Genomic DNA, 144,179 nt, shown 5'->3' with positions numbered 1-144,179 from the left:
CTTTTTTGCATTCCTTTTTCTCGGGAATGGTCTTGATCCCTGTCTCCTGTATAATGTCATCAACCTCTGTCCATAGTTCATCAGTCACTCTGTCTATCTGATCTACTCCCTTAAATCTATTTCTCATTTCCACTGTATAATTGTAAGGGATTTGATTTAGGTCATACCTGATGGTCTAGTGGTTTTCCATGTTTTCTTCAATTTACATCTGAATTTGGCAATATAGAGTTCATGATTTGAGCCACAGTCAGCTCCTGGCCTTGTTTTTGCTGACTGTATAGAGCATGTCCATCTTTGAATGCAAAGAATGTAATCAGTCTGATTTTGGTGTTGACCATCTAGTGATGTCCATGTGTAAAGTCTTTTGTGTTTTTGAAAGAGGGTTTGCTATTACCAGTGCATTCTCTTGGCAGAACTCTATTAGCTTTTGCCCTGCTTCATTCTGTACTTTGAGACCAAATTTGCCCGTTACTCCAGGTGTTTCTTTACTTCTTGCTTTTGCATTCCAGTCCCCTGTAATGAAAAGGATGTCTTCTGGGGGTGTTATTTCTAGAAGGTGTTGTAGGTCTTCATAGAACCATTCAGTTTCAGCTTCTTCAGCATTCTTGATAGGGGCATAGATTTGGATTACTGTGATATTGAATGGTTTGCATTGGAAACTAACAGAGATCATCCTGCTGTTTTTGAGATTGCATCCAAGTACTGCATTTCAGACTCTTTTTGACTATGATGGCTACTCCATTCTTTCTAAGGGATTCTTGCCCACTGTAGCAGATATTATGGTCAACTGAGTTAAATTCACCCATTCCAGTCCATTTTAGTTTGCTGATTCTAGAAACATCGTCCTTCACTCTTGCCATCTCCTGTTTGACCACTTCCAATTTGCCTTGATTCATGGACCTGACATCCCAGGTTCCTGTGCAATATTGCTCTTTACAGCATCAGACCTTGCTTCCATCACCAGTCACATCCACAACTGGGTGTTGTTTTTGCTTTGGCTCTGTCTCTTCATTCTTTCTGGAGTTATTTCTCGACTGATCTCCAGTAGCATATTTGTCACCTACTGACCTGGGGTGTCCATCTTTCAGTGTCCTATCTTTTTGCCTTTTCATATTGTTCATGGGGTTCTCAAGGCAAGAATACTTAAGTAGTTTGCCATTCCTTTCTCCAGATGACCAAAATTTGTCATAACTCTCCACAATGACCCGCCCATCTTTGGTGGGCCTACACGACATTGCTCATAGTTTCACTGAGTTAGACAAGGCTGACAGCTTTTTACCAGATGACTTACCAGAAAGCTTTGCTGAGATGGGGTTATAGTTGCTTCCAGGAGGTATACAGGCTGCCTGCCATGGGGCTGCTAGTCTGAGTTCTTACAATGGAAATGAAGAATCTATACTGGAATTTCCAGTGGAGAGCATGTATTAAAACAATACCTTTGACCAAAGAACTGTTCTCCTTTGGGAAAGGTCCTTTTCTTCAAACAGTTATTCAAATTTGAAAGAAAACAAAGAGACAAACTGGAGTGAGAGGAAATGCTTTTCTGGTCAGAACGATACATCACATGAAGTTTGGTGACCTAGAAATGAGAGACTGGCAAATGTTGTAATCACATTTTCAGTTTCATTAAGGACAATATTTTTTAAAATTCTAGACAGGGCTCAGCATTTAGAGTGTGCTGGGTTTTTGAGAGTTTTGAAGTGTGTATGTAAGAAAAACTTTATCTCCAATAATATATTTCTCTAGGTATCTCTATTAAAAATTATTTAGGAATAAAAGAGTTTGAAGTTTTGTTTGGATAGCTGGTTGTTGTTACTGTTGATACAGTCTCTAGGCTGAAAAGAATCTCAGAGATGATCCTGCTCACCTCATTACTACTTGAAAAGTTCCCAGTGTTAGGAATGTCTAAAAAGTTTAACTTACATGAAGAAAATCTGATTTCTAGTGGCCTGTAAGATCATCCATCTCACTGTGTTGAGATGGATGCTGGTGTGGAACCTGGACTCAAAGGGTACTGTGATCAACTACTCTAGGTTTATGAGGGGGTACCTATGTAATGTGCCAAAATTTGCCCATGTCTAAAGTAAGCTGTTCTGGAAAAATAGCCTCTGCTGGTGCAGTAACATATATAAAAATGAGCACAGGAATAGTATCAGACAGTTCAGTTCAGTCGCTCAGTCATATCCGACTCTTTGCAACCCCATGAATCACAGCATGCCAGGCCTCCCTGTCCATCACCAACTCCCAAAGTTCACTCAAACTCATGTCCATCGAGTCAGTGATGCCATCCAGCCATAGATCTGGCTTCAAATCTTGTTGCCCAAATTCTAACATCATGTGCTCTAAGCATCACTACTTGTCTCTATCCAAGGAGGGTAATAATGTCTATCTTCCATGGGAATTAAATAAAATATTGAATAGAAGTGCATAGCATATGGCTGAAACTTGGTAAATATTAGCTCTTTTTAAATTTTCCTTTCCTATCACTAGGGAAGGGATTTGTTGCAAGGGCTCAATGGTCATTTTTAGCATGATAATGCCTTTATGGACCTTTCTTAGAATTTAAGATATACTTCTGCAGTTACCTTCCTTCATGGATTAACATTCCATCCTTCTCTTACTCTCCCCACTCAGTTTACATAATGTCTGTTGATTATCGTTCACCACACCTCTCATTAGTGTTGAAATCAGGAGATTTCGGGTTTTCCTGGTGGCTCAGAAAGTAAAGAATCCGCCTGCAATGCAGGAGATCTAGGTTGGATCTTTGGGTTGGGAGGATCCCCTGGAGAAGGGCAATACAACCCACTCTAGTATTCTTGCCTGGAGAATCCCATGGACAGAGGAGCCTGGCGGGCTACAGTCCGTGGCATCGCAGAGTCCGACATAACCGAGTGACTAAGCACACATACACGGGAGGCATTCAGGGATGGCCCTTCACTTTGTATCATTCTTGTCCCATTCTTACACCTCTAACAGCTTGCCTACTAAGAAACACTCAATTTTTTTTTTTTTAATCAAAAGGAGCAGCCTGATAAGTATAAAATAGCCAAAATAATTTCTTTCTCTCAGAGATATCTGTACTGTGAAATGAGTTTTCTGTGAGGAAATTTGTTAAAACAAAGTTTGGGATCTTTCTGACCCAGGGATCGAACCATGGTCTCCCACATTTTAGGCAGATTCTTTACTGTCTGATCCACTGGGGAAATCCAAAACAAAGATTACATGTGATTATTTTAGGTGTTAGGAAAGAAACCATGTGAACTATTAATCTGGGGGTAGACCTTGCTGATCTTACACAGTCATTTAACAGTTATTAAAATTAAGTCCATCTTTTAGCATGTTTTGTTTCTGTGTACAGGTAAGGACCACGCACTCTATAATTCTAGAAAGGAAACTGTGCCCTTTGTAACTATTAAGAAATAGAGAAAATTGGCAAGACATGGATTCTGTTTTGTATCTACCCAGTGGGTATCACAAAACTTAAATGGTAAGAATTATGGAAGTACTAAGACCTGGAAGATCACCTTTAGCAGCAAAAATGATAGGAAAAGGCTTCAAGGTAAAGTGTGCTTTTGGAATTTGCCTTGATAAATGGAGAAATCTAAGTAGATATGGGTTAAGTTAGAAGGGAAATAATTTTATGGATAAAGTAGTAATTTATGAAAATGTGCCAGATATGTTCAGGAAATAATAGTGTGGCTGGATTTAGGGTATATGTGTTGGACAGGGAGGCCTGGCAGGCTGCGATTCATGGGGTTGCAAAGAGTCGGACACGACTGAGCGACTGATCTGATCTGATCTGATGATGTATAGGATAGACACGGGTCAGATTACAGAGATATTTAAAAGTTAGGTGTCAATGTTGATGGATTAAAAAAATAGAGAATCATTAATTAATTTTTAAGAAAGAAGACAATTTAGAGAACAGTGTTTCATGAAGAAAAAAAATTTTAAAAAAACAGCTTGGCATTGGCATTGTATATAAATGCCGTGGAGCTGGGAAAAATAGATTAGAAATATGCCTTAAGGGGCTAGTATTAGGGTAAGAAAAGAGCATGTAGGCCCTGAGTTACAACAGTGAGGGTTGAAATATAAATGTAAGTTACATTGGGATTTGTACATAAGATTTGTAAATTATATTTATTTGCATAAATAATTTATATCTATACTTGCATGTTAAATTAAGTCTTGGAATGGATGTGCATGGACAGTTTACTTGGATGTAAAATGACCACATTTGAAATGCATTGAGTGCTAAGTTTATTCAGCCATATCCAACTCTTTGTGAGCCTATGGACTGTAGCCTACCAGGCTTGTCTGTCCGTGGGATTCACCAGGCAACAATACTGGAGTGGGTTGCTATGCCCTCCTCCAGGGGGTCTTCCTAACCCAAGGATCAAACACTTGTCTCTTTAATCTCCTTCATAGGCAGGTGAGTTCTTTACCACTAGCCCCACCTGGGAAGACCAAAAACACGTTACTGTTAACAAATAAAACAACAAAACTTGTTGACATTTAATATTTTCAACATGGTTGAATTGTGAATAAAAAAAAATTGCTTCCCATATCTGAAATAGTACATTAAATTTATGTTTCAGAGAAGGAATGAAAAAAGCCATCAGTTATCTATGTAAAATATGCATGTCAAGAGAGTGTACATTGGGTGCCATTTCATCACATCTTCTCTACATGTTTTTCGGTCAAGTGAAATGATTTATCAGCTTGCACTAAATTGCCAATTCTCAGATAATGTATACCTCCAACTCAGATCATTTGAAAGGATTTATCTTCTGTGGAACACTACACACAAAGTGGCATTGTTTTTCTTCTGTGACTTTGCTTGCAGAGGAGACATTAAATACACAAAACTATTGATTTTCTTGTTTCACAAATGCTTTCAAAGCTCTTAACTTGACCTTCCCCAACCAAGGGTAACCATTTTACATTTGTCAGTGGTCACATGCAGTTTCAGAATATTTCACTCCAGCTGACTATGTTTTCTCTTGCCTTCTTTGGATGATGAGGACTCGAGATTGAACTGAAAGCAGAAAGGAGAACGTGATAAACAGTATAAGATATCTAGAACTAGTATTTAAAGATTTTAACTATGTTGAATCTTCAAATCTGTGAACACGGTATATGCTTTTATTTTGATCTTCTTTGACTTATTTTATCAGAGTTTTGTAGATTTTAGATTAAAATTGTACATATTATCCCAGATTTATAACAAAATATTTGATTGTAAAGCTATTAATATTTGAACTGGTATTATTTATTAAATATAAATATACAATCATGCATTGATATTATGTAGAGATGTGATTGATTTTGTATGTTGACTTTGTAACTTTTGACCTTGATAATCTCACTTAATAAAGAAATTTCTTTTGGGTAGATTTATTGGGATTTTTCTAGGTAGGCAAAACTGTCATTTGTAAATAGGGACACAATTCTTCCTTTCCAATTTGTACTGGTTTTAGAAAAGGCAGAGGAACCAGAGATCAGATGACCAACATCCACTGGATCATCAAAAAAGCAAGAGAGTTCCAGAAAAACATCTCTTTCTGCTTTATTGACTATGCCAAAGCCTTTGACTGTGTGGATCACAGGAAACTGTGGAAAATTCTGAAAGAGATGGGAATACCAGACCACCTGACCTGCCTCTTGAGAAACCTGTATGCAGGTCAGGAAGCAACAGTTAGAACTGGACATGGAACAACAGACTGGTTGCAAATAGGAAAAGGAGTCCATCAAGGCTGTATATTGTCACCCTGCTTGTTTAACTTATATGCAGAGTACATCATGAGAAATGCCGGGCTGGAAGAAGCACAAGCTGGAATCAAGATTGCCGGGAGAAATATCAATAACCTCAGATATGCAGATGACACCACCCTTACGGCAGAAAGTGAAGAAGAGCTAAAGAGCCCCTTGATGAAAGTGAAAGAGAGTGAAAAAGTTGGCTTAAAGCTCAACATTCAGAAAACTAAGTTCATGGCATCCTGTCCCATCAGTTCATGGCAAATAGATGGGGAAACAGTGGAAACAGTGGCTGACTTTATTTTTCTGGGCTCCAAAATCACTGCAGATGGTGATTGCAGCCATGAAATTAAAAGATGCTTACTTCTTGGAAGGAAAGTTATGACCAACCTAGACAGCATATTGAAAAGCAGAGACACTACTTTGTAAACAAAGGTCCATCTAGTCAAAGCTATGGTTTTTCCAGTGGTCATGTATGGATGTGAGAGTTGGACTATAAAGAAGGCTGAGCACCAAAGAATTGATGCTTTTGAACTGTGGTGTTGGAGAAGACTTTTGAGAGTCCCTTGAACTGCAAGGAGATCCAACCAGTCCATCCTAAAGGAGATCAGTCCTGGGTGTTCATTGGAAGAACTGATGTTGAACCTGAAACTCCAATACTTTGGCCACCTGATGGGAAGAACTGAGTCATTTGAAAAGACTCTGATGCTGGGAAAGATTGAGGACAGGAGGAGAAGGGGACGACAGAGAATGAGATGGTTGGATAGCATCACTGACTCAACGGACATGGGTTTGGGTGGACTCCGGCAGTTGGTGATGGACAGGGAGGCCAGGTGTGCTGCAGTTCATGAGTTTGCAAAGAGTTGGACATGACTGAGTGACTGGACTGAACTGAACTGAACTTTTTGTTAATTTACTTTAAAGAATACAATATTGATACAATATTAGGCATAGCTTTATTTTTCTTAACTTATTAAGCCATTAATAGAATTTCTAATACAGAGTTGGTTAGGAATAGTGAGAGGAGATGTTCTTGCCTTGTTGCTGATAATAATAATTTTAAAAAAATCAGTAAGAATCAAGTATATTAGCAGTAGGTTTAATTGTTGCATAGATGTCCTTTATCATTTTCTTAGGAATTTTATTTATAGTTTGATGAAAAATTTTATCACAAACAGATACTGAATTTTGTTAAGTGCTTTTTATAAATCAGTTGAGAGTCATGTGGTTTTTCTCTTTTAGATCATTAATAAGATGAATTACATTGAATTTTTTTTTCAGATGTTGAACAAATCTTGCATTTTTGGTAAAACCTTTTTAGTTGATATGTATTACTATTCTTATATGTTGCTAAATTTGATTCACTTAAAAGTTTGATTAAGGACTTGGCATATATTTTTATTAAATACATTATCTTGTAGTTTTCCTATAGTGTTTTGTCTGTTTTTAAATCATTAATTATAGCCTCTTTGTATGAGTAGGGAATGGTTCCTTGTTTCAGATTTCTGGAAGACTTTACATAGAATAGATGTAATTTCTTCTTTAGTGAATGGTAGACTTCACCAGTGAAACAATCGGGGCCTGAATATTTCTATTTCAGAAAGATTTTAACTCTGAATTCAGTATATTTAGCAATTTAAGTTTTATTCAGTTATCTAATTTATCTTGTTTGAGTTAGGGCAATTTGTGATTTTTTCAAGGCATTGGATCCAAATTGGCAACTATGTATAGAGAGTTATTGTAGTATTCCCTCATTATGGTTTTAATAATTACAAGATTTGTAGCAATAGCCACACTTTCAAACCTTATAAAATTAGTTTTGATATTTTCCCTGGGTCTGTCTTGTTTGAGATTTACCAATTTTATTGATCCCTTCAAGGATCTCTATTTTTCAATTTTCAATTTCAGTAGTTTCTACTATTTATTGTTTATTTTCTTCTGCTTGCTTCGGGTTTATTTTGTTTTTGTTTTCTTGTTTTCCTTATTTCTTAATGTGGAATCTTAGACTTTTCTTTCAAAACAGTTTTTTGTTCCCCTAGCTTCATTGGTATATAGTCAGCAAAAAGAACTTTTATATATTTAAGTTGTATAATCTAATACTTCAATATATGTATACATTGTGAAATAATCATTATAATTAACCTAGTTAATATACTCATAACCTCAAATAGTTGCATTTTGTGTGTGTTGAACACTTAAAACTCACTCTTTTGTCAAATTTCAGTTTTACAATTCGTTATTAACCATAGTCAGCATGCTGGACACTAGTATCCTAGAGCTCCTTCATCTTGTGTAACTGAAACTTTGCCTGCCTTGGCTTAATCTCCCCATTTCCCTCAACTCTTTACTTTATTGACATAAATTTCTCCCGTGCATTGGTTTAGCAGCATCCCACAACATTTTATATGTTGTGCTTTCCCATTCAGATAAAATATTTTCTAATTTTATTCCTTAATTTTTCTCATTGACCTAAGGTTTTTTGAGATGTATGTTGCTTAATTTTAAAATATTTTCACTTTTCCTTTATTTTTTGGTGATTTTTTTATGAATTTCATTATAGTCAGAAAAGATATTTTTTGTGGGTTCAAGTTTTTCAGACTTGCACAGTTTATTTTATGGCCCAGAATATGGTCTATGTTAGTGAATGTTTCATGTGCACTTGGAAACAATGTATGTTCCATGTCAGATATGGCTGACCTGTTTTCCTCAGGTTTTTCATTCTACAGTTGAAATATCCCTTTGGTTTCTGGAATCCCCTCTTGGATTGTGAGAATTAAAGTTATTCTTTTATGATAGTGGAGTAGAACATCAGAGGAAATATAGGTCCCTGAAAACTTTTTCAAACAAAGTCACTCACCAGGCCTGGATTGACAAACTAATATATATTTATATATAATAGAGGCTTTTATTTAACTTAAAGTATAAAGGCACCCCACTGCAGTACTCTTGCCTGGAAAATCCCATGGACGGAGGGCCTGGTGGGCTGTAGTCTATGGGGTCGCTAAGAGTCCGACACAACTGAGCGATTTCACTTTCACTTTCACTATAAAGACTTTAGGCTTTTTGTTACTTTCCTGAACCTAATTCCAATTATTTCCTTATACTATGTTGTTTTTCTATGTCTTTTAATGTATTTGGTTTATGGCGATAGGCGTCAGTACCATTAATAACTTTGTAAATTTATGACAGCAATTTTTACAGGGTATCTGTAATTACTTCTGTTTCCTTCACTTATTTATGATTGGTGGTATTACATTTTGTTCATTACAATTAGCTCTTCATCACAAATCATTTAAAATATATTACTTGTTCTCTCATTTAGCTCTGCCAGTTCCCTTTTAATCTCTTCCATTCTATATCTTGGCCTTTGACTTTGTCATCATTGACTATTATAATCTCTGGTTTATTTAACATTGTTTCCAAGATTCCTCACTCATAAGGAAGACTAGGAAAATTTGCCCAGTGGAAATGCCTTGACTTTGAAGCCAGTTAGATGACTTTCCCTGACAGGTTGCTACAAATGAACTATGATATATCAAGGACACAGCTTAGAAGGGATTGTATCCCCCATGTTGTGAAGACCTAGAAGAATAGTTTTGGATGAGTTACTTTATTACTTTGCAGTGAAACACATGCAACTTGTGACCTATTAATATTTATTCTCTTCCTGGGGCAATTACATTCAACTGAGGCCTTCCCCAGCATCAACTCACTTTTTAAGTTTTACAACTGTTTTCTTCATTTGTAATCAAATCCTATTAAAGTCTATGGGCTAGGGATCAGAATTATACCAATATCTGGTGAGGGGAAAAAATAAACTCATATATCCTTCAAACTTTCCAAAGGTTAAAGTAACTGACTCTGAGCACCGATAACATTAGACTATTTTAGGAAAAGAGCCATCTTTCCAACTCACCTCCTACATGAATCTATTGGAATATAGATATAAGACTGTGACTCTGAAAAAAATTAGAAAATAAAACCTATCATCACAAACAATGCCGCATTTGTAAAGATCCCAGTTAAAAGATAATTTTATACTTTTATTTTACTTGGACATAAATGGATAAAAAAGAGAATTTGTGTATTTAGGTATTATTGACCGCAAGTTTACCATTTCCCCTCAAAGAATCTGCTTTAGTCTCCTATGGCTGCTGTAAAGAATTTATCACAAACTGGAGGGGTTAAAAGCAACAGAACTTTAACTCAAAGTTTTTGAGTACAGGATCAATGTATTAGAAGGATCAGTTCTTTCTAACGCAGTATCCATTCAATGTCTGTATCCTATGTTGGTGGCCAGTAATCTTTGGTGTTTTTGTGTTGTAGCAATGCCAACAAAGGTCCATCTAGTCAAGGCTATGGTTTATCCTGTGGTCATGTGTGGATGTGAGAGTTGGACCGTGAAGAAGGCTGAGCGCCAAAGAATTGATGCTTTTGAACTGTGGTGTTGGAGAAGACTCTTGAGAGTCCCTTGGACTGCAAGGAGATCCAACCAGTCCATTCTGAAGGAGATCAGTCCTGGGATTTCTTTGGAAGGAATGATGCTAAGGCTGAAACTCCAGCACTTTGGCCACCTCATGCGAAGAGTTGACTCATTGGAAAAGACTCTGATGCTGGGACGGATTGGGGGCAGGAGGAGAAGGGGACGACAGAGGATGAGATGGCTGGATGGCATCACTGACTCGATGGATGTGAGTCTGGGTGAACTCCGGGAGTTGGTGATGGATAGGGAGGCCTGGCGTGCTGCGATTCATGGGGTTGCAAAGAGTCGGACATGACTGAGTGACTGATCTGAACTGATCTGATGTAATGTAACTTCTGCCTCCGTCTGCACGTGACCTTGTCCTCAGTATATCCCTGTTTCTCAATTTTCCTTCTGCCTTTCTTTTATAAGAACACCTCAATCATCCCAGGATTCTTAACTTAATAATATCTACAAAGATATTTTTCCAAACATAATTATATTTATAGATTTTGGAGGTTAGGACATGGGCATAACTTTTTGGGGAATCACTATTCAACCCATTTAATGTGCATCAAACCAGTCAATACTAAAAGAAATTAACCCTGAATATTTTTTGGAAGGACTGATGCTGAAGCTCCAATACTTTGGCCACCTGATCTAAAGAACTGAATTATTGAAAAAAGACCCTGATGCTAGGAAAGATTGAGGGCAGAAGAAGAGAGCAAAAGAGGATGAGATGGTTGGATAGCATCACCAACTCAATGGACATGAGTTTGAGCAAACTCTGGAGACAGTGAAGGATAGTGAAGCCTGGCATGCTGCTGTCCATGGGGTTGCAAAGGGGTGGACACAACTTAGTGACTGAAAAACAACAACAAAATGTGGATTACATATTTGGTTATTTATATTTAGGTGTTTCATTTTCATATTCAGAAGCTATAAGAGAAGTCACAGGACAGGAACGGTGTATCTTCCATAGAACCAAGGGGGGATGGTACAAGTTGGAATATTCAGAGTAGGAAAGAGATGCTCTGTAAATACAGACTTCACACTGTGTTATGAACTCCTATGTGTATCTCCTCAGAATATTGCCATTCTTATTGTACAGAGTGAATATGGCTATTTTATTTCACGCAAAGAAATTACGTTATACAAAATCATTATTTTCACTATAGGATTTCAATGTAACATAATACTTTCAAAAATAGCTGTTGATTAAAAACAGGTAAGAGTACACTTGGGTAAAATAAGCATGTAAGGTCTGAATGATCTGTCATCTGAGGTGTTAATGGATTTTGTTGGAAAACTTACTGAACCACTGCTGATGGTTATTTGTGAAAATTTACTGAGAACTGGGAAATGACAGAATTGAATGTCGACATTGTATCAGTTTTCTAGGATAGAAATAACCGCTATCATGGTAATTATGGCTCAGTGAATGTAACTTATATCCTTCAATAATGGGACAACTATTAAAAGAAGAACCTGTAAAAAACCTCTCAAAGGTAACAAAATCATGAACAATAAATAGAATTGGTTTATAAAGAAAAAATTGACAGATGGGATGTAATAGCTTTTTGATAGGATTACCAAATTAATAGACTATGGAAAGGAAGTGATGGTAATATGTTTTTATTTTATTATATGTGATAGTCTCTAGTGAATTTTACATCAGTTCAAATTTTCCAGAAAATGAGTAGTGCCTTGTGGGTTGAAAGCTACTTAAGGTCTCAAACAGTAGAAAATCAACAGCAAAGTATCTAGTTTGGGAGCAAGTAGGATATTTTGATTCATTTGAGTCTAAAATGAAGCTGAATTTATTAAGTCATTTGAGATCTCAAAGAGATAATTTTGTTGGTAGAAACTTTTATCAGTTTAGGAGAGTGAAAAATGTAACACATTAATGCATGCCAATAAGACTAGAACTCAATGGCCATTTTTCTTTCGTTTAAATGTAAAGTAGGAAAGTGATAGAATTTGAAAATAAAGTGATCTAGTAACTAAAAGTGAGACAAATTATTGGAACTTGGGCTTCAATTCAGCTCTGAATGCTGTAGTCTAAGAGGCTCTGTTTCCTTCATTTTTGAAAATAGATATTTTTAAAGGATATTTTCTTGTTTTAGGGTGTTCGATTCTTAAGAGAGTTTCCCTAGGGATGGTTCGATACAATAAAGGGGAAAGAGGTGTTTAAGTTTGAAAGGATATGATATATACTGGTATGATATTAAGGATTTGGATAGGAGAGAAGGTGTAATAGCGTCATTGTTGTTCTTCAGTTACTAAGTTGTCTCCGACTCTTGGCAGCCCCATGGACTGCAGCACACCAGGATCCTCTGTCCTTTGCTATCTCCCAGAGTTTGCTCAAATAGACCTGAAAAACTGAGATTGAGAAAATTTTGTTAAAAGCATTGCATAAATGATAGAATAGCATTGTGTAATATTTACTATGTATTTTAAAAGATATAAAATGATATGATAAATTAATTAAAAATCAAAATGCAAAGTTTTCTATATAGCACGTGCTTAGCTATATAAACAGTATGAATAAAAGTACAGGAGGCAACTTAAAATTATAATCATTATTATTATTGTGTGTTAGGATTACTAATGATCTTTATTTTTTGTGAGTGCTGACTTTTTCAAATTTTCCACCATAAAAATGCAATACAGTGTTAATCAACCTTCTGAGAAGACATACTTTTATATGTACAAAAGAAGTTTCCTTGAAATAGGACACAAAATTTGAGTTAAGAGCAAGCAATTTTTAAGTATTTGTGATAGGAGCTATATGTAGATTATTTCTGTTAATCTGTAAAATAATCTTTTGTGGTAGATGTCAATTGTAATTGTCCCTTTGCAAATATGGCTTTGGGTTTTGGATAGCACATTGATTGAAAGATGCCAAATGAATAAATCAAAGACAGTTTAGAAAAGAGGAGAATGATTAAAGAGCCCCGGGTCCTGATTTATGACGTGAGACAGAGTTTATAGAGAGTTCTGCCAGGCATAAATGTGGTCAGAGAGATAAAGTAAGAACATAAAATGTCACAATTTTTTAAAGAGTACAGAGCAGGTAAAGTTGGTGGAAGGTATTGAATTATCACAGGATATTGAAGCATAAAAAGTTCCACTGTGGAGTCAGATTTGATTCTAATGATGGCCATAGTTTTAAAACAAATATTTGGTATTTTCCATTAAAAGTAATACTTGTGAGCAAAGCATTCGCTTTGTAATAGCAAGAGAAGCTAGAGAAATCCTAAGAACAGGTGTGAAAATACAAATCCAGTAATTTCCATTGGGGCACTGATTAAAAATGGGAGATGGCTGTTAATAATGGATCAAAGCAGTGGATGCTAACTAAATTCATCAGAAGATAACCTATAGATACCATTATAAATGATGTTTCAGATTGATTATACCTAGGCCTACTTGTCAGGCTTAAAGTCACAAAAAGAAAGTCAACCAAAAATTATGTCACTGATTGAAATGTAATAGGTAACATACTTAACCACCTATGAAATGTTCTTGCCAAAAAAATCAAATTTGAATCTGATCATGATTCTAGATTTAACATTTGGTTCCAAGCAATATAGGAAATGAAGGAACATGGGGATACAAATTTTTAAAAATCCATAAAATAGCAGAGAACAAAAATCCAGTTTCTGTGACGTATTATTTGCAAGGCAATAAAAATCAGGAAGAGAAACATTGATTAAAAGACAAGATGGAAAATACTTATTTCTGTTTAGAATGTGAAGCAACAGAAACTCTTCATTAATTACTGATGGAATTCAAAATGTTACTTCAATTTGGAAGACAGCTTGTCATTTTCTTACAAAACTAAAGTCTTACTATATGATGCAGCTATTGTGCTAATGGGTGTTTACCCAACTCATTTGAAAATACCTGTGTACTTAAAACTGCATGCAATGTTAATAACAGCTTTATTTTATAATTGCAAAAAACTAAATGTAATTAAAATGTCTTTCAGTAATTGAATGTGTAAACAAACTGTGGTATATCCATACAGTGAAGTTTTCAGTGATAAAAATAAATGAGCTATTAAGTCATGAAGATGTGACATGGATAAATATTAGGTACATATTTCTAAATGAAAACAGGCAGTCTAAAGTTACATAACATGTGATTATAATTATCTGACTTCCTGGTAAAGGTAAAACTGTAAATACAGTTTAAAAAAATCAGTGGTTGTCAGGAATTTGGAAGGAGAAAGGAGGATTGAACAGGCAAAACACTGAGGACTTTTTAGGTTGGTTTATTTGTTTGGAGAAGGCAGTGGCACCCCACTCTAGTACTTTTGCCTGGAAAATCCCATGGACGGAGGAGCCTGGTGGGCTGCAGTTCATGGGGTCGCTAGAGTCGGACACGACTGAGCGACTTCACTTTCACTTTCATGCATTGGAGAAGGAAATGGCAACCCACTCCTGTGTTTTTGCCTGGAGAATCCCAGGGAAGGGGGAGCCTGGTGGGCTGCCGTCTATGGGGTCTCACAGAGTCGGACACGACTGAAGTGACTTAGCAGCTGCATTTGTTTTGTATGATACCATATGTGGGTATATGAAAGTATGCATTTGTCAAATCTCATTGAACTTGGAGTTGGAGACATCAATGTTAACTTATATTTAACTTAATATACATAAAAATGGTTACATAGAAATATAAATAGATATGTGAATGTACATGAGTAATATACACAAGTATGCTTTCTTTGCTGTGTTAGCTGAGAATGCTTAGAAAATGATACCCCAGTAACAATGAGCACATCTAGTACCCACATTTTGGTTTCTAATATGATTCTCCAATAAATGGAGCCAAGATCCTTAGAAAATTGGTTGACTGCAGTATGAAATATACATGATAAGGCTAGAGATTTATTTTGCCTGAAAGTAAGTACTTAAAAATAAATCAACGGCATGTTACAGAAACACAGAAGGCTATTGAAGAGGCGACTCCAAGGGCTATACCTAGAAAACTTTGAGCAAGAAAAAGTTATATTGAATTATAAGCACAAAACAAAATATGTTGTTTTATAACCCAAAAGATAAAATAGATATTTATGAGTTCATACTGATAAGAACAACTAAAACCATATATAAATAGAGGAGAAATGAAAACTGCTCCATGCAAAAGGATTCCAAATAGTTATGTGAATATTCTGCCCTCAAGAAGGCAAAGAATAATTGCCCAGTCCTTAAGTATGGACAGCATATAAGTGCTTCCCTTTCAAAGAGTACAGTATGGAAAAAGCTAGATGGCAAGAAGAGAATAACCCCATATTGGAGAAAGTACTTCAGCAAGGTGATCAAGGTCAACATTAACATGGGCAGGCTTTGGAGATAGTACATGCTTTGGGTATGATGGATGAAAATGGTGCCTTATCTCTGTGGTCTTCTCCCCAAATTCATAATTCAATTTAATCTTGAGAAACTATCTGACAAAGTCAAGGAGAGGGACATTCTACAAAACGCTTGACTAGTAATCTTCAAAACTGTCAAGGTCATCGATAACAAGGGAAAGGAAGACCTGTCACAGCCAAGAAGAGTCAAAGGAGACATGATGACTAATGTAATGAGGTATTTTACCTGGGGTCCTGGGACAGAAAAAGACATTAGGAAAAATCTAAGGAAATCTAAGTAAAGCATGGACTCTGTTGTATGGTTAGTCACTCAGTCGTGTCCAACTCTTTGCAACCCCATGGACAGGCTCCTCTGTCCATGGGATTCTCCAGGCAAGAATACTGGAGTGGATTCCCATTCCCTTCTCCCGGGAATCTTCCCAAACCCAGTCATCGAACCTGGATCTCCTGCATTGCAGGCAGATTCTTTACTGTCTGAGCTACAGGGAAGCCCAATATATCAGAATTGCTTTATTAATTATAGTGAACGAAGATCATGGCATCCGGTCCCATCACTTCATGGGAAATAGATGGGGAAACAGTGGAAAGAGTGTCAGACTTTATTTTTCTGGGCTCCAAAATCACTGCAGGTGGTGACTGCAGCCATGAAATTAAAAGACGCTTACTCCTTGGAAGGAAAGTTATGACCAACCTAGATAGCATATTCAAAAGCAGAGACATTACTTGGCCAACAAAGGTTTGTCTAGTCAAGGCTATGGTTTTTCCTGTGGTCATGTATGGATGTGAGAGTTGGACTGTGAAGAAGGCTGAGCACCAAAGAATTGATGCTTTTGAACTGTGGTGTTGGAGAAGACTCTTGAGAGTCCCTTGGACTGCAAGGAGATCCAACCAGTCCATTCTGAAGGAGATCAGCCCTGGGATTTCTTTGGAGGGAATGATGCTGAAGCTGAAACTCCAGTACTTTGACCACCTCATGCGAAGAGTTGACTCACTGGAAAAGACTCTGATGCTGGGAGGGATTGGGGGCAGGAGGAGAAGGGGAGGACAGAGGATGAGATGGCTGGATGGCATCACTGACTCAAAGGACATGAGTCTCAGTGAACTCCAGGAGTTGGTGATGGACAGGGAGGCCTGGCGTGCTGCGATTCATGGGGTCGCAAAGAGTCGGACACGACTGAGCGACTGATCTGATGATAGTAATGCATGCGTGCTAAGACACTTCAGTCATGTCTGACACTTTGTGACCCTATGGACTGAAGCCTTCCAGGCTTCTCTGTCCAAGGGGATCTCCAGGCAAGAATACTGAAATGGGTCGCCATGCCCTGCTCCAGGGGATCTGCCCAACCCAGGGTTCAAACCATCATCTCTTATGTTTGCTGCATTTGCAGATGTGTTCTTTTCCACTCGCGCCACCATAGAAATGCAGAATGTTAATAGAGGAAATGGATGTGACATATGTGAATATTTGTACTATTTTCTCAAATTTCCTATAAATCTAAAACTATTCAAAATAAAGTTTACTAAAAAATTTTAAAAGGAAGTCAAAGTATTTATATTGAAATGGTGGTATTTCTTTAGATTGTAATTTAAAGAAACTTACTATACAGAAGGGCTTCCCTTGTGACTCAGCTGGTAGAGAATCTGCCTGCAATGTGGGAGACCTGGGTTTGATCCCTGGGTTGGAAGATCCTCTGGAGAAGGGAACAGCTACCCACTCCAGTATTGTGGCCTGGAGAATTCTATGGACTTCATAGTTCATGGGGTTGCAAAGAGTTGGACATGACTGAGCGATTTCACTTTCACTATACAAAAAAAAAAAAAAAAAGAAGAAATTTAAATAGTGACTAGATATTTGATATTTCAGAGTTATTTTGAATTTTATTAGTAAAAATCAAATTCCACTTTTAAGAATTTTATACAGAAGTCTTCACAGAAGAAATGATGATAACCCAATTTGGAAAGAGGATGAAAGATATAGGAAGTTTGCATAAAATAAGATTGACCATGTGTTTGTTAATTGTTGTTAAAAGTATGTGATGGATTTTGGGAGGTTATTACACGATCCTTTTTACTTCTATGTATATTTTTCATGATTTAGAAGGAAAAAAATGTTTTTTAAAGCTTAGGAAACATATATATGAAAGAAAATAAAGGAAGAATTCAGAGAACCTGAAAAGACACTGCCATGGATTTCAGGCAGTGTGGTGCAAATGTGGTCTGAGTTTCTTTCTTAACTGTCGTGTTGTGGAAGTTCATGTCCTAAATGGTTTTAGGTATCTAGAAAGAAATATATTACTCATGTTTAGGATGATTTCTGAGGTCAAAGGGAAGGTTAGTCTCTGGAAGTGTTTGATTTAACTAGTTTTGAAACATTTCATTAAAAACATTTTTACCTTAAACATCTATCGCAACTGACTCATAATCCATTGAAAAAGTTCATGAACATAAACGTAAAACAAGCTTTTGTTTTATGAGCCTTAAATTAGTTTTTGAAAAACAGACATCAATTTTGTTGGGTTCTTTTAACTTTCTCTCTTATTCATCTATGCTTAAATATATTTATTTATGTGTGTGTTTGTGTGCATATGTATGTGTATCTGCTGCCTCCTTCTCTTCCTGCCCTCAATCTTGCCCAGCATCAGGGTCTTTTCCAATGAGCTGGCTCTTTGCATCAGGTGGCCAAAGTATTAGAGCTTCAGCATCAGTCCTTCCAGTGAGTGTTCAGGGTTGATTTCCTTTAGGACTGACTGAGTTGATCTCCTTGCTGTCCAAGGGACACTCAAGAGTCTTCTCCAGGACCACAGTTCAAAAGCATCAATTGTTCAGCGCTCAGCCTTCTTTATAGTCTAGCTCTCACATCCGTACATGACTCCTGGGAAAATTATAGTTTTGCCTATACGGACCTTTGTCAGCCAAGTGATGCCTCTGCCTTTTAATATACTATCTAGGTTTATCATAGCTTTTTATCCAAGGAACAGTGTCTTAATTTCACGGCTGCAGTCACTGTCTGTGTCTTTGTATATGGAAGCTCAGAGTAGATGTGATATAAATGTTTGTGGGTCTAGTAAACAATATAAATTTTCCCCTCAAGACACTATGTTGCATCTTAAACCCCAAATGGTTTCTTGGTTAACAAGAAAAAAGAAGCAAGATCATCAGCCTACAGCAGTTGTTTCTAAAAGCCAGTGAATCATAGATCAGTCAAGAGAGTTGCATCATCATCACTCTGAGAATGTAAAATACTCAAGCCACCACCCCGGAGGGTTTGATTTCAATTTATGGATGTGTCCCAGAATTCACAAGTATGGCCCAAGAAGATTAGCACTGAGGGAGGCATTTGTGTTCATATAAAATTGATATTTTCTGGCTTTAGGCAGAGGTTTTCCACCATAGCTGCACATTACATTCACCTGGAATGCTTTCAAATTAAGCCCATGTAGGGGTCCCACCTCTAGAGATGTCAGGGTAATTATATTAGGCCCTAGTATTAGCATTTTCAGAGACGCCTTAGGTGGCTCTAATGTGCAGCCAGAATTGGGAACTGCTGAATGGACATCCTTTTAAAATTCCATTCATTAAAACCACTTGAAGTGTGCCATTCTGCCCTCTTATTTAAGTCATTTTCCATGTTTTTTCTTTCTCTTCTCTTATCCCATTCCACCTTCCACTCAAACCATCAGATTCTTTTTAGCTGGCGTAATTTTTCTCCCAGTTGGTTTTTAAGAATTTGTACTCGATGAAAATGCCTAATAGATTGAGTTTACCTCTGAAGGCTGCATGGTGGAGGTGGGACAGGCAGTGTGGGGAGGGAGTGGATAGTGAGATTTTTACAGCAGCATCCTTATTTATCTTCATAATGAGCAAAGAAGATGAAAAAATATTTTAAAAATGCTTTATATTTTCAAGATAACTAACTCTGTAGTAGTAAAAACTAAATTTTTGGTTGTGTTTCAAATAGGTCAGCACAAAAAGTAGATTTGAGAATCAAAACAGGAAACAAATACCTGTGGGTCATGTTGCCTGTTTCCTGGCAACCAAACATGTCTTGCCCCCTCAATCTACAAATGCTATCTTTCCACTTGGTATCTTCCTGCTCTCTTTCCTAGGAATTTATCACTTTGCCAGAATTGAGATTTGGCTTCAGAAGTGTTTCAGTGCTGGGTCAAAAGCTGCAACAAATATTTGCCTTTAAATCATTCTGCCATCAATTTGAGACACGAGTGTGATGCATAATTTCATCTTTCAAAATGAAAAAGAATAAAGTATATAGTATTATATCTACTTTTAAGTGGGGGATTTCTGGACCTTTGCCTCCTTTCAGATATATACAATTGACAGGCATGGATCCACTCATCCCTAGTATATCACAGAGGCGTATGTTTTCAGCCTCAAATAATTGCAGTTGAAAAAAAAAATAATGAGAGAGAATGTTCTATCTTGGCCTTGGATTAATTAGGTCCTCAAGGCTCCAGCAGCTGAGCCAACCGGTTTTAGAAGCAAAAGAATGCTATTCCCAGAATACAAAAGCATAAGGATGCATACAACTTCCATCTATGGGAGATGACAATGAAACTTGCGGTTGCTTTTTTCAAATTGGCCTCTATCTGGGAGGGGGGCGTAGTGTTCCATTTGTATTCCCGTTGCAGGGGTTTTGATATGAGGGTCACAAATATGACCAATGGAATACTGGTGAGGAAATTAGTTCCAGCATGTTGACACCAATTAATTCATTGTTATTACAGTGATATTCCTGAACGAACAATACATATTAGTTTTTGAAGCACAAAATGTGTCCCAGAAAATATCTCCCTTATTTTGAGGTTTCTTTTGTATCTCCTTTATTATATAAATTTCTAAGCTTTTAGGGATTTGGAATGAATTTTTGGATTTGAAAGTAGTCAAAGAGAATTGTGGTGGACAGACCCTAGTGTCACATCCAACCATCCCTACCCTCTTGTGTTCACATCCTTGTGTGACCCGTCCCCATGAAAGTAGGCAGAGTCTCTGTCTTTCTTCTCACTAGTAGCCTATGGAAAAGATGATGGAATGTTACTCCCATTTTGCATTGTTATGTGAGATTTCATTTTAGCGTATTGAACCATGGGTTTTGTGAAGTAAATGGCATTGTTGGAAAAGCCCATGCAGCAAAGAACTTCAGGGTGCCTTTAGGAATCATGAGTGGCCTCTAGGACTTGAGAGTGGCTTCTAGCTGACAATTAGCAAAAACCTTAGACCCATGAGTCTAAGGAAATGGATTTTCTGACAACCTAAATAAGCTTGAAGCTGATTATTCAATAATCAAGCCTTCAGATGAGAATGCAGCCCATCGAACCTGTTGTTTGTAGCCTTGTGAGACCCCAAACAGAGGACTAAGCTAAACCATGTTCAGATTCCTAATTTTCATAAACTGTGAAAAAGAGGTAATGTGTTTTCTTTGAAGCCACTGCATTTGTAGTAACTTATGCAACAGTTAAGCTTCCCTGGTGGCTCAGACGGTAAAGTGTCTGCCTATAATGTGGGAGACCTGGGTTCGATCCCTGGGTTGGGAAGATCCCCTGGAGAAGGAAATGACAATCCACTCCAGTACTCTTGCCTGGAAAATTCCATGGATGGAGGAGCTTAGTAGGCTACAGTCCATGGGGTCTCAAAGAGTCAGACACGACTGAGCAACTTCACTGGTTCACTGGTTCATACAATCAAAGACTAACAAAGTGACTCTCCTGGAGGATTTTAAACTAATAAATTATCCTAGTTGTCATTTACTTACCTGAACCATGCAGTTAAGAAATGACAATTTAATTCCACAGCAGCATCATTATTTTCTGAGTTGGCCATGATCATTATTAAAATTGAGGACTTCCCCTCATTTCTGCTGCTGCTGCTGCTAAGTCTCTTCAGTCGTGTCCGACTCTGTGCGACCCCAGAGACAGCAGCCCACCAGGCTCCCCCGTCCCTGGGATTCTCCAGGCAAGAACACTGGAGTGGGTTGCCATTTCCTTCTCCAGTGCATGAAAGGGAAAAGTGAAAGTGAAGTCACTCAGTCGTGTCCAACTCTTAGCAACCCCATGGACTGCAGCCTACCAGGCTCCTCCTTCCATGGGATATTCCAGGCAAGAGTACTGGAGTTGGGTGCTATTGCCTTCTCCGTCCCCTCATTTCTACCAGACACCAAACTTTTGGTAGAAAACAGTTTTTCTTTCATGTTTTTAATGTGTTCTTACTATAATGCATTGGCATTATGTAATTTTTTTCACTATTTTTATAAATTTTCATCATAGGGAAAAGAAGAATCTTAATTTCTCATCAATGAAAGTATTAATTCCTGTTTGGCATTACCCAAGGATCACTTTTGGGAAGTAATGAAGGATTTATTTATTTTTTTAAACAGAAGTGGAGCTTCTAGGGCTTGATAAATTTATTTACCTTGTTAGTAGCTATTCAGTTGTTACAGCTCAAGGCAGGTGACTCAATCTTTAACATAGGACAATGATACAGTACAATTCCAATCAGTGTCTAGAAGGAAGGTCGTAGCCCACATGATGTAGAATTAGGTACATTGATAACGAAAAAGGTCTGCATTATTGCATATAGATATAGATAACCCAAAATTTGGGAAGACATAACTGTTACTGTCTCTGTCCTACCATAATTTTTGTTTTTCCACTCTTAAAAATGTGATATAGTCATTTTTAGTAATCTGTGATATAACTGCAGAGAAGTTAATAAAACATATTTAAAACTGTCAGATGATAATACGACTGAGAAAATGGAATTTCACAAGTAATTCTAGTTGGTCCAGCATTTTTGCTGATTTTTACAAAGTGCAAAGTATATCCTTTTGCAAGGCTATTTTTCTTTTACATAAAATAACTAATACTGAAATTCGATATACTTCCATGAGGTGACCATTGTTCCTCAGTCATAGCCTAAATCTGTGTTTCAAAAGTAATAACCTTTTTTTGAAATAAGAAATTTACAGTGCTACTCATTACTAGCATATAGATAGATATTGATATAGATCTCTATACGATCAATGGATGTGTGAGATAACAGGTATGTGTATATCTATTCAACTATGTATCTAGCTATTTATGTATCTATCCATCTAGCTAAACTCCTAATTTTATACTATTGCTCTATACATCTCTCCTTAGGCTGATGCTATATAAATTACTATAGCTTTATGTAACTTAAAATTAGGAAGAGAGTTCTCCAACTTTGTTCTTTATAATAAAAACTTTTGTCTATTCTGGGCCCTGTACACTTCTAAATGACTTTTAGGCTCAATTGCATATTAAAAAGCAGAGACATTACTTTGTCAACAAAGGTCCGTCTAGTCAAGGCTATGGTTTTTCCAGTGGTCATGTATGGATGTGAGAGTTGGACTGTGAAGAAAGCTGAGCGCTGAAGAATAGACGGTTTTACCTATGGTGGATTCATTTTGATATTTGGCAAAACTAATACAATTATGTAAAGTTTAAAAATAAAATAAAATTAATTTAAAAAGAAAAAAAAAAAAAAAGAATAGACGGTTTTGAACTGTGGTGTTGGAGAAGACTCTTGAGAGTCCCTTGGACTGCAAGGAGGTCCAACCAGTCTATCCTAAAGGAGATCAGTCCTGGGTGTTCAGTGAAGGGACTGATGCTAAGGCTGAAATTCCAATACTTTGGTCACCTCATGCGAAGAGTTGACTCATTGGAAAAGACTCTGATGCTGGGAAGGATTGGGGCAGGAGGAGAAGGGGATGACAGAGGATGAGATGGCTGGATGGCATCACCAACTCAATGGATATGAGTTTGAGTAAATTCTGGGAGTTGGTGATGGACAGGGAGGCCTAGCGTGCTGTGAGTCATGGGGTCACAAAGAGTTGGACACAACTGAGTGACTGAACTGAACTGAGTCAGTTTCTAGGAAAACAGCAGATGAGATTTTTGATAAACAGTTTGGGGAGTATTGTCCTTTTTGTGGCTTTCCCAGGTGGTTCTAGTGGTTAAGATGCCTCCTGCCAATGCAGGAGACATAAAAGTCGTGGTTTCAATCCCTGGGTTGGGAAGAGCCCCTGGAGGAGGGCATGGCAATCCACTCCAGTGGGCTTGAGAATCCCATTGATAGAGGAGCCTGGCGGGCTGCAGTCCATAGGGCCACACAGTCGGATATGACTGAAGTGACTTAGTATGCTGGGGCTCACATCATTTTTGTAAGATCAAGTTTTCCAGTTCATGGATACAGGATATTTCTGTTTATCTAGGCTTTTGTTCCTTTCTTTCAACAATGTTTTGTACTTTTCAGTGTATAAGTCTTACACTTCTCTTCTCTTGCACAACTAAATTGATAAAGTTATTCCTAAGTGTTTTATTACTGCTGATACTATTTTAATTGCAAGTGCTTTCTTAATCTTATTTTCAGATTGTTCACTGCTAGTGTGTAGAAATGCAGTTGAATTTTGTGTGTAGATCTTTTATCTGTCAACTTGCTAAACTCATTTATCAGCTCTAATAGTTTATTTATTATTAAATAATAATAAATATATTTATTTATGAATTTATTTTTATATATTTATTTATAAATTTATTTTTATATATTTATTTATAAATATTTATTTATAAATTTATTTTTATATATTTATTTATAAATTTATTTATATTTAAACTCCAGTACTTTGGCCACCTCATGCGAAGAGTTGACTCATTGGAAAAGACTCTGATGCTGGGACGGATTGGGGGCAGGAGGAGAAGGGGACGACAGAGGATGAGATGGCTGGATGGCATCACTGACTTGATGGACGTGAGTCTGGGTGAACTCTGTGAGTTGGTGATGGACAGGGAGGCCTGGCGTGCTGAGATTCATGGGGTCGCAAGGGGTCGGACACGACTGAGTGACTGAACTGAACTGAATAGTTTATTTTGTGGATTGTTTGATATTTTTTGTGTACAAGTTCAGATCATTTTTAAACAGAGATAATTTTCCATTTTTATTTCCAAAATGCATACCTTTCTTTCCTTTTTTCCTTCCCATAATTTCCTGTTCTGCAATGCAGTTCTGAACAGAAGTGATCAGAATGGATGCATATGGCATGTTTCTGATCACAGAGGGAGGCATTTCAGTCTATCACCATTTAGGATAGAGTTGTTCAGTTTCTCAGTCATGTCCAACTCTTTGTGACTCCATGAGCTTCAGCAGACCAGGCTTCCCTGTCCTTCACTATCTCCTGGAGTTTGCCCAAACTCATGTCCATTGAGCTAGTGATGCCATCCAGCCATCTTAATTCTGTCTCCCTCACCTGCTTCTCCTCTTGCCCTCAGTCTTTCCCAGCATCAGGATCTTTTCCAATGAGTCAGCTCTTTGCATCAGGTGGCCAAAGTATTGGAGCTTCAGCATCAGTCCTTCCAATGACTATTCCAAGGTTGATTTCCTTAAGAATTGACTGGTTTTATTTCCTTGCTGTCCAAGGGACTCTCAGGAGTTTTCTCCAGCACTACAATTTGAAAGTATCAGTTCTTCAGTGCTCAGCCTTCTTTATGGTCGAGCTCTCACATCCATACATGATTACTGGAAAAACCATAGCTTTGACTCTATGGACCTTAATTGGCAAAGTAATGTCTCTATCTTTTAATACGCTGTCTAGGTTTGTCACAGCCTTCTTCCAAGGAGCAAGCGTCTTTTAATTTCATAAAAAGTTACTGTATGCTTTTATAGCCATTTTGAGGAAGCTCTATTCTTAGATTGTTGATTTTTCTCATGAAAGTGTGTTGGACTTTGTCAAATGATTTTTCTGTATCTATTGAGATTACTTTTTGTGTTTATTAAATATATAGGCTTTTTCCTATTCTATATATATTATATTGATATTCATATGTTGAATCAACTTGGGATTCCTGCATAAATCTCGCATGGTTGTAGGGCATAATGTTTTTCATATGCTTCTGGAATTATCATCTTCTGTTTTGTTGAGGATTGTGTGGCAGTATTTATGAGCAATATTGATCTTTAGTTCTCTGGTTTTGCTTGCCTTTTAATGCTTTGCCTAGTATTGTTATAAAGATAGTACCGGCATTATAGAATGATCTGGGAAGTATTTTCTCCTTGTCTAATTTTTAGCAGAGTTTGCAAAGAATTGTGTTAATTCATTTTAAAATGCATGATAGAATTCACCAGTTTAGCTCTCTGGTACTGTACTTTTCCTTTGAGAATAAATAAATATATATATATTTATATATATTTAAATTACAAACTCAATCCTTTTTTATATCTAGCTAGAATTTTGATTTCAAAAAATCAGATTTAGTTTTGTATATTTCTAGAAAGTTATTCATTTTATCTTGTTATTTATTGACATGTTTATAGCAATTGTTTATAGTAATTCCATAAAATCTTTTTGTTTCTCTAAGATGAGTACTATCTCCTTTTTATTCCCAGTTTTAATAATTTGAGTCTTTTTGTCATGTATAGTCTATCCAAAGAATTTTTCAATTATGTTGATAACAATAAAAATTATTTGTTTTGCTTTTTCCTCCGCTGCTGCTGCTGCTAAGTCGCTTCAGTCATGTCCAACTCTGTGTGACCCCATAGATGGCAGCCTACCAGGCTCCCCCGTCCCTGGGATTCTCCAGGGAAAAACACTGGAGTGGGTTGCCATTTCCTTCTCCAGTTCATGAAAGTGAAGCTGCTCAGTCCTGTCCAACTCTTAGCAACCCCATCTTTCTATTATTTATTTCCCCTCATTAATTCCTACTTCTGTTTGCTTTGGAGCTAATCTGTTCCTCTTTAGCTAGTTCCCTTTCCTTGAAAACTGCTTTTGCTGCATGTATAAGTTTTAGTATTTTGTGTTTTATTTTCTTTCATCTCAAATATTTGCTAATTTCATGGTGACAGTTTTTAACTATTATTTATGAGTGTATTGTTTAATTTCCATATTTTTTGTATATACTCCAAATTTCTTTTTGTTATTCATTTTATTTCATTCCATTGTCAGAGAACATACTTTGTATGATCTCATATCCTTTAGGTGTATTGCTATTTCCTGGTCGTCTACTGGTTAGTGTTTGGTACTTTCAATACCATGGCTTGTCTTCACTCCCTGGTTGGGGTACTGAGATATCCCACAAGCTGCATGGCACAGCCAAAAAAGCAAAGAAAAGAAATACATTGAGACTTACTTTATGGACAGCATCTACTCTGTCCTGGAAAATGCTGTGTGTACACAGGGGAATAATCTGTATTCTACTGCTTTTGAGTGGTACTATTCTATAAATATCCATCAGGTCTAATTGACATATTATTCAAGTCTTCAGTATTATTTTTCAATACATAATTGTATTGTAGTACTGAAATCTTTTACCGTTATTATTGAATCACACATTTCTCTGCTTTCACTTTTTCAGTTCTACCTTTTTTTGCTTCATGTATTTTGGACTCTATTTTTAGAGGCTTATATATTTATATTTGTTATATCTTCTTAACAGTTTGCTAGATTTATCATAAAATGCTGTTCTTTGCCTCTGGTAAACAATTTTGTCTTTAACTTTATTTATTTAATATTAGTATGCCCATTCCAGGTTTATTTTTGTTAATATCGCATGGTATGTATATTTTTTCATCCTTTCAAATTATTTGTGTCTTTGAATCAGTATGTAGTTAAATCACTTAAACTGTTTACTACTTAACTTTTAATTTTAATTTTGATATTTAATCCATTTAAGTGTAATGTTAATAAATACCTATAATGTAAGATTTGCATCTTTAATTGGTTATTTGTTTTCTATTTGTCATATATATTTTATTAATCTATTTCTCAGTTAATATCTTATTTTATATTAAAGAGGTATGGTCTTGTGTACTATTTTAATTCCTCTTTTATTTCTTTTACTATGTCATTTTAAAAATTAATTTATTGGTTCTAGGATTAATAATCAACATCACAATTTTATCAACCTACTTTTATTAATGAAAACATAATTACAATAATATGTCAAAACTTTATTCCTTCATAGCCTCATTCCCTCTTCCCTCCTTTCTGCTGTTATTGCCTTACAAATTATGTATCTTTACACTGCATGTTCGTATCAATCCAGATTCATAATTAATGCTTTATGCAGCTATCTTTTATAAAATATAAGAAATTGTTATAATAAAAATATGCTTTTTAGTATTTACTTATATAATTATTTTTAATGGTGCACTTTAATTTTTTATGTGAGTTTTAGTATCTAATGTTCATTCATTTCAGCCTTAAGAACTCCCTAATACATTTTGTTTTGGCAGATTTGCTATGGGAAAGTCATCTTAGATCAGTTTATTTGAGAATATCTTAATTTGACTTTCATATTTAGAAGATAGTTAATATAGAATTCTTGGTTAACAATCTTCCTTTTAATTTTTAGTTTTCTTGAACTTTGTATCACCTCACTAGTCTTCATGATTTCTGAAGCTAAATCCACTGTTAACCTTGTTGACAAGCCCTTGGAAACCAGGAGATGCTTCTCTTTTGCTGCTTTGAAGATCATTTCTTTCTCTTTGACAGTTTAATTATGATATGTCTGTGTGTATATAGCTTTGAGTTTTCCTCCTTGGAATTTGTTGAACTGTTTGGCCATGTAGATTAATCTTATTCAACTAATATTTTGACTCCATAACTCATATTTCGTTCTTTTAAAAAGAATTTCTAACTATTTTAGACATTCTGTATTTGGTTAGATATCATTTTCATGTTTTGCTTTAGTTCTTTAGACATGGTTTCATTTAGGGCTTTCAACACGTTTGATGTACCTGATTTAAAGTTGTTGTTTAGTGAATGCAGTTTTGGGTTTCTGCAAGCTCAGTTTCTATCGATTGTTCTATTTTGTTTTTCCTCTATGGACCTTATTTCTGTGCATGGCTTACAATTTTTAAAAAATGGACATTTTAAATAACATAATGTGACAACTGTAGAAATAAGATTCTTCCCATTTTCCAGTGTTATTTGTCACTGTTTAGTGAATTTTCTGAATTATGTAAAATCTGGACTCTTTTCCATATGTGGCCACTAATGCTGCGTTCAGTTAGCTTAGCAATCAGTTAAGAATTGGACGGGTATTTCTTAGGGTGGCTCCTGACTTTGGAATAATCACCTTTAGAGAAAAATAAGTTTCTCAAAATGTTAACAGGCCTCCTGGCCAGAAGATGATGTAAATCACCTGAACTTTTGCATATGATACGTTTGAAAGTCTGGCTTCAATTAGGATCAGGAACTGCTGTCTTTGCATGACTCTACCCCTTCCCCCATTATCCTCGATGCACAACTTAAGGTATAAAACTACTTTGGAAAATAAAGTATGCCTTTTTGTTCACCGGAAAAAAAAAAAAAATAGAAAGAAAGAATTGGACGGGTATTTCTTTTGACCCCTGAAACCTATGAGTCTCTGTCTTTGTTGAGAGCTTCATGCATTTATTTGATATTTTCAACACTTGGCCATGCAGTTTACAGCTCTGTGTTAGCACTTTAGTTTCTGCTTGCACAGACTCAAGGTTGGGCCAGAAGTGAGATCTTAAGGGCATTTTCAGGGCTTTTCTGAGCATATGTACTGCCCTATGCATGGCCTTCTGCTTTCCTAGAAATATTTTTGAACTTTTTAGATCTACCTAATGACTATCTCATTCCCTGATTTTCTCATTAAGTTTTTGGTTAGCCAATTTTTTTGCCCTATTATAAAGCATTTCAGGCACCCGCAGGGCTGAGCAATCTCTGGTTTTCAGTAAATGCCTTGGGAAAGAGGCTTTTTGTACTGTGTGTGCTGAATCAAGTTAAATAACATCAGCCTTGCTAATGTGGTCTTTCAGGGAGCTAACAGGTCAGATAATGAGAATTCCCTGGAGCTGGGCTTTGAGGACGCTCTAACCCTATAATCCTGTTCTGCTTCTTCAGTGTTTTGTTTTGTTTTGTTTTTTAACTGACTGTGTACTATCAGTTTTCAAGGGTACTGCAGATCTGACGGGGAACCTGGGAATAGTGCAAGTTAAGTTACCACAAGTTCTGGAGTCCTTACTGATAATCAGCTGTTTTTCCCAGAGAAGCATTCCCCAGATTGCTTCAAACCCTTGGTTCATTTCCAGAGTCCTAAACAAAGCTTTGATTCTGTTTTTGCCAATGTTCTTATGGCTTTTATGGAAGAGAGAATTTGGTTTGAATCTGGTCCTCACTCTATAAGTTTACTGACTTCTGCACCATTAAATGGAGATTTTAATTAAAGTTTCCACAAACTTTTTATGATTTTTTTCACAGATATATTACATAATGATAGTATATGCTTGAGTTCATAATTCTGAGACAGAGACAGAGCTAGAGAGGTTTCTGTGGGTATATTGTTGTTGTTCAGTCGATAAGTTGTGTCCGAGTCTTTGTGACCCCCAGGGACTGCAGCACGCCAGGCTTCTCTTTCACTATTTCTGAGAGTTTGTTCTGACCATTGAGCCAGACATGCTACCTACCCATCTCATTGCTGTCCCCTAAATTCTTGACAGACATCTGTGAGCTCTTTATTTTCAGTTTCAACAATATCAAAACATATCTAGGCTGTCTTTATCTCAGTTCAGTTCAGTTCAGTCACTCAGTCATGTCCGACTCTTTGTGACCCCATGAATTGCAGCATGCCAGGCCTCCCTGTCTGTCACCAACTCCCAGAGTTTACGCAAACTCATGTCCATCGAGTCAGTGATGCCATCCAGCCATCTCATCCTCTGTCGTCCCCTTCTCCTCCTGCCCCCAATCCCTCCCAGCATCAGGGATTTTTCCAATGAGTCAACTCTTCACATGAGGTTGCCAAAGTATTAGAGTTTCAGCTTTAGCATCAGTCCTTTCAATGAACACCCAGGACTTATCTCCATTAGAATGGACTGGTTGGATCTCCTTGCAGTCCAAGGGACTCTCAAGAGAATTCTCCAATACCACAGTTCAAAAGCATCAATTCTTCGGCGCTCAGCTTTCTTCACAGTCCAACTCTCACATCCATACGTGACCACTGGAAAAACCATAGCCTTGACTAGATGGATCTTTGTTGGCAAAGTAATGTCTCTGCTTTTGAATATGCTATCTAGGTTGGTCATAACTTTCCTTAAAAGGAATAAGCGTCTTTTAATTTCATGGCTGCCATCACCATCTGCAGTGATTTTGAACCCCCCAAAAATAAAGTCTGACACTGTTTCCACTGTTTCCCCATCTATTTCCCATGAAGTGATGGGACCAGATGCCATGATCTTCGTTTTCTGAATGTTGAGCTTTAAGCCAACTTTTTCACTCTCCACTTTCACTTTCATCAAGAGGCTTTTGAGTTCCTCTTCACTTTCTGCCATAAGGGTGGTGTCATTTGTATATCTGAGGTTATTGATATTTCTCCTGGCAATCTTGATTCCAGCTTGTGTTTCTTCCAGTCCAGCATTTCTCATGATGTACTCTGCATATAAGTTAAATAAGCAGGGTGACAACATACAGCCTTGACAGACTCCTTTTCCTATTTGGAACCAGTCTGTTGTTCCATGTCCAGTTCTAACTGTTGCTTCCTGACCTGCATATAGGTTTCTCAAGAGGCAGGTCAGGTGGTCTGGTATTCCCATCTCTTTCAGAATTTTCCACAGTTCATTGTGATCCACTCTGTCAAAGGCTTCAGCATAGTCAATAAAGCAGAAATAGATGTTTTTCTGGAACTCTCTTGCTTTTTCAATGATCCAGCAGATGTTGGCAATTTGATCTCTGGTTCCTCTGCCTTTTCTAAAACCAGCTTGAACATCTGGAAGTTCATGGTTCAAATATTGCTGTAGCCTGGCTTGGAGAATTTTGAGCATTACTTTACTAGCGTGTGAGATGAGTACAATTGTGCGGTAGTTTGAGCATTCTTTGGCATTGCCTTTCTTTCGGATGGGAATGAAAACTGACCTTTTCCAGTCCTGTGGCCACTGCTGAGTTTTCCAAATTTGCTGGCATATTGAGTGCAGCACTTTCACGGCATCATCTTTTAGTATTTGAAATAGCTTAACTGGAATTCCATCACCTCCACTAGCTTTGTTTGTAGTGATGCTTTCTAAGGCCCACTTGACTTCACATTCCAGGATGTCTGGTTCTAGGTGGGTGATCACATCATCGTGATTATCTGGGTCATGAAGATCTTTTTTGTACAGTTCTTCTATGTATTCTTGCCACCTCTTCTTAATATCTTCTGCTTCTGTTAGGTCCATACCATTTCTATCCTTTATCGAGCCCATCTTTGCATGAAGTGTTCCCTTAGTATCTCTAATTTTCTTGAAGAGATCTCTAGTCTTTCCCATTCTGTTGTTTTCCTCTATTTCTTTGCAGTGATAGCTGAGGAAGGCTTTCTTATCTCTCCTTGCTATTCTTTGGAAGTCTGCATTCAGATGCTTATATCTTTCCTTTTCTCCTTTGCTTTTCACTTCTCTTCTATTCACAGCTATTTTTAAGGCCGCCTCAGACAGCCATTTTGCTTTTTTGCATTTCTTTTCTATGGGGATGGTCTTGATCCCTGTCTCCTGTACAATGTCACATAGTACTGAACTGATCCATGGTTCATTAGGCACTCTGTCTATCAGATCTAGTCCCTTAAATCTATTTCTCACTTCCACTGTATAATCATAAGGGATTTGATTTAGGTCATACCTGAATGGTCTAGAGGTTTTCCCTACTTTTTTCAATTGAAGTCTGAATTTGGCAATAAGGAGTTCATGATCTGAGCCACAGTCAGCTCCCGGTCTTGTTTTTTCTGACTGTATAGAGCTTTTCCATCTTTGGCTGCAAAGAATATAATCAGTCTGATTTTGTTGTTAACCATCTGGTGATGTCCATGTGTAGAGTCTTCTCTTGTGTTGTTGGAAGAGGCTGTTTGCTATGACCAGTGCATTTTCTTGGCAAAACTCTATTAGCCTTTGCCCTGTTTCGTTCTGTACTGCAAGACCAAATTTGCCTGTTACTCCAGGTCTGTCTTGACTTCCTACTCAGTACTTGGTTAAATAGCTTAGAAAGATAGAAACCAACCTACCCAAGAGATTTTAGCTGAAAATGGATCTTAGATTGCTCTCCTTGTGTTTACATGCTGAGGAAGATGAAGTACTAGCTACAAATGGTGTCTTATCTTGGTGAGCATCATCAGTGTTCTTTTCTGCCCATGCTTCTCATACAAGTCACTTTCCCTTTATTCCTGTGATCCCTCTCTACTATTTATTTATTAATGAATTAGTTAACCTAACCAACCAACCAAGCCAACAACTTTACATTTCTTATGCAAAAGAGCTTTTTAAACATTTTTTTGCAGGTTAACCTATTTTTGAAAATTTAAAGTGCACAAATAATAAATAACCAATGGATAGAAAGTAAAAGATACAGATACGTAAAGGGAAAAAGTGAAAGCCAACTTAGATTCTACCACCAAGAAATTATTACTTCTAAAGCTTAGTTATATATTTCCAGATTTTCCCACATAAATATGCATGCAGATGTGTTAAAGATATTAACATGCATGTAGAATTATTTGTCAGAATATATTATATCTTATTACTGTTTCAAATATAAATTATATTCCATATGGGATGTATGCTTCCATTTTTAATGATTGTCCCTTAATCATTTAACCCTGTACTGTGGTTTAAGTAATAAATATTTGGGTTTATTTATATCCAAGCTATTGGATATTAAGCTGCTTATATTAATGCCTATCATTAGCATCATGATATAAATGAGCTAAATATTTAGTTTCATATTTGATAATTTATTTATAATGAAAATTTCACAAGGCTAGTATTGATGGATCAGTGATTTTTATTGGACTTTTAACACATGTAACTAAATTTGTAAGATGTAACTTAGCAATTTGCATTCTAAGCAGAAGGTTACTGAGTCTTAGCATTACCTTTGATCTTTGCCAGTCTTTGTATTCTGTTTTAAAGAACTTGTCTTTAAAAGCTAGAGCCCCAGAACTTTTTTATTTTAATGTTTGTTTCTTCCCAATACTTTTATGTTTAGGCTAGTGGGTGTTTTTTCTCCATTGATATGAAGAACTTTTGATATATTTAGGATATTTAGCCTTTTTGTTTCATATATTGTAGTTTGGCCATTAAAATTGCATGTGTGTGTGTAACAAAGAAAAAACAAAAGAAGGGTAAGGGCTAGGGTATATATACATATAAAATATTTATTTTAAGGTATTGGCTGATGGGACTATGCAGGCTCATGTAACTATGGAATATCTGCAGGGTGAGCTAGCCAGCTGGAATACCTGGTGTTAAAATTCAAGTCCAAAGGCCATCTACTGGCAGAATTCCCTGTAACTCAAGGGATGTCAGTCATTTTTTCTGGTCAAACTTTTCAGCTATTGGAATGAGACTCACCCACGTTATGAAGGGCATAATGTGTTTCACTCAGAGTCCACTGATTTAAATGTTAATTTCATCCAAAAACACCCTCCAAGAAACAACCAGAGTGTTTGACCAACTCATCTGGAAACTATGGCCCAGCCAAGTTGACAAGTAAACTTAGCTACATGGATGCATTGTGTCTGACTTTTCTGCCATGTATAGTAAGGTCCTTTTCCTTGAACAAAGATTTTATAAGTGCTGCTCTCATGATTAACATTTATATTTTTAATCTGTGTGTAATTTACTAAGGTAGATAATGTGAGGCTTAGATATCATTTTATATTTTTAGTGGTTAGGCAATTCCTGGTGGCTCAGAGGTTAAAGCGTCTGCCTGCAGTACAGGAGACCTGGGTTCGATCCCTGGGTTGGGAAGATCCCCTGGAGAAGGAAATGGCAACCCACTCCAGTATTCTTGCCTGGAGAACCCCATGGACGGAGGAGCCTGGTAGGCTACAGTCCATGGGGTGGTGAAGAGTCAGACACGACTGAGCGACTTGACTTTCACTTTCAATTCCTCTAGCATTATGTGGTAAACAGAATAAATGCCACCCAGTGATGTTCATGTTGGGCTTCCCTGGTGGCTCAGTGATAAAGAATCTGCCTGCAGTGCAGGAGCCGCAGAAGACTTGGGTTTGATCCCTGGTTTGGAAGATCCCCTGGAGGAGAACATGGCAACCCATTCCAGTATTCTTGCCTGGAGAATCCCATGGATGGAGGAGCCTGGCAGGCTTCAGTCCATAGGGTTGCAAAGAGTCAGACATGACTGAAGTGAGTTAGCTTATACAATGATGCTTATATACCTATCTCCTGAACTAGTGAATATGTTATCTTACATGGAAAAAATAATTCTTCACATATGATGTTGTTAAGGATCTTGCCATGGTGTGTTATCCTGGATTATAAGGATGGGTCCAGCATAATCACAAGAGACCAGATAAAAGGGAAGCAAAGTTGTCAGAGATGGTTAATACAGTGTCAGAAACACAGGTTGGAGAAATGCACTTTGAAGATGGAAGCATGGGTCATGAGCCAAGTAATGCAGGAACCATGTAGGAGCCAGGAAAGAATAAGAAATGGATACCTGGAGCCTTCAGAAAGCACATTGTCCTCTAGAGAACATGATTTTAACCTACTGATACTGATTGTGGACTTCTATCCTCCAGAACTGTAAGATAATAAATTTGTGTTCTTTTAAGCCACTAAATATACCCATGGCGGATTCATGTTGATGTATGGCAAAACCAATACAATATTGTAAAGTAATTAGCCTCCAATTAAAATAAATAAATTTATATAAAAAAGCAAGAGGAAACTAATGCACATTATTTATTGAATAATTCATCACTTACTGACTTGATATTTGGCATTTACTATGACTTTTCCAGGGATGATAATTAGCAAATGACAAACTGGTATATTTTAATCATCAACCATGTTTCCTTATAGCTTTGCATCTCAGAAGCCTATCAGGTCTTTTTCCCCATATAAAGAGAAAGGAGGTATTTGGCAAAACAATTGTCCTTATCAAGCAACCAGAGAGACATTTCCATTTGCTTTCATCTGTAAAGAACAAAACTCAGACTCAGCTTTCACATTTCTCTTCTCTTAGAAAAGACATATCCCTTTACCTATGCTAGCTAGGCAAACTCTTGTTGCTAAATACTAGAATAAAATGCCACAAGGGCATTAAAGAAAAGTTAATCCTTTTTATCCCAGAAGGGATTAAAATGAAGGGAGGGAGAAGAAAGCAATAGGAAGAGAGATGCTCATAGATGAATCCTGTCTATTGCTCCAGGTTTGAGTGGAGGGAAAAATAGTAGCACAGGTGCTTTCTTCCACACTCTGGAAGAAACTTTTCTGCATAGCTTCCCTACCTAATAATGTGAGATCCAAGCAGAGCTAAGGTGGGAGGGGCATTGCTTAGTTAGAAGAGTGGATTTAACAGTCTGCACTCATGAGCCTCCCTAAGCCTCCATATGTCTGAATACAGATTTTAGAGTCAGATCTGCTCTGATACTCATTCACCACATGCTTCACAATGGTGGCTGACAGCCTAGGCCAGAGGGTAGAAAGAGAATCTGGCAGCTGCAGAAATTCTCGATGGCAGATTCAGCAGAGGGAAGCTTCTTGAGCAGGTAGGGTCTACTAGGTTAGGGAAGGCACATTGGACATGCCCAGGAACTGAGAAAGAAGAAACCGTATGTTCATTGGCTATTCCATGAACTGAGATGCCATGCTTCTCATGTAGATCATTAGAGCAGACTCCTGACTGGTTTCCCTGTTTCTACTTTTATTCTTTTATAGTCCGTTCTCCATGTATATGCTTATTAACTCTCTGCTCAAAACTCTCTGAAACCAGTGAGATTTTTTCTGTCTCACAAAGAGTAGAAGCCAAAGTCCTGTATAAACTATTCTCCACTACCTTTTCTATGTCATTCTCTACCACTTCCCCTCTCAATTATTCCTTTTCTGCTCCTCTGGTTTCCTTTGTTTGCCCTTCTAATATGCTAAGTTCACTCCCTCCTCAAGACCTTTGCACTTGCCTTTCTCTTTCCTAGAAATCTCATCTAGGTATATGCATGACTCCTGTCATCATTTCCTTCCAGTCCCTACTCAAATACCACTTTTTGGAAAGTCATTGGTCCATGACCTTATTAAAAATAGCACCCACAACATGACTTTCTCCCCACCTCCATTTCCTCTTTCATTTTGCTTCTATGTACCATCATCTGATAGGATGTATTTGTTTCAGTATTTTTTTTTCCCCCACTAGAATATGGGAAGAACAATGCCTGGGGCATGGTGGAGACTCAGTATACATTTGTTGATTTCAGTGAATTAATCAGTCACAGCCAACAGAGCTGTAGTAGACTGCTGAGGATATGTCTGTTCTTCTTCTTTTTTTTAAATTAATTTATTTTTATTGAAGGATGATTGCTATACAGAATTTTGCTGTTTTCTGTCAAACCTCAACATGAATCAGCCATAGGAATACATATATCCGCTCCCTTTTGAAACTCTCCCCATCCCATCCCTCTAGGTTGATTCAGAGCCCCTGTTTGAGTTTCCTGAGCCATACAGCAAATGCCCATTGGCTATTTTACATATGGTAATGTAAGTTTCCATGTTACTCTTTCCATACATCTCACCCTCCCCTTCCCTCTCCCCATGTCCATAAGTTTATTCTCTATGTCTGTTTCTCCACTGTTGCCCTGTAAATAAATTCTTCAGTACCATTTTTCTAGATTCCATGTATATGTGTTCAGTTCAATTCAGTTCAGTCACTCAGTTGTGTCCGTCTCTTTGCGACCCCATGAATTGCAGCACGCCAGGCCTCCTTGTCTATCACCATCACCCGGGTTCACTCAGACTCACGTCCATCAAGTCAGTGATGCCATCCAGCCATCTCATCCTCTGTCGTCCCCTTCTCCTCTTGCCCCCAATCCCTCCCAGCATCAAAGTCTTTTCCAATGAGTCAACTCTTCACATGAGGTGGCCAAAGTACTAGAGTTTCAGCTTTAGCATCATTCCTTCCAAAGAAATCCCAGGGCTGATCTCCTTCAGAATGGACTGGTTGGATCTCCTTGCAGTCCAAGGGACTCTCAAGAGTCTTCTCCAATACCACAGCTCAAAAGCATCAATTCTTTGGCGCTCAGCCTTCTTCACAGTCCAACTCTCACATCCATACATGACCACTGGAAAAACCATAGCCTTGACTAGATGAAACTTTGTTGGCAAAGTAATGTCTCTGCTTTTGAATATGCTGTCTAGGTTGGTCATAACTTTCCTTCCAAGGAGTAAGTGTCTTTTAATTTCATGGCTGCAGTCACCATCTGCAGTGATTTTGGAGCCCAGAAAAATAAAGTCTGACACTGTTTCCACTGTTTCCCCATCTATTTCCCATGAAGTGATGGGACCAGATGCCATGATCTTTGTTTTCTGAATGTTGAGCTTTAAGCCAACTTTTTCACTCTCCACTTTCACTTTCATCAAGAGGCTTTTTAGTTCCTCTTCACTTTCTGCCATAAGGGTGGTGTCATCTGCATATCTGAGGTTATTGATATTTCTTCCGGCAATCTTGATTCCAGCTTGTGTTTCCTCCAGTCCAGTGTTTCTCATGATGTTAGAATATGGTATTTATCTTTCTCTTTATGATTCAATTCACTCTGTATAATAGGTTCTAGATTCATCCACCTCATTAGAACTGACTCAGATGTGATCCTTTTTATGGCTGAGTAATATTCCATTGTGTATATATAACAACAACTTCTTTATCCATTCATCTGTCAACGGGCATCTATGCTGCTTCCATGTTCTAGCTATTGTAAATAGTGCTGCAATGAACAATGGGATATATGTCTTTTTCAATTTTGGTTTCCTCAGGGTATATGCCTAGGAGTGGGATTGCTGGGTCATATGGTGGTTTTATTCCTAGTTTTTTAAGGCATCTCCATATCGTTTTCCATAGTGGCTGTATCAATTTACATTCCCACCAACAGTGCAGGAGTGTTCCCTTTTCTCCACACCCTTTCCAGCATTTATTGTTTGCAGACATTTTGATGATGGCCATTCTGTCTGGTGTGAGGTGATATCTCATCATTTCTCTAATAATGAGCAATATTGAGCATGTTTTCATGTGTTTGTTAGCCATCTGTATGTATTCTTTGGAGAAATATGTTTAGGTCTTTTCCCCACTTTTTGATTGGGTTGTCTGTTTTTCTGGTATTGAGTAGTATGAGATGTTTGTATATTTTGGAAATTAATCCTTTGTCACTTGTTTCATTTGCTATTATTTTCTCCCATTCTGAGGGTTGTCTTTTCACTTTTCTTATAGTTTCTTTGCTGTGCAAAACCTTTTAAGTTTAATCAGGTCCCGCTTGTTTACTTTTGTTTTTATTTCCATTACTCTAGGAGGTGGGTCATAGAGGATCTTGATTTGATTTATGTCATCAAGTGCTCTGCCTGTTTTCCTCTAAGAGATTTATAGTTTCTGGCCTTACATTTAGGTCTTTAATCCATTTTGAGTTTGTCTTTGTGTATGGTGTTAGGAAATGTTCTAATTTCATTCTTTTACATGTAGCTGTCCAGTTTTCCCAGCACTATTTATCAAAGAGGTTGTTTTTGCCCCATTTTATATTCTTGCCTCCTTTGTCAAAAATAGGGTACCCATAGGTGCATGGGTTTATTTCTGGGCTTTCTATCTTGTTCCGTTGGTCTATATTTCTGCTTTTGTGCCAGTACCATACTGTCCTGATGACTGTAGCTTTGTAGTATAACATGAAGTCAGGAAGCTTGATTCCTCCAGCTCCATTCTTCTTTCTTAAGACTGCTTTGGCTATTCGGGGTCTTTTGTGTTTCCATATGAACTGTGAAGATTTTTTGTTCTAATTCTGTTAAAATACCATTGGTAATTTGATAGGGATTGCATTAAATCTGTAGATTTCATTTGGTAGTATAGTGTAATTTTCACAATATTGATTCTTCCTACCCAGGAACTTGGACTATTTCTCCATCGTTTCTGACATCTTTGATTTCTTTCATTAGTGTCTTATAATTTTCTGTGTATAGATTTTTTGTCTCCTTAGGTAAGTTTATTCCTAGATATTTAATTCTTTTTGTTGCAATGGTGAATGGGATTGATTCCTTAATTGCTCTTTCTGATTTTTCATTGTTAGTGTATAGAAATGCAAGTGACTTTTGATTTTGTATCCTGAAACTTTGCTAAATTCACTGATTAGCTCTAGTAATTTTCCGATACTATCTTTAGGGTTTTCTAAGTACAGTATTATGTCATCTGCAAACAGTGAGAGCTTTACTTCTTCTTTTATAATCTGGATTCCTTCTATTGCTTTTTCTTCTCTGATTGTTGTAGCCAGGATTTCCAGAACTATGTTGAATAATAGTAGTGAAAGTGGACACCCTTGTCTTGTTCCTGATCTTAGGGGGAATGCTTTCAGTTTTTCACCATTGAGAATAATGTTTGCTGTAGGCTTATCTCATATAGCATTTACTATGTTGAGGTAGGTTCCTTCGATGCCCATTTTTTGAAGGGTTTTAATTGTAATAGGTGCTGAATTTTGTCAAAGGTTTTTTTCTGCATCTATTGATGTTTTATGTTTTTTTCTTTCGATTTGTTAGTATGGTGTATCAAATTGATTGATTTCTATATATTGAAGGATCCTTGCATCCTTGGAATAAATCCAACTTGATCATGGTGTATGAGCTTTTGATGTGTTGCTGAATTCTGTTGGGAAAATTTGAGGATTTTTGCATCTATATTCATCAGTGATTTTGGCCTGTAGTTTTCTTTTTTTGTTTGTTGTCTTTGTCTGGTTTTGGTATCAGGGTGATGGTGGCCTTATAGAATGAGTTTGGAAGTGTTCCTTCCTCTGCAATTTTTGGAAAGAGTTTTAGAAGGATAGGCATTAGCTCTTCTCTAAATGTTTAATAGAATTTTCCCGTGAAACCATCTGGTCCTGGGATTTTGTTTTTTGGGAGATTTTTTATCACAGTTTCAATTTCAGTGCTTATAAATGGGTTGTTCATAATTTCTACTTCTTCCTGGTTCAGTCGTGGAAGAATGAACTTTTCTAAGAATCCATCCATTTCTTCCAGGTTATCTATTTTATTGCCATATAGTTGCTCATAATAGTCTGTTATAATCCTTTGTATGTCTGCATTGTCTGTTATAGTCTCTCCTTTTGGAAATCTGGAAATCAAATTTTGTTGATTTGATTCTTCTCTTTTTTCTTGATTAATCTGGCTAACAGTTTGTCAATTTTGTTCATCTTATCAAAGAACCAGCTTTTAGTTTTATTAATCTTTACTATTGTTTCTTTCTTTTCATTTATTTCTGCTTGGATCTTTATGATTTCTTTCCTTCTACTAATTTTCGGGGTTTTTTCCTTCTTTTTCCAGTTGCTATAGGTGTAAAGTTAGGTTGTATCTTCAATGTTTTTCTTGTTTCTTGAGTTAGGATTACTATATTAGTATTACTATAAACTTCCCTCTTAGAACTGCTTTTGCTGCATCCCATAGGTTTTGAGTTGTTGTGTTTTCATTGTCATTTATTCTTAGAAATTTTTTTATTTCCCTTTTGATTTCTTCAGTAGTCTGTTGGTTATTTAGAAATGTGTTTAATCTCCATGTATTTGTGTTTCTTACAGGTTTTTTCTTGTAATTGATATCTAGACTCATAGCATTGTGGTCAGAGAAGATGCTTGATCAAATTTCAATTTTATTAAATTACTGAGATTTTATTTGTGACCCAAGATGTGGTCTATCCTGGAGAATGTTCCATGTGCACTTGAGAAGAAGGTGTATTCTTCTGTATTTGAATGGAATATCCTGAAGATAACCATGAGATCCATCTCATCTAATGTATCATTTAAGGCTTGCATTTCCTTCTTAATTTTCTGTTTTGATGATCTATCCATTGGTGTGAGTGGGCTGTTAAAGTCTCCTACTATTATTGTGTTACTGTCAGTTTCTCCTTTTATGTCTGCTACTGTTGGGTCTTATGTTTTGAGGTGCTCCTATGTTGGATGCATAGATACTTTTAATTGTTATGTCTTCCTCTTGGATTGATCCCTTGATCGCTATGTAGGGTCCTTCCTTATCTCTTGTAATCTTCTTTATTTTAAGGTCTATTTTGTGTGATATGAGGATTGTTACTCCAGCTTTCTTTTGCTTCCCATTTGCATGGAATATATTTTTCCATCCTCTCACTTTCACTCTATATGTGTCTTGAGGTCTGAAGTGGGTTTCTTGTAAACAGCATATATATGAGCCTTGTTTTTGTATTCATTTAGCCAGTCTGTGTCTTTTGGTTGGAGCATTCAATCCATTTACATTTAAAGTAATTATGGATATGTATGTTCCAATTGCCATTTTATAATTGGTTGGGGTTGATTTTATAGATCTTTTTTCTTCTGTTGTATTTCTTCACTATAGAAGTCCATTTAACATTTGTTGTAAAGCTGGTTTGACAATACTGAATTGTCTTAACTTTTGCTTGTCTGAAAAACTTTTTATTTCTCCATCAATTTTGAAAGAGATTCTTGCTGGGTACAGTAATCTTGGCTGTAGATTTTTCCCTTTCAGTACTTTAAAATACATCCTGCCATTCCCTTCTGGCCTGCAGAGTTTCTGCTGAAAGATCAGCTGTTAAGTGTATGGGGTTTCCTTGTATGTTACTTGTTGCTTCTCCCTTGCTGCTTTTAATATTCTTTCTTTGTGTTTAGTCTTTTTTAGTTTGATTAGTATGTGTCTTGGCTTATTTTTCCTTGGGTTTATCCTGTATGGGACTCTTTGTCCCTCTTGGATTTGACTGGCTATTTCCTTTTCCATGTTGGGGAATTTTTCAGCTATAATCTCTTCAAAATTTCTCTCATACCCTATCTTTTTCTCTTCTTCTTCTGGGACCCCTGTAATTAGAATGTTGGTGCATTTGATATGGTCCCAGATGTCTCTGAAACTGTCCTCAGCTGTTTTCATTCTTTTATTTTATTCTGCTCTTCAAAAGTTATTTCCACCATTTTATCTTCCAGCTCACTGATTTGTTCTTCTGCTTCAGATATTCTGCTATTGATTCCTTCTAGAGTGTTTTTAATTTCAGTAATTGTGTTATCTGTCTCTGTATGTTTATTCTTTAATTCTTCTAGGTCTTTGTTAATTGATTCTTGCATTTTCTCCAGTTTGTTTTCAAGGTTTTTGATCATCTTTACTATCATTATTTCTCAGATAATTTTCCTATTTCCTCTTCATTTATTTGGACTTCTGTGTATCTAGCTTGTTCCTTCATTTGTGCAGTATTTCTCTGATTTTCTTTCTTTCTTTCTTTCTTTCTTTTTTAAATTTAAGTTATTGTGTTTGAGGTCTCCTTTTCCCAGGCTTCAAGGAAAGTTGAATTCTTTCCTTGAAGAAGATTGAATTTTTTCTTCCTTTTCATTTCTGCCCTCCCAAGGTGGGTCCAGTGGTTTGTGTGAGTTTTGTATAGGGTGAAATTTGTGCTGAGTTTTTGTTTGTTTGTTTGGTTTTCCTCTGTTGGGCAAGGCTGAGTGAGGTGGTGATCCTGTCTGCTGTTGATTGGGTTTGTATTTTTGTTTTGCTTGTTGTTTAGATGAGGTGTCCTGCACAGGGTGCTACTGGTGGTTGGGTGATGCTGGACCTTGGATTCAAGCGGTTTCCTTTGTGTGAGTTCTCACTATTTGATTTTCTCTAGGGTTAGTTCTCTGGTAGTCTAGGGTCCTGGAGTCAGTGCTCCCATTCCAAAGGCTCAGGGTTTCATCTCTGGTCAGGAATGAAGATTCCACAAGTGGTTTGCTATAGCATTAAGGGAGAGTAAAACAAATATCCAAAAATGAGAAACTATAGATGAACCTCTGACAAATTGCAGTTACAAAATCAGGCAAATAATAATTAAAATAGTGGCATATACCCATATACATATACACCCATGGGCAAAGTGAAAACAGTCCAACAAAAATAAAGTACAGTATATTAATCTGGTGAATAAAGGAAATCAAAAATTATATTTACCAGTTATGAACAAAACTAATTTAAGCACAAACTGGAAAACTAAACTAAAGCAAGGTGCCAAGTGGGGAGATAAAGCAATGAAAACAAAAAATAAGAAATATGTTGAGAGGAAAGAAAAGAAAGAAAGAATAGATATGCAAAGTTAAATTGAGGTAGATGAAGATTTGTATACATTAAAGATTAACTGCAAGGGGAAAAAAACAGTAGGAAAGGCAAATGAAGGAATAAATGCAGAAAAAATATAATAGGTTTAAAAACATTGACAATTAAAATTATAAAAAAGAGAAAAAATGGAAGAAAGAAAAAAGGGGAAAAAAGAGGAAAACTCCACAGAATTGCAAAAGCCCAATGTAGAGGCAGAGGTTTATAACAATAGAAAGTGTGACTGAATATATATATACATATACACCCATAAGCAAAATCAAAACAGTCCAGCAAAAATTAAGTACAATAGATTGACCTGGTGAACAAAAGAAACTAAAAATTATATCTACCAAAACAAAATTAATTAAAGCACAAACTGGAAAACAAAACTAAAGCAAGGTGCCAACTGGGGAATAAAGCAATGAAAATAAAACTAACAAACATGTTGAGAGGAAAGGAGAGAAAGAAAAGAAAGAAAGAATAGATATGCAAAGTTAAATAGTGGTAGATAAGGAAGAATTATATACATTAAAGATTAACTACAAGGGTAAAAGAACAGTAGGAAAAGCAAACAAAGACATAAATGTAGAAAAAATAATGGTTTATAAAATTTTTTTTAAAAGAGTTTAAAAAAAAAAAACCCAAAACAGGAAAACTCCACAGAACTGCAAAAGCCCAATGTAGAGATAGAAATTTATGACAACAATAAAAAATGTGGCTGAGGAAAAAGAGAAAAAAACAAAAAGCTCAAAAGCTTAATTGGATTTCTTGCTGCTAAGTCACTTCAGTCGTGTCCGACTCTGTGTGACCCCAAAGACGGCAGCCCACCAGGCTCCCCTGTCCCTGGGATTCTCTAGGCAAGAACACTGGAGTGGGTTGCCATTTCCTTCTCCAATGCATGAAAGTGAAAAGTGAAAGTGAAGCCGCTCAGTCATGTCTGACTCTTAAGGACCCCATGGACTGCAGCCTTCCAGGCTCCTCCATCCATGGGATTTTCCAGGCAAGAGTACTGGAGTGGGGTGCTATTGGATTTCTTAGTGCCAATAAAATTAACAACTACAACGGAGGGGGGAAGGGAGAAAAAATCTAAAAAAATCTACAGAACAAGTCAAAAAGTAAGAATAATAAAGGTTTTTCTTGAGTCACTGCTGTCAGAGTCCTTTCCCAAGCTGGAGTCACAGTCCACCTTACCTTCTTATGATGCCCTCCAACACTGTATTGATCTCTGGACCTGCTGTGGAGGATGCTCAGATTCCAATCTGGTCCTACTCCTGTGTGTTCTTGCCTCCAATGTCCACAGCTATCATAGCTAGTGTGTTTTCTTTTGTCGGAGCTCTCAACATCCTTTTATTTATTCCATAGACACAGAGTCTGCTTAGTTCATCATGTGGATTTAATCTGCAGCTTCTACAGCTGGTGGGAAGGTTTGGGGTCTTCTTCCTTAACCACACTGCCCCTGGGTTTCAATTGTGGTTTTATTTCCACCTCTACATATGGGTCATCCACTGGGGTTTAGCTCCTGAGGCTGCCCTGGAAGGCTTGGGTTCACCCCTGTGAGGGCCAGGTGTGGAAGTGGTGCATCTGCTTGGGTCACAGGGGTTCTGGCAGCACCAGGTACTCAGGGGGTTGGTGGCTAAGGCAGCAGAAAATATAGTGCTCTAGAAGGGTATGGCAAACAATATTGGCCAATACGCTCCAGTATTCTTGCCTGGAGAACCCCCTCTCTGACAGAGAAGCCTGGCAGGCCACAGTCTACAGGGTCGCAAAGAGCCATACAGGATTGAAGAGACCCTGCATGCATAAACACAAGACTTTGGGTTTTTTTGCCTGTGGCCGCTCTGCCCCAGTGAGAGCTGAGCGTGAAGGTGGTGCAGCTGCTTGGCTTGCAGGGACCTTGGCAGCACTAAGTGTTCAGGGACACAAACTCTCTCCCATGGCAGGAGTTATGGCTCTATCAGAGTCTTTTTTTGGAGCCTCTTGTAGCTGGTGATCAGAAGGCCTCCTTGGCCAGTCTTTCTCCATAGCTTTGCCCATTCAGGCACTTAGAGGGATCCCTTGCCTGGGATCTTTCTCTATTGTTTGGCATGTCAGGCAAATAGAGGGACCCCCCTGACTGGGGTCCTACTTTGTAGATGGGTGCATCAGGAACTTAAAGGGGCACCCTGGGTGGGGTCCTACTCTGTAGTTCAGTGCATCAGGTATTTGATGGGCCAGCCTCTCTATTGTTCAGCTGCTGATGCTGGCATTTGGAGAGAGAGAGGCTATGGTGATGGCTCCACCCACTATGTGTGACTCAGCAGTATCGCCTTGCTTCCATGGCTGCCTGGCTTTCCTCCATAGGTACTTCCCACCACGATTTCCACTCTCACATCCCCTCAATCTGTCTCTCTGCAGTCAACAGCAACCCTCGCACTGAGATTTCTCCATAATCCCTAAATTCCAGTTTGCAGCCACTGTCCCTTCCAGGAGACCTGTGTTCCTGCCCGCATTTGTATGGCTGTGGCAAGGACTGTCTGATTCTCATTCCGTTTAGGCTGCCACAAATCATCTGTTTCACTCTCAGCCTTAAATGTTTCTCCTCTGACAATTGCCCGGATGTGTGATCGGACCCCTGCTTCAGTTCCCCCACCCGCCGAGGATAGGTCCAGTCCTACTAATACTCCTTTTTTCCCCCTAGTTCCTAAATCTGACCGAATTTTGCGTGGTTCTATATATTCTTTCAGAGAAGGCAATGGCAACCCACTCCAGTACTCTTGCCTGGAAAATCCCATGGACAGAGGAGCCTGGTAGGCTGCAGTCCATGGGTCGCTAGGAGTCGGACGCGACTGAGCGGCTTCACTTTCACTTTTCACTTTCATGCATTGGAGAAGGAAGTGGCAACCCACTCCAGTGTTCTTGCCTGGAGAATCCCAGGATGGGGGAGCCTGGTGGGCTGCCATCTATGGAGTCGCACAGAGTTGGACATGACTGAAGCAACTTAGCAGCATATATTCTTTCCCACTGGTCAGGTCTTCCTTTCCACTCTCAGCTGGTGTTCTGCATGCACTTCTGTGTCTGAAGGTGTATTCCTGATGTATTCATGGAGAGAGAGGTACTCCACATACACCTGCTCCTCCGCCATCTTGTTCTCTATATCTGTTCTTTAATATTGAAGAATAAAGTGCATCTATTTGGGATACCTCTGTTTTTGAACTAAATTTCTGTTAATTTAAAGTGAGGGCCACGTCTATGCATTTCCAAATGTGGCTTTGTACTCAATATTTAGGCAACAGTCTCCTTTTATTGATAAAGGGAAGAACAAATTATAAATTCTACTTTAATCTGAGAGGTCAAAGAGAAAAGAGCTCTGTTGCTTTTATAAAGCAGGGATGTTCATGCGATCTCATTGTTATTAAAACTCTTCCATAAGTTTTATTCTCTCAAGAGCACTGCCTGGCTGATTCTTTCTTGTCATATTATATTTTCTTTTGCCTCTGGCATAATTAAACATTGCATGAAAATGAATAATGGTAGAGTACATATCTTTCCAAGAATGGTGCTTAGGTCTGTGAACATATAAATGTCCTGATACGGACATTTGATCCCATGCCAATACCTGCCAAAATATGTTGACTACCACGAAGTGACAGCTATTCTTTAGTATATTGAAAAATTTATACTTATACTTTCCCCCTAGAGTATTTGTGCTATAAGTCTTATAAATAAATGATGCTGTGAGGGATGAGGCTACCTGAAACTTACTATTACTCCCGAGTCCTCAGAGTCCCAGTTCATTGACTGGACCCAGAGGATCTTCATAGTAGTTTCATGAAGTGCCTAGTTTTGAGGTAGAATTCAGCTTTGGGTATTGAATAATTCATGACTTTTTAACAGTGAATAATGTACCTTGTAGGATCAGCTTCTTGCTGCTCTTGTTCTGCTGATAACAGATTCCTGAACTTCCATGAATTAAATTCAACTGTATTTCTCGGAATATGATGATAAAATGAAAGAATAATGACTGTTGACTGATGAATTTATTGAAGATGGTTTGTTCCACTTAGTTTTAGATTGTCAGCATCTACTCTGTTAAAAGCATTGGATTTCAATTTGTAACATATTAGATGTATCTTTTAAACAAATGAGCTTTGGAAAGTTTCAATGTCTTACATAAGCCGCTGCATACTAACTTCTATACCACATTTTACCTACAATTTATGATTTTTCTGAAATGTTTAAACAACTTTCTGAACACCAAATGATTTAGACCATGACTTTTCTGAGCCTTAAAAGTGTTAGCTTTACCACATAATGTACCTCTGAAATCAAAGATACCCAGGAATGTTTTGTGGTGTTCCATGTCTAATTATGGAAAAAGCAAGAGAGTTCCAGAAAAACATCTATTTCTGCTTTATTGACTATGCTGAAGCCTTTGACTGTGTGGATCACAATAAACTGTGGAAAATTCTGAAAGAGATGGGAATACCAGACCACCTGACCTGCCTCTTGAGAAACCTATATGCAGGTCAGGAAGCAACAGTTAGAACTGGACATGGAACAACAGACTGGTTCCAAATAGGAAAAGGAGTCTGTCAAGGCTGTATATTGTCACCCTGCTTATTTAACTTATATGCAGAGTACATCATGAGAAACACTGGACTGGAAGAAGCACAAACTGAAATCAAGATTGCCAGGAGAAATATCAATAACCTCAGATATGCAGATGACACGACCCTTATGGCAGAAAGTGAAGAGGAACTCAAAAGCCTCTTGAGGAAAGTGAAAGTGGAGAGTGAAAAAGTTGGCTTAAAGCTCAACATTCAGCAAACGAAGATCATGGCATCTGGTCCCATCACTTCATGGGAAATAGATGGGGAAACAGTGGAAACAGTGTCAGACCTTATGTTTTGGGGCTCCAAAATCACTGCAGATGGTGATTGCAGCCATGAAATTAAAAGATGCTTACTCCTTGGAAGGAAAGTTATGACCAACCTAGACAGCATATTAAAAAGCAGAGACATTAGTTTGGCAACAAAGGTCTATCTAGTTAGGGCTATGGTTTTTCCTGTGGTCATGTATGTATGTGAGAGTTGGACTGTGAAGAAAGCTGAGCGCAGAAAATTGATGCTTTTGAGCTGTGGTGTTGGAGAAAACTCTTGAGAGTCCCTTGGACTGCAAGGAGATCCAACCAGTCCATTCTAAAGAAGATCAGTCCTGGGTGTTCATAGGAAGGACTGATGTTGAAGCTGAAACTCCAATACTTTGGCCACCTGATGGGAAAAGCTGACTCATTTGAAAAGACCCATGATGCTGGGAGATTTAGGGCAGGAGGACAAAGGGATGACAGAAGATGAGATTGTTGGATGGTATCACCAACACAATGGACATGGGTTTGGGTGGATTCCAGGAGTTGGTATTGGACAGGGAGGCCTGGTGTGCTATGGTTCATGGGGTCACAAAGAGTAGGACATGACTGAGCGACTAAACTGAACTGATATTGTCCAAAAAATTCAATGAGGATTATATTATGCTTATACAATATTTCTTCAGAACAAGGGCAAAAAATATGTGTGTGTATAAAAGTGACTTTTTCATAGGCCCCCTTAATTCTAATACTCAATTAAAAATTCCCTTTTGAGAAGCCCCTTGAAACTGGAAAAAATAATAAATCAATGACCCTCAAGTATACAAAGTTTATCTAGCTGCTCTGCAGAAGTTTTGCCAAGTCATGATACTCAAGGAATAATATTTCAAAAGAGAGCTCTCCAAATCTAGGGAGGATATAATTCAAGAAGAGTAGGTACAGACCAGGATCTAGCTGGCTTAAAAAATATGAGTGAGGCTTATGCATTTTCCTCTCCATATAAAAATACTTTCTGGAAGAGGTATTGACTGAGGAAAGAAGTTCTGTATCCTGGCAACTAGGGAATGGCAGAATAAATTAAGAAGGAGAGCAGGGCATTGGTTGTAAGGAATGATTTTTTTTTTCTTTCTCTGCAAAGCATCCATACTGGACTTATAATATTCAGCATGAAGATCATTTAGTTAGACCTGAAGTTCTTCTGTGGTCATAATTATACACCATCTTAATGTTAAAGAAAAAGTTATGCTTTGGTGTGTTGTGAAGAAGAGGTAAATACTCATCAAAGGCAGAAACTTTGATTAGTTAAGATGGGGACTTAAAGAAACTTGGCTATTCTGTATTTGTATGTATTACAGATGTATTTGCTGAAGCTGCCATTGTTACCTAATGAAACATGGCATTCAGTCGCCTGCGTGCAGTAAAGCCAAGCTACTGACATCAGGCTGTGATGAAGGGAATTGCAGGGTTTATTGTAAGACACCAGACATTGAGTCTAGGGCAGATAGTGCTAAAAAAGCCAGAACTCTCCGATGGATTTCAGCAAAGCATGAAGGTGAGGGGCATCTCAAGACCTTTGATCAGCTCGTGTACAATACTGACTGGTTGATGGTGGGGTAACAAGGCGGTTCCACAGGGTTTAACAGTATTATTCCTTAGTACCAGTAGATCTGAGGGTTATGTGCTCAAGGCTACTAAGTAGTTAACTTCTTCCATTTGATGGGGGTTTTAGCATCTGATTTAGAATGATGCTAAAGCTGAAACTCCAGTACTCTGGCCACCTCATGCAAAGAGTTGACTCATTGGAAAAGACTCTGATGCTGGGAGGGATTGGGGGCAAGAGGAGAAGGGGAGGACAGAGGATGAGATGGCTGGATGGCATCACTGACTCGATGGACATGAGCCTGGGTGAACTCCGGGAGTTTGTGATGGACAGGGAGGCCTGGCGTGCTGCGATTCATGGGGCCGCAAAGAGTCGGACACGACTGAGCGACTGAACTGAACTGAACTGAACTTAGCATCTGTAAAATAGCTCAGGAAGTGGGTATAAGATGCTGTTATCTATGTACTTCAGAGAGGAGCTAAAGCAGGGGACATGGGGGAGGGTTTGCTCCAGGAAGGTCCCATAGGGCCCTGCTCTGATACAACATAACAAAATACCGTGGACTTGGTGACGTTTAAACAAGAGACATCTATTTTCTTACAGTTCTAGAGATGACAAATCTAAGATCAAGGCTTGGGGAGGTTTGGTTTCTTTCAAGGTCTCTCTCCTGGGCTTGCAGATGGCCACCTTCCTGCTGTGTCTCCACATGAATTGTCCTCTGTGTATATGCCTTCCTGGTATCTCGACCTCTTCTTATGAGAACAGCAGTCATATTGGATTAGGCCCCAGTGTAATGGCCTAATTTTAACTTAATAATGTCTTTAAAGACCCTATTTCCAAATGCAGTCACATTTTGAGGTACTAGGGTATCAGCAGATAAGTTTTGAGAGGAGGAGCATATTTGAGCCCATAATGCTGCCCACGAAATGAAAAGTGCTGACTTGGTTATAAACACTCAAAAGGAGATAAATACCTAAAACCTGAGATGCAACTAAGAATGCTGGAAAGCCTTTTCTGGAATGCCTGCAGTAGGGTCACTAATACAAGGGAACTGTTAGGCTGTGAATCTCAAATAGGTACCAGCTCTGTTTAGGCTGTGATCCCTGGATAGTTGCATTCTCTGAAACAGACTCCTCCCACAATCAGTTGCAATGGTCTCATGTGCCAGATTCCCGAAGAGCAGAGTACTCTTGATCTCTGAGTCTCCTTACTTGCCTCACATACTACACTCCAGTATCCCTGCCCCTTAGAAGCTTAAGTACTAACCAGGGAAGACTAGAATGGGTTCTCCAGGCATAGCTATCCTTACAGTCTCATTTCTCCTTCCTAACACATGTAATAATTGCAAATATAATCTTTCAAGTATTTTTTAATGTTTGCCTTTTCTGCCATCGTATGAGAGTATGGTGGACAACTGTATACCTGGTAAATCTAAGATACAGTAGCTACTCAATTATTATTTTCTGAATCAATTAATGAATGAAAATTCAGTCAGTATTCTGTGTGTGTGTGTGTGTGTGTGTGCACTCTCAGTCATGTCTGACTCTTTGTGACCCCATGGAATGTTGCTCTCCTGATTCCTCTGTCTGTGAAAATTTCCAGGCAAGAATAAGTATCCTTTAGTTTCTTGCTATGTGCTCAGCACATAGCATGGTTTTCCTGTGAGAACCATGCCGTGGGATCCCCAACCTCAAAGAACAGGAGAACCAATGGGAAGACAAAGCAAAATGGGTGAAATAAAATTAGACATTTGAATATATGGTGCTGATGAGATTATCATAGTGGAGAAAAGTTTCCTGAAATAGGTGGGTTGTGAACTGGACTAGGAAATACAAGATACATCTAGAGAAGGAATGGAGGGGGTGGCCATAGCATTAAAGCATAAGAGGTATGACAATACATAGGACTTATCCAGGCAAGTATTTTTGCTTTCATTTATGAGATAAAGCCCTCTCTGTTTTTCTGAAATGAAGATGTCTTTTAAAAAGTGGCAGGGGTTGTTACTTTTTTCCCCACCACATTACTAATCAGATAACAGTCATTGATTTTGACTAAATGAACAAATTGCCCATGAACACACACACACACATTTTCCAAAAGTCGAATTGGAGGAAAAGAAACTTGATTGTTGATAGTGATTAGTGGTGAACTTCTAGATTAAGTAGTGCCAGATGGATAAAACTTTCAAATCTGTTTCACACTGAAAGCCAGTTGGCAAAGTTTCACCAAATTAGCTATTAATATTATGGTATGTTTTTTTCTATCTTTCTTGTGCCAGTCAATCAGTACATAAAAATAAAAGATAATTAACCTAAAACCAATAACAATTAAAACGTGTAAAAAGCTCCAAAGAATATTTTTGCTAGAAAAACACCAGAGAAGTGTTTGGAAAAGAGGAAAGGGGAGAGAACAGATAAAAGTAGCATTGTAACTACCAATTTGACAAGGATTGACTAAGCTGCATAAAGACAGGGACTAACTAGATCCATTTAGTTCAGCATTATGTCCTATGGTCCTACAGAGTGCTTCACGCAAAGAGACATTTGATAGATACTTTACATATAAATATGTAATGTATAAATACTTGTATAATGCAGATTCTTTACCATCTGAGCCACCAGGGTAGCCCATAATGAATATTTACCATCTAATAACTTTAACCCCATTTATGTCAATAAACACTTCCTGATCGTTTACTCCATCAAAAGCAAAAACAAAACTCAAGGGGGAAGATTCAGGAAAAGGATCAAAATTGGCAATTCTAACATATATATATAACACTATATATATATATATATATATATATATATATATAAAACACAATCAAAATATATAATATTTTCACAAATGAATATATATATATATATTCACAACACAAATATATATATATATAACACAAATGAAAACCTATCTATGAAAGAGACTCACAGACATATAGAACAGACTTGTGGTTGCCATGAAGGAAGGGTGTGTGTGGGGGATGGATTGAGAGTTTGGGTTTAGCAGATGCAAACCATTATATATAGAATGGATAAACACCAAGATCCTACTGTTTAGTATAGCAAACTATATTCAATATCCTGTGATCAATCATAATGTAAAGAATTTAAAGAAGAATACACACACACATATACATATATAACAATTACGTTGCTGTACAGCAGAAATTAACACAACATTGCAAATCAACTATGCTCCAATTAAAAAAAAAAAAAGACAAGTCCAGGTAGCGTAGAACTAAGGTCTCGATCTCAGACAACTGAAAAAAGAAATTAGCATGTGATTGTGGGGAAAGATTTGTATTTCAAACCTAGCCTTTTGGAGGTTCAAGCAAGCAATTTGGAGAAAATGATACAACCTGGGGATAATGCCTGAAATTTCACCAAGACTCAGTCATACGGCATTTGCACCAATACGAACCTTTAATCCACTGGCCCTTTTTCTCTACGTGGCTTCACATTTTCTCCCACTACACAACTCTCCGTAATTTTCAGTAATCCTAGTTTTAAGAAATACTTCAATTTGTTGTCTGTAGCTCAGTAAATCAATTCTACTCCATCGTTTAAAGCATCTGTCCTTCTGGATGGAGGATGGGTGGATCATCCTGAAATGCTGACATCTTCGTTATGAGGCTGTTTCCTGGAGCCAGGGTTATACTAATGAAACTGCTGATCAGGCCTTCAAAAAAAAAAAGGAAAAGAGAGAAGCTATAAATGATTTTTTTTTCTTGTAAATTAAACCCTTCAGAACTTTTAGAAACAAAACTTTGATCTCCCAGAAAACCCAGATTGCTCTCCCTATTTCTTTCTACCTGTCCTGCCCTTAGACTGATGTAAGCACCATTATCTCTGATTGGGACCACAGCAGAAGCTTTCCCATAAGTGTCCTGCTTTGACTATTGCTTTCTTCCTGTCTTTCTCTTCACACTGGAATCAAAATCATCTTACAATTTGTTTCATTATGATAGTCCTCTAGCAAAAGTCTTTAGTTTCAACTCACTCTTAAAGACAAAAATCCATAATGATGTGTTTACTGACCCTGAGCTTATCTCCTGATGCTGTTGTTCCATCACTAATTTGTGTCCGACTCTTTGCAATCCTATGGACTGCAGCATGCCAGGCTTCCCTGTCCTTCACTATCTCCTGGAGTTTGCTCAAATTCACATCCATTGAGTCAGTGATGCTCTTTAACTATCCCATCCTCTGGGGCTTCCCTGGTGGCTCAGATGTTAAAGAATCTGCCTGCAATGCAGAAGACTGGGATTCGATCCCTGCATCATGAAGATCCCCTGAAGAAGGGAATGGCTTCTCACTCCAGTATTCTTGCCTGGAAAACTCCATGGATGGAGAAGCCTGGCAGGCTACAGTCCATGGGGTCCCAAAGAGTCTAACATGACTGAGCGATTAGCATTATCTTCTGATCGTCATTCTTTTTTAGTGTTTTCACACCTCAAATGGGGTTGACCTATGTAACTAACAAGATTTCATGGAAATGATAAAATGTGACTTCTGAAGTTAAGTTGTAAAATATGTTCTGGCTTCTACCTTATTTTGTTATTAGCTCTTGAGTTGCTTATTCTGGAGGAAGCCAGCTGTCGTGTCTTGAGGACTTTCAAGCAGCTACATGGAGATGTTCACGCAGTAGGAAGGAAGGATCCTGCCGATAAACAGTACTACTTTCCAATTATGCTGAGACATGTTGTGAGGGGATCCTCTAATCCAGTCAATTTTCCTGATTCCTGAACTGTGGATGAGAGCTCAGCTGTAGCTTTATGGGAGCCCTTGAGGCAGAAACACCAAGCTAATCCCCTCTGAGATTCCTTACCCCACAAAATGTAGGAGACAATACACATTTATTGTTTTAAGCTACTAGGTTTGCTGATGACTTGTTGTTCTGTTATTCTGTAGTATCAGATCACATGCGTGTCATAGAAGAACCCGAATCATCTCTTTCAGACCTCCTCTCTTAGTTTCATTATGGACCACACTCCTATTGACACACTTCAACCAGGCTGATGGGATTTTACATTCTTACTTTATCTGCTGTACTCTATTCTTTCACTTTTCATTTAAAAATGAGCATGCAATGTTTACATAAACAGGAAAACATAGTAAATCTAATTTCAATGAACTGGAAAAAGTTTTCAAAAGAAAATTTCATGGTTGAAAATCTAAAAATGTTCTTGTCTAAATTGAAGTGTAACTCTTGCAACTTGAGGGAGCTATGAAGAATTTCAAAAGGTGATGAGCTTGAAAACAAAATTTATGTAATAAAAAAAAAATTCTGTTTGACTATAGTCTAGGAGATAACTTATTCAGGAAAATAACTTGGAGGAAAAAGGTATAACCGTGAAAGCACTTTTATCTAAGGCTTTCCACTCTGAATATAGTATTTGTTATCTGTCCAAAGAGCCATCCTAGTGTTAAGTATAGGATGCCTTCACCATTTTTATTCCTCTGAGCAATGAAGTCTATAGGAGCCTGTGCATAATGCCTTGTGAAGTGGTGAGCTGGGAATTAGAGAACAATCATAATTTGCTAATTTTTCTAAAATGCATTTAAAAATCCTTTCACATTAATCTCTGTGATTCACAAAAAAGGGAGGCAGGCTGCAACATTTAAATGATTGAAAATGATGCTGGTGGCCTTCTGCAAAATCTGATTACAGCTTCCATGATTGATAGCTTGCCATTAGCAAAGAAAGGGGAAAAGCTTAGAAATTGAAGCAAATAAATCAAGCAAAATCTTTTTAGTTTACAGTGAACACTTAGACATGATTCAAAAATGTTTTAACCCAGATTTCATTCTCTGTAAATATATGTTGCCTTTGCATATGAAGTATTCATTTCAATGACTTTTCCCTGAGTTGCACTTTAATCTTGTCTTCAAGAAAGTCTAACTTGGTCTGCCAGCTTCCCCAGACTTTCAGGCTGGTGTGAATTACTTAAGTGGCAATGTGCCACTTTATCTGTATTTCTGTTCTCATTTGGTGGCTCCTAAGGAATGCATATTGCTATTGCTGGAGAGACAGGGACACTGGAAATATTCAGAAATGAGTCTTTTGCTCAGAAACTTCCTTGAATTTGCTAAATGTCCAGTGTCAGCTTGACAGATAGGACACACTGTTCTAGCTCATTAGTTTGAGTATTAGTGAATCAGTTATGCATTCCTACCTTTCCATAGCATCATGGACCAGAAAAGACAATTCATGGTATACCACAACTATGAAGGAGTTCTTCCAGAGATTTAAACACAGAATAACTACCATGGTATGATTATGTATCCACTGACACATGAGCAGGCCATCTTGTAGCATATTTCCAGTATGCAGTGAGAATGATATACAGTTATGAGAAAGTATTTGTATATTTGCATATCACCCTTGTATGTGTATGAGATACTTTGCACTGTTTGAAGTATTGAATGACCCCACTATGTCTTTATAGACAAACATACTGACAAACTGATGATTACTGTATGCCAACATTGTAACAAATGACTAAATGTCATTGTTATGGGCACTTATTACACGTTAGAGTCAACATTTGTATATACCTGCCATGTATAAGAATGTCAGCTCCTTGAAGATAGAAACTGTAGAATTTAATAAAATGCCTAGTACAGAGTTGTTATACTTCCTGTAAATAGATTATTTTAAATGAGTGAATATATTAAGCTCTACCATGGCATCTGGTCCCATCACTTCATGGGAAATAGATGGGGAAACAGTGGAAACAGTGTCAGACTTTATTTTTTGGGGCTCCAAAATCACTGCAGATGGTGGCTGCAGCCATGAAATTAAAGATGGTAACGATAACCCTGTATACGAGACAGCAAAAGAGACACTGATGTATAGAACAGTCTTTTGGACTCTGTGGGAGAGGGAGAGGGTGGGATGATTTGGGAGAATGGCATTGAAATGTGTATAATATCATATATGAAACGAGTCACCAGTCCAGATTCGATGCATGATACTGGATGCTTGGGGCTGGTGCACTGGGATGACCCAGAGGGATAGTATGGGGAGGGAGGAGGGAGGAGGGTTCAGGATAGGGAACACATGTATACCTGTGGCGGATTCATTTCGATATATGGCAGAACCAATACAATATTGTAAAGTTTAAAAATAAAATAAAATTTAAAAAAGACAAAAACAAACAAACAAACAAAAGATGCTTACTCCTTGGAAGGAAAGTTATGACCAACCTAGATAGCATATTCAAAAGCAGAGACATTACTTTGCCAACAAAGGTCCATCTAGTCAAGGCTATGGTTTTTCCTACGGTCATGTATGGATGCAAGAGTTGGACTGTGAAGAAAGCTGAGCACTGAAGAATTAATGCTTTTGAACTGTGGTGTTGGAGAAGACTCTTGAGAGTCCCTTGGACTGCAAGGAGATCCAACCAGTCCATTCTGAAGGAGATCAGCCCTGGGATTTCTTTGGAGGGAATGATGCTGAAGCTGAAATTCCAGTACTTTGACCACCTCATGCGAAGAGTTGACTCACTGGAAAAGACTCTGATGCTGGGAGGGATTGGGGGCAGGAGGAGAAGGGGAGGACAGAGGATGAGATGGCTGGATGGCATCACTGACTTGATGGACGTGAGTCTGGGTGAACTCTGGGAGTTGGTGATGGACAGGGAGGCCTGGCGTGCTGCGATTCATGGGGTCGGGAAGAGTTGGACACGACTGAGCAACTGAACTGAACCATTCTTACTTAACTTTCAGTCCCACCCCCCACCCAATATTATGATTAGGTGTTTTCATTGTTCTTGTTTTAAATAGATAAACAGATATAAAGAGTATTATTAACATGTCATGAATACACTGATAAGTGATTTAGAGTATTGTTTTTAAGATGATTTGAAAACCCAAAACCTGGATAATCACTAGGAAATTTTAGGGAAGAAAAGTGGCCAATAAAGAGATGTTCTAAGAATCAACTCTAGAACCTTCAGAATACTCAGCACAGTTCTCTTTCAGGTTATGGAGGCTGTTCTGTGGTAGATTCCTATTGCTTCTGTAACAAACTACTCCTGGTGACTTAAAACAACACAGTTTTATTATCTTACAGTTCTGAAGGTCAGAAGAACAAAATGGGTTTCACTAGGCTAAAATTTAAGTGTGGCCAGGACTGTGTTCCTATTGGAGATTCTAGAAGAGAATCTGTTGCCTTCTTTTCTCCAGCTTCTAGAAATCACCCACATTCTTTGACTCATAACCTCCTTTCTGTCTTTAAAAATAGCAGTAGACAGTTGAGTCTTAGGGAGCATTGCTCTGACTCTAGCTTCCTTCATCACATCTCTTTCTTTGACTCTTCCTCCCTCTCTAAGTTATAAGAACTCTTCTTGATTGCCCTGGGTCCACTTAGATAATCCAGAGTAATCTCCTATATCAAGACTTTTGTCTAGAGAACAACTGAAGAACTTGTTGTTCAGTCACTAAGTTGTATCTGACTCTTTGTGACCCTATGAACTGTAGCACTCCAGGCTTCCCTGTCCTTCACTAATTCTCTGAGTTTGCTCAAACTCACGCTCATTTAGTCAATGGGCCATCCAACCATTTCATTCTCTGTCATCCCCTTCTCCTCCTGCCCTCAATCTTTCCCAGCATCAGGGTCTTCTCCAGAGTCAGCGCTTCATATCAGGTGGCCAAAGTATTGGAGCTTCAGCCTCAGTCCTTCCAGTGAATATTCCAGGGTTGATTTCATGGACCTTTGTTGGCAGAGAGATGTTTCTTCTTGTTAATACACTGTCCAGGTTTGTCATAGCTTTCCTTCCAAGTAGCAAGTGTCTTTTAATTTCATGGTAGCAGTCATGTCTGCAGTGATTTTGGAGCCCAAGAAAATAAAATCTGTCGTTGTTTCTACTTTCTGTTATCTATTTGCCATGAAGTGTTGGGACCAGATGCCGTCATCTTAGTTTTTTGAATGTTGAGTTTTAAACCAGCTTTTTCACTATCCTCTTTCATCCTCATAGGAAGCTCTTTAATTCCTATTTGCTTTCTGCCAACTTAGGTTTCTGTGTAAGGTCACATATTCACAGGTTCCAGGAATTAAAGCAGGGATACCTTGGGGAAGGGTCATTGTTCTACCTACTATGAAGAAAAGAAAGAGGTCAGGGAAACATCATAGAGTCTTTAATTTAAATAATGAACAAGTATGTCAGCCAGCACCATTAATCCAAAGTAATATAATATTAAATTTGTTCAATGAGATATGTTTTGAATAAGATCAAATGCTGCTTCCCTGATTGCAATTTTGGCCCTGATTGGGATTCCAGATTATAGATAAAAGTGTGAAGTACTGATGTAGGTTCACGTTACCATGGATCTGAGGAAATCACTATAGAAGAATGGTTTTATTCATTTCATGCACAAAAGTGTTTATGCTTCTAAAAGTGGTAAGGTTCCACTTCTTCCTCTTTTAAAAGAAATGCTTATAGCTAGATGTAAATATGTGGTTACATCCTCGTTACAACTCAGAGTATGTTGATTTCTCTACAAGAATCTTTGGAGTACATTCAAACTAAACTATAGTAATATCCATTTAATCACCTTGCAGACATTTTAATCCTCCAAATCAGACTCATCTAATCCAGGTGATTTTTTTTTCCCTCAGCATGGTTTTCCTTGTATTTTCCTCTTCAAATTCTTCCATTTTTCTTACATATAGGTTTACTCAGACTTTTATCCAACATTCTTGGATAGGCTGTTCTTAGGCTGTTCCCAGATGAACGTTTAAACCTTTACTACATTTTTAAGGGAGCTTTTGTTTTTCTTTGCTGTACATTTTATTTCAAAAGTTCTATGGGATCTCTGTAGATAAACTGGAACACAAGGCATGTTCCTGGAAAGATCTCTTGGCTTCTTTTCCCAGCTTCAGTCAGAATACTTCAGTGTTGTTTGGTTTATACACTGGGTTCCATTGCAAGGTTATTGTTAAAGAAAAGTTTTCAAAGGATGTTGGAGCATTAATTATGACTGTATCCATGAACAGTTCATTTAGCCAAATGATACCTGTCAGTGATGAACAAACATCCTACACATTAGGGATTCTTAACGTTTTGCTTCTGTCCTTTCCCTGTGCCTAGATAACTGTTCCTTTTCTAGATTCTCTGCCCTAAGGGCTAACTTAGGGCTAATTCAACTTATGTGTAAGACTGTCCTTGGTTACTTCAATAAAGAGGGATCTCTCCCTCTGGAACACTAATGATGACACTTAATCATATACTTATCATCTTGTTTTTGTTGTATTCTTAGTGCTATGCATATAGCCTGGCATGCAGTAGATATACAGTACATGGTACATGATGGAAGGAAGGAAGAAAGATGCACAGAAGGAGAAGATGGAAGGAAGAAAGGAATTTGATATTGCATGCAGTGTGTTAAGGTATCACCGAACTTTTATTTTGGGTTTGACTTTTCATAGATAAATAAAAATATACCCAAGAAATTTAAAGGAAAAAGTCAGGACCATTTTAGTTACTTTCTATCAAATGCTTTATGAGATGCAAGGTGAATTATAAGGTTATCTCTTTAATGTAATCTTCATAGCAATCCAGTAAAATTTCATCAGAGGACATTGAAGCTGAGCGAGTTAAGCAGCAGTCTCCACACCACCCAACACTGGCAGGGCTTGGATTCAAATCCCAGAGGGTGTGTTTTGTATGCATTTCTATAGGCTCCCCTGAAGCTAGTCCCTGCTTCCTAAATCTTACAGAGCATCCTACAGGAAGCAAATACTCATTTCACTTTACGAATAAATAAATGAATTGCCGAGTGCCATATTAAAGAAGTATGGCATTTGTAGCTGTTGTTTAGTTGATATGTCCAGCTCTTTGTGATCCCATGAATTGTAGCATGCCAAGGACCCCTGTCCCATCCTCTCTTCTGGAGTTTGCAAAACTTCCATGTCCACTGAGTCAGTGATGCTATTTGACCATCTCATCCTCTGCTGTTTTTTTTTTTTTCCAATGAGTCAGCTCTTCACATCAGATTACCAAAGTATTGGAGCTTCAGCTTCAGCATAATTTATTCCAGTGAATATTCAGACTTGATTTCCTTTAGGATTGACTGGGTTGAACTCCTTGCTGTCCAAGGGACTCTCAGCACTCCCACCATCACAATTAGAAAGCTTCAATTTTTCAGTGCTCAGCCTTCTTTATGATCCAACTCTCACATCCATACATGACTACTGGAAAATCATAGCTTTGACTATATGGACCTTTGTCAGCAAAATGATGCCTCTGATATTTTAATACACTGTCTACATTTGTCATAGCTTTCCTTCCAAGGAGCAAGTGTCTTTTCATTTTGTGGCTGCAGTCACCATCTGTGGAGATTTTGGAGCCCAAGAAAACAAAATCTATCACTGCTTCCACTTTTTCCCTTTCTGTTGCCATGAGGTAATGGGACCAGGTACCATGATCTTAGTTTTTTAAATGTTGTTTTAAACCAGCTTTTTCACTCTTCTCTTTCATCCCCATCAAGAGGCTCTTTAGTTCCTCTTCACTGTCTTTTCTGTCATTAGAGTGGCATCATCTGTATATCTTATGTTGTTGATATTTCTCCCAGCAATCTTCATTGCCGTTTGTGATTCATCCAGTTTGGCATTTTGCATGAGGTACTCTGAATATAAGTTAAATAAGCAGGGTGACAATATACAGCCTTGACGTACTCCTTTCCCACTTTGGATCCAATCAGTTGTTCTGTGTCTGGTTCTAGCTGTTGCTTCTTGACCTGCATACAGGTTTCTAGACAGGTAAGATGATCTGGTACTTTCATCTCTTTAAGAATTTTCCTCAGTTTGTTGTGATCCACACAGTCAGAGGATTTAGTGTAATCAATGAAGTCTAAGTAGGTATTTTTCTGAAACTCCCTTGCTGTCTCCATTATCCAACACATGTTTGCAATTTGATCTCTGGTTCCTCTTTGAAACCCATTTGTACATTTGGAAGTTCTTGATTCATGTACTGTCGAAGCCTAGCCTGAAGGATTTTGAGCATAACATTGCTAGCATGTGAAATGAGCACAATTGTACAGTAGTTTGATAATTCTTTGGCATTACCCTTCTTTGGGATTGGAATGAAAACTGACCTTTCCAATCCTGGAGCCACTGCTGAGTTTTCCAAATTTGCTGGTATACTGAGTGCAGCACTTTAACAACATCATTTTTGAGTTTTAAATGGCGCATCTGGAATTCCATTGCCTCCCCTAGCTGTTTTGGTAGCAATACTTCCTAAGGCCCTCTTGACGTCACACTCCAGGATGCCTGGCTTTAGGTGAGTGACCCAGACAATTGTGGTTATCCAGGTTATTAAGATCTTTTTTTTGTATAGTTTTTTTTTGTGTGTATATATTCATGCTGCCTCTTCTTAATCACTTCTGCTTCGGTTATGTCCTTACTGATTCTGTCCTTTATCATGCCCATTCTTGCGTGAAATATTCCTTTGATATCTCCGGTTTTTATAAAAATATCATTAGTCTTCCCTATTCTATCATTTTCCTCTATTTCTTTGCATTGTTCATTGAAGGAGGCTTCATCTCTCCTTGTAATTCTCTGGAACCCTGCATTCAGTTGGGTATATCTTTCCCTTTTTCCCTTGCCTTTCACTTCTCTTATTTCCTCAGCTATTTGTAAAGCCAGTGCCTTTTAATAACGTACTACACTTTTATAATCCTGCTACTACGCTTACCATACCCCCCACCCCAGCTGTTAAGAATTGCAACATTTGTGCCATCTTGCCTTGGTTTCAGTTTTAGCTGTACCATGAATCACCTGTATATCATAGTCAAGATCCTTAGTCTTCTACACTTCAGTCTTTTAATTTGTTGTAGGAGAAAAATAATTGCACTCACTCCATTAGCTTACTAGGCAGATTCTGTGTAGTTAGTCCTTTCTTAGAGAACGACAACAATGAACATTTATTGAGCAGTGACTGCCAGAGCCACTCCCACCAACACTGATTGGATTTTTAATTAATGTCAGGCATTGTAGTACATTTTCACTGTAAACCTTCTAAAAACCTCAAACTTGGGTACTGTTAGTGTTTCCCTTTCTAGGTGAGGCAACCAAAGCCTAAATTAGAAATTGCTTTCCCAAGGTCACACTGAACCAGTAAATGAAAGACCTGGGCTTAAATCCAAATTTGTCTGATTCACCAGATTTAAATAATTAGGTCTCTGCTGAAAATTTGGCCTCTATCTAGTTGCTCTTTGGGTTTTTTTTTTTTTTTTTTTTGGTGTTATCTCCTCTGTATATATAGCACCTCTCCTAATATATGTCATGTTTGGTAGTCTCTTTCATTATGTTCCTTATTGTCCTGATTCATTTTTGCACTTGGTTATGCTTCATGGAAATAGATGGGGAAACAGTGGAAACAGTGTCAGACTTTATGTTTTTGGGCTTCAAAATCACTGCAGATGGTGATTGCAGCCATGAAATTAAAAGACGCTTACTCCTTGGAAGGAAAGTTATGACCAACCTAGATAGCATATTGGAGAAGGCAATGGCACCCCACTCCAGTACTCTTGCCTGGAAAGTCCCCTGGATGGAGGAGCCTGGAAGGCTGCAGTCCATGGGGTTACTGAGGGTCAGACATGACTGAAAGACTTCACTTTCACTTTTCCCTTTCATGCATTGGAGAAGGAAATGGCAACCCATTCCAGTGTTCTTGCCTGGAGAATCCCAGGGATGGGGGAGCCTGGTGGGCTGCCATCTCTTGGGTCGCAGAGTCGGACATGACTGAAGCAACTTAGCAGTAGCAGCAGCAGATAGCATATTAAAAAGCAGAGACATTACTTTGCCAACATAGGTCCGTCATGTCTTTTGCCAACAAAGGACCATTATCAAAAGGTCTGCTATGGTTTTTCCAGTGGTCATGTATGGATGTGAGAGTTGGACTGAGATGTGAGAGATGTGAAGAAAGCTGAGCACTGAAGAATTGATGCTTTTGAACAGTGGTGTTGGAGAAGACTCTTGAGAGTCCCTTGGACTGCAAGGAGATCCAACTAATCCATTCTAAAGGAGATCAGTCCTGGGTGTTCATTGGAAGGACTGATGCTAAAGTTGAAACTCCAATACTTTGGCCACCTCATGTGAAGAGTTGCCTCATTGGAAAAGACTCTGATGCTGGGAGGGATTGGGGGCAGGAGGAGAAGGGGACGACAGAGGATGAGATGGCTAGATGGCATCACCAACTCGATGGACATGGGTTTGGGTGGACTCCGGGAGTTGGTGATGAACAGGGAGGCCTGGCATGCTGCGATTCATGGGGTCGCAAAAAGTCAGACACGACTGAGCGACTGAACTGAACTGACGCTCACCATGACCCTATTTTGCTGCCAGTTCTGAGGTACCACCTAACTGGGAAGGCAGTTGGGTATTGTTATTACTATACTTGATTCTCATTTTTTTTTGTTTGTATTAGCTGTTTTACACACACACATACACACACACACACACACACATATATATACACATACACAGTCTTTCTACTCTGGGTTGCCTGAGGAAATTATCTGTTATCAAAATGGGATGCTATCAGTCAGCACCATGGATTTCTCTAAGTGTTCTCATGGCTCAGGGAATGTCCTTGTCTAAAACAGTGCTCCCAGAAGAGTCTTATTTAATTTTCTCTAGTAAAAGCAACTTACTGGAAGCAGTATTAGTGAGGCTGTGTGCCAAGTATGTTCATCTATTACCTAGAAAGTGCTTCAGCCTAAAATGGGCTGATCTCCACTATGCTGGGACACTTGCAATCTCAGGAAGCACTCAGTGATATGGGTTGAAAGCAAAGTATCTGAATTAGAAGGGTATCCTGCCAGAGTTTAAGCAGTGAACTCTCTTACTTTTCTTAATTCCCTCTTTTAGCCAAAGTAAAGAGACAGTCTGTGGACTGCTTTGCTGATGTCCAAGGCAAATGAGGCAGCAATTATGTAGGTTGCCTATTATCTGCAATTTATTCAACATTCTTGCATTTAGCTTTTTTCACAGGTATAGGGATAGAATCTTGAAACAACAGTAAAACCATTTTCAAGGGAATTGGCATCTAGTAATAACAAGGAAACAATGGAAACAGTGGCACTTTATTTTCTTGGGCTCTAAAACCTCTGCAGATGGTGACTGCAGCCATGAAATTAAAAGACACTCGCTCCTTGGAAAAAAAGCTATGACCAACATAGACCCGTATTAAAAAGCACGGATATTACTTTGCCGACAAAGGTCCATCTAGTCAAAGCTATGGTTTTTCCAGTAGTTATGTATAAATGTAAGAGTTGGACCATAATGAAAGTTGAGCACCAAAGAATTGATGCTTTTGAACTGTGGTGTAGGAGAAGACTCTTGAGAGTCCCTTGACTGCATGGAGATCAAACCAGTGAATCCTAAAGGAAATCAACCTTGAATATTCACTGGAAGGACAGATGCTAAAGCTCCAGTACTTTGGCCACCTGATGCAAAGGACTGCCTCATTGGAAAAGACCCTGATGCTGGAAAAGATTGAAGGTTGGAGGAGAAGGGGACGACAGAGGATGAGATGGTTGGATGGCATCACTGACTCGACGGATATGAGTTTGAGCAAGCTCTGGGAGTTGGTGGTGGACAGGGAAGCCTGGCATGCTGCAGTCTATGGGGTTGCAGAGTCAGACATGACTGAGTGACTGAACTGAACTGAATACCAAGTACAATACTATGTGATGAAGCATAAATTTTCTCACTTAATCCTTGAAAAGAAAACAAATTGTTATCTCAGTTTTTACACATGAGCAATGAGAGACTGAGAAAAGTTTAATATCTGAGATTTTGATGAAGAACCTTTTGATTCTGCAGTTCATCCATCTTACATTATTTCCCTGCCTCTCCCAGGGGCCACAGAGGGAAACCTCTAATATCTTTTATGCAGCATAATGCTTCAGATTGCAACTTTGGCATCAAGCAGTTCAGTTCAGTTCAGTCACTCAGGTGTGTCCAACTCTTTGCGACCCTGTGGACTGCAGCACGCCAGGTCTCCCTGTCCATCACCAACTCCCAGAGCTTGCTCAAACTCATGTCCATCGAGTTGGTTATGCAATCCAACCATCTCATCCTCTGTCGTCCCCTTCTCCTCCCACCTTCCATCTTTCCCAGCATCAGGGTCTTTTCCAATGAGTCAGTTCTTTGCATCAGGTGGCCAAAGTGTAGGAGTTTCAGCTTCAGCATCAGTCCTTCCAATGAATATTCAGGACTTGTTTCCTTTAGGATGGACTGGTTGGATATCCTTGCAGTCCAAGGGACTCTCCAAAACTCTTCTCTAATACCATAGTTCAAAAGCATTGATTCTTTCACAGTCAGCTTTCTTTATAGTTCAAATTTCACATCCATACATTACTACTGGAAAAATCATAGCTTTGACTAGACCGACATTTGTCGGCAAAGTAAGGTCCCTGCTTTTTAATATGCTGTCTAGATTGGTCACAGCTTTTCTTCCAAGGAGCAGTGTCTTTTAATTTCATGGCTACAGTCACCATCTGCAGTGACTTTGGAGCCTAAGAAAATAAAGTCTGTCACTGTTTCCATTGTTTCCCTATCTATTTGCCATGAAGTGATGGGAATGGATGCCATGATCTTAGTTTTATGGATGTTGAGTTTTAAACCAACTTTTTCATTCTCTCTTTCACTTTCATCACGAGACACTGTAGTTCTTCTTCGCTTTCTGCCCTAAGGGTGGTGTCATCTGCATATCTGAGGTTATTGATATTTCTCCCAGAAAATTTACTCCAGCTTGTGCTTCATCTGACTGGCATTTTGCATGATGTACTCTGCATGTAAGTTAAATAAGCAAGGTGACAATATACAGCATTGATGCACTCCTTTCTCTATTTGGAACCAGTCTGTTGTTCCATGTACAGTTATAACTGTTGCTTCTTGACCTATATACATATTTCTCAGAAGGCAGGTAATATGGTCTGGTCTCTTCCCATATCTTAAAGAATTTTCCACAGTTTGTTGTGATCCACACAGTCAAAGGCTTTGGCGTGGTCAGTAAAGCAGAAATTGATGTTTTTCTGGAACTCTCTTGCTTTTTTGATGATCCAACAGATGTTGGGAATTTGATCTCTGGTTCCTCTGCCTTTTCTAAATCTAGCTTGAACATATGGAAGTTCACCGTTCACATACTGTTGAAGCCTGGCTTGGAGAATATTGAGCATTACTTTGCTAGCTTGTGAGATGAGTGCAATTGTGTAGTAATTTGAACATTATTTGGCATTGTTTTTCTTTGGGACTGGGATGACAACTGATTTTTTCCAGTCCTGTGGCTACCACTGAGTTTTCCAAATTTGCTGCTGTATTGAGTGCAACACTTTCACATCATCATCTTTTAGGATTTGAAATAGCTCAACTGGAATTCTGTCATCTCCACTAGCTTTGTTTGTAACGATGCTTGCTAAGGCCCTCTTGACTTCACATTCCAGGATATCTGGCTCTACGTGGGTGAGCATACCATCGTGGTTATCTGGGTCATGAAGATCTTTTTTGTACAGTTTTTTGTGTATTCTTGCCACCTCTTCTTAATGTCTTCTGCTTCTTAGGGCCATACCATTTCTGTCCTTTATTGTGCCCATCTTTACATGAAATGTTCCCTTAGTATCTCTAATTTTCTTGAAGAGTTCTCTAGTTTTTCCCATTGTGTTGTTTTCCTCTATTTGTTTGCACTGATCACTGAGGAAGGCTTTCTTATCTCTGCTTTGGAACTCTGCATTCAGATCGACATATCTTTCCTTTTCTCCTTTGCCTTTAGCTTCTCTTCTCGGATTCTTGTAAGGTCTCATCAGACAACCATTTTGCCTTCTGCATTTGTTTTTCTTGGGGATGGTCTTGCTCACCGCCTCCTGTATAATGTATTGAATCACCATCCATAGTTCTTTGCACTCTCTCTCTCAGATCTAATCCCTTGGATCTATTTGTCACTTCCATTGTGTACAATTGTAAGGGATTTGAATTAGGTCACACCTGAATGGTCTAGTGGTTTTCCATGCTTTCTTCAATTTAAGTCTGAATTTGGCAATAAGGAGTTTATGATCTGAGCCACAGTCAGCTCCCAGTCTTGTTTTTGCTGACTGTATAGAGCTCCATTTTTGGCTGCAAAGACTATAATCAGTCTGAATTCGGTATTGACCATCTGGTGATGTCCATGTGTAGAGTCATCTCTGCAGTTGGAAGAGGGTGTTTGCAATGACCTTTGGCAAAACTCTGTTAGCCTTTACCCTGCTTATTTTTTTACTCCAAAGCCAAACTTGCCTGTTACTCCAGGTATCTCTTGACTTCCTAGTTTTGCATTCCTGTCCCCTAAAATGAAAAGGACGTATTTTTTGGGTGTTAGTTCTAGAAGGTCTTGTAGGTCTTCATAGAAATGTCCAATTTCAGCTTCTTCAGCATTACTGTTTGGGGCATAGACTTGGATTACTGTGATTTTGAATGGTATGCCTTGGAAACTGAAGGAAATGGCAACCCACTCCAGTGTTCTTGCCTGGAGGATCCCATGGATGGAGAAGCCTGGTAGGCTGCAGTCCATGGGGTCACACAGAGTTGGACACGAATGAAGCGACTTAGAAGCAGAAGCAGCCTTGAAAACGAAAAGAGATCATTCTGTCATTTTTGAAATGGCATCCAAGTACTGCATTTCAGACTGTTTTGTTGACTATGATGGCTACTACTCCATTTCTTCTAAGGGATTCTTACCCACAGTAGTAGATATAATGTTCATGTCAGTTAAATTCACCCATTCCAGTCCATTTTAGTTCGCTGATTCCTAGAATGTTGATGTTCACTCTTGCCATCTTCTGTTTGACCACTTTCAATTTGTCTTGATTCATGGACCTAACATCCCAGGTTCCTGTGCAATATTACTCTTTACAGCATCGGACTTTGCTTCCATTACCAGTCACATCCACACCTGGGCTTTGTTTTCACTTGTTCAAATGCCAGTTCTGCCACTTTTAACTTTTATTACTGAGTGTGCATGTGCAGGTGTGTGTGTGTGTGTACACATGCACACATATATATTACGTATAAACCTGTAATAAGAATTGTTGTGAGGCTTAAATGAATGCTGTGTTAAGTCTGCTATAAACCTAGCACATATATCTTTGTTAAATGGTATCTACTATTCTATTGTTAGCACTAAAGAGGTTTTCTATGAAGTTGTCCAGTTATAGTAAGGAAAACCCTAGTAAGAAGTGTTTCCACAGAAATAAGAAAATTCGAATTAGCTGGCGGTGAACTACTATTAATCTGAATGAGAAAGCCACATCTTTCCTTCTCAGTCCTTCCAGTTTATTATTTTTTTATACTTATTTTTAATTGGAGGATATTGGCTTTATAATATTGTTGGTTTCTGTCATACATCGACATGAATCGGCCATAGGAATATATATGTCCTGTCCCTCTTGAACCTCCTTCCCACATCCCACCCCATCCCACTCCTGTATGTTGTCACAGGGCACCAGATTTGAGCTTCCTGCGTCATTCTTCAAATTCCCACTGGCTACCTATGTGGTAATGTTTTTGTTTCAGTGCTACTCTCCCAGTATGTCCTATCCTCTCCTTCCGGCACTGGGACCAAGGTCTGTTCACTATGACTGTGTTTCCTTTGCTGCCCTGCATATAGGTTCATCAGCACCATCTTTCTATTAATGGATTCCATATATATGCATTAATATACGATATTTGGTTTTCTCTTTCTGACTCACTTCACTCTGTGTAATAGATTCTGGGATAGGAAATAGCAATGAAATGGAGACAGCACATTCTCATCATTTGTGGCTAGTTGACATTGGAAGCAATTTTTGAATATTAAATGTAAAGACTTAAAATATCATTGAAGTTGCATTATAGTTCTGTGCTATTTTTGAAATGAAGTGAGTCATGAGAACCCAGTAGGAAAATGCACGGCCTTCTTGCCCTTGTAAGACTTGGTGATACATTTTCCCAAAGAAAGAGAAAATACCATCCCAGTAATACTTTTGAGGAGCTTGAATAAGCAGAAAGGCAGTTCTGATCTCTCTTGCCTTAGTGACCCATAGATATAATTTCTTACTTGGAGACTAGGCATGGGATACATCTATTCAATCACTGTTTCAGTAAATATTTAGTAAGTTCCTCTCTGTAGTCTCTTTCCTCAAATGGGGAGATTTTAGTCTTGGGTGATTCCCTTCTGTGTTTTTCACTCAGTTTAGGATACATTTACAGGTGCCTATAAGGTACTTTTTTTTGTACAGTTCTTCTGTGTATTCTTGCCACCTCTTCTTGATATCTTCTGCTTCTGTTAGGTCCATACCATTTCTGTCCTTTATTGAGCCCATCTTTGCATGATCTTCACGACCCAGATAGTCACGATGGTGTGATCACTGACCAAGAGCCAGACATCCTGGAATGTGAAGTCAAGTGGGCCTTAGAAAGCATCACTACAAACAAAGCTAGTGGAGGTGATGAAATTCCAGTTGAGCTATTTCAAATCCTGAAAGATGATGCTGTGAAAGTGCTGCACTCAATATGCCAGCAAATTTGGAAAACTCAGCAGTGACCACAGGACTGGAAAAGGTCAGTTTTCATTCAAATCCCAAAGAAAGACAATGCCAAAGAATGCTCAAGCTACCGCACAATTGCACTCATCTCACATGCTAGTAAAGTAATGCTCAAAATTCTCCAAGCCAGGCTTCAGCAATATGTGAACAGTGAACTTCCTAATATTAAGCTGGTTTTAGAAAAGGCAGAGGAACCAGAGATCAAATTGCCAACATCTGCTGGATCATGGAAAAAGCAAGGGAGTTCCAGAAAAACATCTATTTCTGCTTTATTGACTATGCCAAAGCCTTTGACTGTGTGGATCACAATAAACTGTGGAAAATTCTGAAAGAGATTGGAATACCAGACCACCTGACCTGCCTCTTGAGAAATTTGTATGCAGGTCAGGAAGCAACAGTTAGAACTGGACATGGACCAACAGACTGGTTCCAAATAGGAAAAGGAGTCTGTCAAAGCTGTATATTGTCACCCTGCTTATTTAACTTCTATGCAGAGTACATCATGAGAAACATTGGGCTGGAAGAAGCACAAACTAGAATCTAGATTGCTGGGAGAAATATCAATAACTTCAGATATGCAGATGACACCACCCTTGTGGCAGAAAATGAAGAGGAACTCAAAAGCCTCTTGATGAAAGTAAAAGAGGAGAGTGAAAAAGTTGGCTTAAAGCTCAACATTCAGAAAATGAAGATCATGGCATCTGGTCCCATCACTTCATGGGAAATAGATGGGGAAACAGTGGAAACAGTGTCAGACTTTATTTTTGGGGGCTCCAAAATCACTGCAGATGGTGACTGCAGCTATGAAATTAAAAGACGCTTACTCCTTCGAATTAAGGTTATGTCCAACTTAGATAGCATATTCAAAAGCAGAGACATTACTTGGCCAACAAATGTCCATCTAGTCAAGGCTATGGATTTTCCTGTGGTCATGTATGGATGTGAAAGTTGGACTGTGAAGAAGGCTGAGCACTGAAGAATTGATGCTTTTGAACTGTGGTGTTGGAGAAGACTCTTGAGAGTCCCTTGGACTGCAAGGAGATCCAACCAGTCCATTCTGAAGGAGATCAGCCCTGGGATTTCTTTGGAAGGAATGATGCTGAGGCTGAAACTCCAGTACTTTGTCCACTTCATGCGAAGAGTTGACTCATTGGAAAAGACTCTGATGCTGGGAGGGATTGGGGGCAGGAGGAAAAGGGGACGACAGAGGATGAGGTGGCTGGATGGTATCACTGACTTGATGGACGTGAGTCTGGGTGAACTCCGGGAGTTGGTGATGGACAGGGAGGCCTGGCGTGCTATGGTTCAAGGGGTCGCAAAGAGTCGGGCACGACTGAGAGACTGAACTGAATTGAACTGATAAGGTGCTTATGATACATAGTTTAGTAATACAAAATACCATTATAAATAGCAAAAAAAAAAAAACATGTAAACAAAGAACAAAAGGAAATATAAAAATAGTCAATGTTAACTATTTTGTACTGGTGAAGTCACAGGGAATTTTGAGGGTTTGTGTGTATCTTCTGTAACTTATTAAACCTCATAGATCATAACTTGGTCTATGCCAGTATTCCTAAAGTCATCTTTGACTGAGATTTTTACTAGTTCTGCTTTATACATATGTCATTTAATCTTCATTACTCATTATTTGTTAATTTTCATTCTACACTCATTCCCAAGGTGATTCATTCAGTCTCATGGCTTTAAATACCATCTGTACACTGCTGACTTCCCAAGTCAGTTTCTAGCTCTGACCTGTCCCTTGAGCTCCATATGTGAAAATGCAGTTGCATACTTGACATCTGCTATTCAATGTTTAATATCCATCTTGATAGTAACATAACTCAAACAGAGCTGATACAATTCTGACAAACATATCTCACCAGTTTTTTTTTTTTTACAAACTTCCCCTTTCTGTAAAACTTCAAACACCACTTTCCATTGGTTTCTCATCACATTCAGAATAAAATTGTTACCATGACTGGATAAGACTCTTAGTGGTCATGGACTGTCTCCTTGACCACATCTCCTCTGCTCCTCAGTCAAATTGCTTCAGCCCTCCAGCTATTTCATGGTTTCCTGAGCAAGCCGACTGTTTTCATCTCAGCTATTTTTCTGCCTAGAACAGGATTCCACTACATTGTCATATGGCTCACCCCCTCCCTTCATTTACACCTTTTTACAATGTTACCTGCTCAGGAATCTAACAGCTAGAATAGCCACCTCTTTTGCTCATCACCCATCTGTATGTTATCATTCTTTTATCTTCACTTGAAATTTTACCTTTACCCATGTAAAGCCACACATATTCAGATACTAATTTCTTATTTGAATTATTCAGTATACTTTCCTTATAAAACTCTCTCTCTCTTCAAGATTGTAAACACTTCAAGATCTGGGGCCATGTCCCAATCAGTACCTATTGCAGGGATCAGCATATGATAATTACTCAATAAATGTTAGTAAGGTTGAATGAAATCAATAGAGAGCCCTTCACATTTATTAGTCATTTGCTTATATTGATTTTTAAATTGACTGAAAGATTAGATAGTGCATCTTTGCAGGTACATACAAAGTGTTAAAATAGTTTAACAAAGGAACATAGCTTTCAGTTTAATGCCAGTCCTTGCTTGGAAGATTCATCCTGCTAACTTACATATGTAGCAATCCTTTGAGGTAGATGGGTGTGTGTGTGTGTTAGTGTCCCAGTCATATCCAACTCTTTGTGACCTCATAGACTATATCCCACCAGGCTGCTCTGTCCATGGGATTCTCCAGGCAAGAATACTGGAGTGGGTAGCCATTCCTTTCTCCAAGGAATCTTCCCAACCCAGGGATCGACTCTGGGTATCCTACCTTGCAGGCAGATTATTTATGATCTGAGGAGGTAGATACTGAGTAAATATCTTTATTGCCAATTTTGAGTTAAGGAAATTGAAATTCTATATTGATTTTAATATCATAAGCTATAAAAGTACAAGTGAATACTAGAGATTAGCTAAACCCACTTAGAGATAAATAAACCGTAGCTAGAAACAGCTAGCATAATTCCCAAAGTCCTTATGTTGCAGGAAGGGGGACCCCTTCCAGGGCCTGAAACTGGGCTCTTGTCTAACACTCAAAGATGAATTGTCCCAGGAGAAACATGTGTTGACAAAGCAAGAGATTTTATTGGGAAAGGGCACCTGGGTGGAGAGCAGTAGGGTAAGGGAACCCAGGAGAACTGCTCTGTCACATGGCTTGCAGTCTCGGGTTTTATGGTAATGGGATTAGTTTTTGGGTTGTCCTTAGCCAATCATTCTGACTCAGAGTCCCTCCTGGTGGTGCACACCTTGTTCAGCCAAGATGGATGCCAGACAGAAGGATTCTGGGAGGTGGTCGGACAGGTGGTGTCTCCTTTTGACCTTTTCCGAACTCTTCTGGTTGGTGGAGGCTTATTAGTTCCCTGTTCCTTACCAGGACCTCCTGTCATAAGACAACTCATGCGAATGGTTACTGTGGTGCCTGGCCAGGGTGGGCGGTTTCAATCAGTGTGCTTCCCCTAACACGTACAGACTCTTAGTGGACTAATGCCCCAAAAGATAAAGTATTGGCAATATTGAAATAAAAAGGTATGTTTCCTTTATATATGTTTTGAAGGTTTTCCATGACTCTGTCTTATCTCTTGTTCCTGCAAAGGTAGCATGATGGAGGGAAGCAGATGAGGATACTGTGTGTCCTTATGCATTCCTCGAGGTGTCCACCCTGACTTCCTGGGGCATGTTTAAATTAACAATAGATCTTGGCAGCCATTATTACTTGAGTGCTTTTCTCCCCATGTCTCTTACAGGGTGCCAGGGTTCATCATAATATTTTATTAGAATGTGTTTGTAATATACTTACTACATTGGTGTAGCTGAAGCAATATTTTTGCTTTCTGGGGCTTCCTTGGTGACTCAGATGGTAAAGAATCTACCTGCAATGCTGGAGACCTGGGTTTGATCCCTCGGTTGGGAAGATCCACTGGAGAAAGGAATGGCAATCCACTCGAGTATTCTTGCCTTGAGAATCCCATGGACAGAGGAGCCTGGTGAGCTAGAGTCCATGGGGTCACAAAGAGTTGGACATGACTAAGCAACTAACACCTTTGTTTTCTGATGTATTGCTTATCTGATTTTACCCACTCTGATGACAAGAACTATGTCTAAAATAGCCAGGTAGGGTATACCAGTGTTATTGAGTTATCTATCTTTAACACTATCTGGAAGGGATCTGAGGTTTAGAACCTCATGAAAACAGCAGAAAGATTGGGACAATAAATCCACACTAATGAATAAGTACATTGTGCTACATAATTTACATTAGCATGATTAAATGTTATACATTAACATACTCAGTGTGTTATATGCAGGAATGCTGCTTTTTTTATTCCCCCAAATTTAGTACTTAGCTGAGGATAGCTGTGGAAAAGAGTCCCTGTTTTGATAGACCCTAAAATTCTACTTTATTTCTTGCTCACGGCTTATGACAAAGTACATGTCAGTCCACACTGAGCATTTACTTCCTCGTAGTATCTTATGATTTTCAGAAGATTCTTATCATTGCTTAATCGTATACTTAAAGTTCACTCTAAGAGTTGAGGATATCTTTTTTCACAAACTACAAACATCCACTGAAAATGCTTAGGCCATAAAACCGACTTTACTATAAAGATGTGGGGCTTTCTTCCAAAACCCTGTTTAGGAAGTGGAATCAAGTCTCAGGAAGGTCTAATATCTGAGGCTGTCAAGCTCTCAAGAATCACCACAGATTTAAAGAAAGGTCTGTCTTTCTAGACACACAAATACATCACAGTGTTTTTCAACATTTTACTTTTATTCCTCAACTCCTGATTTTACCAATTTAAGCTCAAATGACCTGTAGACACAAATCAACAGCAATCAATCCTAATTTTAAATAAGCAAGGTAAAGTAGATTGATCCACTTGGATGAGATAATATCTCTACATGAATCAGCAGTGACCATGAGATGAGGACCATGAGGGCAAATGACCTACAGCCCATTGCTCTTGTTGAACAGAGGAAAAGTTCACTAGAAAGAATTTAGGGGCTAGGTGCACACTGCAGAAGGTGTCCCTGCCAATAAAGTATCAGTAGGTTTGCAAGGAATTCTTGCTGTCCTACAATATATTAATACTGAGAACTGCACTGCTATGTACTTATGGGGAGTGACTTTGCAATACATGTACAATCCTGCTTCCTAGCTTTCGTTCTGCTCTAAATATCCAGAGTCCCCTTATCAGTGTCTTCTTGTTTTACATGGTCAATATTTACACTTCTTGTGTCTTTTATTGAACATTCTTCAGTTCATGTCTAATATCTGTATGTTACAGAAATAATGGACTTAGCTTACATGAATGCTTTTTCTCCACTTACAGGCAAATGCCAAGGACTGATGGAGAATAAAAAAAGACACAGTGAAGTTGTTTACTTTATGTTTATACCCTATCTCAAAAGTAGATGTAGCTCTTTCCAGCAGTCTTACTGCACACATTCATCATATATGTTTTCCCATTCTCCAAAGACTATATACAGCCTAGGTGACTCTCTTCAAGCCTTCTCCATTACAGCAATCCCTTATCTTCATCTGATAGCTTCCCTCACAATTTATTGAGTTAATAGAAATAATCAGTTGGTACTTCTTCATCTTTCCAACATCATCTTTACCAACCTACCTGCATTTCTCCTCATTCTGACTGGACTTACCTTACAAGGGCTGGGTGTGATGTTGCTCTTGAGCAAGGCTGACACTTCCATCTGGACTCCTGGATCTCTCCTCTTCTGCTCCAAAGCCTCACTCCTGCTTTATACACACTCTCCAGCATAAGCTTCTCTCTCTCTGTTGGATAATTCCCCTATGATAATAAAAATCTGTCCAAATTTTTCCTATTTTTAAAATGTATTCTTTTGATTCTGCTGAACTGAACTTCCTCTCCCCAATCACCTATTTTTCTATTTTCCTTTGTTACAAAATTCTTAAAAGTGTGGTGTTTAGTTGCTTATCCCACGTATTACTTTGCATTTTTTATCAAGCCATAATTGTACTTCTGTCCCTGCCACTCCACTGAGAACATTTTGTCACAGTTATTGAGGGAATTCATGTTGCTAATTCAATGATTACTTCTTTGTTCTTGAGTTCTTAAAAGCACTAAACTTGGCTGTTTATTTCACAGTTATTCCAATATTCTTCTCTTGGCTTCTGTGACAGAACACACCCCTGTCTTTTCTTTTAACTTGATGATACCTTGTTCCTGCCCTACTTGGCTAACTGAGAATCCTCTGTTCAACTTTTCAATGTTGCATAGATCCCTGACTTCAATCTGGGCCCCCTTTTCTTCCATAAATACTTACTCTTCCTGGGTGAACTTCTTGTCTATGAACCATCACTATGACTCTCACCTTCACATTCACTGTTCACAATATGACCTCTTCCCATTAGCCTACACCAAGACATGTAACTATTAATTACCATACTGCTGAGATTTCTAATCAGTTTAGTTCATTCACTCAGTGATGTCCGACTCTTTGTGACCCCATGGATTACAGCTCGCCAGGCTTCCCTGTCCATCACCAACTCCTGGACCTTGCTCAAACTCATGTCCATAGAGTTGGTGATGTCATCCAGCCATATCATCCTCTGTCATCCCCTTCTCCTCCTGCCTTCAAACTTTCCCAGCATCAGGGTCTTTTCCAGAGAGGCAGTTCTTTGCATCAGGTGGCCAAAGTATTAGAACTTAAGCTTCAGTGTCAGTCCTTCCAGTGAATATTCAGGGTTGATTTCCTTTAGGATTGACTGGTTTGATCTCCTTGCAGTGCAAGGGACTCTCAAGAGTCTTCTCCAACACTACAGTTCAAAAGCATCAATTCTTAGGTGCTGAGTTTTATTCGTAATCCAACTTTCACGTTCTTACGACTACTGGAAAAATCATAGCTTTGACTAGATGGACCTTTGTTGGCAAAATAATATCTGTGCGTTTTAATATGCTGTCTAGGTTTGTCAAGCTTTTCTTCCAAGGAGCAGCATCTTTTAATTTCATGGCTGCAGTCACCATCTGCAGTGATTTTGGTGCCCAAGAAAATAAAGTCTGTCACTGTTTCCACTGTTTCCCCATCTATTTGCCATGACATGGAAGGACCGGATCTCATGATCTTTTTTTTTTGAATGTTGAGTTTTAAGCCAGCTTTTTCACTACCTTCTTTCACTTTCATCTAGACGCTTTTTTATTCCTCTTCACTTTCTGCCATAAGAGTGGTGTCATCTGCATAGCTGAGGTTACTGATATTCTCCCAACAATCTCGATTTCAGCTTGTGCTTCATCCAGCCCAGCATTTCCCATGATGTACTCTGCATATAAGTTAACTAAACAGGGTGACAATATACAGCCTTGACAGACTCCTTTTCCTATTTGGAACCAGTCTGTTGTTCCATGTCCAGTTCTAACTGTTGCTTCCTGAACTGCATGTAGGTTTCTCAAGAGGCAGGTCAGGTGGTTTGGTATTCCTATCTCTTTCAGAATTTTCCACAGTTTATTGTGATCCACACAGTCAAAGGCTTTAGCATAGTCAATGAAGCAAAAGTAGGTGTTTTCTGGAACTCTCTTGCTTTTTCTATGATCCAGCAGATGAGGGCAATATGATCTCTGCTTCTGCTGCCTTTTCTAAATCCAGGTTGAACATCTGGAAGTTCTTGGTTCACATACTGTTGAAGCCTGGCTTGGAGAATTTTGCACATTACCTTTCTAGTGTGTGAGTTGAGTGCAATTTTGTGGTAGTTTGAACATTCTTTAGTACTGCCTTTCTTTGGGATTAGAGTAAATACTGATCTTTTCCAGTCCTGTGGCCACTGCTGAGTTTTCCAAATTTGCTTGCATATTGAGTGCAGCACTTTCACAGCAGCATCATTTAGGATTTCAAACAGCTCAGCTGGAATTCCATCACCTCCACTAGATTTTTTAAATTTTATTTATTTTAATTGGAGGGTAATTAGTTTACAATATTATAGTGGATTTTGCCATACATTGGCATGAATCAGCCATGGGTGTACATGTGTCCCACTAGATTTTTTTCGTAGTGATGTTTCCGAAGGCCCACTGGACTTTGAATTCCAGGATGTCTGGCTCTAGGTTAGTGACCCTTATGTAGATTTCTGCATTACTATTGTCTTCTTAAGAAAGCCTTTTTTGACCATTCAAACCCTGTCTAACGTTTGCCCGATTTTCATCACCTGCAGGTTGCTTATCTTTTGATACTAAAACAGCATCAATTTTATGGTACGCACTCACTAAATATTTTTTGTTGCTCTTTTGTACAGCACTATTGACATTTTGTGGGCCATGGATTTTTTTTTTTAAGAAATAAAGAGTAGTCTCCAATTTGATTTGAATTATAGTAATTAAGACAGAACACAGAAGTGCAACTGAAAATAAAGTATATAGAAAGCAGCCCTATATTGAATATTTTCAGAGGCAGCTTATAATTAACCAAAGTGGAATAAATCAAGTTTTGAGAAAATGAGGTGAGAATGAGAACCCATTGTGATCGTAGTTCTTAGAGTTCTGTTTTTACATCTTGTTTAAAACAACTTTTTAAAAAAATATTGGAAGTATTTTTGTTGTTGTTGTTGTTTTTAGTTGCTAAGTCCTGTCTGACTCTTTTGTGACTCCATGGATTGTAGCTTGCCAGGCTTCTCTGTCCTTAGGATTTCCCAGGCAAAAATACTGGAGTGGGTTGCCATTTCCTTCTCCTGGGGATTTTCCCAAGCCAGGGGTCAAACCCACATCTCCTGCATTGGCAGGCAGATTCTTTACCACTTTAGCCACAAGGAAGATCAATGTTCTGTGATATATTCTTTGTGGAAAGATTGAAACCAGATTGGTACTTTGTTCTTTTGTCTAATGTCTGACCCTAATAGTACAGGCAGGTTGGTGTTGTGAGTTCCAGTCATAATGCTGAATGCTCTATGGAAGTCTGCAGGCCAGATGGGAAACTCAGACAGTGAACTGTGGTTCTCCAAAGAATCGCTCTTTCTTTTACACAATGTGCTCATGACTGCTTGCTTCAGCAATTAAAAAAAAAAATGGGGATAATGTGGGAGAATTAGATTATTTCCATTTCTGTCATTTTAAATATCAACCAACTAGTTGTTTTCCACCTGTAGCAGAGACGTGGCTTTTTTTTTTTTTTTTTTTTTTTAATATTCCCCAGAAACTCTTCACTTTCCTCCCAATAAAATTTTGGCTCTCTCCTGGGGAATCACGTTACCCTACTTTCAGATTACAGGTTTTCTGTGGAGGCAGCTCAATTGCCAACTAGAGAGCTAACATATTTCCTAGTCTGGCCAATTAGAACATCACACATTCATGACTGTAGTAGCAGGTTCAAGGCTAGGCGGATAATCAGAGGCAAACGAAATGGGACTTTTTATTTGGATTGCTGAGAAAGCACTCTTTCTGTTTTTCTCACCTTTATCATGAAGGAATGAGAGCTGAATCTGCCACACAAAAGTGTTAGTGTGGGGAATTCCCTGGTTGTCCAGTGGTTAGGATGCAAAGCTTTCACTGCCGTGGCTCGGGTTCAATCCCTTGTCAGGAAACAAAGATCCCGCAAACCATGCTGAGTGGCCAAACACAAACAACAAAATAGCCATTAATATTTAAAAGAGTATGCGAGCAGTTGAACTGGCCTAGTGAAATGAGATCAGGTCTTGATATACAGCTGGCCCCATTCCTGGCCTTGTTCATTACAGGAAATACTAAATGTCCACTTGAGTCATGTTTCCTGTTATCTGGTATTAACAGGTGCTTCTCTTGAAACACTCAGTTGACGATTCATTTTCCTATTTCCTGATATTTTTGTTGTCATCCTCTCTGCCTTCCCTTGCACATTGGACTCAAGGAAAACATTTAATGTCCTACTAATCTTGATGCCACAATATACTAATACTTGAACTTGTATTGATTTCCAAGTTGCATTTGTAGTTGTGTTTATGATAGTGTGGCCACACTATATTTTTGAGAGTAGTGAGCAGAGAAAAAAAAATGCTTCCTGAATATGGATGCATTATTATGAATTTTCTTTTTATATTATTTGTCAATATTATGGCATTAGATCTTGTTTTGTTTTTTTGAGAGTTGGAAGTTAAGTTTTATTTGGGACAAAATGAGGAGCAATGGCATTAGATTTTGAAGAGCATAACAAAAAGTTTTAAAACCAAGTCATGCCATCCTAAGCTTTCATTTCTGTTTGTGAAAATAGGATTGCTTCTGTGAAGCAGTTGAGTGCGGAAACAGCTTTATCTCCTTGTCAAAATAAGAGGGACCATTGCTTTCAGTGGTTCGGAAAAGGACAGATGAATAGGGTTTGGGGTGTGCAGAGAAGAATTTGTGGAGTATTGGAGACCTGAATTCGATTTGATAGTTTCGGTAGGCTATATACAGTTGGAGAAGGTTGAAGAGGCTTTTTGGTGAGGGACCAACCTCAAAACCTTGCTGCCTTTGGAAAGTCAATGTGATTGGAGGAGAGGGTGCTTCTTAAAAATCTGAGCTATTCTCATCAGAAAGTGCCAAGTTAGTCATTTGAAGAGGGCAGTTTTGTCAAATATCAAAACAAATGTACATTTGAAGGCCTCATTTCCAGTTTATGGTCCACAAATTTAATCCATGTACAGCCTTGTGACATGCCCATATTATAGGTGGCAGAGCAATGTGACATGTCTTAGTGCAGAGTGAGTGTTCCTCTTGAAGGCTGAACAGGCAGAGTAGAGCCAGTTCAGACACCAATACCAGTCTGAGGAACCTGGTGAGAATTCTTGGGGCAGGGGGTCTTTAAGGAATGCTCTACTTGCTAATATGGTGAGGTTGTCAAGTCAAATCAGGACTTTAGTGCAATTTGAAATGACCTAAGAGTGGACTCTATAAAGGACAGAAATGGTATGGACCTAACAGAAGCAGAAGATATTAAGAACAGGTGGCAAGAATACACAGAAGAACAGTACAAAAAAGATCTTCATGACCCAGATAATCACGATGGTGTGATCACCCACCTAGAACCAGACATCCTGGAATGTGAAGTCAGATGGGCCTTAGGAAGCATCACTATGAACAAAGCTGGTGGAGATGATGAAATTCCAGTTGAGCTATTTTAAATTCTGAAAGATGATGCTGTGAAAGTGCTGCACTCAATATGCCAGCAAATGTGGAAAACTCAGCAGTGGCCACAGGACTGGAAAAGGGCAGTTTTCATTCCAATCCCAAAGAAAGGCAATGCCAAAGAATGCTCAAACTACCGCCCAACTGCACTCATCTCACACGCTAGTAAAGCAATGCTAAAAATTCTCCAGGCCAGGCTTCAGCAATGCATGAACCGTGAACTTCCAGATGTTCAGACTGGTTTTAGAAAAGGCAGAGGAACGAGAGATCAAATTGCCAATATCTGGGGATCATGGAAAAAGCAAGAGAGTTGCAGAAAAAAACATCTATTTTTGCTTTATTGACTATGCCAAAGTCTTTGACTGTGTGGATCACAATCAACTGTGGAAAATTCTAAAAGAGATGGGAATACCAGACCACCTGACCTGCCTCTTGAGAAATCTGTATGCAGGTCAGGAAGCAACAGTTAGAACTGGACATGGAACAACAGACTGGTTCCAAATAGGAAAAGAAGTACGTCAAGGCTGTATATCGTCACCCTGCTTATTTAACTTATATGCAGAGTACATCATGAGAAACGCTGGGCTGGAGGAAGCACAAGCTGGAATCAAGATTGCTGAGAGAAATATCAATAACCTCAGATATGCAGATGACATCACCCTTATGGCAGAAAGTGAAGAGGAACTAAAAAGCCTCTTGATGAAAGTGAAAGAGGAGAGTGAAAAAGTTGGCTTAAAGCTCAACATTCGGAAAACGAAGATCATGGCATCTGGTCCCATCACTTCATGGGAAATAAATGGGGAAACAGTGTCAGACTTTATTTTTTTGGGCTCCAAAATCACTGCAGATGGTGATTTCAGCCATGAAATTAAAAGATGCTTACTCCTTGGAAGGAAAGTTATGACCAACCTAGATAGCATATTAAAAAGCCGAGACATTACTTTTGCAACAAAGGTCCGTCTAGTCAAGGCTATGGTTTTTCCAGTGGTCATGTATGGATGCAAGAGTTGGACTGTGAAGAATGCTGAGCGCCAAAGAGTTGATGCTTTTGAACGGTGGTGTTGGAGAAGACTCTTGAGAGTCCCTTGGACTGCAAGGAGATCCAACCAGTCCATCCTAAAGGAGATCACTCCTGGGTATTCATTGTAAGGACTGATGCTGAAGCTGAACCTCCAATACTTTGGCCACCTCATGAGAGGAGTTGACTCATTGGAAAAGACTTTGATGCTGGGAGGGATTGGGGGCAGGAGGAGAAGGGGACGACAGAGGATGAGATGGCTGGATGGCATCACCGACTTAATGGACGTGAATCTGAGTGAACTCCAGGAGTTGGTGATGGACAGGGAGGCCTCGTGTGCTGTGATTCATGGAGTTGCAAAGAGTCGGACACGACTGAGCAACTGAACTGAATTGAAGAGTGATAATAGGGCATCTTCATTTCAGTCCATGATGCCACTCTGATAAGGAACTCTCTTCAGGTTGGCAGAAGGCTTTCTTTGCTTTATTTCATCCCAGTTTCCCACAGAGCCTCCCTGGATCTGTTCCCTAGTTGGTTCCAGTGGTTAGAGAAAAATTAGAGTTGAAACAGGAAGGTTAAAGGCTGTTTTTCATTAGATGTATTTAAACTCTATTTGTAAATTTTTCTAACAGCTGCGAAGTGGCTTTTTAACGTGTCCAGTAATTGAAATTATTTTGTAATGCAAGTCCTGTCACACCTCATTAGGATCATCCTCCTACCTCTAAGCCAATTTAGGAGGGACTCGGCCATTTGGACTGCCTGCTGAATAAATCTAATTTGTTTATAGCTAGCAGAAATGCAACATTAGTTTTGGTGATTCTAGAGTGACTGCCACATTCAGATGTTCAAAGTTTTACCAGCTTAAGTTATTTTGTAGAATCTGTCCTTTACTTGGTTACCAGGGTGTGGGAATGCCAGTCTCTTGTTATTTAGTGTCAGAGTTAATCTTGCCCTGAGATCTATGTCTCTCTCTCATCATTAAATTTAGAAGTGGAGAATTGCCCATGTTGCTGTCCATTCTCAATACCATGGCCTTTGCCTTTAAAACTCCCTTTCAGCCTTGCTGTGATTTTTCTGATTATTTCCATTATCTGTCACTGCTTTCATAGCAGCAGTTTTCCTCTTTTACATTCACAGCAGTGCTGAGGCAATCAGTAAGCTGCAAACACAATGTTTCCTTTTAGTTCATTTTTATTAGGACCACTGATTACATAAGCCCTTTTCAGGATAAACATACTCAAATTAAAGCAGAGGCATAATTCAGGGATGTACTGACCTCATCATATGCCAGAAGCAGGCATCAAAATGCTCATTTGAAGAAGTCTGGAAAGAGTAGAGCCAAGCCAGGAGATGGCCATAGCAGATAAGCAGGAACAAAACCAAGGTCAAGCCAGAGCTGAAGAAAAAAGTAATTCAGGGCAAAACTAGGAAGCCGATGTGGATAAAAACCCAGGATACATCAGATATTTCCTCAGGAGCAAAGAAACAATCCTGAGACCAAGCTCTGATGGGCTGGGCCCTGATGCTGCTGGATTTTATTTTCAGGTTTTATTTTCATCTGTTCCTGTTCCACATTCAAATGCTTCTACTTCTAGAAATTATTTAAGATAGGAAGTGATTTCTACCACCCTTGACTGAGAACTGATGCGTGGTGCTTTGCATATATTATCTCTAATCCTTGTGGGAACTCTCAAGGTAAGAATTTTTACTTCAGTTTTACTGATGAAGAATTTATAACTCAAAGTTATTTAGTAAATCTATCTGGGGTTGTACAGTTACTGTGTGGCAGAGCCCAGATTCATAGCCAGTTATATCTGAATCCAAATTGGCTTTTTTTTTTTTTTTTGCTGAACTCTTACCCTGATGCCTTTTATCTAATGGAATTCCAAGTCAACCCATCACCTCCTCAGTTGGAATCAAAGCTATACACGAGCATATTTATTTTTATTTATAGTAGTTTATACCTGGTAAGAGGAGAGTGAAAAAGTCGGCTTAAAGCTCAACATGCAGAAAACTAAGATCATGGCATCCAGTCCCATCACTTCATGGCAAATAGTTGGGGAAACAGTGGAAACAGTGGCTGACTTTATTTTTCTGGGCTCCAAAATCACTGCAGATGGTGATTGCAGCCATGAAATTAAAAGATACTTACTCCTTGGAAGAAAGTTATGACCAACCTAGACAGCATATTAAAAAGCAGAGATATTACTTTGTCCAGAAAGGTCTGTGTAGTCAAGGCTATGGTTTTTCCAGTGGTCATGTATGGACATGAGAGTTGGACTATAAAGAAAGCTGAGCACCAAAGAATTGATGCTTTTAAACTGTGGTGTTGGAGAAGACTCTTGAGAGTCTCTTGCACAGCAAGGAGATCCAACTAATTCATCCTAAAGGGGATCAGTCCTGGGTGTTCATTGGTAGGACTGATGCTGAAGCTGAAACTGCAATACTTTGGCCACCTGATGTGAAGAGTTGACTCATTTGGAGATACCCTGGTATTGGGAAAGATTGAGGGCAGGAGGAGAAGGGGACGACAGAGGATGAGATGGTTAGATGGCATTACTGACTCAATGGACATGGGTTTGGGTGGACTCCGGGAGTTGGTGATGGACAGGGAGGCCTGGTGTGCTGTGTTTCATGGGGTCGCAAAGAGTCGGACATGACTGAGCAACTGAACGGAACTGAACTGATACCTGTTAATCCTGTATTCCTAATTTGTCCCTCCTCACTCCCTATCCCTGGAGAAGGCACTGGGACTCCACTTCAGTACTCTCGCCTGGAAAATCCCATGGACGGAAGAGCCTAGTAGGCTGTGGTCCATGGGGTCGCAAAGAGTCGGACATGACTGAGCGACTTCACTTTCACTTTTCACTTTCATGCATTGGAGAAGGAAATGGCAACCCACTCCAGTGTTCTTGCCTGGAGAATCCCAGGGACAGAGGAGCCTGGTAGGCTGCTGTCTATGGGGTCGCACAGAGTCGGACATGACTGAAGTAACCTAGCAGCGCTCCCTATCCCTTTTGATAATATTTACTTCCTACAACTGTGAGTCTGCTTATATATTGATTCACAGCGAATTATATCCAATATCTTCTAATAACATATAATATAATTTGCATAATACAAACTGAATCGCCATACTGTATACCTGAAAGAAACACAATGTTGTAAGTCAAGTATACATAAATAAAAAAAATAAAAAATAATCTCTGTGAGCAGAAAGCAAAGAGATAAAATCAAATGTAGAATTTGAGTAAATTTATTATTTTTTTCAATTAGCTAAATAATTTTCCAAGGTAATTCATCCCAGTATTGCCAAGACCATTCCCGAAACCCAGATCTCTAGATTTCTAGGCCAGTATTACACCCTAGACTTTAGTCTCTTGAGGTCATGCCACTGAGAGTTGATACTATATGAGTTCGGAGTCTCTGTCATTTACATTCTCTCCTGTTTTCCCTGACAGCCGGTACACTTTGAATCTAGAAATACATTCAGTGATTGACCAAACACTGTGACCTTATTCAGGTTCAAGGGAGGTTGCCATCCAAATGAATTCCTCTGTTGGAATTACTTCACCTTAGGGAGGTCATAGGGGAATGCCTAGTGTCAAAACTGATCCATCATACACAAACAAGCAGCATGTGATTACATCTTTTTGGTCCTTGCTGATGCTGGGTAATAATAAATCCCTTTAGCCTCAAGGAATATGTTGCAGCTTGAGTTATGCCATGGAAAATTTCATCAGTCTGGTAGCAATGAAGTACTACTCTAAAAGGGGTGTGAAAATGATTTCTGATATTGAGAAAACAACCCACAGATCTATCCATTTGCATGGAAATTAGATGAAGCCTTAGGACTTGGGACCTGGTTTTGTTTTGGACATCATTGAAAGATAGAAGCGCTTTTAAGATGCCAGATGCCAAATAACATTTTCATTGAATCAGTTGTAATTTTAGAACTGATAAGAACAATGAAAGTATTATAATTCTCAGCTCTGCTGTGTTATTCCAGCCACCTAACTGCCACCTAAATGATGCCTCTGAACCAGTATTTCTCAAAGTGTAGTTCTGCCACTGTTTTATTTGTCCCTCTGGTATGGTGAGCTGGTCAGGCTCTGATGGAGAAGCACAGGTATGGGGGCAGGTTCACTGCTCACAGAGTCCCAAACTACTCTGGCAGCTTAACGGATCTCAGTCAGGGTGATGAGGGGGAAGGGCTAGCGGGGAAAAAGTACTGAGATGGAGCAGACAGTGTTTTCAAGGTTTCCCTGTCCTGCTCCTATAAATAGGTCTTGGCAGAGACAACTGAAGAAGACCTCTACCTGGGGCCTTTAGGTTAAGAGAGACCTAGCGATGAAGGTGCCAGGGCTAGGAATGCAAATACCCATGACCAAGACTGACCAGAGGGACCTGAGTCCTTGACTGCACCTCCCTTTAGAGACCGCAATGCAGAGTGGGGATGACTGCTTGCCACCACCAGGGCTCCCTGGTAAGCCTTTGTAATTGTCTACAGTCAGGCCTAGCAAACCACACATAGATTTTTAACCAGGAGCTAGATTCCTGAGGCGCCATTACTACTCCGAGCAAAAGAGAACGATGCAGTTTAAGCTCAGTGAGAGTCATTGCCATGGCCCCCGGAGGAGGAAGCACTGCCACCCTCAGAACACAGCGGGGCAGGGAGAGAACATGAGGGGGGAGCCAACCCTCCAACATTCCTTCCCTTTTTCTCTTGCGTATTCCCCTTTCCCCTGCTGCCTCAGTCCAGTGGGAGGGCACAGGATGAGGGAACTGGGGGCATGCAGAAGTTAGCTGTCAGTCTCCCGGAATGCAGAGAATGGCAGGGAGTGGGGAAGCAACAGAGACATGGTCAGCACTTTAAAAAAAAAAAAAAAAAAAAAAACACAATATTTGGGCCACAGTTTTAGAGATTCCTATTGGTAGACTTAGGCACTTGTGTATATTTTCCAAAACTTTTACATGAAACCTAACCTGAACAAAATAGTTCACAAATTACAGTCTCAATGAATTTTCATGAAATGGAAACATTCATATAACCAGCACACAGATCAAAAGACAGAGCATTGTTACTCTATGATTGTCTGCCAATCCTCATTTTCTATCTTTCCCCCCAAGAGTAACCAGTGTCTTGACTTCTGGCACCACCAATAGGTTTATTTTTCAACTACTTATCCATAGGATTGTACAGTCTATATTCTTTTGTGTCATCTTCTTTCATGCAAGTTGAATTCATTATATCCAGGTGTCTGTCTCAGTTCTGATAGAATTGAACGGGGAGCATGGCTGCTGTGTGGCCTACCAGTGATGTCAATACTTGCCAAGGGATAATTTTCTTCTGGACTCTATAAAGGGAAGAGTCACTTCATGTTTGGGGTCCTAACTAAAACAGAGTTTCTGCTTTCCAATTTCCTAGCAGTTAGCCATTAACTGTTACTTGTAGCTAGCAGCTGCTACTTGTGTAGCAGCATTAAATAGATATATCTTGGCAGAATTGATATTATTCATTACTCCCTCAAGCCTGATATGGTATGGCTTGCATCAGGCATTCAAAGTAGTCTATGCTGATGTCTCTTAGAGAGATGGATTGGAACGATGTGTGAAAAACAGCCCATTCTACCAGACAATATAGGGTGTGTGTGAAAGGAGTAGTACTGACCGTAGAGGCACTGTGCGTGCTTCAGAAGATCTTACTGTCAGAAGAGAAGTATGGACTCTTCAAGATCGGAGGTTCAGAGAAATTTTCTGTTTTATGGTGAGGACAAGTTTTTAAATGATTTGAGTACAGACTGTGGGGTTAATGATGATTGGTTAATGACTTTAGTGGATTTTGAAGTAATAATGAGATTTTTGAAGGAAACAAGAGGAGGAAGACTTTTGAGGGAAAAAAAAAACAAGTGAAGAATTGGGATAACAATTTCTAGTCATGCAAAGTAGCTGTTTAGATCTTAAAAGATTCTAGAATCTACCTGTATATTAAAAATGTGGCAAATGATATAGAACTTATAAAGAAAGATGGCTTATTAAATAAACACAGAATTTACAAAGATGGCTTATGAATAGACACAAGCATACTAAGCATAAAGGATGGGACAGCAATGTATAATTCAGTCAAGCCTATTTAATTTCAAGTGATGGACAGTAATTTCAAGTTTTAAATCCAATCATTGACTCTTTTTTTTTTTTTTTAAACCAAGTTAGTGTTTTGTAACTAGGTCCCTAATGTTCAGCTCAGTGGCTAAAATGCTCTTATTCCCTTTTTGCACATAGTAAATATATTTGGAACTTGGCTTGAAGAGAATGATATGTGACAAGGGCTTCTCCAGGGGTACTCCTATACTCCTATATTTTGTAAGAGAGGAATATTTATGAAATCTGCTCCATATACAGAATGTTGCATAAGTGCCAGCCTTGCGATGACATCAAGATCTAATGAACACAGGCAGTTCCTTCCTGGTAGAGGCCCTTAATGTAGCGAAAGACTGTCTGTCCCTTTCTTTAAGTGGTGCTCATAAGTTCTTTTGTTTTAGTTACACATAGAGTCATCCTGATGAAGTGAGTTCCCCACTGTTGCTCTGACTAGAACACTAAATTAGCTAGTACTTTCACTGGGAACATTGGATCTTGAGAGCTTTGTTTTGAATGATGAAATTTGCTATAAATCTTTCTTAAAACAACTTTTTTTTTTTTAAACAGGATTCAGTCTTAATTTGACAGCTCTTTGTCATATGCATATAACATAAAACTTCCTTTTTCTGACTTTAAAACTGTTTGAGTTTCATTATTCCAGGCAAACTCCCTACTTTTGTAATGTGATATTCACCATTCTCTCACCATGGAAGACATTTCAACATTAACACAAGCAAAATAATCCCTAACGGCTGAAATGATTCTAAGGGACTTCAAAGTCAGGGATACCCTTATAAGTTTCCTCAGACGCTAAGTCAGCCACAGTGAGACCCAAGAAGGTTTGAAGAGATTTGGAAGACTTGTATGAAGAGAGAAAGGTAAATCCACCAATTTAAGAATTATTTCCAATATATACATTTTGAGTGACATTTAACAAATAATTCCCTCTTTCAAAGTAAGAATGAAGTGCTAAGGTTTCCTGTGTCCAAGATGTTGGGACATTACAACTTCTAGAATTCTTAAGACGCTCATTCTAGATGGTATGATTAAGAGTAGGAAGTCTAAAGTGTATAGGGCAGCTTTCCCCAGATGCCCATCCCTGGTCCATGACAAGTCTATGGTGCTGCTTTCACTTGTCTGTAAGCAAAGCGAGAAGGTTGTCAATTCTTCTTAATGCTATTATCATTAATTTAAAACAGTGTTGTTTAATTTAGGAGATCCATTTCTTACTTGTTTGGTTTTAAAATCATTATTTTATGGCGTATCATGTTGGTACTTGGTAGGGGATGTTATTGTTGCTATTTTGTTTGTTTGTTTGTTTGTTTGTTTTAATGTCCCTACCTAAAACTATTTAAAAGCAGATGGCTTCATTTGGGTGCTATTCAAATGGAAAAAATAAAAGATGTGTTGTATAAGCAGCAAAAGATTAAAAGCTGCAGTTTTACAGGATGCTGTTCTTGATTAACAGAAATGTAAAAGTGAATGGGGAATTCTTCATATTTCCACTCTTTAGACTAAAATGTATAAGTACATTGTACGACAAAAGGTTTGTGGAATGTGCTTCCAGTCACATTCTCCATGAACAACTTAGATGGAATGTCATCCTTCCATTGGTCAACGTTCTCCTTGAGGGAGGGGATTCCAGGAATACCTCGATAGGTTCATGTCTGTGCTCATGCTCTCCTGGACTATACAAGGAGGAGTTGCTGGTCTGATTTTTACATGGCTGTGATTATTCTGCATAGATGTAGTTGGGTCTCTCAAGCTCTGTATTCCATGCGGCCTGAATGCTAAGAGGATCCAGCCCAAATGTGGGTCTAACCATCATTCCTTTGTCTCACAGTAATACCTCAGATGCACACTGCAGCTCAAGTGGGGATGGAGGTCTCTTCCACAGAGTTGGAGCTAGACTTGGAATGTGGTTGTCATAATACATCGCCAATCTACTCTGTGATACCATTGTTTCTTGTATAAACATACAAGATACCACTGAGGCTTCTTGTATATAGCCGTTTTCAGAAAGTTGAGAGTAGAGGTGTATGTTTGGACAGGACTTTGGTATTTCTAGATTTTATGGTTATAAGATTAACAAGTAATACCCCAATATAATGACAAATGTCAACTTAGCTCTTTTGTTCGAAGCAAACTCTTCTATAAAACTTGAGAACAGGTTTCTAAAATTATTAATGGCTGGCTTTGTGCTGCCTTTCCTTTAGGATACCCTTTCCTTACTCCTTTAATCTGTTTATAATCTCCCTCCATTAGATCACCATTTATCTCAAAGATTTGATTCTGATAGGATGTTTTATACTTCATTGCAAAATGAAATCTCTTTTGGAGATTTATATGTCTCCTGAAAGAAGGTAAATCCTTGGGTGTGAGGGCTGAGTTTCCTTTATCTTTGTATCTCTAGCACTTAGCACTGTGCCTGACATGTGAGAAACGTGCACTGAAATGTGTTGAATGAGGATGGAGACAAAGAAATGAGTAATTTAATTTCATTGAGTCTTATAACCATGAAATTGAAATAAATATTAATTATGTCAGCAGATATAATCATGTTGTCTTTAGTATTCAGTTCCTTCCAGTCCTAGTCCTGTGAGCTGGTTATAGGAGTTTTCTTCTCCAATCCTTATGAGTTCATAGATTGTTTCCTTTAGTTTGAGATTCTAAGGAAGAGCCATAAAAGTGTCAGTCACTTCCTTTTAGTGTCAGGCTGTCACTAATACTTTCTCTTGTCGTTATGATGACAAAACATGCTTTTTTTTTTTTTGCATTCCAGAGCAGCATGTCACATGTTTGACTCAAATTTACACTCTCATCTGATCTGAATTTACTTGGTAATAACAGCAAGTTCTTATGCCAGTGTGTAGGTTTATTGACATTACCTTCCATGCATTTTTATTTTTATAATAAGCATCACTAATGGTAAAGTTTCTTTTTTCTTTTACCCTAGCTATTTACCTTATAAAGGCATTCTTTGTAGCTTGTATCAGTCCCATGGGGATCGTTTTTCAGAAACGAAAACCTTAGTGTAGAGGGAAACTGATTTCTCTTTTTCGTGTCTATGAGTAGCTATATTATACTTTTAAAATATACTGCAAGTAAGGGGAATAAATCTGGAACTGGCTACCTTTTTGTCATCAGCAGCTTTATTCATGCAGGATGGAATAGCAGGAAGTCTTTTTAATTTTTGATAATCTGTCTTATTTCTGCTATATTTACTAGTTCTACAATTTATTCAAGTTAAAATAATTGGTTTAGACAACCAGCCCTGTTTCTTTTCTTTCTGTTTTTTTTTTTTTTTTGATGAATCAGCCCTTCCTATTTATCTTGTAAATCCATTTATGAACTACACAAAGTTAACCTTTCTTGCCCTAGTTTCCTTGCCTACAAAATCAAGATTTCAACTAAAATTTTCTCCAACTTTAGTACATTATAGATCTGTGAATATGCTTTCTCTATAATACTAACTAGTTTAAGATCTTGATTCTTTTATGTATTGTTTTCACGACACTCTCAGAGAGATGTCAATGCCAGTGTGATAAATATGGCTTCTAACACCTTAGCAAAGTCACTGACAAAAATATTGATTAGGATAGGCTGGGAACCAAGCCCTGCAGGGAATCGAATCATTAGTTGCTACTCTTGGGTATGCTATTTTAATCAATTGTGGATCTACTAAATTTGACTAGTTTGAAAGTCATTTTTATACTGCCCTCAGGTGAATGGGTTTTATAGCAAATGTACATATTATTTAAATACACAGCCATTCCACCTCCCTTTAGGGCATAATTAGAATTTCAAATTGTTATAAGATAGTATTTGCCTTTTAAAATATGGTTTTTTGAAGAGTTATATACTGAAAAACAGTACTAACAGTATAAGCTTATAAGTAAATGTGAAATGAATGATAAATATGAAAACTTGAATATCGTATATTCTTTGGCCTCATATGAACACAGCTAATGAATAAATCAGGGCTTAGGACCTTAAAGGAAATGTAGGATCAAATGGAGAGGCAGAGAGAGCAGGAAGTCACAAATGCTAAAACCATGAGCAAAAGCACAAAACTCCAGAAAGAAAAATATTTGGTTGGAGGTATGCATAGTTTGTTTACCAGTAGCTGGAGAAAAAATTTCAAGAAAAATAATATATATTTTATTGGGTAGTGTTTTAATTTTTTTTAGCAGCTATGACAAATTGCCACAAACTGAGAGGCTTAAAATAATGCAAATCTATGATTTTTGTCAATTATATATGGTAGAAGTATTCATGGAGTTTAAGTCAAGCCATTGGTAGGTCTGAGTTCCTCCTGGGAGCTTTAGGGGAAAATCTGTTTCATTGCCTTTTCCAGCTTTTGGAGGCCAATGTCACCCCTTGACTTATGACCCTCTAGCTTCATTTTCAAAGTCTACAACAGCAGGTGATGTCTTTCTTATGCTGCTATCTCTCTGATTCTGTTATCAGCAAAAGTACTCCAATTTTAAGGACCCTTGTGATTAGATTGAACATATCCAGATAATTGAGAACAATCCATCCCAAGGTTCTAAACAAAATCCTATCTACAAAGTCCTTTTTGCCATATAAAATTATGCATATGGGTATACATATACACATACATATACACATATAGGTTCTAGGCTGTAATGAGGGCATCTTTGTAGGAAAGGCATTATTCTACCTACAACAGATAAACTGGTTAAATGCAGAGAGTGTTGAATATTTGCTCAAAGGGATTGTCTTAGGTCTGTGGAGAAGGAGGAACTATTGAAGGTAGGGATCAAGTTTCATAAAGAAACTCAACTGCTCATCATACACAAAGTGTGTCTTCATGACTTTCATAGACTGCAGGTTTATTTCTGTTTCTCCTTTTGTTCTAACATTTCTGTGTCATCCATTTGATCCCTTCAGTACCTGGGACTACCATTTGGCACCTGGACTTCCAACTTCGATGCAACCAGGAGTCTATGAGTGTCAAATTATGCAATAGGAGTTCTGGCATCTTTTTTGTTTATATGCTATGAATCAAGGTAAAAGGGAAATAAATCCAGCCAGGAGCAAAACTGTTAACTCTAAGTCACAAGGAATCTATAGCCATGGGGATTATCAAGAAGATCAGATGAAACACCCCACCATAAAAATGATGATAACTGATGAGAGCTGACAGCAGTGAAATAGGTTGTATTAGTCCATTCAGGCTGCTGTAGCAGAAAACCACAGGCTGGGTGACTTAAAATACAGCAGAAATGTATTTCTCATAGTTCTGAAGGCTGGAAAGTCCAAGATCTAGGCACCAGCAGGTTGGTGTCTGGTAAGCATTCATTTTTTATGCTGTATCCTCACATGGAGGAAGTGGTGAGAGGGCTCCCTGGTGGCTCAGTGGCAAAGAATCCTCCTGCCAATGCAGGAGACACAGGTTTGATCCCTGGGTCAGGAAGATCCCCTAGAGAAGGAAAAGGCAACCCACTCCAGTATTCTTGCCTGGGAAATCCCATGGACAGAGGAGTCTGGCAGGCTATAGTCCATGGAGTCACAAGAGACTTGGACACAACTTAGCAACTAAACACCACCACCACCAACAATCCATTCATAAGATTTCTACCCTCCTGACCTTAGATAGGGAAACAATGGAAACTGAGAGACTTTATTTTGGGGGGCTCCAAAATCACTGCAGATGGTGATTGCAGCCATGAAATTAAAAGATGCTTGCTCCTTGGAAGAAAAGCTATGACCAACCTAGATAGCATATTAAAAAGCAGAGACAGTACCACCAAAGGTCTGTCTAGTAAAAGCTATGGCTTTTCCAGTAGTTATGTATGGATGTGACAGTTGGACTATAAAGAAAGCTGAGTGCCAAAGAATTAATGCTTTTGAACTGTGGTGTTGGAGAAGACTGTTGAGAGTCCCTAGGACTGCAAGGAGATCAAACAAGTCAATCCTAAAAGAAATCAGTCCTGAATATTCACTGGAAGGATTGATGTTGAAGCTGAAACTCCAATACTTTGGCCACCTGATGTGAAGAACTGACTCATTGGAAAAGACCCTGATACTGGGAAAGATTGAAAGCAGGAGGAGAAAGGGATGACAGAGGATGAGATGGTTGGATGGCATCACTGACACAATGGACATGAGTTTGAGTAGGCTCCGGGAGTTGCTGATGGACAGGGATGCTGCAGTCCATGGGGTTGCAAAGTGTCAGACACTACTGAGCAATTGAACTGAACTGAGCTGAACTTAGCATGTCTCAAAGACCACACCTCCAAATAACATGACATTGGGATTAGGTTTTAACACATGAGTTTTGGAACACACATTCAGTCTGTACCATGGGTATAGAAAGTAGAACCATCCCAACACAGATAAGTAACAAGTTTAAAATTGAAACAAGATTTGCCCTAAGCAGAAATCCTCTCATATTCTGCCTCTTGTTGTAAGAGCCAACAATTTACTTTTTCAAAGTACATTAAACTGGGGTGCAACTCTCATGCTAAACATTTCCAAGACATGTACAACCTGGCAGTCTGCTGATAGGAGAATCATAGAGCATTGGATATACAAAGGATATTTCATGACCAGTAGTTTTCAAAGCTGCACCATAATCTCCTGGGGGTAAAAGTTAAATACATATCCTCAGATCAGTGCAACCTCTATTTCAGAATCTACAGGGAGAACGATCAGGAAATCAGTATTTTCAAAAAAGCTCCACAGTTGTTTCTAAAGAGCCAGGCTCAGATCAGTGTTGACCGTGGAAATGATAGACATACACCCTCATTTCACAGAGTGAAATTGGGGCCTATAGGGGTGAAGATGTTTTCCTCAAAGTCACACTTATAATGGACTTGAAGTTCTCAGCCTAAATATCTGAAGTCTACTTACTGGGACATGGAGTCTAGGAAGACCGTTGGTACATATTTTCTGGACAATGAAAGTTTCATGCACAACATGTCTCCTTTGTCCCAGAAGATTTTGGGTGTGGCATTACAAATAGCAGCAACTAAAACGTGTCATTCAAAGACGTGTATGTATATATGATTTCATTTGCTCCAGAGCATGTAAAGACAATTCCCCTGCCTTCATTATGAGGAATGTAAAGCCACCTGATCTAAAACTCCCCACCTCTAGGTTTTTGTAAATAGGTCTATTGGGCTTAGAATGTTAGGCATTCAAGACTTTCCTTAGGCCTGTAATGCATTTTCTGAAATCATCGTCAAGAATTGGGAGTTGATTAGGCTGATGCATTGGAAATATCAGAAGTCTTTCTACCCCATCTGAAAGGAATCAGGAAGACAGATCTGCATGTGAATAATGGGGACTGAAGTAGATCTTCAGAAATTCTTAAAAACTACCTCTGTTTTTCGGCTTTTCACTTTCTATATTTTTACTTTGGTTTAGACAATATAAGCAATGCAGATAAATATATGAGGAAAAATAATTTTTTATAAAGTCTATTAAACCCAAGTCCAGTTACCTGGTTTTTAATCTCTCATTCTTCTGCCCTTCTCCTAACTTTGCATGTAATGGCTAAGACACTTCCTACCACATTTTGATTTTGCATTTGAGTACTAACTGGAAATGTCAGAGTTCTTTGGGTAACCGCTGGTTCTCCTTATGCAACAAATATGTACTCTGCCCTCGTGTAGTAGACAGACATTAATGTGGACACATGATCTTCACTAGTAGATGTTCAGGCCATCTTATGATTCCTTTTGCTTGAATGTGGGCAGAACCTGTTGTCACTGAACTCGGGTTCAGCGGCTCACATTTAAAAGCCAATACTTGAGATACAAGTGTTGATAGAAAAGGGAAGGTTTCTTTATTCACAGGGCAACCTGGGTAGAAGATGGACTTGTTTCTAAGAACCAATCCCAAAGATTCTGCTCAACTGTGAAAGTTTTTAAAGGGAAAAAGTTGATGCTAATTGCAATTAATCATTTGAAGTCAGAGTCCTCATCATTTTCCACTGAGTGCAGACTGGCCAGCTCTATTCTTCTGAGACTATCTTGATAAATATACTATTTCATAGGCCCTGTGCATTTACTTTTAAAATTTCTTCTCAGTTATTTTACATAGGTATTTTAGTAAATGACATTTTCCCAATGTGTATGTATACATTTTTAACAAATAACTAAAATGAGGTATGAAAACCATTATCATATAGGAATCACCTTAAAGCATTCTCATTGACTCTAATATTTTTCTTAATTGCTTTTTGATTCTTGTGATACATACATATTTCAAAGTATTTCTCCCTTTGGAATCTAAGTGCCTCACTTTTCTATTTTTGTTTGCTTTTTTTTCTTTTTATGTTGCAGATTGCTCCATACACTGTATCGCATGTTTCCTAGTGATAACGTATCAGTTTGAGTAGAGGTTTAGGAGCTCCTTTAATTTGCACAAAGTCAAGGTTTTTTTCTTCTTCCCCTTTAGTTATCTTATTGTCCAAATTTGTTTTACTAACTACTCAGTTGTCTAGAGGTACAGGTGGATGGAGAGGAGAAAGCTGGAGTTGTGGGCACTCATATCAGGAGACCATACTAAACCTTGGGTTTGGTAAACTCAATATATCTGGTGTCCATTTGCATATTCCATGACTATTTCATCCATTTTACCATATTTTCTAGACTAGACTCCTGCCTTGATCAGGATGCATTTAGACCCCTGCTGATTTTTTAGTTGATGCAACCTCAGTAGCCCTCCATACTTCCACAAGATTCTTTTGAGTAAGAGTTAGTAAGCAGTCACACTAAGCACACTTCTACATATGTGTTTCCTGTCTCATCCATGGCTACCTTCCACTTTTGCTTCTCCTGTCTTAATTAGAATATGTTTTAGGGTTGTGTCTGAACCTTTTTCATATATTCTGCCAATTTTGGATTACTTTCTAGGAAGATTGCATGTGATTGCACTCTTGGTGTCTTCATTGATTTTATTCCAACACTATGTAAAAACATCCTCTAATTTCTTCTAAGTTGATTACACAAGGAATAGTCATGTAGAGACCTGCTAAAAGGCTTGTATATCTAATCTTTCCTTTTTTTTTTTTTTGGAGGAACTCTTCTCTATTTCTTTTACTCTTCTCCTATAGTAAATAACCAAACATGTTTTATCGTCAACATTTTGTCCTAAAACATCTACAAGTTCATTCACAATTGGCATATTCCATTGACTTAGAAAATATTTGACATGCTCTTTCTCTTCATCTAATTGTGCAACAATGCTTTACCAGTTCTTACAACCGTCATCACCATCACCACCTCCACAACTGCTATATGTTTCCTTTTAGGAAACATTTTTAGACATTTTCCTAATTAGCATCCCAGAATGAAATTTTAATACCATAGCTTCACTGTATGTTAGAGAAGGCAATGGCACCCCACTCCAGTACTCTTGCCTGGAAAATCCCATGGATGGGGGAGCCTGGTAGGCTGCCATCCATGGGTCCCTGAGAGTAGGCCGTGACTGAGTGACTTCACTTTTCCTTCTCACTTTCATGCATTGGAGAAGGAAATGGCAACCCATTCCAATGTTCTTGCCTGGAGAATCCCAGGGACAGGGGAGCCTGGTGGGCTGCAATCTATGGGGTCACACAGAGTTGGACGTGACTGAAGTGACTTAGCAGCAGCACTTTATGTCTGATTATGTACTCTAACATTTGTAGGGCGACAATCCATCGTGAGTCTTACATCTGCGTTGTGCTCAGGAGCGAATCTTCACCCTCTTGATCACAATATTGCCCACAAGTGAAAACATAGTGTAATTTTTGTGCCAGATAACTTGTTACATAGTTCCTATTTACATTTATATCTTATATTTAATTATTTCTGAATGTATGATTGGTAAATTCTCTAATGATGGATTAACATAAAACTATTTCTTCTTCTATACATCATCTTATAAAGTCTTCCTTCCAATTGCCTAGGCAACAAATACTGTCCTTTGGCTCTGCTCATGCTTAATTTTTCCTGCTAATTCATTCATCACACACATTCTGCAGGGCTGAAACCATGAGAAATGAGCAGTGTCAGAATACTGAAGGACTGATACTGTATCATACCACATGGCAAAAGCAGTGTCTGCAAATGTAATGAGATTTTCAAATGTTAATCACTTTGTATTTTCCTTGCTAACTGCATAATACATCTGGAAACAGGTTTAAAGAGATATGAAGCTACCTGCCTTTTGTGGAAGTCCGGGGGCAAGGGGTGCTAAGGATTCTTTCTGTCCTAATGATTTCTACAATTTTATTTATTTACAAAGCAGTAATCATTATACCCATACTGATTTGCATTCTAAACATGTGTTTCTTTGTCACTTTCTTTAAAATAAACAAAAGTCATTGCATACAGGAGATATTCTGTGGAAAATTCTGAAAGAGATTGGAATACCAGACCACCTGACCTGCCTCTTGAGAAGCCTGTATGCAGGTCAGGAAGCAACAATTAGAACTGGACATGGAACAACAGACTGGTTCCAAATAGGAAAAGGAGTATGTCAAGGCTGTATATTGTCACCCTGCTTATTTAACTTCTATGCACAGTACATCATGAGAAATGCTGGGCTGGAAGAAGCTGAAATCAAGATTGCTGGGAGAAATATCAATAGCCTCAGATATGCTGATGACACCACCCTTATGGCAGACAGTGAAGAAGAACTAAAGAGCCTCTTGATGAAAGTGAAAGAGGAGAGTGGAAAAGTTGGCTTAAAGCTCAACATTCAGAAAACTAAGATCATGGCATCTGGTCCCATCACTTCATGGCAAATAGATAGGGAAACAATGGAAACAGTGGCTTACTTTATTTTTCTAGGCTCCAAAATCACTGCAGATGGTAAATGCAACCATGAAATTAAAAAACGCTTACTCCTTGGAAGGAAAGTTAGACCAACTTGACAGCATATTAAAAAACAGGACACTACTTTGTCCACAAAAGTCTGGCTAGTCAAGGCTATGGTTTTTCCAGTAGTCATGTATGGATGTGAGAGTTGGAATATAAAGAAAGCTGAGTGCTGAAGAATTGATGCTTTTGAATGCTGTGGTGTTGGAGAAGACTCTTGAGAGTCCCTTGGACTACAAGGAGATCAAACCAGTCCATCCTAAAGAAGATCAGTCCTGGATATTCATTGGAAGGACTGATGCTGAAGCTGCAACTCCGATACTTTGGCCACCTGATGCAAAGAGCTGACTCATTTGAAAAGACCCTGATACTGGGAAAGATTGAGAACAGGAGGAGAAGGGGACAACAGAGGATGAGATGGTTGGATGGCATCACCAACTCAATGGACATGGATTTGGGTGGACTCCAGGAGTTGGTGATGGACAGGGAGGCCTGGTGTGCTGCAATTTATGGGGTCACAAAGAGTTGGACACGACTGAGCAACTGAACAGGAGACACGGTTGCAATAGATTATCCTATTCTCAGTGGTCACTGTTGATTGGAATGTGAAGGGACAGCTGACTTGGGATTGACATCCATTCATAGGTTGGTTAATTAGATTATCTACTGAGAATTTGAACTGAGAATAAAGACCAGAGACAAGCAGTACTGGGGTAGAAGGAGGAGAGGAAGGGGGAGAGAAGGAAAAAAGAAGGGAAAAAGATGGAAAAGATAAAAGAAATTAAAAAGACATGCTATCAATATAATTTCAAAAGGGAAAAATGACGTTAACAAAAATAGAACATAATCTCACAATAAAAATATTTAAAATAATACTCTTGATATAATTAAAAACTCAATGCATTGTTTAAAATTATCTTTGGGTCACAGTGATCTGTTAATAGCTCCAGCTCTTACAGGAGTAATCTCTTTCTAATATTTGGTCCAAGATTAAAAGTTTTGATAGACATGTATGCATTTCAAAACTTGAGATACAGATAACTGAAAAGCCAATTCTTTTGCTTTTGCTTTGCCTTGACATAGATTAATTTACTCCAGGAACCAGTCATGATTTCATGCACATGAATCATGTTGATTGGCAATTACATATACCTTTGCAATAAACAATACTCATATTACGAATTATTGGATGCCACTTAGTTTATTGACATGTCTTTTAAAACATGAGGCTCATGAGGAAAATTACTGTCAATTTTTATCCTATTATTAAAAAAAACTATTTGGAAAACTGAATTGAAAGTTAAGTCAGTGTTGGTGGGACTAAAGTGGAAAGTTCTGCCTCATTTGACTATTTTCTTTAGATGTGACCCAGACATATGATAAGATAATTCTGGGGGGAAAAAAGTGTCTAGGCCAAGGAGAGTGAATAACTCTGTAACACCATCCAACACAGCCTCACTACCTTGGCCTTTTATCAAATATATTTTCTGCTACTGTTTCAGGCATGACTATACATACACTAAGCAAATCTCATGGCCAGTTATGACATGTATACCTCCTAAGATATTTAAATTATAACTTGAAAAATGTTCAAAATATATTTTGTTATTTATGTTTTCTTCATTTCATTTAGAATTATATTTTCAATTGAGTTTCACTTTTAACATGTTTCTTATTTACCTGAATTCATTACCTATTTGTGTGGTTTTGATCAATTGTGCACTTGGAACATTTGAAGGATAACTCAATCAGGAAGAAGTTTTTTCAAGTGTACAGAAAAGTGGTTCAGTTCTACATTTCTTTTTTAGATTCTTTTCAATTATGTTATTATAAGATATTGAATATAGTTTCCTGTCCTTATTTCCATCTATTTTATATGTAGTAGTATGTATGTATATGTTGTTGTTTTTTCAGTTGCGTCTGACTCTTTGCTGCTTCATGGACTATAACTCTCCAGGCTCCTCTGTCCATGGAATTCTCAGGGCAGGAATACTGGAATGGGTTGCCATGTCCTTCTCCAGTGTATGTGTTACAAACTCCTTATCTATCTCTCCCCCCACTTCTATCCTCTTTGGTAACCATAAGCTTATTTTCTATGTCTGTGAGTCTATTCCTGCTTTGTAAGTAAGTTGATTTTACGATTCCACATGTAAGTAATGTCCTGTATGTCTTTCTCTGACTTGCTGTACTTAATATGATAATGACATTATTTCATTCTTATTTTATGACTAATACTCATCTGCTTTATCCATACTTCTGTCCATTGACATCTAAGCTGATTCCATGTCTTGGCTATTGTAAATAGTGTTTCTGTGAACTTTGAGGCTATTAACATTAAATGAGTTCTTGCCCAGATTTTTTGTTTCTTTTTGGGTTCAAATGTGGTGAACGTTGAGGCTTGACTGAACAGCTTTTCTTAAAAAACAACTTTATTGAAGCATAACTGACATATAACGTTAGTTTAAGGTGTACAACATGGTAATTTGATATTTGTATATGTTGTGAAATAATCCCCAGAATGAATCTAGTGGCTGTCTGTCACTGTACAAAGTTACAACATTTTTGTGATATGAGCTTTTAATGTTTATTCTCAGCAGCAATCAAACATGCAATGCAGTATTATTGACTATATGTGCATGCTATGCATTATATTCCCATAACTTATTTATTTTATCATTGAAAGTTTATACCTCTTGATGGGTTCCCTTCATCCATTTTGTCCATCCATCCAGGCAAACACTAATCTGTTCTCTGTGTTTATAAGTTTCTTTTTGTTCATTTTGTTTCTATTCCACATATAAATGAAACCATGTAGTATTTGTCTTTCTCTGACTTAATATCACTTAGCATCATATCCTCTGAATCCATCCATGTTGTCACAAAAGCAAGGTTTCATACTTTTTTATGGCTGAAAAATATTCCAAGGTGTATATATACCACATCTTCCTTCTATCAATTCGTGCATTGACAGATACTTATATTGTTTCTGTACCTTGGGTATTGTAGATAATACTGCAATAAATAGAAGGGTGCATATATCTTTTCAAATTAGTGTTTCCATTTTCTTCAGTTAAATAAATACTTGAGAGTGGAATTTCTGGATCATATAATAGTTCTATTTTTTTTTTTTTTTTTTTTGAGGAACCACTGTACTGCTCCAATTTACATTCCCACCAAAAAGTGCATGAGGATTCCTGTTTTTCTACATCCTCTCCAATAGTCATTAATTGTCTTCTTTTTGAGACTAGCCATTGTTACAGGTGTGAGGTGATAGCTCATTGCGATTTTGGAATGCATTTCCCTGATTATTAGTGATACAGAGCATCTATTCATGTGCCTGTTGACCATCTGTCTGTCTTCTTTGGAAAAATGTTTATTCAGATCCTCTGGCCATTTTGAAATTTTTTGTTGCTATTGAGTTATATGAGTTCTTTCTATTTTGGATATTAACCACTATCAGATATATAGTTTGCAAGTATCTCCTTCCATTCCATAAGTTATCTTTTAATTTCATTAATAGTTTGCTTCCCTATACAGAGTTTTTTAGTTTAATGCACTCCTATTTGCTTAAGCTTTTGTTGGTTTGCCTTTGGATTCAGATCCATAAAATTATCTCTAAGACCCATGCTTTCATGTATTACATTCAAATCTTTAGTCTATTTTGAATTACTTTTTGTATATAATGTAAGATTATTTTTTGGTGGAGTCTTTAGGGTTTTCTCTATATAAAATAATGACAGTTTTATATACTCCTTTTCAATTTGGATGCCTATTATCTCTGTTTCCTACCTAATTATTGTGGACTCCTAATACCATGTTAAATAAAAGTGGTGAGAGTGTCAGTTTATTAACGTGATGTACCTTGTTGATTTTGCCTATGTTAAACCATCCTTGAATCCCAAGAATAAATCCTACTTTATAATTGTGTGTAAATCTTTTAATGTATTGTTAAATTTGGTTTACAAATATTTTGTCAAATTTTTAAAATCTATGCTCATCATGGATATTGCCTGTAATTTTCCTTTTTTAGTGACGTCCTTGTCTGATTTTGGATCAGGGTATTCTGGCCTTGAAAAATCAGTTTGAAAGCTTTCCCTCCTCTTCAAATTTCTGAGGATTTGAGAAGTGAAAGTTGAAGTGTTAGTTGCGCAGTCATGCCTGAGTCTTTGTGACCCCATGGACTGTAGCCCACCAGACTCCTCTGTCCATGGAATTCTCTAGGCAAGAATTCTGGAGTGGTTGGCCATTTCCTTCTCCAGGGGATCTTCCCAAGCCAGGGATCGAACCTGGGTCTCCTGCACTGCAGGCAGATTCTTTACTGTCTTAGCCACCAGGGAAGCCACGTTTGAGAAGGATAAGTATTAAATCTTTGAATGTTTGGTAACGTAAGGACCCAGGGAATCCTTTGGATCCTAGACTTTTGTTTTTGATTATTCAGTCTCCTTTCTAATAATCGGTCCAGTCAGATTTTCTATTTCCTCACAATTCACTCTTGGAAGATTGAATATTTGTAAAAATTCTTTTTTTTTTCCTTAGGTTTCAGGTGTAATTGTTCATAGTAATTTTTTTTACACTCCTTTTTATCTCTTTGGGATTGGTTTTAATTCCTCCTCTTTCATTTCTGATTTTATTATTTGATCCTCCTTCCTCTTTTTTTATTATTGAGTCTAGCTAAAGTTTTTCAATTTGTTTATATTTTCAAAGAGCCAACTCTTAGTTTCATTGACTTTTTAATCTCTATTTCATTTATTTCTGCTCTAATCTTTATTATTTCCTTTCTTCAACTAACTTTGCACCTTTTTTTTTTTTTAGTTTCTTTAGGAGTAAATTTAAATTTTTCATTTGAGATTTTTCTTGTTTGTGAGGTAGGGCTGTATCACTGTAAACTTCCCTCTTAGAACTGCTTTTGCTGCATCTCATAGATTATGGTATGAACTTGTTTTCACTTGTTCCAAGGTATTTCTTAATTTCTTCTTTGATTTCTTTATTGACCTATCAGTTATTCAGTAGCATGTTTATTTTATACATAATTATGTTTTTGCCAATTTCCTTCCTGTAGTACATTCCTACTCTTGTAGAATTTTGGTGGAAAAATTCTCGATGTAATCAATCTCCTTAAATTTAATGAGTTTTTTTTTTTCTTTTGTAGTATAGTATATGATATACCCTATAAAATATTTCATTTCTCTTAGAAGAATTTATGCACAGCTGCTTTAAGATACAATCTTCTGTATATATCTATTAACACATATGATCTAATATTTGCTTTAAAGCTCATATGATCTAATGTTTGCTTTAAAGCTAATGTTTTCTTACAGAGGTTCTGTCTGTATGATCTATCCTTTGATGTAAGTGGACTATAAAAGTCCCCTTGTGTTATACTGCAGTCAGTTTCTCCATTTAGGTCTTAAAAGATACATGGAGTATTTGCTCCATGTATTTAGGTGCTCCTATGTTGGGTCCACAAATATTTACAAATGTTATAGCTTTTTGTTGTATTGAGCCCTTTATCATTATGCAAGGCATATATTTATATTTTATTCATCTTTTATTTAAAGTATTTTATTTTGTTTGAGTATAGCTACCCTAGCTTTCTTTTCATTTGTGTTTTCATGAAACATCTGTTTCTACTCTTTCATTTTCAATATGGCTACATCCTTTCATCTGAAGTGAATCTCTTACAGGCAGCACATACAAGTGTCATTTTTAAAATCCATATTGTCACTCCTTGTCTTTGAAAATTTGCATTTAGAGTATTATTAATAGGTATATACTTATTGACATTTGTTAATATGTATGTTAATATGTTAATTGCTTTCTGGTGATTTTGTAGTTCTTCTCTGTTCCTTTCTTTTTCTCTTGCTTTCTTCTTTTGTGGTTTAGTGAGTTTTGACATTGTTATGCATACATCTCTTTTGCATTATCTTCTGTGTATCTCTTATAGGTTTTTGTTTTGTGTTTACTGTAAGAATCATATATAATGCACACATACATACACATTGATATCAGGTTAAGCTTGAGTGTATTCTATTTTTTTTTTAAAGAAAACTTGTATAATATATATTTTTATTTGTATTTATTTATTTTTTAAATTTTATTTTATTTTTAAACTTTACAAAATTGTATTAGTTTTGCCAAATATCGAAATGAATCTGCCACAGGTATACATGTGTTCCCCATCCTGAACCCTCCTCCCTCCTCCCTCCCCATACCATCCCTCTGGGTCGTCCCAGTGCACCAGCCCCAAGCATCCAATATCGTGCATCGAACCTGGACTGGTGACTCGTTTCATACATGATATTATACATGTTTCAATGCCATTCTCCCAAATCTTCCCACCCTCTCCCTCTCCCACAGAGTCCAAAAGACTGTTCTATACATCAATGTCTCTTTTGCTGTCTCGTACACGGGGTTTGTTACCATCTTTCTAATTTCCATATATATGCGTTAGTATACTGTATTGGTGTTTTTCTTTCTGGCTTACTTCACTCTGTATAACAGGCTCCAGTTTCATTCACCTCATTAGAACTGATTCAAATGTATTCTTTTTAATGGCTGAGTAATACTCCATTGTGTATCTGTACCACTGCTTTCTTATCCATTCATCTGCTGATGGACATCTAGGTTGCTTCCATGTCCTGGCTATTATAAACAGTGCTGCGATGAACACTGGGGTACACGTGTCTCTTTCCTTTCTGGTTTCCTCAGTGTGTATGCCCAGCAGTGGGATTGCTGGATCATAAGGCAGTTCTATTTCCAGTTTTTTAAGGAATCTCCACACTGTTCTCCATAGTGGCTGTATTAGTTTGCATTCCCAACAGTGTAAGAGGGTTCTCTTTTCTCCTACTTTCTCCCCCTATCTAGGTTTTATGTTTTCAATACAATATTTCAGATCTTTTATTTTGTGTATCTCTTAATTATTTTAATTATAGTTTTACTATTTTTCTCTATTAATCTTTATACTTGCTTTATTAATGTTTGATCCATTAATTTTTACTTTACATTTATCTTTACCAGAGATATTTCTACTTTCACATGTTTTCTTGTTACTAATCAGTGTTTTTTCTTCTCAGCTTAACCAAGTCACTTTAATATTTCTGGTAAGGCCAGTCTAGTGGGGTTTTTTTTGAACCCCTTTAGTTTTGCTTATCTGGAAAACTATTTATCTTCCAATTCTGAATGATAACCTTGCTGGGTAGAGTATTCTTAGTTGGAAGTTTTTATTATTTTTGAAATTTGTATATTCCATGCCATTCTAATGCCCTGCAATATTTCTTTTTAGAAATACGATGATAGTTTTATGGGGATTTTCTTAAACATAAGTTACTTTTCTCCTGCTTCCCTTAGAATTGTCTCTAAATTTTGACATTTTGATTGCAGTGTCTAGGCCTGAGACTCTTTGGGTTTATCATGTTTGGAACTCTCTGGGCTTTTTGGATCTGGATGTGTTACCTTCTGTAGGCTAGGAAAGTTTTCAGCCATTATTTCTCCTCCTTTCATACTGTTTCTTCTTCTTCTTCTTCTTCTTCTAGGATCCCCCAAATGCAAATATTACTATTTATTTTTTTGTAATAATAAAATAATAATAATATTACTATATTATTATTTTGTTAATAATAAATACTATTATTTGTTTTGTTGTTATCTCATTGGTCCCTTAACTTATCTTCACTTTATAAAACTATTTTTTTCTCTTTGCTGCTCTGTGTGAGTTCCATTTCCTTGCCTTATAGTTCACAAATCAGTTATTTTACTTCATCTGCACAACTGTTGAACCTCGCTAGTATATTTTTCAGCTTTGTGATTTCTCTTTGGCACTTTTTAACATAACTTCTGTCTCTTTAAAGAAATCTCATGTTTATCTATTCTTCTCCTGGTTTTGCTGAGCATCTTTATGACCATTAATTTGAATTCTTTGTAGGTATTTTAAAGGAATTCAGGTAAATGATATACTCTGTTTCATTAAGTTCCCCTGCCCCTGGGGGTTTATTGTATTTTATTTTTTTTGTTTAGAACATATTCCTCTGTTTCCTTACTTTGCTTGACTATGTGTTTTTTTCTGCATATTAGGTGAAACATCTATCTTTTCCATCTTGGAGGAACGGCTTTACATAGGAGATAAAGCTTATCATTTAATCTTGCCCTAGCTCTTGGTTCTCTCTCAATTTTTGGTGGTTATTTAAGCCATTTGAGATATATATATATGTATACACGCACACACACATATACATATATATATAGTAGGTATTATCCATGAGTTGGGAAGATCCCCTGGAGAAGGGAAAGACTACCTACTCCAGTATTCTGGCCTGGAGAATTCCATGGAGTGTATAGTCCATGGGGTCGCAAAGAGTAAGTCACGACTGAGTGACTTTCACTTTCACTTCACTTCATATAATATATATATATATATATATATATATTTCCTATTTGTTGAGGGTATGCCAATACCTGTGAGTGTTCCAGAAGAAGGGATCTTAGACAACACCTAGTTCCAGGCTGATTGCAAACTAGACCCTCAAGCAGTAACTTTCAAGATATGCAAATACATATAATCCTGTGGAACTGCAATTATGTTCTGAATTGGAACTGCAATTATATTGTGAATATTTCAGATGCACAGGTCCCAGAAATGGAAATGTGCCAACCACCAGAGCCAGTTCTGCCAAACCACCAGAACTATATGCCTATAGTTCTCATAATCATAAACCCCATTGGTTTTCAAAGTCAGGTGTTCTGAGGGCCTCCCTCTGGTCCTGGTCATAAGAATTGGGGTGCCTGATGGGGACACAAACCTCTTGCTCCTCAGGGGTAATTTCCATGCTTATATTTGATTCCATCCAATTGTGGGTCACCCTGTTGGGATTAGGGTATTTGGTGAGACCTTGTCTCAGCCTCTCCTACCTGACTCCATGTAGTGCTTTTATCTTTTGCTGTAGAGCAGCTGTTCAGCAGACTCTTAGGTCTTTTTCAGAGTGAGTTCCATATGAAGTTGTAGATTTCTTGTGCTTATGGGATGCTGTGTGTTTTCAGGATCTTTCTACACTGATATCTGGAACTGCCCCTCCCTGACTGAAATGCTTAAAAAAAAAAAAAAAAAAAGTGAATCAAGTGTTACCTAAGCAGGCAACAGATGGAGGAAAAGACATTTGCGGTCAGATCAGTACCAATGTGCCCAGCACACAATGTGATGCACAGTGTTTATCAGGAATAGCCATGAAGTTGGAAAATGAAAACTTGGAAGAAAGCTATTGACTTCCAAACCCTTGCCAATGCCATATTGTAAACAGCCAGGACAGCCTCCAATGAGTAGCATGAATACCTGATTCTATTACAGTTTTCTAGTATTAGAGGATGCTCTGAAGTCCTTATGCCCAGCCCTAAAACCACAAGTCATAGATATCTTTTTTAAAATCTCTGAACAATATTTCCAATTAATGTACTTTTGTGAGAATTTTTTTTCCTTTTCTCTTTCCCAAGTGCTTTTTTTGAGTTTTACATTCAACATATGATTTTCTCTCTCATACCTTATATGATGAGAGTCTGAACTGAATATCACAGTCCTTTCAAAAATGTACAGTTTGAAACATTGAAGTGTCTTGGGTATCTTATATTAAACTTACCCTATGGAGAACCATTTTATTTCCCCTGAATTGATGTAAGGTGGTGTTATTCATTTGCTTTTTATTGATGAGATAACATTTTCTATTTCAACTTCTTTAGAGACAGTTTTTCACTCAGCAAAGAGGAAAATAATATTTGAGTGGGTTGTCATATGATCCCATGGTGATTAATGAAATTATCTACTCAAAATGGGATTTCTAAATGTGGACAGACCTACCTCTAATATTTGTAAGGGGTGGGGAAAAAAAAAGTAAATGGAGAGTATTCCATCTAATCTCTACCCTTCAACTGTCTTTCCTGATTCCAACCTGTACTGTGGAAAGCCAAGAAAATATCTGTAGGCCACTCAGATCATAAGTCCCAGTTTTGTCCCAGACAATGGCTTCTTGAAAAGATCAACCCCTTGAATAATTCCTAAGACTTAAAGTTATGTACATTAGTGAAACACTTTGCCTTTAGGAAGACAGATGGAAGGAAAGGGACTACATGCCACAGGAAGCAGGCTTGGGACTATTTGGGTACGGAGCTAAGCAGACTGAAGTATCCAGGGGACGGCATGAAAAAGGAAATAATGGGCTCCAGTTGGGCTATTCCTTTGACCCCATAGACCCCTTTTCCTATGTGGAGGTATGCAGCTAGAGAAGTGTCATGTAGAGGAAGGACCTCTACAGCATAAGGCCTGGGACAATGACTCATTTGCCCAAGTCTAAAGTTGTACTCTATATAAAGTTTACTCCTTTTTAAATGTTAGGAAAAGGAAATGAATTATCATAATTCATACTTGGACAAAGTAAGTGCCCAGTTGGTGCTGGTTGATTAATATGCTAGTTCCATTATTCTATTTGCATTATTTCCATCGAAGGGGTGGATACCCTAAGATTACCCACAATGATCCACACCCTTGTAGAATCTCCTGTCCTTGAATATGGATGAATTCTGTACTTTATTTCTCCCCAGTAGGATATTTCATATATGGATGTAAGAGTTGAACTATAAGGAAAGCTGAGTGCAGAATTGATGCTTTTGAACTGTGGTGTTGGAGAAGACTCTTGAGAGTCCCTTGGACTGCAATGAGATCCAACCAGTCCATCCTAAAGGAGATCAGTCCTGGGTGTTCATTGGAGGGATGTTGAAGCTGAAACTCCAATACTTTGGCCACCTGATGCAGAGAGCTGACTCATTTGAAAAGACCCTGATGCTGGGAAATATTGAGGGCAGGAGGAAAAAGGGACGACAGAGGATGAGATGGTTGGATGGCATCACTGACACAATGGACATGGGTTTGGGTGCACTCCAGGAGTTGGTAATGGACAGGGGGACCTGGCGTACTGTGGTTCATGGGGTCGCAGAGTCTGATACGACTGAGCGACTGAGCTGAACTGAACTGAATAGGATATTTCAAAGGTGAATGGTTATCACTGGTTATGTTATATGGCTGAGATGCTAGAATGTTTATTTAAAATAGATTTGGGAGGCTGAAGAGAGAGAATCTCCAGTCTTGAAGAAGCAAGCTATTATGCTATCAATTGCCTGTAGGCTGAATCACATGGCAAGGAACTGGCTAAGCCCTTTGAGGGTCACATTCTTACAACTGCAAGAAAATAAATTTTCTCAGTAACTACAGAAGTTGGAAGGTGACCTCCAACTTCAAAAAAAGATCTCAGATTTGCTGGCATCTTGACTGCAGCCTTGTAAGGCCCTGAGTAGATAATGCATTTACACTGAACCCAGCATCCTGATACTGTGAGAAAATTGTGTGTCGGTTGAAGCTACTAGATTTGTAATAACTTCTTATACAGCATAAAGAAACTAGTACTCCATTTCTTTGGAGTTCGGGCATTTGTTTTCCCTTGTCTGATTTTATGGTCTGTTAGTCACTCTCTTCCTGTGCACAGACACTTGTTTTGCTTACATTGGGTGTTGTCATTTAGAAATGCCAAATAGTCTGTATTGCTTGAGAAAATCTTTTCTTTTTTTAATTTGATTCACTTATTTGATTTACTATAACTGAACAGAGATCATCATGTTCAATGACACTCCAAAATTTTTGAAGACTTTGCTTATAATTTGTCCCATTTCCTTTCCTTTTAAATTTATTCTTCATGTGAATATTCACTCCCTTGATAGCTTCCTGATTTCTTACTTTGGCCCTTGACACAGGCAGAAATATTTCCTATTCTTCCTTTGATGTATAAACCACTTTCTTTGTCCTTTAAAGTTTTCTTTTTACTTAATCCTTTACTTAGCAATTGTATATGAGCCCTTCCTTTCTAATTAAATTATATTTTCCTAGGGCAGAAGGAGAGGCAAGGGTAAAAATAAAGTTATTTATGTCTGTATAGCCTGTCCTTAAATCCAACAGTGCCTCACTCTGCCTTAGATAGTGTGGGCACGCCTTAGCTACTTGAATATGTAAATGAAGGTGATGTTAAACAGCATAGTTTTCAGGCCGATATTCCTCAGGAAGCTAACTCACTATTTTTTGGGAATCTAGCAAAACATATCAGATGATGCATGTCTCATTAATGCTTTGGTGATCTTTTACATCCTGAAACTGACAACACCTTGTTGACAAATGGGAACTTTGATTCAGCAAATCCTTGTTTACTTGGATATTCGGGTGCAATTAAAAATAGTAGCCTTATAGGGTAATTGAAGTGAATGATATAAGTTGATTTTTATAATGCACATATGAAAAATATCTACAGGCATTTTTAGAACGACAGATAAAGGCCGAAATCAACTGGGAGTCTTCGCAGGAGCTCATTTTCTGCTCCAGTTCTCTCCTTGGCTAGCAAGAGCCAAATGGAACCTCCCATGGGTTCTTGTCATTCTTGGTTGAAGCCCTAAATGTTGGCAGACTGTCCCCACAGGCAAGGTAAAAGGAAGAATTGAGACGATAATCAGGGTAATTCAGGCAGTGTGTGCACTCATAAAGAAAACAGGTGTTTGGGGCTTGGTTGACCCACACTGGAATGAATGCTCTAGATAAACGGCCTCATGCTGCTTTCTTTTTTATGGCTAGAGGCAGCTTAAAGTCTCTGCCCCGTTGATATATCTGAAAGAAAAGCCCATGTCTCCTTAGGAAAAGAATCTAGATTGCTATAAAGTTCAACCTATTCATAAAGATAATATAAACCTCAGCCATAATTGTAATATTTCCCATTAAAATTCAGACATTTGCTTTGATTTGAGCAGTTATACAAGAAATGGTTTGAGACTCAAATGTCTTGTCACAATGGGGAAAAATTATTGGAGATGCCATGTGCACATGAAACAGTGTTATAATCAGTTTGACTTGAAGTTTTAAGAGCTTTCTTACTTTGGATTAAGTGAACCATTAATGCTTTGGAGAAAAAGGTGTCTTGCTTTAGGTTTCTGTGCAAAAGAAGTGGGAGAAAGGGTGGCTGATTCCAGATACCACTGTCTCCTCTTATATAGTAGATTACCCTTTGTGTTGATGATTGCAACATCCACCCTGGGCTTAATGGAGATAATTTAACCAAGTTTTCTCTGCAGTAGTTCCTTAGATGTTAAAGAGGATATTCAGAAAGACCTATTGTGATATCTGCATTCGATTTTAATACACATCTGCCCTAAGTCTGGTCAACAAAACAACTTGCAATGACAGAGACCTTTCACTTATTGAGCCAGCAAATGGAAAAACCTCTCTGCTGAACTTTTTATCAAATGTAGGAGGGAGGGAGAGGTCACCCAAGATCTGTTTACAACTAGCACTTACTAATTCTAGCAGAATTCCTGGAGATTGACTCAATGTCTAGACTAGCAACAGATAACAATAAATAAATCAGGCAGACCCATCTCAGAATCACTGTGGATTTCTTTACCCTCACTAATTTTGAATGTAATTGTTGATTAAATTTGAGACCACAGTACAAAAATTTTAGTTTTCTAATTTTCTTTTAATGTAAGAATGGATTCTCTTTGGTTATGTAACTTTCATGTCTTCTTACAGTTAAATTTCAGGAAATTTCTCTTTTTTCTTAAAAAAATTTATTACTTCATTACAAGCCAAAACATTTAAAAGAATATAAAGACTTTAACAATAGCCATCCCCTGACTCCAACAGTTCTTTTTCTTAAAAGTTACAGAGGTTTGGGTGCCACTTGCCTATGATAAAAATGATACTAAAAGTCTTCATTCCTTCCCAAAGCGTAACGGCACTATCTTCATTAAAAATATAGTAAAATCTTTTTTAACATTTTTTATTCTCAGTTACAGTTATGTCCCTTTATCCTCCAAATGGCAACCCACTCCAGTATACTCTTGCCTGGAAAATTCCATGGACAGAGGAGCCTGGTGCAAGCTATAGTCCATGGGGTCACAAAGAGTTAGACATGACTGAGTGACTTCACTCACATGCTCCAAATTAAAAAAAAAAAAAAAAATCCTATTTAACTCTATTAAAATGGATTATAGTTTGCTTCTAAAAGTGCATTGAATAGTTAAAAAATTAAATGGGGCAAAACATAGGAATTTAATTAGGAGGTGAGTTGTTGAAGTTCCAGTGTGAAAACATTGGTAACCATTGATTGGTCAATTGGTTGATTGATTCATCTTGGAATGTATATATTGAGTATCTATGTCCTAAGCATGAAGCCAAGCACTAAGGATACACTCATGCCCATATTAGACTTGGTCAGTCCCTACTTTTATCAACTTTTGGTCTAATAGACTAGAAAACATTCATCAATCAGTAAAGTGCATTTTTAGAAAATGAATAGGTAATTATGAACTGAGATAAATTCTGTGAAGAAATACCACTCTAACAAAAGAACTTGGCTTTCCTGAGAAAAATATACTTGTGATCTTAGTAAATGATAAGTAAATTAGGAAGAGAGTGATGAAAGGGCACTGATTGTTCCCAGAACACTATGTACAAAAGAGTGTCTGTAGAAGTTAATAGTGGTTGAGATAAAGGTGTGGGGAGATGATAGGAAAGATGAGCAGAAATTGGATTATACTATTTTGTAGGACTCCTTAAGGATCTTGTGCCACACAAAGTCTTGAAACTGTTTTAAGCAAACATTACCATAAAATAGATTGAAGCTTTGACAGTTAAACTTTGAGATGAAAACTCCAGTAAGTATTACAGATTCTACTTTTGATTTCTTGGCTATTTATTAATTAGAGACAAGGCTTAATTTCATATTCAGTAAATGTATATGTTATTGTCTGAAATTTGTTTGTGCAAAAATTGAACTGTGCCCTTACAGTTTATAGGAAGAGTTTGAAGAGAGAACAAATTATAAATATCCTAATTTTCTTTTAGATACTGTCTTTGCCAATATATTTGGAATTTTATACTTGTTATTTTATTTCATTTTTTCTTCACTTCATTTTAATGTTTAATAGCATTTTACAGATACTAAATATTTATGTAATAATATCTCTAGCTTTGTATTGAATTGATAAACCTAAAGTTGTTATCAGTAACATCAGCACACTTATTTTTTATTTTCTTTTTATTATTTTTATTTTTATTTAATTTATTTCTTTTTCATTTTTATTTATTTCTTATTTTTCATAAGAAAGACAAAGTACAATTAATTATTTATATCATTGCATACATTGACAATGATTGTGGAGAATAGACTCTTAAGGTAGCCCTAAAACTCTGGTTGCTGGTATTCATGCTATTATGTGATCCCTGAGCCCTGAGGCTCAGGGCATATACCTCTGATGTTCTTTTAACTAAAAAATATGGCAAAAACAATAGAATGTGCATGATTACTTGTATGGGATTATATAATTCAATTACATAGGATTATAGTGGTACTCTTGTTGGCGTTTCTCCCTCCCTTGCTTGGTTTGAGGAAACAAGTGGCTGTGTTGGGGAATCCTACATGGCAATGAACTGTGGGTGACCTCTAGGAGCTAATACTGACCTCCAGTCAATAGTCAGCAAAAAATCAGAAGCCCTCAGTTCTGCAACTGCAAGAGACTCAATTCTGCCAACAACAGGAGTGGGCTTGGAAAGTAAAAACTTTCACAGTTGAGCCAGAGCTGAGATTCAACCCCAATTCAATTAGCCTTTAACACAGCTTTGTGAAACCCTGAGGAGATCTAGTTTAACCATTTCTAGGTTCTTAACCCACAGACACTGTAAGATAATATATGTTGTTTTAAGCTGCTAAGTTTGTGGTAATAGTGTCACACAGCAGTGGCTCACTAATACAGAGATGTGGAAAACTGTACTGTGTGTGGCAGAAAAGATTGCCACTTGGCAGGTAAAATATTACCAGTTAGTAAATACATGAAAGATTAAATTCAACCTGAGAAACTTGACTTGGAATATATGTGTATTTCTGAGTTTGTTCCCCTAAAATAGGTTGTATGAATGCAGAAGACTAGCTGCCTTTTAACTTGTGCAAGTCATAGTTTTCCTGATCTTAGTTTTCTCATTTCTAGAAAGAGAATATTTGCTCTACTTACATAAGAATTTGTATGATTATATTGATATCGTTTAATTAAATAATTATTAAGTTTGTGCTTGTATAATCCTTTCACATATAGTACATGAAAGCCAGTGACAACTGTAAAATGAAGTATTAATATAGTGTTAATGAGTTCTCCTTTATTCTCTGTGACCTGCCATTAATTATATATCCAACTTGGATAGATTCATCACTTACTGTTTTTGATTTTCTTTCTTTGAGTTAAAAAGAGATTGGTTGTTAATGTCTTCAGTAACATTAACACTGTGATTTGTGGCCCTTCATTTTAGCAAGAGCAGGTGTATTATTTCAGTTTCATGTTAGAGGAATTCGTGTGGATGAATTACCTGCTTACTCTTAAACTCTGTTCTTGGATGCAGTACCACTGGAAATTCTCTTTTGTGAAAATTCAGTATGTTCCATTTGTTCACGCCTTGCCATTAATATTCGACTTCATATTTGCAAGCTTGTCACAAAAAATGAATTTATTTTCAATCCTTTGCAAATGTTGCTGTCACTGAAGGGTGAAGCTATAGACAGAATTTAAATGTGGAATATCTCAAATGTTTTTAAAACTCTTTTATTAATGCAGTTCACAGCACAATTAACATAAATAATAGTGTTTTTAGTCCACTGGTTCCCAAAAGCATTAAGATGCAAAAGCAGATCATTGGGAGAAGGGATTCTCAAGATGGTTAGGAAAAAATAAATAAAGATGTCAGCAACTGGGTACAAAATGTGTTCAACTGCTCCTCTAAAGTTAATAATAATAATCTGAAAAAGAAAATGTGAATTATGGGAGACCTTTTTATTGTCGTTGTGTGATTTCCATACAGGCTGATATTTCAGCTCATAAAGTAGCCTTACTGTCTGGGTGAGCCATCTGTGGTATCATTTTGGCTGATTTTCTTTCTATGTCAGTGACAAACCCACATGGGGAAGGACTTCGCATCATGAACAAAAGATCAGCTTACCGGGTATCATCATTTCATGAAAGCAAGGAGAATTGGAAAGCACTTTATTTAAATTAAGAAGTTTCTTTAGAATTGTGGTGCTTAGAAAATTGGTTATTTTAGATTTTATATTTACAGAATACAAAATGTATCCATTGTCTAGCCAATCAAGAATAGGAAAGAACATCATCACACAATTAGTGGGTTAAACATCTTAACCAAATTTTGAAGGTGCAGCTGCCTCAATAAATAGAAATTAATCGCAAAAGACTTACATCTTTATTTAATGCAAATTTCTTATTTTTGTAGAGGTAAAAACTTTTAATAAATACAGTTACAAAAATTATGGAAAAGTAATACAAAGGAAAATGCAACCTTGGCTGACATTTATTAGGTACTTACTATGTACCCATCTAGTCTCAGTTTCTACAGTTTATATAGTTTATTCCTTACTACTAATCCTATTAGGTGTGTACTATTATTATCTCCAATTTACAGATGACAAATGTGAAATGAAACAATGAGAGATTAAGCAGTTTAACCAAGGCTCAGAGGGTTGGGATCCAAATTCAGGTTCAGATCACTTCAGTCACTGAGTTGTGTACAACACGTTGTGACCACATTGACCGCAGCACGCCAGGCCTCCCTGTCCATCACCAGCTCCCGGAGATTGCTCAGACTCATGTAGATGGAGTCCGTGATGCCATCCAACCATCTCATCCTCTGTCGTCCCCTTCTCCTCTTGCCTTCAACCTTTCCCAGCATCAGGGTCTTTTCCAAAGAGTCAGTTCTTCGCACCAGGTGGCCAAAGTATTGGAGCTTCTGCTTCAGCATCAGTCCTTCCAATGAATATTCAGGACTGATTTCCTTTAGGATGGACTGGTTGTATCTCCTTGCAGTCCAAGGGACTCTCAAGAATTTTCTCCACCACCGCAGTTCAAAAGCATGAATTCTTCAGCACTCAGCTTTGTTTATGGTCCAACTCTCACATCCATACATGACTACTGGAAAAACCATAGCTTTGACTAGATGGACCTTTGTTGGCAAAGTAATGTCTCTGCTTTTTAATATATATTGTCTAGGATTGTCATAGCTTTTCTTCCAAGGAGCAAGTGTCTTAATTTCAAGGCTTTAGTCACCATCTGCAGTGATTTTGGAGCCCAAGAAATAAAGTCTGTCCCTGTTTCCCATGTATTTGGCATAAAGTGATGGAAACGGATGCCATGATCTTTGTTTTTTGAATGCTGAGTTTTAAGCCAACTTTTTCACTCTCCTCTTTCACTTTCATCAAGAGGCTCTTTAGTTCTTCTTTACTTTCTTCCATAAGGGTGGTGTCATCTGCATATCTGAGGTTATTGATATTTCTCCTGGCAATCTTGATTCCAGCTTGTGCTTCATTCAGTTGGGTATTTAGCATGAGGATTCTGCATATAAGTTAACTAAGCAAGGTGAAAATATACAGCCTTGATGTACTCCTTTTCCAAATTGGAACTAGTCCACTGTTCCATGTCTGGTTCTAACTGTTGCTTCTTGGCCTACATATAGATTTCTCAGAAGGCAAGTTAAGTGGTCTGGTATTCCCATCTCTAAGAATTTTCCAGTTTGCTGTGATCCACACAGTCAAAGGCTTTAGCATAGTCAATGAAGCAGAAGTAGATGTCTTTCTGGAACTCTCTTGCTTTTTCTCTGATCCAGTGAATATTAGCAATTTGATCTCTGGTTCCTCTGCCTTTTCTAAATCCAGCTTGAACCTGGAAGTTCTTGGTTCAAGTACTGTTGAAGCCTAGCTTGGAGAATTTTGAGCATTACTTTGCTAGCGTGTGAGATGAGTGCAATTGAGTGGTAGTTTGAACATTCTTTCACATTGTCTTTCTTTGGAATTGTAAAGAAAACTGACCTTTTTTTCAGTCCTGTGGCCATTGCTGAGTTTTCCAAATTTGTAGGCATATTGAGTGCAGCACTTTTACAACATCATCTTTTAGGATTTGAAATAGCTCAGCTGGAATCCCATCACCTCTACTAGCTTTGTTGTAGTGATGCTCCCTAATGCCCACTTGATTTTGTACTCCAGGATGTCTGGCTCTAGATGAGTGATCACACTATCATGGTTATCTGTGTCATTAAAATCCTTTTGAATAGTTCTTCAGTGTATCCTTACCCTCTCAATATCTTCTCCTTCTGTTAGGTCCATACGGTTTATATCTTTTATTGTGCCCATCTTCTCATGAACTATTTCCTTGGTGTCTCTGATTTTCTTGATGAGATCTCTAGTCTTTCCCACTCTATTGTTTTCCTCTATTTCTTTGCATTGCTCACTGAGGAAGGCTTTCTTATCTCTCCTTGCTATTCTTTGGAACTCTGCATTCAGATGGATATATCTTTCCTTTTCTCCTTTGCCTTTAGCTTCTCTTCTTTTCTCAGCTATTTGTAAGGCCTCCTCAGACAACCATTTTGCCTCTTTGCATTTCTTTTTCTTGAGGATGGTTTTATCACCACCTCCTGTGTAATGTTATGGAAACCCAGGATAGCGTGGAATGGACTCAAGTTCTTTCCTGTATTTAGGAATACCACTAGGAAAAATGTGTACATTGCAACAATAGTTTCCTAAAGCCCTTCCCAGGAATCTCCTGTCTTTCTTTTTTCTTCAGTTCTTGAAGTGTGAGTAATTAGGGAAGTGACAAGGATATTGAGAGAGTAAAGCAAAAATTCTTACTGGGCCAAGGGAGAGAGCTATCTTGTAGCATTCATCCCTTACTAGTTCTGTTTAGTTACAACATCACTGTTATCTGTTTAAAGATTTTAATGAGTATTTTGGAGACTCCTAAGTTTTAAAATGTTAGATGTTAGAGCTTGGCCTTTAAGTGGCTTTATGTTTTTTTTTTTTTTTCATATTATATAAATCTTTCAGACTGAGTTAATGCTATTCTAATTACCTCTGTGAGTAGGCATGAATGAAAGTAAATAAGGACAAGATTTCTCATATATTCACTGATGATTGTCCACCCAACTTTCAAAATGGGATTGTTGGTTTAAACAGTAAAACTGACTCTCTTATACTGTATTGATGTCATTTATGAGAAATATCAATAACCTCAGATATGCAGATGACCTGACCCTTATGGCAGAAAGTGAAGAAGAACTAAAGAGCCTCTTGATGAAAGTGAAAGAGGAGAGTAAAAAAATTGGCTTAAAGCTCAACATTCAGAAAACCAAGATCATGGCAACCAGTCCAATCACTTCATGGCAAATACATGGGGAAACAGTGGCAGACTTTGTTTTTGTTTTCTTAGGCTCCAAAATCACTGCAAATGGTGACTGCAACCATGAAATTAAAAGATGCTTGCTCCTGGGAAGAAAAGCTATGACCAACCTAGACAGCATATTAAAAAGCAGAGACATTACTTTGCCAATAAAGGTCCATCTAGTCAAGGCTATGGTTTTTCCAATAGTCATGTATGGATGTGAGAGTTGGACTATAAAGAAACTGGAGTGCCAAAGAATTGATGCTTTTGAACTGTGGTGTTGGCGAAGCCTCTTGAGAGTCCCTTGGACTGCAAGGAAATCCAACCAGTCCATTCTAAAGGAAATTAGTCCTGAATATTCATTGGAAGGACTGATGTTGAATCTGAAACTTCAATCTTTTGGCCACCTGATGCAAACTGTGTCATTTGAAAAGATCCTGATGCTGGGAAAGTTTGAAGGCAGGAGAAGGGGACGACAGAGGATGAGATGGTTGGATGGCATCACCGACTCAATGGACATGAGTTTGAGAAGGCTCCAGGGGTTGGTGGTGGACAGGGAAGCCTGGCGTGCTGTAGTCCATGGGGCTGCAAAGAGTCGGACACGACTGAGTGACTGAACTGAACTGAACTTTACTGGGTACTGGCACTTCAGTAATTTCAGAAATGAGGTACAGTTCTATTTTACCCATAAGTGATTCAAATGAAATCTCAGGGCAGGCATTTTCATTTTATCTATTGGTCTCATGATATCATCATTTTAATCCACACATCTTGAGGAGCTGTAGCCAGTAGTTAAAGTGTATGAGGCAACTTGTTTTTGTATTTTATCCAAGAATTTAACTTCCAACCAATCTCTCACTTTCACCAATATGAAATTTATATTTGGTTAAATCCATATCAAGATGAAATACAGTTTGGAAAGTTAAGCTTTCAAATAATTACTGTTTGTTTTTTTTTTGTATCATGCTTTTAATTATTTGACTTTTATAGATCTGAAAATGTGTCCATAAAGACGGAATAAAACCAACATTTAGTAAGTTCCAGAATCTCTAAGACATTATGTTAGAATTTAGCATGTAGACCATTTATATATGTTATAGTATTTGATCCTCATAGCAGTTCTTCTAGACCAAGAATAATCCCTATTATAAAGTTAAGAAATTGAACACTTGCCAATCACATATAAAGAAGGGATGGGATAGGGTTCAAACTCAGAAAGACTTAGACATTGGGTTTATTTCTTCTGTAGTTTTTATTTCACAATAATATATAAAAGATTTCCTTATTCCCACATCCAGATTTCCCTATTTTTAAAATCTTACATTGGGATATTGCATTTGTCACTTTTAACAAACCAGTACTGAAGCATTATTATTAATACCATACTTTATTTCAGATTTCCTAATGCTTTCTTTAATATCTTTATGACAGCCCACACTTAAGGAGTGGGGGATTATGCTCCATGTTTTTAAGAATTCATACATTATTTGGACAAATTATTTATCCATATTTGAATGATTATATCTAGATACATTTTTAGAATTCTTCTGCATGGAAACTTGTATTCTCCCATTTGTTTTACCATTTACTTATTTATGTCAGTATTACTTACAGATATTTATTTTACAGTTTGGGTTATTCAATACTTCTTTCTTTTTGTTGTGGTTGTTGCTATTAGTCTGAAATCCATGTGTTGACAAGACCATGCTCTCTCAAAAGTCTCTAGGGGAACATTCTTCCTTGCCCAGCTTCTAAAAATCTTGTGTTCATTAATTTGTGGCAGTGTAACTCCAGTCAGACTGGACGTTTGTTCCCCTTCATTTCCTTCATCTGTTTTACCCATAACTCCAACCTGCCTTCTCTCTGGCAAACACCAGTTTGTTCTCTGTATCTATGAATCTGTTTCTTGTCATTTTTAACAGAGTAAGATTGTTTCTTCATATTCCTCATTCCATACTCAGACGTGCCAACCTCATAAATATATATTTTTTAGATTTTGCATACATACCTAAGATTCATTCTTTGGGATGTAGAGTTCTATAGATCTTGTTGAAAGCATACTGTTTTATATCCAGAAAATTTTCACTAAGAAAAGTAATCCATGACTCACCTTTTCAAACTTTCTCCCCCAACCTTTGCCCACCACTTATCTGTTCATCATCTCTATATTTTTACCATTTCCAAAAGCTCATCTAAATGGAATCAAACAGCATGTAATCCTTTCAGACCAACTTCTTCTACTTAGCAATATGCAGGCGGCATTCATTCATGTATTTGGTGGCTTGAGAGCTTGTTCCTTTTTATCACTGAATAATATTCCTTTGGCTGGATTGCACCATAGTTTGTCTATCCATTTATCTAATGTCACTTTGTTTGCCTCCAGTTTTTGGTAATTTTAAATAAAGCTAATGTATACCTTCATGTTCAAGGAACTGGCAACCCGCTACAGTGTGTTCTTGCCTGGAGAATCCCAGGGATGGGGGAGCCTGGTGGGCTGCCGTCTATGGGGTTGCACAGAGTCGGACACAACTGAAGCGACTTAGCAGTAGCAGCAGCATACCTTCATGTTCAGGGTTTTTTGTAGACACAAGTTTTCAAATTAGCTAAAATAATTAGCTAGTGAATAACTAGAAGTACAATTTCTGGATTATATGGTAAGACTATGTTTAGCTTTGTAAGAAGCTGGCAAGCTGTCCTCCAAACCTGATGTACAGTTTTGTGTTCTCATCAATTAATGAGAGATCTTGTTACTCTGCACACTCATTAGCAGCTGATGTCATATTTTGGATTTGAGCTATACTAATAGGTATACAGTGATGTCTCATTGATTTAATTTTTATTTCCCTAATGACAAATGAGAGTCCCTTGGACTGCAAGGAGATCCAACCAGTCCATCCTAAAGGAGATCGGTCCTGGGTATTTATTGGAAGGACTGATGCTGAAGCTGAAACTCCAATACTGTGGCCACCTGATGCGAAGAGCTGACTCATTTGAAAAGACCCTGATGCTGGGAAAGCTTGAGGGGAGGAGGAGAAGGGGACGACAGAGCATGAGGTGGTTGGATGGCAGCACAGACTCAATGGACATGGTTTGGGTTGACTCTGGCAGTTGGTGATAAACAGGGAGGCCTGGTGTGCTGTGGTTTGTGGGGTCACAAAGAGTGGGACATGACTGAGTGACTGAATTGAATGACAAATGATGTTGAGCATCTTCTCATACACTTATCTTCCGTTTGTGTAACTTCTTTGGGAAGGTGCGTGTTTAAATCTCTTGCTCATTTAAAAAACTGAGCTGTGTTCTTGTTTTGGAGTGAACATCTGCTTTGAATGTATTATTTGAAATTATATTGTAGGTAGGATGATCTATATGGGCCAGGCATTCTGACACTCATTATTTAATTTCAGTCTAAACCTGTTCCTAAGAGGAAGATATTATGCTTCCATTTTCACACAGAAATTACCTAAGGGTAAGAGATAAAACATAATATTTAGAAGCCACACGGCCAGTAAAAGGTAAGGTAATGTTTTATAATGGAGTTTAAAAAGTGGTTTTCACATCTAGCATATCTAATAGCACCCTTTTAAAAGTATTTTTATATCTCATTTACTATAACAAAATAATATTTATAAATATGACCTACTTATAAACATAAAACAATATAAAACTCTGAATGTAGTATGAAGAAAAATTAGGAATAACAGTAAAATAATATCATGAATATATACATATAAATATTTATGCAGGATTATATTAGATTATAATTGTTATTTGGTTGTTCAGTTGTGTCCAAATCTTTGCAACCCCATGGACTGCAGCATGCCAGGCTTACCTATCCTTCACCATCTCCCATAGTTTGCTCAAGCACATGTCCACTGAGTCAGTGATGCCATCCAAGCATCTCATCCTCTGTCATCCCCTTCTCCTCCTGCCTTCAATCTTTCCCGGCATCGGTGTCTTTTCCAATGAGTCGGCCCTTTGCATCAGGTGGCCAGAGGTAGTTGATGGGACCCATCAAGGGAAAGGAAATGCCCTCTAGGTGGCAGTAACACAGAAGCTTTATGTGGGAGACCCTCTGAATCCCTCACAGCAGGATACCATCTAGAGGTTATAGGGAACCCACGGTGCCATCTAGAAGGCAAAGAGAGTGAAGAAAGCCCAGGGAGAGATGGAGCAGTATGATATGTGCTCAGACACTCAGTTGTGTCCGACTTTTTGCGAACCCATGGTCTGTAGCCTGCCAGACAACTCTGTCCGTGAAATTTTAATACTAGACGTGAAATGAAAGTCGTTCAGTCGTGTCCGACTCTTTGTGACTCCATGGGCTGTCCATGAAATTTTGCAGGCAGGAATACTGGCATGGGTTGCCATTCCCTTCTCCAGGGGATCTTCCCGTTGCAAGGATTGAACCTGGGTCTCCTGAATTGCAGGCAGATTCTTTACTATCTTAGTACCAGGGAAGCAGGAATACTAGAGTGGGTTGCTGTTTCCTACTTAGAGATGGAGCAGAGTGGAGGCTTAATGTCTGGGTGATGTTGCTCAGCAACGTGTTAGGAAGTCTCTGGGTCAGAAAGTGCCAAAGGGCAGCATCAGCTTGGGATGTGCATGGCCCCAGGGCTTATCTTATCTTTGGTGAGCATATGCAGGGCAACTTGTCATGGGGTATGCAAAACAGGCAGGCTATACTAAAAAATATGCTTATCTGGGTTATGTTTAAGACTGAATGGGTTAAAATTTGAGTCCAGTGCCAGCTGTATTTTGAACAGCTTACAATGAAGAAACAAATAACCTAGGAGCATATGGGGGCTGACACTGGCTCGTTTATATAACAGGGATACTTTGTATGGTGAAAAGGAAGTGAGTTTGGAATCAGAGATCAGTATTTGAAGTCCTTATTTTATCTCTTATTAACTATATAACACTTTAAAATTTCATTACCTAAAGAATATCAGTTATTTCTTATAGAACAGTGGTCATAATAACCAGTTAACATGACGGAGATGAAGGTTAAATGACATAATACACACTAAACACCAGGTATATTGTACATGTTTGGTAAATATTAGCTGCCTTCACGCTCCTTTCCTGTACACTGGAGTTTGTCTTAATTTGAGTGCTCTTACATAATGGAGCTTCATCCAAAAGTCCACATGCAGGTAGTTTATTTTAGGAAATGATCTCAGGTGACAAAAATCGGGGTCTGAAGAGGAAATGCTCATGTAAAGACGTGCTCCGCAAGAGTGGCCAGCTGTTCTCTGAGGAGCATATTGAATGTGCCTCAGGACTGCTCACCAGAGGAAAAGTCAGGAGAATTTATCTGGGGTCACTTTCCTTCACCTCATCCAGCTAGAATGTCAACTCAGCTCACTTCTGGTTTGCATGCCTACAAGTGCTGGTTTCCAGCAGCTATCAAGATACTATTGTTACAGAGTCAGAGGTAAAAGGGCAAAAAGTCAGAGCAGTGATGCCCCTGGGGTGAGAGGCTTTGCAGGTATACATTCGGAGAAGGCAATGGCACCCCACTGCAGTACTCTTGCCTGGAAAATCCCATGGACGGAGGAGCCTGGTAGGCTGCAGTCCATGGGGTCGCTAAGAGTTGGACATGACTGAGTGACTTCCCTTTCACTTTCATGCATTGGAGAAGGAAGTGGCAACCCACTCCAGTGTTCTTGCCTGGAGAATCCCAGGGACGGGGGAGCCTGGTGGGCTACCATGTATGGGGTCACACAGAGTCGGACACGACTGAAGTGACTTAGCATAGCATAGCATAGCATGGGTGAAGCTAATTCTTGCAGCCATATTTGGAACACAAGGTGGGCCAAAAGAATGATGACTGGCGAGCAAGCACATGGAGTGTGCAGTCAGTGAAGGATGCTAACTAAACAGAAGAGACAGAACTACCCAGTGATGGGCAAATCTGTCTTGGAAAGAAAGGGTTATTTTTAATAAAATCATGAGCTAGCTTACTAATTTTTCGGCGCTGAAGTAGAATATTTTTGTTGATGACATACACTATTCTTTTTGAGAATTTTTGAACTGGGCTAATTTTAGATTATCTGTTTCTGTGTATGAAGATAAAATGATAAAACACATGATTTCCTCATTCTTTTAGGTTCTTGTGGTTGCCAGGCACTGTGGCTTTCTTATTTAAAGCATCAGTGGTTATTTAAGAGAACCTATCATACACATGTATGATAATCCCGGACACATCTTGAGATAGGTATAGTTAACTCATGCAAATTGCATTTCACTGGCTTTTCTGAGCAAGGAGAGGAATGGAACACTTAAAATGTGTAGGGCATTCTTGTCACAATTAGATTTAATAAACATGTATCCAGGAGGGAGCCTAAACTGGAAGATAGGCATTTTCTGTTTCTTTGGTCATTTTCTCTCATGGTGACAACATCGCGTGAAGTCTTGGGGGATTCAGAGTTTAAAGAAGTATATTGTTTTCACACAAAATTTCTTCCAAAAGCAAGACAGGTACTTCATCTGGTACTCAATGAAAGAAACTGTGATTTGCTCCAAACCTAGAAGAAAGAAAATGATATTTCAGTCTCCATATTGGTACTCTCTAAAATGATTTCCAAGGGAATTTTGACTATCGTGAGTTTTTGTCTTATGCCCTCACTGCGGAATCTATATTCTGAGTAAATGTATGATACGAGTGACGAGCTGGGCTGAAAGAAGGGAAGGGAGACTAGTAACGCCAGTGCCTCTGAAATTATTTTTTTTTCTTTTTTGATGTGTTTCCCCTTCTTTACTATTGATCTTTCTTTTGCTATATGCTTCTTCTTTCTCATAATTTTAGTTTACTGATAGCTTTTACATTCAGGACCTGTCATAGGTCACATTCTGGGTCAAGGCATCCTTTGACCATTCTCCTGCCAATGGCCTAATTTTGTATGGTGTCTGTGTATGTGTTTGGCTTGAATTCCTGAGACTCTATTTGACAAAACTCATCACTTATAGACTTTAATATCTCAACTGTTGCTGTCACACCCAAGAGTATCATTTTGGGGTATCAGTGTCCTAGAATTCCAAATTTCATTTAGGGATAAGTCCGCATTATGGAGTCTCCACAGACCTTTATGGGGAAAAAAACAAAAACAAAAAAACAGGCAGTTGCTAAGATGATGTTCACAGAAGGGAGCTGTGGCTCTGGCAGGTAGTCAAGGAAGTGGTCTGTTTACTGCTGCTGCTGCTGCTAAGTCACTTCAGTCGTGTCCAACTCTGTGCGACCCCAGAGACAGCAGCCCACCAGGCTCCCCAGTCCCTGGGATTCTCCAGGCAAGAACACTGGAGTGGGTTGCCATTTCCTTCTCCAATGCAGCAAAGTGAAAAGTGAAAATGAAGTCGCTCAGTCGTGTCCGACTCTTCGCGACCCCATGGACTGCCGCCTACCAGGCTCCTCCATCCATGGGATTTTCCAGGCAAGAGTACTGGAGTGGGGTGCCATTGCCTTCTCCGGGTCTGTTTACTAGTTGTCCATAAACAAAACAAAGAGTATTCTCTGCTTAGTTACCAATAGTCAGCTAATATCCAATGTTGATGAAAACACAACCAGAATGGAAGAGTCTTTATCAAGAATTCTGAATCCAAGGTTCCTTGCATTTGTCTTCTCCTCTTGCTTTTAAATTTTTACAGTTGCCTTCAGCTTAATCGACCTATTATATTTGTTCTTGGATGTTCTTATTTAACTTTTTCTTGATTAATAGTAATAAACCAACAGCAGCAAACTCTTGTTCTGAACTTCCTCAGTGGACGTACATGGAGTCAGAATAACTTAAACGTTGTAAGTAGCACAATTAACGTTCCTTCTAAAATTGAGAACATCCTAAGCTGATAAGGACAAGGGCTTAGCCTCAGCCAGATCGAGGAGGAAATATGTGGTGACATGGCCACTGAAGTCTGATCCTAGCCAGTGTGGACAATGCTTGCTTAGCTTCAGTAAAAGCTGATTATTCGAGCTATTACATCAAAGTTTAAAGTATTGTCTCTTTAAAACATTATTCCTAAATAGTGAAAGAGTATCACTTATTATTAAAAATTAACCAATTTCGTAAGGAAATTAGGTGTTTGAAAGTGAACCATGTATAAAAGAAAAGGGATAAATGAGATGGTATGTTGCATGAAAGAAGAGAGATAAAAGTCATCAAAACTTAATTTCTATGATTTTTTTTTACTCATTAGGCATGACTGAGCACGTTTTTATAGAACAGAAAATATACCTTAGGATTAAGTTACGAGGTTTTGGAATCTGTATAAATTCTTCTGCTGTGCAGGTGCTTCAGTACACAACTCATTCTCTGTGAGAGGTGGTCTCATTTTGCTCTCAAATGAACTATATCTTAATTAAATTTCACATCTCTTTCCAATGCATGCTATACTATATAAGCTCTGTTAAAGTGTTCTCAATGTCATTACAAAGTTTAATGATGCCAAATTTGAATCACTGAGACAAAATTTAAAATGTTTTCATCCAACTGTCCTCTCAGCCTTAAACAATTAGTAAATGTCCTCACTTGGCAGAAGACATATTTATGTTTAAAATTTTTGTTGTGGAGATGAGTAAAACAAATAAAAAGAAAATCATGTTTAAACAATTATAATACAAAATGCTGCTGCTGCTAAGTTGCGTCAGTCATGTCCAACTCTGTGCGACCCCATAGACGGCAGCCCAACAGGCTCCTCTGTCCCTGGGATTCTCCAGGCAAGAGTACTGGAGTGGGTTGCCATCGCCTTCTCCATAATACAAAATAGTATGTATTAAATATAATAACAAAAGAAGAAATAAATGATTTCTGAGTTAGATATGACAAATTAAATGGATGCATCACATTAGCTGGATGAATCAGCACAGACCATGATAGAATGGGTAGTTAGATGATCCTCAAGGAAGGGGTAGAAGTTTATACGTATTGGGCAAGAAGGAAGATGAATAAAGGCATGAAAAATGAGGCATTGGAGGGTGAGTCACAGAAAACTGTTTGGGGAAAGTTTATGATGAATGTGAATTTGATAAAAGAAAATTCCAAACAATAGGGCTAAAAAGGAAGACTGAGGTAAGCACATTTCATGCATTCAGTGCCATGCTAAAGAGTTTTTGGTCCTTTCCTTTCATCAGCAGACGGGGCATAAATAGGTTACAAGAAGTATCAGCAATTAATCTGCTGACATGTAAGTCCTCTTTGGTCCCTGAGACAGCATAATACAATTCAGCTATTTATTCAATCACATCTTAAAGACAGACAAAATCTTCCTCTATGAATCCAGAACTGTCTTTGAGACATTCAGTATATCCTGTCATTGGAGAGATGGGCTATTCTAAGTTCCCCCTTATTTTATGTTTTTATTATTCTTCTCAAATTAGCTGGAATAGAAATGTTTCCTTATTTGATACGATGAATCACTAAAGAGCAAATGCACACTTCATTTCCAATGCTGTCTATCTGGTTTATCTAAAAGGAGCATCTCAGTGAAGCTGAAAGTGATTATTTCCAGATCTTGATTCTCAGGAGAACAGATGTAGCTCAGAGAAAAAAATGATTGTTCCATGGGCAGTGCCTACCTGCCACCTGATAGATGCTCAGAGATTTTTGATGCTTGATAACAGGAGAAAAATCTTCACTGCCACTAACCAGGGGATATGCCATCATTAATGGGCTGTAGTCATTAGTCGTCTGGGTCTCCTAATAAAAAAGGATAGAGAAAGGCATGTAAGGAATATTTAGAAGACTGAATAAAAGAAAATTAAACACAATCAAACTTGGATACTAAAAGCTGAAAAAATTAGAGCTTGAATAGCTTTGGCAAGAAAAAAAGACAAAACAGTACAATGAAGGTAAGCTAGCCAAAGAGATACTTTGCAAGGCAAATGCAATTTACAGAACGTTTGCATGGGAGATAGTCAGCAAATGTCCATAGATGATGGTGATAATCAGAGGATGGTTGAAAACTTTCAAATCAAGTAAATGTGTTTTTAATTATTGGATTTTTAAAATAAATCTAGATCGTGGCATCCACTATTTTTAGGTTCTCATGGGAAAGTATACTGTACTGTTTTCTGGGCCTCAGTTTTCTCGTAAAATGAAAGGTTTGGACAGGGTCATAAAGCTATAGTTAAGGAGCCAAGTCCAGCTGGTTGAACGTGTTTAGAGAGAAAGTGTTACTAAACACAGTCATGTCTATTTGCTTACATATTGTCTATGGCCATTCATGTGACCACAGCAGAATAATGTAGTAGTAACAGAGATTGAAAATATAATTTTGCCCTCTTGACTGAATCTCTCAAGTTAGTTAAAACAACACCCAAGTCTAGTAGTGTATCCTGATATTAATTGGAGCTGCTATCTACTATGCAATTCATCAGTGAAGGTCTTGCCAAATATGAAACATTTGTATTCCTGACAAACACTGGATAAAGGAGTTCGGCTGTGCACATTTCACAGTCACTTAGCAAGTACCTTGAAGGCTGCGGTCTCTTCTTACAAAGCAAAACAGAGCCTAAATTACACTTGTTCTTTCTCTCCCTGGGACTGCTGAATCATTGCTGCATTAAACTTGATTAGTTCAGACTTCATTAACTTGTAGTTTGTTACAATTCAGGATGACTGGGCTGCGATATACCATTACTGCCTTTTTTTTTCTTCCTTTAAGGGTTTGCTGAAAATGTGCATAATGAAAGAAGGTTATAGAGAAATATTTCGCCTTACAAACTGAACCCTCTTGAATTACAAATTAAGCTGTTGATCACAGTGTTCCTCCCCACCCCCACTTTCTCTGTTCATTGTTGAAAGGGATCCCAAAGAATCTCTCTGAAAGCCATTTGGATTAGAGACAGAATGACTAGCGCTTTGGATTCAAATGAGCCAGGTTCCAATTCCAGGTCTGAAACTTTGTCAAGTTCCTTATTCTCTTTAAGTCTCATAGCCCCCAAATAGAAACTATGGGTGACACTTCATAGGCACCCATTTAGAAACGATGGGTTTAAAAACAGCAAGCTTGGGGGATTTCCTGGTGCTCCAGTATTTAGGACTCCACACTCTCAGTGCTGAGGACTCAGTTTCAATTTCTGGTGAGAAAACTAACCCTGAACAACCTGTGAGGAAGAGCCAACAAAAATAAATAAATTAGCAAGCTTGGATGTTCAGCAAAACAGACTGTTGGTAATACTTATGTATACTATTTAAGAAAAAAGTTCAAAGAAAAATTGATATCAGTTATTTGTTTATTTGCCATAAACTCAAACAAACATTTATTAAATGTCTACTGTGTATTGGAGGGGCTTCCCGGGTGGCACTAGTGGTAAAGAAGCTGCCTGCCAATGCAGGAAACTTAAAAGATTCAGGTTCGATCCATGCGTTGGGAAGATCCCCTGGAGGAGGGCATGGCAACACACTCCAGTATTATTGCCTGAAGAATTTCATGACAGAGGAGCCTGGCAGGCTGCAGTCCATAGGGTTACAAAGACTCAGACAAGACTGAAGCAACTTAGCAAGCATGTACATGCGTTATAACCTGATATAGCCCAAGATAGCCAGCCTTGGGGACAAAAAAAGCCTGGTTTGCTTTTGGTCCAGCCAAATAATCGCTGCCTTCCCTGATTGAATAACACTACCTTTTCTAGCAAGCAATCTGTGATACAACTTGCATCTTCTCAGATCAGAAACGTATTTTCCTATATGATAAGACGGGAAACATGCACTGAATGTCATGATTTCCTCATTGAGGAGTTAGGTCCAAATGATTCCTCCAAGTTTTATCCTGCTCCTTTGGTCTGTCAGTGAACAAAGAGTTGTAGCATCTGTGTGGCAGACCTCAAGTGAACAGCAGAAGATTTAAATGCATGGTGAATGGAAGTGGTATTCTCTTATTATTATTATTTTTTAATCCAAAGCAATTCCATTTAAAGCCACATCTTTGGAGAAGGGTGCCAGTCTTGATGAGGTCAACTGTGCCTTCAGACCATTCTGTATAGACAAACTGTCTTGCACTTAAGCCTGAAAACAAGCCCTCTGGTAAATAATTCTTTGCTTTGGGATTATAATTCAACACACTATTCCTTTGGAAGACACACCAGCTTTGTGTCTTTGACATTAATGCTTCCATATGTGGTGTCATCCCAATGGTTATGATCTTTTGCAGAATTCCTAACAGATTAGAGTGGTATGGGGATGCAGAGATGTGCTGGAAACTTGAAGGAAGGTTGAATTCTGCAGCAATTTTTTTTTCTGTGAAAGCCACCTTCTTCTGCAGGCATTAGTGGGGAGAAAGGAAAATGTTGTATTTGGGGGAGTGATGGTGACTTGGGTTGATTAAGTGCCAAGCATTGTTATAGACAGCCCATGTACATTTTCCTACTTAATCCTCATGACAAATTTACAAGAGAAATATTTATAGTACATTATCCAGAAGGGGAAAGTAAGGTGTAAGTTAAGTAACTTGCTTACTGTCAAGCAGTTTGAGACCTTCTGAAGTGTGAGGATGCAGCTCTCTCTCAGGGGGAGCTGTTTAAGCCCATACATCAAGTGGCTGAATAGTGGGTGGAAATCTCTCTACAATATTCTTTTAAGAGTATTTATATGTGGTTTCAAACATTTTAAAAGTAATTTTAAAAGAAAGCATGCTCAAGTAGAAAATTTGGAGAACACTAGCTGATAGAGCGGAAAAGGCAATGGCACCCCACTCCAGTACTCTTGCCTGGAAAATCCCGTGGACAGAGGAGCCTGGTTGGCTGCAGTCCATGGGGTCGCTAAGAGTCGGACACAACTTAGCAACTTCACTTTCACTTTTCACTTTCCTGCACTGGAGAAGGAAATGGCAACCCACTCCAGTGTTCTTGCCTGGAGAATCCCAGGGATGGCGGAGCCTGGTGGGCTGCAGTCTATGGGGTCGGCACAGAGTCGGACACGACTGAAGCGACTTTAGCAGCAGCTGATAGAGAGCAAAATGAACACTGTTTTTAATTCACCACCTAGAAATAACCATTGCTGAGTTACTGAAGGACTATAATTCCTTACAATCTTTTTGCTATGCCTTTTATTGACTTAAAAGTCTCCCTCTTAACCTAGAAGTAGTACACACTTATCTCTAAATGATATAAATTTATGAAGAAAAGGTTGAAATCACCAATAATCCCACAATCCAGATATGTTAACATTTGGGGCAATTTTCATATGTGTGCATAGATTTTCATTTATATAGATTTATACATTCATGTATATATAAGCATATACTTTAAATATATTATTAGTATATATTTTCTAACAATTTGACATTATACCTAGTATAGAATTTTATATCTTTATAAATGCATTAGTATTATCTTGTTATAGAAGTCATTCATTCAAATCAGATTTATTAAGAGAAAAAAAAGAAGGGAGGGATATAGAAAAGAGAATGTGGAGGGAAGGTAAAGGATGGGAAGATATAGGAGAAACAGAGTAGGGGGGAGAGAGAGAGAGCAAACCTAATCATATTAATCATATGACTTGTAGCTTTATTAGCCCTAATTATCACTCAGTCATTTATCTTCATCTGTATCTTCAACCAGTCCATCCTAAGGGAGACCAGTCCTGGGCATTCATTGGAAGGACTGATGCTGAGGCTGAAACTCCAATACTTTGGCCACCTCATGCGAAGAGTTGACTCATTGGAAAAGACTCTGATGCTGGGAGGGATTGGGGGCAGGAGGAGAAGGGGACAACAGAGGATGAAATGGCTGGATGGCATCACTGACTCAATGGTCGTGAGTTTGAGTGAACTCTGGGAGTTGGTGATGGACAGGGAGGCCTGGCGTGTTGCGATTAATGGGGTCGCAGAGTCAGACACGACTGAGCAACTGAACTGAACTGATATCTTCATCTGTCTATGTATATAAAGATTATATATTCTATTTAATACATAGGTATGTATATATATATACACACTATAAAGTATATGGAAAGAATATATCTATATATTTAATAATACAATAGAATATATATATTCTATTTAAATTTTTGTGATCCATCAATAACAAAGATTATATACACAATGGGAATAAATTTATGTTGTACTTAATAACACAGAAACAGACTTGTAAGTCTTAGAATCATGGTACATAACCCCAAATCATGATCACTACCATGGTCATCACTCTCTGCCACTTGTTGAGTGCTTCACCTTGCCAAGTCTTCTGAATTTATATAAGGCATCTCATTTCATCTTCACCATTTATATGGTGACTCAATGGACATGAGTATGAGCAAACTCCGGGAGATGGTGAAGGTCAGGGAAGCCTGGTGTGCCACAGTTCATGAGGTCATAAAGAGTCAGACACAACTGAGCGACTGACCAACAGCTTGTAGGGAGACTTTTAAAATGTATACCTGTGGCAGATTCATTTTGATATATGGTAAAACCAATACAATATTGTAAAGTTAAATAAAATAAAATTAAAAAAATAAAAAATAAAACAAAAAATAAGTAAAATAAATTTAATTTTACAGATGGGACATTTGACATTCAGCACTATTAATTAAATTCCTCATGTTCTCATAACTACAAAATGATGCTGGGTTTTAAATCTAGGTTTCCCAACTCTTTAGACCATGCTGACAGTTCTGGAAATCAGTCTATATTGAACCTCTTGATCAAAAGGTAGAATTGTAGCTTAGGTGTTTGGTAAATAGGCTGACAATAGCATCAGAGGCCACAAGAACATAGAAATGTCACAATTTAGAAATGGAAAAAGTCTTGGTTGATAGTGTAATGTTCTTAAACTAAGTGAAGTCGCTCTCAGTCATGTCCGACTCTTTGCAAACCCATGGACTGTAGCCTATCAGGCTCCTCCATCCATGGGATTTTCCAGGCAAGAGTGCTGGAGTGGATTGCCATTTCCTTCTCCAGGGGATCTTGCCGACCCAGGAATCGAACCCGGACTCCCACATTGCAGGCAGACGCTTTACCGTCCGAGCCACCGGGGAAGCCCTCTTATACTAAACATGAGGTAAATGAAATACAGAAAAATGGAATGACTTAAACTCCTACCAAGCTATAGGCTTATGCAACTTGATTTTCAGGCCAGTATATCCTTTAAACTAAAAATAAATCATGACTAGAACGGCAGGAAGGACAGTGCTCTGAAGTAGCAGCACTGAGGCTAATTTTCAGGTTCAAATCTCATGAACTTGTCTTGCGACCTTAGTCAATTTACCTAATCTTTCAAATCCTTAGTTTTAGGGAAAAAAAAAAGAAAAGCTTTTATTTTGTTTGTGAAAAGAATGGGATTTGGAAAAAGTGATACCTGAAAGACAAAGGTTAAAAATGCAGACCTTCCAACCTAAATGTGGAGTTCAACTCCACCAGTCAGAGATAGGTCTTCCCTTGAGTAAGTCATGTGACCTCGCTAAGCCTCATTTATCTTGCCCTTAAAATAGAGATAGTAAAAGTCCCTACTCAGGGGTTGATGTGAAGATAAAAAAATAATCTAAATAAAATGCCTGGCACATCATATGTGTTCAATAAATGATAATTATCTAAAGTCCCTTCAGTGTTCTGAAATTAAGCATTATAAATCAGGAAATAGTGAATATCTACTCTATCCCCAAGGTCACCTACCAAAATCAACTCTGAAATGCATACCGCTTCCAAAAACTCTTCAGCTTCCCTGTTAGGCCTTTAATCTGAGAAAGTAATTTTTAGTTCATGTTTTTGTAGAATCATGGAGACAGAGGGAGAGGGAACTTAAACAGAGATCATTTTGGTATCTGCCCTTCACAAGGGTAAATCCCTTGATTACGTGTGTACTAGCTCTTCTGTCTCTTTAGAATTTCTATTTGAAGCCTCTTCATTTTAAGTGCTGATCTAGATTTATGGATTGCTTTACTTCCCTGGATCTTTTCTAGTTTGACTCTTCCTTTTTCAAGGTAAAAACAAACCAGCTCTGCTATTGTTTTCATCACTGTTATCAGAGGCCAGCATTGTAATGTGATGCCCTTATCTGATATTTTTATGACCTTCTGCAGTTTGGACACATTTTGTAATAGAGTACTGCCTTCAGATAGCATTGTCCACAACTGTGGGCATATGCTGAGGCATTGTCTTAATACGTTTTTGCTTGCAGCTTTGCCCACAAACAGCAAAAGGAAAGAGAAACAATGTGGCAGTCATCATGAAGTCCGTCCTTAAGAGACCTGTCAATTCTTAAGTTTTGAGTTTTTATAAGGGTTAAGTTTTCTCTCAAAATACTCCTTGGTGATTCAGACACATTGGAAAAGTGACAGGTGCATGAGCTTATATAGTCTCCTTAAATAAGGCAGACTGTGTATTTAAAGGATGAAAAGATATCTGTTTGTTTCTCTTCTATTAAAGTGATTAATATCCTCACTAAACAAGGTTAAGGGACAGAGAGTAGACAGTGTAGGAGTATTCCCCTGCCAAGACTGTCAAATATCTTTTATTACATATGAGAAAATATTCAAGATGCCTAATTTGTAGCCAGTTCTATGAATTAAGCTCTTTCACGTGGTAGGAGGATAGAGACTTACGGGCTTTCCTGGTGGCTTAGTGATAAAGAATCTGCCCGCCAATGCATGAGACATTGGTTAAATCCTGGGTCTGGAAGATCCCCTGAAGAAGGAAATGGCACTCCACTCCAGTGCCCTTGCCTGGAGAATCCCATGGGCAGAGGAGCCTGGCAGACTACAGTCCATGGGGTTGTAGAGAGTCAGACATAACTGAGCGACTGACAGCAACAATCATTTGTAGCCGGTTCTATAGAGTTAGACTCTTTCAGGCGGTGAGAATAGACACTTATGGGAAGTAGAAATAAGGCGATATGCTCAGGAAGCTACCCCAGGAACTCACCAACGATTTCTTATTGAGAAGTAATACTTACCCAGAATACCCCTACTATAGTCTGAAGGGCATTCTAACAGTGTCATTCTCATCGCTGGGCTTGTCTTTGTCTCTGCGCTGCCTAGACTGTTTCTACAGCAACACCTAATGCTAGCTGCATTCACTAGTGTGCACTTTGTATTAGGGACCATGTGATACGTGCTGTGTGCAAGGTGCAATCTTGCCATCAAATACCCTAAGAAGTAGCATCTCATGAGGTTGGGTTAAATGTTCAACATGCAATGTGGAATGCCTTTTGGGCTGTGTTCTTATCCCAGGAAATCTCTTAAGTTAATGTCTTATCTCTAGTGACTTCCTTTATCTCAGGATTTTAACTGGTAGGTGACTGCATGATTGTGCCACAAGTACAATATAAAACACTCCATCCTTTAAGTTAAGGAAACTCTTCAATTGCTTCATTGTGTAAGAGTCATGTAACAAGTGGTTATATTGAAGTTTCTTTCAATTTAGGGCAAAATGCAAAAATTGAAGCTATTATGGCTGGTAGTACTAGCGTTATTATTACCACAATTTGCTAACAGTAGAGATTATATCAATCACCTCCCCTTATATTAAAAACTTGCTCCTTTATGTAGACAAAACTTGCTGATGTACATTTATGTCTCTGTGTATCTGTAAAAGAAATGTTATTTGTTCAAAATTCAAGGGTGGGGGGGTGGTTTGCTTGCTTTATACATGTTAATAAAGAGATTTGGGCTTTAGGAACTACCTTGATGGTTTATTCTAAATACGTGTACTCATTTCAGGAGAACAGAAAGCAGGGATGGCTAAAACTGTACTTTAAGATAAAGTATTAACAAATAGTCTCAGGGCATCTATTTGCAATTTGTGTATTCTGGCTTGGCACAAAAATCTTACATTTTGAAAAAAAAATATGTGAATGTTCTTTAAACATGTAGAATTGTCTTTTTTTTTAATTTCTTGAAAACTTCTATTCCTTTCATGTCAAATGTGCTTAATTAGCATAAGATGATGTGTGAATTTTATTCAGCTTCTTAATACAAGAGAGGAAAACTCTCAGTTGCATGATATTTAGAGTTGCAAATGTTAAAGAATGTTAAAACAAATTATCATGCATCTTAATTAACCTAGGAAATTTATTTGTAAAATGATAGAATTGAAGTTTTTTTTCTTAAATACAATTATTTGAAATGTAATGAAAATTATCTTTGAATATGAGTCAGTATATCTGGATGCTTGTTTATACTAAGCTACTGTTTTCTGTGATACTGGGAAAGTTATTTAACACTTCTTGTTTTGATTTAAGTTTCCTTATCTGCTAAATATTTTGAAATTTATTGTTTCCTCCAAGAATTTAGAAACACAATATTTTACACACATATATGTGTAAAGATACATATCTATATATCTTTATATATATATATATAGACATCTGTCTTTATCTTTGAGTTGATCTCCCTCTCATCTTCACCAAATGCTGTGAGAAATGATTAACATTTAGTGAAAACACTTAGCTAATAAAAATATTAATATTTAACTTATGATTATATAAATTTAGACATGCATAGGGATTTGAGGATATATTCAGCCTCAACACGTGTTAGTGTCTTCTGGTACTTTCATCTTTCTTTCTAGAGGACCATCTTTAAAATTGGGCCTTTTAATTGAGTTTAGGACTAAAGATACCATCAGTCCACTTAATCAAGAAATAATATCTTCAGGGAAACCCTCCTACACTATCGGAAGAAATGTAAATTGATGTATCCACAGTAGAAAACAGTATGGAAGTTCCTCAGAAAACTCAAAGTAGACCTACCACATGACCCAGCAATTCTATTCCTAGGTATATATCAAAAAAATTCCAAAATGCTAGTTTGAAAAGATACATCAAATCCTCTATGTATATACAATAGAGGTGATGAACAGATTCAAGGGATTAGATCTAGTAAACAGAGTGCCTGAAGAATTATGGACAGAGATCTATAATATTTATTGGCAGGAGGTAGTGAACAGAACTAACCCAAGGAAAAGAAAAGAAGGCAAAGTGGTTGTCTGAGGAGGCTTTACAAATAGCCAAGGAAAGGAGAGAAGTAAAAAGCAAGGGAGAAAGGGAACAGTACACCCAACTAAATGCAGAGTTTCAGAAAATAGCAAGGTGAGACAAGAAGGCCTTTTTCAAGGAATGATGTAAAGAAATAGAGAATAATAACAGAAAGGGTAAGACTAGATATATCTTCAAGAAAATTGGAAATATCAAAGGAATATTTCATCCAAAAATGGGCACAATAAAGGGCAAAAGAGTAAAGACCTAACAGAAGCAGAAGAGATCAAGAAGAGTTAGAATACACAGAAGAACTGTACAAAAAAGATCTTAATGGCCTGGATAACCATGATGGTGTATCTCTCACTCAGAGCCAGACATTCTGGAGTGTGAAGTCAAGTGGGCCTTAGGAAGCACTGCTGCCAAGAAAGCTAGTGGAGGTGATGGAATTCCAGCAGAGCTATTTAAAATCCTAAAAGATGATGCTATTAAAGTGCTGAACTCAATGTGTCAGCAAATATGGAAAAGCTAGCAGTGGCAACAGGACTGGAAAAGGTCAATCCTCATCCCAATTCCCAAGAAGGGCAGTTCTGCAGAATGTTCAAACCACCAGACAATTGCACTGATTTTCCATGCTAGTAAGATTATGCTCAAAATCCTCCAAGCTAGGCATTAGCATTGTTTGAACGAGAACCTCCAGACATTCAAACTGAGTTTAGAAAAGGCAGAGGAACCAGAGATAAAATTGTCAACATTTGCTGGATCATAGAGAAAGCAAGGGAATTCCAGGGTAACATTTACCTCTGTATAATTGACTATGCTAAAGTCTTTGACTGTATGGATTGTAACAAACTGTGGAAAACTCTTCAAGAGAAGGGGATACCAGACCATCTTACTTGTCTCCTGAGAAACCTGTATGTGGGTCAAGAAGGAGCAGTTAGAACTCTGTATGGAACTACTGACTAGTTCAGGATTGAGAAAGGAGTATGACAAGAGTGTTTATTGTCACCTGTTTGTTTAACTTATTTGCAGAGCACATCATGTAAAATGCCAGGCTGGATGAGTTACAAGCTGGAATCAAGATTACTGGGAGAAATATCAACAACCTCAAATATGCAGTTGGTATCACTCTAATGGCAGAAAGTGAAGAGGAACTAAAGGGCTTCTTGATAAGGGTGAAGGAGGAGAGTGAAAAAGCTGGCTGAAAACTCAGTATTAAAAATACAAAGATCATGGCTTCTGATCCTATCGCTTCATGCCAAATAGAAGGGGAAAAGGGGGAAGCAGTGACAGATTCCCTCTTCTTGGACTCTAAAATCACTTTGGCCACCTGATGCAAACAGCTGACTCTTTGGAAAAGACCCTGATGCTGGGAAAGATTGAAGGCAGAAGGAGAAGAGGGTGACAGAGGACGAGATGATTGGATGGCATCACCAGTTCAATGGACATGAACTTGGGCAAACTCCAGGAGATGGTGAGGGACAGGGATGCCTGGTGTGCTGCAATTCATGGGATCGTGAAGAGTCGGACACAACTTGATGACTGAACAACAACAATGCATGCATACACATACAAGCCCAACAGAATATTACTCAACCTTAAAAGAACAGAATTTTGCCGTTTGCAGCAATATGGATGTGTGGATAGACTTGGAGGGCATTATGCTAAGTGAAATAAGTCAGACAGAAGCAGACAAGTACTGTATAATATCACATATATGTAGAATCTAAAAAATACAGCAAACTAGTGAACATAACCAAAAGGAAGTGGATTCACAGACACAGAGTTGTTACCAGTTGGCGGGGCAATAAAGGAGTGGGAAATGTGGGGTGCATGTTATGGTATGTAAAGTAGGTTACAAGGATGTATTATACAAACAGGGAATATAGCCAATATTTTATCACTGTGGATGGAGTTCAGTTCAGTTCAGTCACTCAGCCGTGTCCGACTCTTTGTGACCCCATGAATCGCAGCATGCCAGGCCTCCCTGTCCATCACCAACTCCCGGAGTTCATTCAAACTCACGTCCATCGAGTTGGTGATGCCATCCAGCCATCTCATCCTCTGTCGTCCCCTTCTCCTCCTGCCCCCAATCCCTCCCAACATCAGAGTCTTTTCCAATGAGTCAACTCTTCGCGTGAGGTGGCCAAAGTACTGGAGTTTCAGCTTTAGCATCATTCCTTCCAAAGAACACCCAGGACTGATCTCCTTTAGAATGGACTGGTTGGATCTCCTTGCAGTCCAAAGAACTCTCAAGAGTCTTCTCCAACACCACAGTTCAAAAGCATCAATTCTTTGGCGCTCAGCTTTCTTCACAGTCCAACTCTCACATCCATACGTGACTACTGGAAAAATGATAGCCTTGACTAGATGGACCTTTGTTGGCAAAGTAACATCTCTGCTTTTGAATATGCTATCTAGGTTGGTCATAACTTTCCTTCCAAGGAGTAGGCGTCTTTTAATTGCATGGCTGCAATCACCATCTGCAGTGATTTTGTAGCCGCAAAAAATAAAGCCTGACACTGTTTCCACTGTTTCCTCATCTATTTCCCATGAAGTGATGGGGCCGTAGATGGAGTATAACCTTCTAAATTATGTGTAAAATGGAAGCACACTTTAAAGATACAAATAGATTAGAGGGAAGGGAAAAAAAAAAAAAAAAACACTTTCCTCTATCAATCCTATCCCCAATTCATTTATAACTTTTCTACCTTTGCTCCACAGTTGCCCTATACTTACATGACTTACAAACACATAGGAAGCTTTGTAGCAACTCTGAATTCTGAAGATCAGCTCTTACAGGGCAGAGTTTCCAAACGTTTTGTAAATTTCACCCAGAAGGAAACAAATGAAAACTTTAGCAATTGCTATAATCCCTTAGGGCTGAACATGACAGCTGTTTTAACATCTGGAAAGTCATGTCTTTCATCAGCTCAGCAAAAGAGCTGCAGACTGCCAAACATTCCATAAAGAAAGTGTGGATGAGCAAACTGTCTTAGAACTTCTGCAAGACAAATTGATCTAACAGCTTTGCTGCTCTGAATAGTTTATAGCCATGAGTTGTCAGCAGATTGAACCTAAGACCTGGGAATATTTCCAGCTCATCTTTATTCTGAAGTCCCTGCTAGAGTCTTAGATTAGGAGTGATAGAGGATATTAGGGTAATAAAAGCTCCTACTTCATAATTAGTATTCAGTTCAATTTAGTTCAGTCGCTCAGTCATGTCTGACTCTTTGCGACCCCATGGACTGCAGCATGCCAGGCTTCCCTGTCCATCACCAACTCTCAGAGCTTATTCAAACTCATGTCCATTGCATTAGTGATCTGAAAAAAAATTGCCCAGTCAATTGTGATGAGAGTTGATTGAAATACTACATGGTCACCAAGAGGGAGAGGGAGTCATAGATGGTTTTATAGAAAAAGTTATAGACTACGAAGCAATAATATACATACAGTGAACTCTTGATAAAAGCAATATGAATGGTTTTGCCTTGTTTCCTTCTCATGACCACATGTCTAAATATACCTTGTAAGATCTCATTACTTAATTAAATAATTCACATGTATTTATTCAGCACTTCTTACTATATGTCAACCCTGGGTTAAGTGCTGAAATATCCATTACCTCCTCCCTTCATCAAACCTGGTGGGGCGATAATTATTAACCACAGAATTCCAAGCAAAATGAACAGTATGTGCAGATGTCCTTAAGCAAAAGAAATGTGATGACTTGGAAGAGAGGACAGTAGTCATGCCAAAGTGAATAGGCAAAGTCAAGCCAAGACTTTGCAGGCTGCCTTAACTTTAGATTTTATCCTCAACATATCTAGAAGCTTTGGAAGCTTTAAAAGTGAAAGAAAAGGAGATATGATTAGATGTTCACTTATTACACTGGCAACCGAATGGAGATTGAGATGGGGACCTGGGGGACAAGGTGGAGGATTGACTTAGAAATACACATGAGGAAGCTTGTTGCCATGGTCAAGAAAAGAGATGATCCTGGTGGTACGCCCAGGTGTGGGGATGGAGAGAAATGAAGACTAAAGAAGCAGAATGTATGGGACTTGGATGTCTATTTGGGTGGTTGTGCATAAGGAGCAATATAAAGTATTAAATTTCTCAAATTTGGATACTTTGGAAGCAGTACTATTGCTGAGTGATAGTGTAAATAGCTACACTATATTACTAATTCCCTTGACACCTACTTTCATATGCATATTAAATCTCTCTCTCTCTGTCTTTCTCTATGTGCTTAGTCTCTCAGCTGTGTCTGACTCTTTGTGACCCCATGGACTGTAGCCTGCCAGGCTCCTCTGTCCATAGGAATTCTCCAGGCAAGAATACTGAAGTGGGTTGCCATGCCCTCTTCCAGGGGATCTTCCGAACCCAGGGATCAAACCCAGGTCTTTCACATTGCAGGCAGATTCTTTACCATCTAAGCCACCAGGGAAGCCCAAGAATACTGGAGTGGGTACCCTATCTCTTCTCCAGGGGATCTTCCTGACCCAGGAATTGAACCAGGGTCTCCTGCATTGCAGGTTGATTCTTTACCAGCTGAGCTACCAATGACTAGAGAAACTCAACTGGCCTCAGGCATTTTCTTCAAAAAGTGGATCTAGGTGTCAAATTTGTAAACAGAAAGTTGCCCACATTAGCAGATGCAAAAACTAGTATATATAGAATGGATAAATAAGGTCTGACAGAATAGCACAGGGAACTATATTCAATACCCTGGGATAAACCATGATGGAAAGAATATGAAAAAATGTAAGTACATGCATAACTGAATCACTTTGCTGGACAGCAGGAATTAATATAATATGGTGAATCAACTATACTTCAATAAAATAAAAAAAAAAAGAAAGCTCCCCATGGGTTTCCCCTTCCCTGCATACAATGTGCCCTTCACAACTGCACTCATTCTAGTTGCTTTTTTGGTTCCTATGGGCACCTGTGCTTGTGTTTAAGATGCCTGCTGCATCCCCTTTTCCATTGCATCAAGTGTCAGGGCCTCCTGGAACAGGTCTGTGGGTCAGAATACGCTGATTTGTGATTCTGTAAAGATTTAGGACTGCTGGAGGGAATATACCTCTTACGGCTGCTCTCCACAAAGCCCTGTTCTTTGCATATTTAAGGGTTATCTCT

The sequence above is a fragment of the Bos indicus genome, chromosome 26, assembly GCF_029378745.1.
Source record: "Bos indicus isolate NIAB-ARS_2022 breed Sahiwal x Tharparkar chromosome 26, NIAB-ARS_B.indTharparkar_mat_pri_1.0, whole genome shotgun sequence".
Taxonomy (NCBI): Eukaryota; Metazoa; Chordata; class Mammalia; order Artiodactyla; family Bovidae; genus Bos; species Bos indicus.
Note: the sequence above shows the minus strand (reverse complement) of the source record.